The 144,179-nt window shown below is 44.8% G+C and overlaps 3 protein-coding genes, 4 long non-coding RNA genes and 1 other non-coding gene across 19 annotated transcripts; 6 read left to right on the plus strand and 2 right to left on the minus strand.

The window, feature by feature from the left end:
* Positions 1-2,937: 2,937 nt before the first annotated feature.
* Positions 2,938-6,732, plus strand: LOC127327530 (uncharacterized). 2 transcript variants are annotated; one of them, XR_007868596.1, is made up of 3 exons: positions 2,938-4,101; positions 4,218-6,264; positions 6,407-6,732. It is a non-coding gene; the product is annotated as an uncharacterized lncRNA (long non-coding RNA). The 2 variants fall into 2 exon arrangements; XR_007868595.1 differs by having other exon boundaries at positions 4,218-6,732.
* A 27,073-nt stretch (positions 6,733-33,805) lies between these two features.
* Positions 33,806-34,912, minus strand: LOC127327531 (chitinase 2). The gene has a single exon (XM_051354312.2). The coding sequence runs from the start codon at positions 34,849-34,851 to the stop codon at positions 34,006-34,008; it is 846 nt and encodes a 281-aa protein (XP_051210272.1). The 5' UTR covers positions 34,852-34,912; the 3' UTR covers positions 33,806-34,005.
* A 14,504-nt stretch (positions 34,913-49,416) lies between these two features.
* LOC127327532 (uncharacterized) lies at positions 49,417-59,104 on the plus strand. 8 transcript variants are annotated; one of them, XR_011750728.1, is made up of 8 exons: positions 49,417-49,755; positions 51,305-51,945; positions 52,032-52,130; positions 52,400-53,330; positions 54,598-54,689; positions 58,207-58,296; positions 58,620-58,703; positions 59,040-59,104. It is a non-coding gene; the product is annotated as an uncharacterized lncRNA (long non-coding RNA). The 8 variants fall into 8 exon arrangements; XR_011750729.1 differs by having other exon boundaries at positions 58,632-58,703; positions 59,040-59,054; XR_007868601.2 differs by lacking the exons at positions 58,207-58,296; positions 58,620-58,703; positions 59,040-59,104 and adding exons at positions 49,894-49,943; positions 55,936-56,239 and having other exon boundaries at positions 49,418-49,795.
* A 2,386-nt stretch (positions 59,105-61,490) lies between these two features.
* Positions 61,491-62,636, minus strand: LOC127327310 (uncharacterized). 4 transcript variants are annotated; one of them, XR_007868482.2, is made up of 3 exons: positions 62,327-62,636; positions 62,120-62,192; positions 61,491-61,826 (listed from the first exon to the last, which is right to left on the minus strand). It is a non-coding gene; the product is annotated as an uncharacterized lncRNA (long non-coding RNA). The 4 variants fall into 4 exon arrangements; XR_011751188.1 differs by having other exon boundaries at positions 61,939-62,192; XR_007868483.2 differs by having other exon boundaries at positions 62,319-62,636.
* A 3,959-nt stretch (positions 62,637-66,595) lies between these two features.
* Positions 66,596-68,066, plus strand: LOC127327534 (uncharacterized). Its single transcript, XR_007868605.1, has 2 exons — positions 66,596-67,513; positions 67,607-68,066. It is a non-coding gene; the product is annotated as an uncharacterized lncRNA (long non-coding RNA).
* Positions 68,067-73,288: 5,222 nt separating this feature from the next.
* LOC139834964 (uncharacterized) lies at positions 73,289-90,255 on the plus strand. The gene is made up of 6 exons (XM_071824899.1): positions 73,289-74,483; positions 74,622-74,737; positions 75,176-75,343; positions 75,733-76,092; positions 76,199-77,338; positions 90,097-90,255. Exons 1-6 carry the CDS (start codon positions 73,289-73,291, stop codon positions 90,253-90,255), a joined length of 3,138 nt encoding a protein of 1,045 aa, XP_071681000.1.
* A 20,665-nt stretch (positions 90,256-110,920) lies between these two features.
* LOC127327536 (probable beta-1,4-xylosyltransferase GT43E) lies at positions 110,921-114,925 on the plus strand. The gene is made up of 4 exons (XM_051354313.2): positions 110,921-111,217; positions 111,624-112,605; positions 113,666-113,915; positions 114,320-114,925. The coding sequence occupies exons 2-4, from the start codon at positions 111,713-111,715 to the stop codon at positions 114,488-114,490; spliced, it is 1,314 nt and encodes a 437-aa protein (XP_051210273.1). The 5' UTR covers positions 110,921-111,217; positions 111,624-111,712; the 3' UTR covers positions 114,491-114,925.
* Positions 114,926-115,454: 529 nt separating this feature from the next.
* On the plus strand, positions 115,455-115,536 carry TRNAS-CGA (transfer RNA serine (anticodon CGA)). The gene has a single exon. It is a non-coding gene; the product is annotated as a tRNA-Ser (tRNA).
* Positions 115,537-144,179: the final 28,643 nt, after the last annotated feature.

A 144,179-nucleotide genomic window follows, 5' to 3' on the forward strand; every position in this document is an offset into this window, starting at 1 on the left:
AGGCGTGGTGGCTATCGGTTGCCCGTTGTAGCTGGCGGTTGCTGGGCAGACTACGCCGTCGACGCATCTTGTTCGGCCGGCAGCTGCCTCCCCGAGCGTCGTCGTCTGCTCCCCATCCCAGCGCGTGTAGCCGGAGTTGTCAACGCATTGTACTCCACCCCACCGGACGGAGCAAAAAATCTTCAGCGGGCGCAGAGCTTGGCTGGCTCACTCGCCGGTGCGCCCGCAACCCACTTGTCCGGTCGCCACAACGAGTTCAAGGGACGAATCGCGTCCAAAGCTTCTTCTATTCATTTGCAACATCGTGGGGGCATAAACGTTGAAGTGATCAAATATCATTGTCTTGTATAGATTAATAGGAAGGCAATCGAATTTTTCTACAAGAATGTCACCGAATCATCGTCGGACAACGAGTCCAACGGTGAGACCGAGCTCTTGCTCGTCGCTGCAAGGCGCACGACCATTTTCTGTTGACGAAGCGCAGAGGTGGGTAGATGGTGAAGCGCAAGGCCAACAAGAATCCGGATCGAGTCGGTGGACACGCCGGACTTATGCGAAACTATTTCCAGGTTGAGTTGGGGAATTGTTCGGCACCCTGCCAGAATATGGAGCGTCGTCTAGTGGATGTGGGAGGTCATGACATCATGTGTCATCATGCACAATATGATCGTTGAGGATGAGCGGGATGATAACATCTATGACGGTGACTCGGAATTTCAGGGTGAGTTTGTTGAGCCACATGCAGGGACAGCTTCTTGGAAATACTTCTTACATATGCATAATTTATTCCGGGATCGAACCACACATGATCGTCTTTAAGCTGATTTGGTTGAGCACATGTGGACTCATGTGGAAAACCAACCCGAATAGTCTATTTCGATATTTAATATGGTTTGTATTATTTGTAAAACTATGTGGTGTGATTGGGAATTATTCTTATTTGAACAATATTTACTTTTCTATAATTTAAATTGCATGTTATTTGGAAGGCAATGGCCAAGTGGTCAGGCATGGGCAAATCCAGCGCGGACCGAATGGGACACGCCATTGCGCGCAGTCCGAGCCGACCAGGACCACGTGACGCATCCAGTCCGCAGGTCGACGCAAACGGATAGAAATGTACTTCTTCCATCTTGATCAATAACAATTGGGTCGCTCGGTGCGCCATATGCCACCACCACCATCTGTGGGCCACTCGACCTTATTTGGATCTAGGCACTGTCGATGATACACCCATGAAGTATACCCACAACAGTTGGGGACACCTCCTCATCCCAGTGCTCAACAGTGGCCGATCTTCCTTCCCTTTTAGCCCTGTGTTGGAGCCCTGCTCATGTACTTTCAATTGGGAACCAATCTGTAGAGAGCCTGCAAAGCTTAAAAAAATATGCATGGATAGCAATGCAAATATAGTCAAATACAACAGCAGAAACAATGCACCAAGCACAACAAACACGATAGAGATCATAATACCTCGTATAAGGTAAATAGACAACAGAACAATAGCAAGGCAGAGATGATATTGACCTCAGTCATGAAATGGTGACTGATAAACTAAAGATCAAGAGCCAAGTTAGAAGTTCTTATTGTTTTGGTGGTTGAGATATGGAATGGTTGTTCTCGTTTCTACTATCTCTCTATCGGCATTCGAAACCCTCGTCTGTTTGAGAACTTCCGATGGCTTGGCGCCACCGTTTGTAAAAAAAAAAACGTATGTGTGCTTCAGATATGTACTTGCTTGGATTTATGTGAGTAGCTCAGCTAGTACATTTGAGACGTTGATTTGGATAATTAAACTCTGCCGATTCTTTCTTGTTTGATAATATTCCACCAGTAGGCGCACTTGGCCGGGAACATGCACGACTTGCCGCAGAAGGTACTGCTCTGCTGCCTGCCTGCCGAGAGCTGGATGGAAATTGCGCGGCCTCGAGACCTTGACCGAAAAGAAGGGGCAGGGTTAATTTAGTGAGCATTGTAAAGCTGGTTTTCCTTTGAAGCGACACGATCTTGTGCCGGATTTTGCTTTCGGGGTTTTATAATCCAGGATTTCAGACAGCTGCACGTACGGCCGCGCCGCTCCTCCGGCGCACTCCAGTGCCGGCCGTGAGTGGGGCCATGTGCACGTAGTGACGAAAGCTTTTTACCCAGGGCCAGGGGAGTACTGGAGCAGGAGGAGTAATATATTTTTGTTGACCAGGTCTTTGCCATAATTATTCCCCTGCGCTGTGGTAGTAGTACGTACTGTACTCGATCGATCGCTGGTGGTGGCCGGGTCCGGTCCGGTCCGGTCCGGTTGGTGTGTACGCAGCAGTCTCGTGAGAAACGAAGCGGATAAAGTAATGGCGATGGCCCTGGGCGGGGGGCAGGGGCACGGCGAAGGACGGACGGACCGACAGCCGTGGCGCGAGTCCACCCGACAGCGCCGCGCACACGTCGATCTCCCAAGTCCCAACCCACCCGTGCCGTGCTCCGCGGTTCCACCACTTCTTCCACGCTCGCGGCGACGACTGATGCCGGTGCGGCGCGCGCGCCGAGTCGTCGCGGTCAGAGCCCATCACCGGCACGGGCACCCGCATCGCGCGCAATAGTGTGGGGGAAGGCTGCGCCCCGTGCGCCGGTCTCCGTCCGCTCACGCTCGAGCCGTGTGCTGTGGGCATGCCATGCCGGTCGCGCTCTCGCGCCATGCTGGCTACCATCGGTGCATCGCCATACCGCTCGATCCGGTCTTCATTTTACGCCCCCGCGCGGCACTATGCAGTTTTCTAGTATTTCTTCCGAATGTTGTGATGATGACGCACTTAATTGCTGCGGCCCCGTTGTGTCCGGTGCAGCAACGAAAACAAGGGCCAACGTACGTACATTGTCAAATCCGGCGTGCGACCCCGTTTTCGATCCACACGCATTCCCGCCTTCTCTGCACATCCCTAAAGAGCACTAAGCTCCCAGGGTTGAGCACGTCCCTGGGCGCTCTGCAAGTCCTTTTCGCGGGCCCCACCTCGTGTGACTGCGTGTCACTGTGTTTCAGCGTCGAGGGTCGCATGTACGTGACGTGTTAGCCGGGAGAAGGCTCGCGAGGTCGGTTTGAGATGCTTCGGTCTTCCTCTGCCTTCCCTGTCTTTTGTTGCAGCGGCAGGATTCAATGAGAGTTGCGGCGGTGCGTGCGGGTTTGGGTGGCGATGCGGTGGCCGCCCAACAGCAAAAAAGCTCCTCCCCTCCGGCCGGATCCGTTCTCCCCACCGAAACGCCGCCGCTTCCTTGGCCTGGCGCTGGTGCTGGAGGTTGGAGGAGACGGAGGCTAAGATGAAGGCGAGAGAGGCGGTGGCGGCGCATTGGAGAGGCAGGCAAAGATATTGTCGAGGTGGAGGCAGTGCACGAACTCCGAGTTGTTCTTGGGGGAGGGCTCGAGCTCCCAGGAACGCGGCGCATATCACATCTTTTAGCGGCGGCGTCGGCTTGGCCTGGGCCTGGTCAGGCTGGGCGAACTCCCGGGACCGCGCGGCGCGGAAGTCGACGACAAGCAGGGGCGCGTCGGCTCAGTCTTGGGGACGAGGAATGGGGGATCCATCACCCATGGCCGCACAATGCCATCAACAATCGGCGGCGGCGCTGGCTCTGCTCGTGGAGGAATAACGGGTAGAGTGTTTTGACAGGGATGGTGTTGGTCGACTGTCCTCCCACGTTCGCTGTAAGTGCCAGCCAAATAGATGGTGTTTTCCTTTCTCTGTTTCCTCTTGTGCCATTTGTGGGTTGGGATCATGTGATGGGTCACAAATTGATGCTACTTGTGATTCCTATGCGCCCCATTGATCGACTGATTGATTCATATGCTAAGTTCAATAAATGGAAATATGGAATAGTTGAGTTCAACGAAAATCAGCCATCAGATTTTAGAGTAGTGGATAAAAACGAAGTGAAACAGGAGCGGCAGCAAATAGCCAGGGCCATGCATGCTCAAATTTGAGATTTTCGTTTTCAATGTGAGGACTAGAGAAACATATGTTAACTGCTCTCAGGTACCGTCTCCGCCTCTCCGGTACCGTCGGCCGCGTATGAGATGGAAAACTCTGCTTCTGATTCCTGACCTCAAATCCATGTGACAAGGTCTCTGGCTGCCCCTCCCCCATGAGCTTGATACATTAATTGGCAATGAAAAAAAAAACTTTTACTAGGTATTGTTGTTTGTTTAGTAGACTGAATTTGTTGTCATTCCTGAACAGGTCAAACGAGAACATACTACTAAGCCTTTCAAGCGGTCACAGGAAAGAGTAAAAGGTATTGTATTGATATCCACTTAGACATTGTGTTAACTAATATTTCCTATCTTTTTGTGTTTTTTCTGCCACACATGCATAAGCATTCCTTACTTTCAGCTCTATATGAAAATCTTGAAGGGATAATTCATCCCAATCAACTGGATTAAATTGATCTACAGGAAATTCTAAGCTTTTTTCGTAAAGGGGAAAAACCCCAGCCCCTGCATCAAGAAACTCTTAAGGTGGCAACGGCTTTGATACTATTTATGTAAAACCTTTGAATTAAATATTCGACTGTACAAATTAATTCCTTACTCACGACAGCTAGGAGGTTACAGTTGAACAGAATAGGAATATCCTGACGGTTAAACTAGCATCTATGCCATCCTATGTTTTATGAGCATGTAATTATTTTATTTGAAAGTAATATTCAAACATCCTTCCATAGATTATGATGTCCATTGGGACGTGTGAATGCTCTCATCATAGGATAATGAACTAACTGTTATATTTTTGGCTTTCGATTTCAGAAATTTTGTTGGAATACATTTTGTTTGAAATCATGTGCTTGCTAAAGCAAACACAGGCATAATTGTCAAGAAATCAAGTATTCAGTATCCATACATTAAAAGGATGTACCTTATTATTTTTTTGCTAGAGTGGCTTACCTAATGGTTCCTGGGATATGAAGGATAGTAATAAGAACCTCAACTTTGTGTACACCCTTAGGACAATCAAGTATTTAGTATCCTGATCAATTTTACCACATTTTCCATGGCTTGCCTTCGTATCTCTTCTGACCTCAAGCTGGCGTCTTTCACCAGAGCATTGGAGGATCGTCCCGTCTGGTAAGAACTATAGCTTTCTCAAGTCAGAACAGGCCACCACTTTACAAAATGATGAGATCAGATGATCCACAAATTGGGATATGTAAAATCTACAAAATATTTATGCTGGTGGTATATAATTGTCGTGCATTTCAGCAAGCTAGCTATAAGAAAATGTCGTCTGAACTCATTAAATATTACAATTTTGCGTGCCCTGAAATACTTTTCTTAGCTATATTTGTTTCTTGCTCTCCATGTATAGTTATCGCCTGGCCTTTGGGCTTAGACAAATTTTAATTCAGCTGAAATTTCTGATCAATATCTGAAGTTAGATAAAACCCTCTGCATATACTATGTGCATCTGTAGCCACTGGCTTCAATGATGTATTTAAATTATTATGTTCATTTTAAAGTTTTAAACGCTAAAATTTTGTTGTGGTTAGCTTGTGTGATGTTTGTGTCTATAATGTCTCATTTTATTACAGCGATACTATCTGGTTTTGGAGCCCATGTTGTGTACATTTCCAGATGCAAGGTGAGGATTTTATTGGTTGAATATGTTTTGGTCCCCCACTCCGATATTTGGTTTGTTGATGAGTCATCCGAATACAGTGTTTACGTACTGTGGTTGACCTGAATATGTCGATTGAGCCCGCATGTCGTCTGTAGTTTTAGCTTTTGCTGGTTTCTTCCCTGTGCGTCATGGGTGTGGTAGGAGGAAGTATGTGTTTGTTGTGGAGGAAATGATGTGGTATACTTTGAGCATTATCTGTTGCTCTTGCAATCCTTTTATATGCAGAAAAATATACAATCCTTTTAAAATATTTTCAGAATAGAGCTCTTTGAGAAATCAGGCCTACTTTTGTCCTATTAATTTACTCTTATTCTATTGATGGTTTCTTCAAGAGTAGAGGGAAATGTGAAGTATCATGTATCCTTCGTTGTTTCAGAATAGCATGTGAACTGCTCTTAGCTGTTTCAGAATAGCATGTGAGGTAATTAAGTTATGAGATAATACCATTTTGAGCTCATGGTACACCCACATAGTACATGTCACAGAATCTCTTATGTGTTAGTTCTTTATACAATAACCTGTAATTTTGTTTCCTATTTTTTCTATAATTTGTTTCAGATACCTTGGAAATGTGGTTTGGAGCACATTACAGAGATCACTGCAAATCCATGTATAGCTGATACCTGTTTTTCTTGGCCAAATAAAATGAAATGAAAAAAATATTTTTTCCCGTATTGAGGTCATCTTAGAAGATGTTCCTCTATTCGCTCAACTAATGCAAGCCTTCTAAAGGTGTTTTCTTCTTGCCGCAGGTGAACAACAAGGTTGCGAGGTGCTGTGAGGTATGCCTGTGTAGACCTTATTAATTACATGCACCAGGCACAGAAGCCTCTTGCTGCTTATCAAATCATCGTTATCTGGTATATATGGAGGCCTTCCACCTATACATCAAACCTAATCAGGGGTCAAAATGACGTGTTTGCGGTCATCTGGTAGCAAATGGATAACAATTGTTTCCTCTGTTGTTTTAGCTAAAGGAAATGACCAACTGTGGTTTACTTTTGGTATATGGTTAATAACGATTGGTTTGGTAATACTGATGTACCCTTTGTAAATGCAAACATGCTTTTTTAGACCATCTTTTATGCCAGAACAAATACTTTTTTACTGCATTACTCTTAATGCTAATTAGAAAGGTTGCAACATGTTTTTATGCAACCTACTGAGCAATGAGTAATTCGTAAATTGGCTTGATTGGCCCTCTTTATCTTTTTATGTAATACTTGCAAGTTTCTCTGAACTTGATATGGTTTCTACAATCTTTCAAAAGGAAAAACACGACTGAAGAACTTGTATAATTGTATAACTATGTCCTTTTACCAGCCTATAAATAGAACATTCGTTTGTAAGCTCGTGAGCTCAAACTATGATTGTGTTTATGAGCTCATATACTCTGGTAGTGTTTTCACACCATAATTTTCTATTAAACGGATTTTATATTAACATTTGTTACCGCCCATTCCTGTTTTTAGATATCATATTGCAACCATTGATATATTTTGATACATGAAAGTAGTTTTGAGCCCTGCTTTTGGAGAGCCCGAACAGTACACACCGGAGTAAAATGGGATAACAGTTGTCCTGATCTCGTGATTAATGATCAGGATATTAGGGCATGTACGTCAACCCTCCGCTCTCTTCAAGTCATCATGTCCGCCTCCTAAATCTGATTCTGTACTTTGCGATGCAACTCCTGAGCTTGGCTAACCCTTCGACAACAAAATCCATGGAGCCGGACAATGGTCTAGACCCAGCTACAGTACGCGGCATTCCTGTTGAAGGGGAGAGCTCCAGTTCACATCAAAAAGTCAAAAAGTTCTTTGTAGCACCTCCTAACAAAAGATCGACGTAAATCCTAAACGTGAAAATAATATTTAAACGACAATAGCAATAAATGGCGCGGCAAGACGCGCTTGGTCCATCTAGTTGCATGTAAAAGCCATCTTTTACGCGTCACTGTTTTCCTACTAGGAGGTAACGAATGTACTTTTCGTGGGACTTGGCAGCCATGGAAAAGACACAAATCTATACGATGTCAACATGAAAAAAACAAGAATTCTTTTTAAAAATATATACATTATCCGAAATCTATTGTTCTTACTATGTGCAGTCTTTAGCTTGCAAGGTCGTAGTTCATTTTTTTAACATTTTACAGGTGGAAGAGTTGAAATATGGCATTATTTTCTTTACTCCTCTCACCCGACCGACGAAAGTTCTGTTGCTCCGACTCCTGAAGTAGATGGGCTCGTTCAATATTGCCTATACTATGTTGATTTTTTACTTCCTCATAACTAATTTAGTCAACATATATATCTTATAGTTTGTTTATACAAATTTTAAAATACTCTTTTAACACTATCATTTAGGAATTGCTAGCATAATTAACAATGTAATCGTGTAGTATATAGTAAATATGTTTTGTACACTACTAATGTCTTTTATTACAAAATACATTAGAATGTGGCTTTCCATGTTTACTTTATGTTACAACAGATTTCACACTATATCTATTCTAAAGTATCACATTATTACTCCAAAAATATGTCTATGGCCCTTCTTAAGTCCAAGTACCCTTAAATGTGTGCATGTTTAGTAGCGCATTTTAGAGTGTATAAACAAAGTAAATACATATATATATATACCTTAGAAATATTTATTGAGTTTGGAAGAGTATCAAGTTTAGGTGTTACTAAAGAGAGCATTCTAGGGTGTACGAGTCTTAACATTCGTTGAAATATATGTCTGCTCTTGCTCTTTGGTGCTGATAATTTCTTGATTAAGTTTACCCTTCTTGTTCTTTGGGAGGATAGTAACTAGCCATCATCACATGAATGCTCTATATCCGATCACATGTACTAGTATCAAGTATTCAACCTTTTATGTGTTGTAATTACATTATGTGATTGTTGCCTGCCAAAACTGCCACCGGCGGTCAGCGGCGAGTAACACGAAGAGCCGGGAGGCTCCTAGGACTACTAGCTGGGCCCTAGTCCCTCGGTCAACGGCCCGCAATTGCTTCTGGCACACGTCCGAGCGGATGCGCGGGCGTGCCACCTGATCTATACCTGATCAGGAAGGTGATGGACGTGCTTCAATAGATTTCCTGCATGGTAGACACGTAAACATTAAATACGATCCTCGATCGGCTCTTAGGTTATCCTGTGAATCGGCTCAAGGAGCCGACCCACCCATGTTACGTACAACCTAAGGTAACATGGGGATCCTGCTTTATCCAAATCAAGCTAAGTTAATCTACGACAGTCTAGGGTTTTCACCATATAATCGGAACATCCTACACGTAGTTGAGCCTGGCAAACATGGAAGATAACAGGAAAACCAACCCTCAAAAAGGCCTAAAAACCAACATAATGTTGACCCCCGGATCATCCCTTCTTGGACTAGCAAACCAAACCTAACATGTTGCTGGATCGTTCAACCCGTTTGTAAGGCCTAATCATACAGATATTAAACTAATCCTTGGCAGGCAAGGAACGACTATAACAGATTAAATCTACCTAACAAAGATTAAGCAAGGCGCTGCCCTTACACCCAAATAGGTGCAAGGGCAGCTAGATGTCGAGGAGCTATAAGCCAAGCAAGCATAATGTAAGAACACCAGAATTAGCTCCACGAACATCTAAGATAAAGGTATTGCTCGCCATCAAAAAGGCTTCAACACGAGCAATACAGGTAACGAATAAACGTATACTGCCTAGATCGCAAGATGCGATCTAGGCAGCATGATGCTTACCCGGAAGAAACCCTCGAAATAAGGGGGTAGCGATGCGCCTAGATTGGTTTGTTGCGAACTTGATCGTTGTTTATTTCAGAAACCCTAGATACATATTTATAGTCCGTAGACTGTCTAACGTGGGCATAAACCCAACCGTGTACGAGCTAGACTCTGTTTCTTAATCCTAACCGACACGTACACTACTATTATTTACAGATAAACGGGCACGCTGGCCCAAATTCTAGCCCCAAGGCCGATTCAGAAACTCCTCTTAGATGTAAATCTTCCAAGCCCATCTTCATCACGGCCCAACTCCAATGCGGTCAAATTCTGGCGATAACACATGCCCCCCTGGTTTTGGCAATAGTTATTCCAAAACCACTCTGTTTTTCCCTTTCTTCGTCGTGTCAAATCGGGGCAGAACAGAACCGCCACGGTATCCCTTCATCATGTTGCCTTGCCATCTCAACTCCTCCGCACGATTTGACGGTTTTGGCACCACATCCTCGGGAACCGCTGCAGCATTGAATCATCTCCACTATATCGCCTCTATTTTAACCGCATCCTGCAGTTCACTTCTTCATCCCCTTCGCATTAGCACTCCAAAAGCCCTCCTCTGCCACCATGTCTTCTTCCTCCTCTGCCTCGTCGGGTCTTTCCTTCCAGTCCTCCCCCTCCCGCGAGCCGACGCCGGAGTGGGACCCGAAGGAGGCCCACGAGGCCTACATTCGCCGCGCCATAGAAGACGGGGATGAGTCCAGCCACGACTTCTCCGTCTGGTCTGAGGACGACAAGTCCTCGACCGACGGGGAGAGTGACCTCCGCTTCCTTGCCGACGGGGAAACGGAGGAGGAGAGCGATGACGATCGCTTCTCCTGGGACGACTTCACCTCCTTCGAGGAGGAGGAGGAGGAGGACGACACCTCCTCCGATGAGCCGCCGGCCAAGCGCTTCTGCCCCTGGCCGGGGAACCTCAGCGACTTCGACAGCGACGACGACGCTGACGAGGAGGACGAGGACAACGAGGGCCCTGCCGGCGGCCGCAGCAGCAGCGACGACGAGCCAGCCGGGAGTAGCGGCGACGACGGCGATGACGAGGGCAGCGACGGCCCATAGATAGGATCCTTAGCATAGGATCAGTAGTAGTAGATGGGGCAATGTATCCCCTGGTACTTCCTTTTGAGAGCAATCAGCTCTTTATGTAAGAAATCCCGTTATCAATGAAGAATTTCCTTTAATTTGATTTTGCCGATTTCCTTTATGCTAATTTAGCCGATTTCCCCTGATACTGACTTTGCCGATTGTCAACTTGGTCAATGCTCAATGAGCCGATGGCAACGCATCGGTCCCTCACGATAAATTACGAGATAGGTCAATTTAGTCACCCCCTCAAACGGTAACCTGCAAACCTTGCTCAAATTCAGATCCCCAAATTTCCAATCGAACAGGTCCAGACCGCAGTCGCGCGAACCCTAGATCTTGGACACGCAAATCCAAACTCCGCAGAGAACCCAATGGCGGAATCATCCAGCGCCAACGCCACGGTCTCGGGCCTGAAGGTAATCCTTAACCGCCCCAAGTCACCTGAGCGTAATGTTAGATTTAACGGCAAAACTCCTGAATTAATGCCTGGTCTCATCATTAATTTTAGGTTTCAGACATTCTTCTGCCGCATCCTTCTCTTCCAAATTCCCTTTGCCTTGGTCCCCGTTCCACCGAAAATCCATCCAATTTGATTTCCTACGTGGCCAATAGGATTCCCTTCGTGAACCGAAACCTGGATCTAACCTCCTGGGCCGACTGCTTACGAGCCTGGCCTAACCCTCCTGAGGACTGGGTTTCTTGGTACAATAGAGTAGCTAAAACTCACCAAGCCAAATGGAAAACCACAGGAATAGCCGATGCTCTGTCTTTGTCATTGTCTTTCCTTGAGAAACATGAAAATCTCCTGAAAACCATCGGCTACTTTTGGTCTGACGCGCTAAACTGCTTCATGTTTGGCCATGGCCCCATGACGCCAACCTTGCTGGACGTGGCCATGATCACTGGCCTAGACATTTCATCCCCCAGCCCCTCTGCTTTCATGCTGCCAAAAGTGCCATTCAAACTCTCCTCTAAGGAAGAGTGCACTAACTGGGGTGCCTATCTTAGACGCCACATGAAAACCAAGGGCCCTGTAACCGAGAAAGAACACACGGCCTTCTTGAACTTCTGGTTGGAGCATTTCATATTCTGTGGTCCTTCCCTCGCTCCCACCAAGAACTATCTCTCTTTGGCCTATGAACTTGCCAAAGGCACCCAACTTGGCATTGGCAAGCTGTTTCTGGGAGAAGTCTATCGATACCTCCAACTGATGTCTGTCAAACTATTCTCCCAAAAGACAGTTAAAACGGGAGGCCCCTGGTGGTTTATTCAGTTATGGGCTCAACTGTACTTCCAGAACCACATCCCTAACTTTCCACCTTTGGCTACCTGTACCTTTCCAAACACCAACGGGAAGCCAATCCGCTGTACCAGCTACGGCCAAGCCTTGTACAGTCTTCCAGGCAGCAAACTGAACCCCAAGGAAGCATCGGGATGGTTCAGAACTTTTACCAGGGCCTGGATGACCCTCTCTTCTTTCCTTATCGAGTCCGAAAATTTTGAAAATCCGGTCTCCTTCGGGTTAGACAGCTTTGCCGATGACGACAAAGACTCGGCGGTTATATTCCATCATGATCCGTCCTCGCTTCCTCCCGGTTGGCATGAGCACCTCAAACGGGATCATAAAACCTGGTTATGAATCTTACCCGGCCCGGTCGTAGTAGGCCGGCAATTCGGTCTTGGGCAGGTGTCTCCTCACCTCTTTCTCCACCATCTAACCGAGAGCAGGGGCTGACTTGCACGATGTTATCACCAGTCAAAGATGTTACTCCTTTTTTGATGCTCTAGTCATCCCAATCCCTCACAATCTATCCTTCATCTCTTCGACTGATGACTTTGAGATCTGGTGGACAATGTGGAAGACCCATGTCTTCAGGAGAGCCCTAGGACCGTTCTTTGAAACAACTTGACGCTGAAGGCGATACTGCAGAACAGGTACCACTTGCTCACAAATTTCCTTGCGATAGTTTCCAGTGATGCTTTATAACCCTGCTCTGTTTCTTTGCAGCAACAAGATGGCCCAGAGCCTATCAATGATGATGGATCCCCCTTCAAATTCCTCCCACCAGCTCCAGTGGTCCTCTTCTGCAAGAACTCACCACCTTTTAAAAAGGTTGTGATGCAGAGCCAGCCGATTCCAATAAAATCGGCTCCCAAGAGTAAAGACTCTTCAGGGCCAGCTGCCCCGAGCCTCGATCGGGCGAGAACAGCAGTGAGAAAAGTAGCTGCCAGGAAAACTTTGAAGGGCAAAAACCCTGCGCCAGCTCCAGAAAGCTTATATGTAAGCTGTTCTATACCCCATCTTGTTCCATTCATCCTTCTAGGCTTTTATAGCATGTCAGTGTCCATTAATCCTGCTCTTGTAGACCTCTACTGAAGACAATACCAGCGAGGAGACGCAGTCCAGCCGACGAGGCTCAAGCTCGGGCATCTCTGAGGACACCACCACGCAAAAACAGCCAGATGTGCCACCATCGGCTTCCCGGAAAAGGTCAGCCCCTGAACCTGCTGCCCTTCAAGCTCCCATCAAAACAGGGCAAGGAAGCTTACGCACAAAGAGTCGATGCACCAAGAGGGCTCGGAAGGATCAGCAAACCCCTTCCTCGAACCAAGAAGCTTCAAATGTAACGGCTCTCCAACTCCTCCTAGCTTAGTTCTTGTGCTTTGCTGCCCAGATCGGCTCACCATCTTTTTTGCAGACTGATGAAACTTCCAGTGGGGATGTCGAGGAAGTTCTGATGCCCTCCACAACTCTGGAGGTAACAACCTCTAAAGGTGACATCGACCAAGTTGCCACCTTGGCCAAACCCCAGGCAGAGACGCCACAGCCGATTGCTTCGTCATCGACTGTTCCCATGGTTATAGGAGAGGTATGCTCCCTTTGTTGGGCTTGCCCTTACCCTGATCTGCAGACTTATGCTGCTTTTTGTTGTTTGTCAGGGTTGTGATCTCTCAGGCTTGCTGTCGTTCGACCCTGAATCTATCGAGCCGGCCCACTCCACAGCACGTGATGAACCGAGCCCCAGCGTCATCGCTGACCAACTCCAACGCCTCAAAGCTCTGCTTTCTTCACCCATTGAGACATTAGTCGAAAACTCTGAGGAGGTGAAGAACATTCTTGAAGAAATCTAGCCTCACGTCCCAGTGACGCTGCAGTTGAAGCTCTGGCCAGTCGTGACGTTGTCTGCCTTCAGGTCAAGGGTGCAGTTGGCTCGTCAGAGAATCGACTTACACCACGCCCAACTCCCGCTGAAAGCCGATATTGCAGACAAATGTCAATGGCGTAACGAGAAAAAGGTAGCTTTGGATGGCAAGACTGACACCTCTGTCAGCACTGCTGAGCTTGAGATCTTGCGAAAGGAGCTGAAGGATCTCTAAGAAAAGGTGCGGGTCACCAAAGAGCTCATCTGTGACAAGGAAGCTTCCATTGCTCGCTCCCAACGGGAAGCAGAAGGCCTCAAGGCTGAACTGAAAACTGACTTGGCAGAGATACGTGCCTTGAACAAGCAACTGGTGACAGGCAAGGATGATGACGACAAGGCCGAGATCGCAGAGGTGGATCACGTCCGTGCTGGTGCACTCCGCGCCTTAGAAACTTTCCTTCAGTAGGGCCTGCGCATGTGGCAGTTTGTGCTTGTAATTCTAGAGTCGATGGCTGTGCATCGGCTTTTGGTCTCGAGTCGATGCCTGTGCATCGGCTGTACTTTGTACTCATTCGCTTTGCATACATTTCCTCAAGTCGATGTCCACGCATCGGCTGTACCTTGTATGTTTTTTCCATATAAATTTTAATTTTTGTTTTGCATACATTTCCTCAAGTCGATGTCCACGCATCGGCTGTACCTTGTATGTTTTTCCATATAATTTTAATTTTTTTACTGGCCGATTTCGTGCATCGGCCAGCACATCTCACTGTCCATCTTCCCACATACTTGGGAAATATTTCTTGAGGTGTTGACCATTGACAGCTACTGGGAACTTTGCACCATCAAGCTGCTCGAGCATATATGCATTACCCTTCAGGACTTGATCAACTTTGTATGGCCCATGCCAATTTGGAGACCATTTACCGTACGCTGGATCCTTAGTCCCCAAAGGTAGCACAGCTTCCCATACTAGATCACCAACTTGGAACTCCTTTGGCTTCACCTTCTTGTTGTACGCGCGAGCTACCTTGGCTTTGTTCTCCTTGATCTTCTCCAGTGACCAAAGTCTGAGTTCTGTCACATCCTCTATGTTGTCGCTCATCAGGGCTGCATATTCCTCAGCTGTCAAGTCATTCTGAAACTGAATCCGTCTCGAGCCAGCCGTAATTTCCCACGGTAATACAGCTTCTTGTCCATAGACCAGCTGATATGGCGTGGTTTTTATTGCTCCATGACATGACATGCGATAAGCCCACAAAGCTTCTGACAGTACTTCATGCCAACGCCTAGGGTACTCGTCGATTTTCCTCTTGATCAGCTTGATGAGGCTCTGGTTGGATGCTTCAGCTTGCCCGTTTGCTTGAGCATAATACGGAGACGATCGGATCAACTTGATCCCCATGTCATCGCAGAACTTTTTCATCTCCTTCGAAACGAAGACCGAACCTCCATCGGTCGTAATAGTTTGGGGAATCCCGAACCTGTGAACGACATGTTCTTTCACAAACTCGATGACGTCCTCTGATTTTACTTTCTTCATATGGACGGCTTCCACCCATTTGGTGAAGTAGTCTGTGATGGCCAAGATCCACTCGTGGCCTTTGCTCGATGCAGGGTGGATTTTGCCGATCATATCCATGCACCATCCTCTAAATGGCCAAGGCTTGATGATGGGATTCATTGCTGATGCGGGTACCATCTGAATTTTCCCATACATCTGACACTCTTGGCACCCTTTATAATATCTGAAGCAATCTTCAAGCATAGTGGGCCAGTAAAACCCCGATCGCCTGATTAACCACTTCATCTTGTGAGCTGATTGGTGAGTTCCACAGGCGCCTTCATGCACCTCATGCAAGAGCCGATTCGCTTCGGCTGTTCCCAAACATTTTAGAAGTAACCCTTCCAAAGTTCTGTAGAACATGTCATATCCTATAAGGACATACTTCATGGCCTTGTACCTTATCCGTTTAGGTGCCCCCCGAGCCGGATCTTTCAAGTAATTGAAGATATCGGCTCTCCAGTCGTCTGGTTCTAGGAACTGTACCTGGACATCGGCTCCTTCTGCTACGTCCCTATAGCCTGATGCCATCTGGGCAAGGTTGTTTGCCTCTGTATTTTGTGATCTTGGGATCCAATGGAAATTTATATACCTAAATTGGGTCATCAACTCCCGGCATTCCATCCATAATGGGAAGAGCGACTCACTCTCGCATCTATAATCCTCCGTGAGTTGGGAAATCACCAACTTGGAATCCCCAAACAGTTCCACCGCTTCTGCTCCGGCTTCTAGCAGTAACTCCATTCCCTTGCGTATAGCTTCATACTCAGCAACATTATTGGTGCAAGGGGTAGATAGTCTGATGGAGAAAGAAAATGTTGCTCCTCGAGGCGACACGAGTAGAATCCCGATGCCACAACCATCGTCACAAGCCGATCCGTCGAAGAACATGGCCCATGCACGTACGGAAAGTACTGCAATATCCGTGTTGATTCGTTCCGCGATAAGATCGGCCAACGCTTGTCCCTTGACTGCCTTCGCAGGTTGGTACCGGAGATCATATTCCGACAATACAAACATCCATTTTCCCAGTCGGCCTTTCAAGATAGGAGCCGATAGCATGTGTTTGATAACATCTGACTTGCATATGACAATGATCTCCGCTGTCAACAGGATGTGATGTAGCTTGGTGCAGGTAAAAAACAGGCAGAGGCACAACTTCTCAATCTCAGGGTACCTCGTCTCTGCATCCAACATCCTCCTGCTGAGGTAGAAAGTAACTCTCTCCTGGCCATCATAAACTTGCACCACCACTGAAGCGATGGAAGTGCTAGCTACCGACAGATAAATATAGAATGGCTTGTCTTGCTGGGGCGGCATCAGCACAGGTGGCTTCGTCAGATACTCTTTGATCTCATCAAACACTTGCTGCTGCTCTGCCCCCCAATAAAATTCTTCATCGGACTTAATTTTCACCAAACCCATAAATGGTTCGATTCGCCCTGACAGGTTGGAGATAAATCTACGGATGAAGTTGATCTTGCCGATGAGACACTGGAGTTCTCTCTTCGTGGTGGGTGGCTTCATAGTGCGCACAGCATCCTGACTCTTCAGGCCGATCTCGATTCCACATTCGTGTACCAAGAACCCTAGGAATTGACCGGCCGTTACACCAAAAGCGCACTTCTTTGGATTCATTCTCAGTCCGAATTTTCTAGTTCGGTCTAGGACATGTCGCAAATCATCCAAGTGCCCTTCTACTGACACAGACTTGACCACCACGTCGTCGATGTAAATCTCCACTAATTTGCCGATTAAATCATGGAAGATATAATTCATGGCCCTCTGGTACGTTGCACCGGCGTTCTTCAGCCCAAACGTCATGACCACGTATTCAAACAAGCCCACTGAGCCTGGTACTCTGAATGCAGTCTTGTGTATATCTTCTGGAGCCATGAAGATCTGGTTGTAACCGGCATTGCCATCCATGAAGCTTAAGACCTTATGCCCTGCAGCTGCATTGATCAAGGTTTCTGCAACAGACAATGGATATTCGTCCTTTGGAGTGGCTCTGTTGAGATCTCGAAAGTCTATGGCCACACGCCATCGGCCGTCCTTCTTCTCTAAAGGCACGATACTGGAAATCCACTCAGCATACCTGCATGGCCTGATAAACCCAGCATCCAGCATTTTCTCGATCTCTTTCTTGACTTGTTCTAGAATTTCGGTCTTCATTTGTCTTGCTCGCTGCTGGAATGGCCGAAATCCTTTCTTGAGAGGGAGCCGGTGCTCGATGATGCTTCTGTCTAACCCAGGCATCTCTGTGTAATCCCATGCAAAACAATCTGGGTACTCTTTCAATAAAGCTATCATCCGGCTCCTCAACTGTGGATCTAACTTCTTGCTGATAAATTTTGGTCGTGGCTTATCCCCAGGACCAATGTCGATCTCTTCTAGCTCATCAGCTGACGTAAATCCATACCCTAATTTTCCATCGCCTGCGAGATCAATGTTAAACACAGGCAAATGGTATGTTAAGGATAAATTGGGCCGATTGCCGGAATCGGCCCCCATTTTCATTGCATAACTTGATAAAGTTTTACAACTTATATGCCCTAGGCTACGACTACGTGACATGCTTGGAGTAAGATCCTTGATTTCTATTTTTTGGGGCCGATCGCAGGGATCGGCCTTGTCACGTTCGTCGATGGACCTTGTTCTTGCTACTCTGTCAGGCCGATGGATAAGACCAGCCTCACCCCGTTTTTTGTCGCTTCAATGCGCTCACAGCCGTCTAGATGGACTCCCGAGATCGGCTGTTGGCCATCCGCGTCCCAAATGTTCATGCCAGCTAAAGATATTTCGATTGAATCATCTGCATGCACGACTTCCACTTCATCTCCATCCCACTGTATTAAGCACTGGTGCATTGTAGATGGGATGCAACAGTTGGCATGGATCCAATCCCTTCCTAACAGGACAACATAAGTGCTTTTGTTGTTGACGACGAAGAACGACGTAGGGATGGTTTTGCGGCCTATGGTTAGCTCCACGTTCAACACGCCTTGCGTCTCTGAGGCCTGGCCATTGAAGTCGCTCAATGTGACGTTGGTCTTGATCAGATCTGCATTGGAACGTCCCAAACGCCGTAGCATGGAGTACGACATTATATTGACTGCCGCTCCTGTGTCGACCAACATTTTGCCGACAGGCTGCCCATTGATGTAACCCTTCAAGTACAAGGCCTTCAGATGTCTATAGCTCTTCTCTCGCGGTTTCTCGAAGACAACTGGCCGTGGACCAAAGTCGAGCTGTGCTACCGGTGCTTCTTCAGTTGCTGGAGCGCAAAACTCTGACGGGAGTATAAACACCATATTGGTGCCAGCCGAAGTTTTTGAATCGGCTTTTGCTTGCTTAGGGCGCCACTCTTTTTTCTGTGGACGAGTTTCATCGTCCAGAGTCTGCTGAATCTTTACGGCCAGGTCGGGCCGCGCTTTCCTTAGCGTGCGCAGGTATTTTCCCTCGGCTTCCTCCAGGTTTCGTAGCCGCTGAACCCTACGCTTCTGGGAATGGCTGAGTCCATTAGGGCACCACCTTGGCCGGTGGTATCGATCTTCTCTTCCTCATCTTTAGAATCTTCGAAGTCTTCCGCCCTAGACGACTCAGTGCACCTGTTCTGAGATGGGAGAGGCCCTAGACGTTTGAACACTGACACGTCAGCTCTATCTTTCTTACGTTGTCTGCATTCTGGACAGTTATCGACTGTGGGCAATCGGCTCATGCCTGAATCCCAACAATGTTTGAAGAAAGGGCAGTCCCAGTGCCTATCCAAATCTTCCTGTTCTCTTGACTCCCTTCTAGCATAACGTCCATGCCTTTCCTCATCTCTGTCAAACCGACGGTACTTCCTGTTATCCACGTCAGACCAGCGATATTCTTCATCATCTGTGTCGTACTGCCGACGCTGATCGTACTGACGCTCATACTTGTTGAGAAGGTGCGTGGAGAGTGGTTTCTGATACCGCACGCTTCTTACCTGCTCCTCAGTGACGTACCGTTTATTGACATAACGTGGCCGGTCGCGTGGATCGGCCTCCTCCTTTTTCTTGCCGCGGGCGTGGTCGGCTTCTCCCTTATCCTTGCCACGGGCGTGGTCAGCTTCTTCCTTGTTCTTTCCACGGGCGTGGTCAGCTTCTTCCTTGTTCTTGCCACGGTGGTGCGCAGGACCTGCCATGTTAATTTCGAATGAAAAAATTGGCTGGTGCGTCGTGGGGTAGCTGCATTCCACCATGTTGGTAGGGAACGGCTGTGTGTCCACCTTCATGGCATACTAGCTAAAGATTAGACGGCCTTGCTCTATTGCTAGCTGGATCTGCCGACGTAGCTCTTTACAGTCGTTGGTGCCGTGGGTGAATGAGTGATGCCATTTGCAGTATGGCCTTCCACTCAGCTCTTGCACTGTAGGGAATTTGTGGTTTTCGGGCACCTTCAGCTGCTTCTCCTTGAGCAACAGATCGAATATTTGCTCAGCCTTGCTTACATCGAAGTCAAACCCTTTTGCAGGCCCTTGTGGCTTCACCCATTTGCATGACACGGGGTTTGCCCCCCGAGCCCATTCAGCCACGGCAACCTCCTGTTCTTCTTCAGAGTCTTCAGGCTCCTCTGTCTCCACCAAGCTTACGGGACGCTTGAACTTGTCATGGTACAACTCTGGGTGGCGCAGTTCATACAGTGTTAATTTCTGATCCAACTGCGCCAACGAAGTGTACTCCACTTGGAAGGTCAAGTCCTTGAGTGGTGCTGCGAGGCCCAGTACTACCAGCTCGACTGTTTCCTTCTCACTCAAGCGAGCCGAATAACATCGGTTCTTTACAGTTCTGAAGCGCTGAACGTACTCTACCACTGTTTCTCCACGCCTCTGCCGAACTTGTGCCAGATCGGCAATGCCAGCTTCAGTAGCCTCTGAGTGATATTGGATGTGGAATTGATCTTCTAGTTGCTTCCAAGTCCGTATTGAGTCTGGCGGCAACGAGGTGTACCATCCAAAGGCTGGTCCCGTGAGAGATTGCGCAAAGAATCTCACACGTAACTGATCCGACGCTGAAATCATGCCCAGCTGTGTCAAGTATCGGCTCACATGCTCTATGGAGCTAGCTCCCTCTGAACCGTTGAATTTTGAGAACTCAGGGAGCCGATACTTGGGTGGTAGTGGGATCAGATCATACTCATTAGGGTACGGCTTAGCATAGCAAACTGTCCTTCTCTTTGGGATAATGCCGAACTGATCTCTCAAGATGGTACTGATCTGATCCATGGTATGCGCTGTAGGAACTGAACTCTCATGAAGCGTTCCCGTAGCGTACTTGGCTAGCCAAGCTTGTTTCTCAGCTTCAGCTCTAGAGACTCCTCCTACTGCAAACTGGTTCATGGCCGGATGTGCTGCAAACTGAGTTGTGTTAGCATGGGTTGCCAACTGGTTCCTTCGTGCGAAATCGTTGCAGTCCGGCACGTACGTGCACACGTATCCATGGGGAATTTCCTTTGGTGGCTCGGATAGGAATTGGTAATCGCTAGGATCTCCCCCCACCTTGTAGACGACGTATGCTGGTGATCCTTGTGGCTCTGGAGCTGCGAATGCAAATGGCAGCGGTGCCTTGCTGTGGAGCGGTAGCTCCCCTTGGTGCGTGCCGAGAGTAGGTCCTGTCGGCGAGTACTGATGCTTCATGATCTCCTAGACCACGCGCACCGCAATGCGCTCTAGCGAATTCACCAAGCTCTCAGCGTGACGGTGTAGAGAATGAGATATCATATAATAAGCCTCCTGACGCAGAGCTCTGGTGCGCTCCTCTGAAGGAGTAGAGAGGTCCACTCCATCGAGGGCGCCTTCAGGTGAGAACCCCTTGAATCTGATGCCGTGCTTACGGGTCCTCTCAAAAGCGCCGATGAGGTCGGCCTCCAACACAGCCTTCAGTTCATCGTACTTCTTCTTGTGCTCTGCAGGGAGCTCTTCGTACTTGACTGGTTCAGCTTCTTCTGACACTGCGTTTGAGGATGATGGTGCCATTGTTGCAGTGTCCCACCGGGCGTGCCAGAATGTGTTGCCTGCCAAAACTGCCACCGGCGGTCAGCGGCGAGCAACACGAAGAGCCGGGAGGCTCCTAGGACTGCTGGCTGGGCCCTAGTCCCTCGGTCAACGGCCCGCAATTGCTTCTGGCACACGTCCGAGCGGATGCGCGGGCGTGCCACCTGATCTATACCTGATCAGGAAGGTGATGGACGTGCTTCAATAGATTTCCTGCATGGTAGACACGTAAACATTAAATACGAGCCTCGATCGGCTCTCAGGTTATCCTGTGAATCGGCTCAAGGAGCCGACCCACCCATGTTACGTACAACCTAAGGTAACATGGGGATCCTGCTTTATCCAAATCAAGCTAAGTTAATCTACGACAGTCTAGGGTTTTCACCATATAATCGGAACATCCTACACGTAGTTGAGCCTGACAAACATGGAAGATAACAGGAAAACCAACCCTCAAAAAGGCCTAAAAACCAACATAATGTTGACCCCCGGATCATCCCTTCTTGGACTAGCAAACCAAACCTAACATGTTGCTGGATCGTTCAACCCGTTTGTAAGGCCTAATCATACAGATATTAAACTAATCCTTGGCAGGCAAGGAACGACTATAACAGATTAAATCTACCTAACAAAGATTAAGCAAGGCGCTGCCCTTACACCCAAATAGGTGCAAGGGCAGCTAGATGTCGAGGAGCTATAAGCCAAGCAAGCATAATGTAAGAACACCAGAATTAGCTCCACGAACATCTAAGATAAAGGTATTGCTCGCCATCAAAAATGCTTCAGCACGAGCAATACAGGTAACGAATAAACGTATACTGCCTAGATCGCAAGATGCGATCTAGGCAGCATGATGCTTACCCGGAAGAAACCCTCGAAACAAGGGGGTGGCGATGCGCCTAGATTGGTTTGTTGCGAACTTGATCGTTGTTTATTTCAGAAACCCTAGATACATATTTATAGTCCGTAGACTGTCTAACGTGGGCATAAACCCAACCGTGTACGAGCTAGACTCTGTTTCTTAATCCTAACCGACACGTACACTACTATTATTTACAGATAAACGGGCACGCTGGCCCAAATTCTAGCCCCAAGGCCGATTCAGAAACTCCTCTTAGATGTAAATCTTCCAAGCCCATCTTCATCACGGCCCAACTCCAATGCGGTCAAATTCTGGCGATAACAGTGATCTTTATATTGATTCTTTCTGCAAACAAAAAAATAGTGCTGGCTATCAAAATTATGGACCCAACTCGAATACAACTAGGTTGGCTTTTCTTGGAGATGCTTGGAAACCAATGCATATAAGTTATATTGACGAATGATATGACTTTTACTCTTTGGTGGTGACAATTTCTTGATTAGGTTCACTCTTCTTGTTCTTTGGGAGGATAGTAATTAATCATCGCCACATGAGTGCTATGAATTTCATATTCAAAAGGGGAATCTAGCATGGGTTTGTGCATCAATCAATACACACAAACCCTTTACTGTACATGAGTGCTATGTATTTAATCGATATAAAAATCAGATCATTCATCACATGCACCAGTATCAAGTATTCAACCTTTATGTGATGTCATTACAATATCATGTATTAATGGTTCCTTTACCGACTCCGCCAATTTATAATATTGAAGTCATTTGTATCCGTGTCACATAGCTCTAATAAGAATCTAGACAACTCGATATTTGTTGCTTTACTTACTATGACTTGCAAATGCTCCTTAAAATTGGACGCCCACAACCTTCTAGGATCTTCAGTACACTCTTCAAGATCAACTACACAAGGGGTGCATGAGGAGGCTCGCAATTACTTGCATCTGAGTCCAATTCAACATGCCACTCAAATGGCTTAGTCAACCCATCTTCAACCTTTTTGTGAAACTTTTGGCCTTCTCTTTATCATAAATATTGGAAAAGCATAATTCCAAATATTTAATTTTGTACCGAGGATCAAGAGCAACAGACATAAATAGCAGCGGGCTTAACCCGTCATGATTATCCCAATACTTATCAAACTTCGGTTCATGTTTTTTGTCATTGCTCCTAGGCCGGTTTCTTCTTCTTTTCCACGAATCAACAAGGCTATTTTATTATGCATCAACATGAAAGTCATGAAAGAAGGTACTTGATGTGACATGGAGTTGTTCGGAGAATCTTACGGTCACATTATAGATAAGCTTGAACACTGAAATAGGCTTCTTGGCTTCCAACCAGTCTTCAGCAGTGGGAGGACCACCAACTTTTGAGACGATGATAGGTAGTACTTGGATTGCTCACATATTCGTTTGAAAGCTTTTTCAAAGGGCACTGTATCTAGAAGCATAAGGTAAGTTGAATTCCATCTGGTATCCACATCTAGCGAAAAGAGACCCCTCTATGTTATCTTCTCCCTTAACACTCATCTCTTAAATAGACCTAGCATTTCAGGAGATGATTTTGCAAATAGCACAACAATTCAGATTCTTGCAACCGATGCATTAATAGCTTCCCAACCCTTCTTCACAACTAAATTCACAATGTGAGCACAACACCTCACATGCAAGGACTCATTGTTGGATACCGTTGATTCTCATCTTTGGTAACATTTTTCAAATATTGAATTGCATCATTATTGGAGGTTGCATTATCAATAGTTAGGGATTTTTTCCAATTTCCCACTCAAGAAGGCATTCTTCTACCTTTCTACCAAGAGTATCACCTGTATGATCAGTTACGAAACAAAAGTTTATCACTTTCTTTTCTAGTTCCTAGTGATTATTGATCCAATGTGCGTCAAACTCATGTAATTCTGATTTTGAACTTATGTCCATGTATCAGTCATCAAACAAACTTGATGATGCCTCAAATCTTCCCTCAATTTTGTCTTTTCTTCTAAGTATGGACTCAAGCAATAATTGTGGCTACACTCCACGTTTGTCCGTATGATACTTCCAATAACAAATCTTCATAGACCCATCATTATTGCTCCTGAAATACAATATCTTTTTCACACTTTGTCATACGATTGTTGTTTTTTTTACTTCGTCATAACTATTTTTTCCCAGGCATATATGTTATGTTTTGTTTATGCATATTTAACATACTCTTTTAATAGTATCATTTATGAAATGCTGACATAATTAAAATGTAATCATGTGTATATACTAAAATATTTTTCGTACACTTCTACAATTTTTCCATAATAAAAAATGCGTTATAATCTTGTATGTCATGTTCATGTTATGTTACAACAGATTTCACCGAAAATCCAATCAAATGAAAAGCATAACATTATCCTAAAAAATAGTTCATGGCCCTTCTTTGTCCAAGTAACCTTAAATGTCTGCATGCTTAGTAAAGTATCTTAGAGCGAACAAAACCAATAAACATACTCCGCACCTTAAATATTTATTCAGTTTGGAATAGTAACAAGTCCAAGTGTTACTAAAGAGAACATTGTAGGCCCTTCTACTCCGCAGGAACTTTTATATTCTGGCCCAAAGGTTTTTTTTTTTATGTAGCTTGGAAGAAGCAATCAAGTGGATAACCATCTAAAGCAGGAGTTGGAATTTACATTACCTGGAAGAATGGGCAACACACGACAGATATGTTCATTTCAGCCAAGACATCTCCAGTTTCAACACCAATTTAGGCTGAAGCAGAAGAGCTGCTCATTGCAGCAAACATCACCTCTCCTCTCTTTTTGCAGGATCCTTTTTTTCTTCACAGATAACCTTGGTCTTGCAAAAGCAGTGCAAGCACAGGAAAAGCAACTGTCATGTGGGAGATAACAAGGCATGCAGTGCAATTTCAGGAAATAACGCGATCACTTCATCCTCGGATCACACACATAAGAAGATCTCTTAATGTTCTAGCCCGAAATTGTGCACATCAGGCAAAAACTCTGTCAAGAACTTTGCCTATTTGTTCATGCAGGAACTCTACTCATAGCGCATCAAACTGTCATGTATCAGTAGCGATCAACCGTCTGCTCCTACCAGGAACAATATTTGTATCTGTACAATGTCTATGAGTTAATGAAATTTTGGGTGCTCAGCACCCTACCCATGTTCAAAAAAAAAAGTCTTAACATAGTTTATCATTGAATTGCTTCTAATACTCTTGCTCTTTGGTGGTGATCATTTCTTGATTAAGTTCACCCATCTTGTTCTTTAGAAGGATATAGTAATATGCCATAGCACAAGTGCTCAATATTGGATCGATGTCGAGATCATATCATTCACTCACATGCACCTGTATCAAGTTTCCAACCTTTATGTGATTAATTTCATTCTATGATCTTTATATTGATTCTTTCTACAAACAAGCAATGCTGTAGACCCAACTCTAGTATATCATCCACCCGCAAAAAGAACTCTAGTATATCATGAACTTGGCTTTGCTCGGGCTTGCTCGCCTGATTCAAACTCAATCTCGCCCTCACAAACCAATCCAATCTCCGGAAAAACATATCACATTTTACAGTGAGACGGAGTCAGTTATTTTCAAAGAAGTTTATGTAGGAGTTGATCATGGGAGACGCTTCGCTCCTCTCCCCCCCCCCCCCCCCGCGTGGGCGAGGGGGAGCAAGCCTAATCGCTGCCACATGTCCATCCCTCTCCTCCTCCTCCTCCTCCTCCTCCTCCTCCTCCTCCTCCCTCCACCGCCGGTAGCGCGTGCCGCCCGGTGTTGCTCGTGCAGTGCTGGCGGCGGCGGTAGGTCATCCCCCGCGCGCGTGGTAAGTAGGCGCGACGCTTGGCGCCCCGCGGCGGTGCTCCTAGGCTCGACGACGGTCTGACGCGGTCGGTTGGCTCCCGTGGCGCCTTGGCGGCGGTGCGACGCGGTGTCCTAGCGGTGGGTGGTTGGTCGCTGACGCGCGGTTGGTTACGCTCTCCCAGTCCAGATCTAGGTCCTGTGGGTCCCATCTAGGTCAGGGTGGGCCACCTCAGGCTCAGGCATTGCTCCCTGGAGGTGGACGCGGGGCGTTGGCGGGGATTGGTGGTGGTGGCACTGTACGCCAACCAGCTGCAGCGTGACGACGGAAACTTTACAGGCCAGTTTGGGCTTGGGCGGGCTAGTAGGGGCTCATTGTGTTTCTAATGCCACACGTCTAGTCGGCAACCGCGAAAGCGGTGGAGTTTGTTCCCTCCTGTGCGGTTGCGGTACCGCTACTCCTGGCCCTATTGTCCCCTTCTTTCCCTCTAGGCCTCGTGACGGGTACCAAAGTGAGATGGTGAGGATGCCTTCAAGATCGTGGTGGCGTGTGTTGGTTGGTGGTAGTTGGTTGGAGCACTCCTGGTCGTCTGGGGTGGTGGTTTTGGGGTGGGGATAAGTCCATGTCGGCTTTTCGACGCTAACGCGGTGACCCCTACGGGCGCCATCTTTCCTTCTCGAAACGCGGCGGGGGTACCCCTACCCAATCCGCTCCGCGTACCGGGAGAAACCCTAGGACCAGTCTAGGCAGCAACGACGTCATTGCCGCTTCCTAGTTGAAGGTGTTTGTTTGGTATGCGGCGTCTCGGTGTGCTTGGAAGCGGTGGGACTTTTCTGGATGGTGCATCGACTATTGGCGGTCTTTGTTTTCGTCAATTTGTCGATGTCGGCATTAGTTTCTTTTGTATTTTCTCTCTTTTGTCTTTTGGACTTATTGTGGTGTTTGCCCTAGCCCCAGCAGTAATTCGGTTGGTTGATATACTAATACAGCGAGGTGAAAGCTTGTATCGAGGAGGAGGAATTGGTCATGGCTATCCATAAGGCAAAAGAAAGAATTGCGGAAATTTGAATCATGGATTGACTATTTTTCATAGCCTCCGTAAATATTAGTTAGCTTTGTAAATCTGTAAGTTCAAAATATTTCTTCTTTGTTGATTGGTACAGAAGAGACCATCCATCGCATCGCATGCCGGCTATCCGCGTATCGCGCTAGTTGATTGGTAGAGGTTAGTGGCAAGACGGCAGGCCCGTACATCTCCATGGGCGGTGTGCCCATGCCGATCGGAGCACCTCAATTCCGCTCCGGTGCTCGACGACGGCCCCGCGCGCGCGCACACATGCGGCTGGCAAAGGGAAGACGCGCACGGTGACACTGTACTGCGTGTAATCAGTTGGAGTGTGCCGAACTTCACTGTGCAGCCTAGAATTTCTTCGACGTACGTTGCCATCAACAGCTTACTACAGTACATTTTATTTGGGTGATCGATGAATCGAATTGAAATCAATCATCAGTGCCGCAGCCGCGCGCGTACTGGTGCTACCAAACTCGCGACAAATGGCATGAATCGTACGTTCTCACCGGAGTCCAGCACATGTACGCACAGGCGCACGGCGTTGTAGCATTTCATTCAGAGGAAGACGCGCGGGCGGCAACGCCTGCCCTGCTAGGCACGCAGGCGGCGGCAGCACCTGCCACTGTCAACGACGCCCACTTCAAGCGGCAAGCTAGAGCGTGTAATAGCAGGCTCTGCTCCCCTTCCACGCGCGCATCATCACCCACCACTCGCGCTGGGTCACTTCGCCGGCCATCATATTCATATTCATGCCGGCCGTGCCACACCTCACAGGCGCTCGAGCGCACCGCATCAACTCACTGCCGCGCCGGCGCCGCTGCCTCCCTCGTTCTCTCTAGCTACGTCCCAGTGCCAACCAAGGTTTAAAATAGCACGTTAAATGAGATAGCGGTAGCCTCTTTCAAACACTATGGACACTACTATATCATGCTAATAGCGTGGTATATATTTTAAATAATATTTTTAAAATAATACTAAATATAGCCTAAAATTAAATAATTTTACTAGAACAAATGAATATATAGTCCAATAGTGACTAAATCATACATATATAACCGCATATAAAAATAGATCTCAAGTATTTTAGAAGCCTAACATCAGCATTTCAGAAAGGAACAACATAGTATAAATTATTTATTAAAAATTATTAGCATTCCGCTAATGTGGGAATCAACAAACCCAGAGGGTATTCTCGAGCACTAGGTGTTCAACTAAAGTTTAGCACGGCTTGTCATTCGCAAGCGGACGGATAAACCGAGCGCTAAAGCATCCATGGATGAATGGTGAAAGCGCCCACCAACCTAGAAAGACAAAATGGATCACGAATCCGGAAAGCGATGTTGATCCCAGCTCGTGAGAAGGGTGGAGAGTAAAGAAAGAAGGTTATTTAGCCGGGAGTGGGATAAAGCAATCCTTCGCCCAGCGCTAATCATAACCAATCCAGAGAACCTTCGCGCGCCGATAAGCCAAAATGAGTCAAAACTTGTAAAACCACGATTTTGGTCTTATTTGAAAAAAAATACGAACCCTAAAGTAACCAGTCTGGATATTTTGCAAATAAGTTGGTGTTCAGTTCATTAGAGCAAGGAGATTATCTTCTGATTTAGAAGTGGAATCAACAGATTGCAGTTCATCACCACAAAAAAGTGGAAACAACTCAGGGACGGAGCCAGCTTCCCCTTAAATTGGTGTTGTAAAGTTGATGATGGGGGTAGAGTTACCTAAATAGGCAAGAAATTAGAGCTCTAGTGAGTGACGCTCTTCATAAAATCCAAACCATGGGGGTGGCTAAGCCCCCCTCGTTCCCCCTTCTCTGCGTCCCTGAAGCAACTTGCCTGAAAAAATATAGCGCTAGCGCTATGAAATTTTAGAGCGATATAACATCCTATTTCGCAAAGAACGCCACAACGAACAAAAATACTAAAATTTAGCGTGGATCATCTAGATATGCTATAGCGTTCTATTACCGAATAAATAGTGTGCTATTTTAAACCTTGCTGCCAACGCGTGCATGCTCTGGCTCGCTTCCATTCATTCACTTATCGCTGCCACCGCGACGCATAATCGTGCATCGGAACGGTAAAGAACACCCCAAAAATTGTACCGTACTCTCTACGCATAATCGTGCATCGGAACGGAGTACTTATCTTGTCTAGCGGATGAATTGTAGTACTTAATTTCTACGGGGCCGGCAACTGTTATCGCCAAATCACAGATTAGTCTCTCATCTCAGTCTTCAATCCTCTTTCCCAGCGCCATCAAGTCCCCTACCTCCGCGTCGCCGATCAACCCAAGCCAACGAGTGATGACAGCCACCTTCAAGCCGAGAGATCGTCGCCCCTAATATCTAAAAAAAAATAGCGATCTTTTAGCGCCAGGATTGAGATTGATCTATCCTGTTCCGATCCCGGTCCAAGCCATCGTCCAAGGTGGATGGCATCGATGACGAGTGACAAGAGAAGGAAGGTCGCAACGCCACCAATTGGTGACCGTCACTTTTTTTAATGTCTTATATTTTGGACCACAGGGAGTAGCTAAAAAGTCATTTGTACTTTTAGAAGGAGTGCCATGGCACGCATAGCACCCCCTATACACGCCGCCGCTGACTGCGATGGCCTGCTATTCACTCTTAACAACTTAGAAGACTTTGTTAGGTGACGCCTACCCCGTGCCGGGGATTCACTCTCTTACATGACCTAGTGGCGCCTGCCTATTACGTTTTCAACGTTAAGGCTATGGATGAAAACAAATTAAGGTCAAACGAACTCTATAGCATTAGAACAATTTGATGGAAAATAAACGAAGTTGTGTAGACACATTAATACTTTATGCGATCACTAGTGTACATACACATGCAATGCACGTTTTAGCATTAACACATTATAGAACGAAGGTGTATGGAAAATAAGTAATGCAGTGCAATGCTAAATGGTGGAGCCAAATAAACAGTGTTGATGCATGAAAGAAAAGGCAATCCTCCCGTCTATTAGTGATTTAAGGGAAAAGTGTAAAAAAAATCAATTGTTTTTAGTATTCCATGAAAAATAGCAAAAACATGTTTTCTTTTCTTCAAAGGAACTAGGATCTGCTAAGAGAAACAATAATTGGTGGCCCCTCCACTTGTGCAGGTTGCCAAGTTGGCTTTGCTTGCCTGCTAGTGCAAGGCACGGCTGTGACCTTGCTTATCCAAACAAATATCTCTTCTTGGCTTTCCCTATAAACTGAACTATTATATGGTTGCCTACTGAGACATGGCCGATTGAAATTGTAATGTGGCTTTAAGATAATTCATATAGGATCATATTGACTTCTCCATGTCATAATTGATTCAATAAAATAACTTTGTGAGCTTTGAGAGGATTCTACCTATATTAGGCAAATTTAAATGTTGCTTTGTAACCTCAAATATTGTTGCCTTGTGATACAGATCAACTACTATTGCCTCGAGTCCCTGGTTGCCTTCTTGATTAAGGCCTCATGATCCAAATGACCTATCTTTCCCTTAAATGATCCATTTGTTCCTGATATTGCCTAAGAAAGAATTCCCTAGAATAGTTCTTGATTCCCTTTAGCTAGTCTCCAATATAAAAAATGTCTCCAGAAAATATGGAGGCAAACATTTTTAACATAACTCCCCATTTCTTTGCCTTTGTTGTATCATTTTAAGGAAAGACAGATATTTGGAGACTAGGAAGATCAAGATTTTGTAGGGTTCGTAGCATAAAAACAAAATAATTCTACTGCGAGAACGAATAAAACCAAGATCCAATCTATGAAAAAGCCAAGATCTAATCTATGAGATAGGTGCAACGAGATAGATTAGAAACTAACCCTCGAAGATCCAAAACCTTAACGAGATCAGATCTCGTGGTTGATGAAGAGGTTCCTTCCGGTGTTGCGATCCGACAGCACTTCCGTACTCGGTCGCACTTACGGTGTCGATGATGACGCCCTCTCCCCGTTCCAGGGGGGCAGTAGATGTAGTAGATCCCCTTGAAATCCCAGCAGCACGACGGTGTGGTGGTGGTGGTGGCGGAGAATTCTTGTAGGGCTTCGCCAAGCCTGCGCATGATAGAGGGAGGAGGGAGAGAGGGAGTGGATTGGGTTCCAGGGGATGTTGTACTACGCCCCAACCCTCCCTCCCTCTTATATAGGCCTGGGGCCCTGCCTTGGCCCCTCCTCCCAGCCGTAGGGTCGGCCAAAAAAAAAAGGGGGACTTTCTCCCCAAGTTAAGTCCTTATTTTCAAGGGAATTGATCTTATCCACATGATCTAGCCGCATGGGCCTTGGGGGGGCTGGTGTGCCTGGCCCATGTGTACCTATGCAACCCCCTCTAGTCCATGTTGGTCGTCCGGGATAGGTAGGCCCCACTATGGTACCCTCCAGAACCTTCTAGAACCTCCGATACAATACCGAAAAGTCCTGAACTTTTCTGGTAACCCTGAAAATGACTTCCCATATATGTATCTTATTCTCCGGACTATTTCGGATCTCCTCGTGATTTCTTGGATCCCATCCGAGACTCCGAACAACATTCGGTCTCCATCTTATATTCCATATCTACTTAAACAACATCAAACCTTAAGTATGTCACCCAACGGTCCGCGAACTATGCAGACATGATCGAGACACCTCTCCGATCAATAACCAATAGCGGGAAATGGAGATCCATAATGGCTCCCACATATTCAACAATGACTTCGTGATCGAAAGAACCAATAACATATGATACAGATTCCCTTTGTCGCGTGATACTTAACTTTATCCGAGATTCGATCATCGGTATCTCCATACCTAGTTCAATCTCGTTACTGATAAGTACTCTTTACTCGTACCATGATATGATATCCCTTGTGACCAAGTCACATGCTTGCAAGCTAATTGAATGACATTCCACCGAGATTACCCAGAGTATATCTATTCGTCATCTAGATGGACAAATTCCAGTCTTGATCCATGCGCTTCAACTCATAATTTCAGAATACCCAATGCCACCTTTATAACCACCCAGTTATGAAGTGGCGTTTGATGTTATCAAAGCATTCCTCCGGTGTTGGTGATTAACAAGATCTCATGGTCGAAGGATTAGGTTACTATGTACTTGAGAGCTATAACAAAATAAACTTTAATGACTTAATCTTATTGCTATGCTTACTACGGGTATGTGTCCATCATATCATTCTCCTAATGACAATGTTCGTGATCAGGAAACATTGATAATCAATTAATCAACAAGATAGTTTAAACGAGAGGCTTACTAGGGACTCCGGTTTGTTTACAAAACACGCATGTATTAATGCTTCTAATTAATACAATTGTAGCATGGGATGTAAACATTATCATGAATACTAAGATATAATAATAACCACTTTATTATTTTATTTCGGGCATATCTCCAACATATTTAATTTAGGAATTATTTTTAATATTTTGTAATACAATTTCTTGTGACATTGTAATATCCTTTATTGCCTAATGAAGATTTGTACAATCTTCCTTGATTATTGTAATAATTATTTATCATTTAATTTCAAATTGTTCTCAACATGAAATATTATTAATTATTTACTTTTAGGATTCAAATTTCATTCAAATTATTATTTGAATATATTTTTTCATGTTTGAATTTGAATTCAAATTGTTTCCCTCAACACACCAGAATTCAAGAAAGGTCATGTCGAAATTTTTCGCACTCACGTCGATGAGCTGAATCAATTCCATTGACGTGAGAGAAACATCGATCTCTTTGTATTTTATATGAATGCGTGAAAATTCTCCGGATTTTCTATTCATGAATGCATTGCACACCTATGTGTTATCTCTACTTGTGGCCTCTAAACCTAGGATGTTACAATAACATTTCTCAGATGAGGTGTCTTTGCAGGAAGAAAACCCACTACTAGATAGTAAAATTCTGCCATTAGTCCCATTGTTATATGAGGAGAGTCTGGCGAGTTATCCCCTTGCGTCCATTGCACCAGGGTGCTACAACGATTAAGCCGATAAATTATCACTAGTTGAATAAGTAGAGCAGTTCGATAGCATTTGGCTATTGCCAAGTTAGGCGGTGCAAACTGCGGTGTACTCTTCTCTTAGTTTGTGCAATATCTAATGTTGGAACATGAGCCTTTTATCATTTTTTTGTTGTTTTTTTCCTATATTTATTTGAGTTAATTTTCTAGTGTTTCTGAAGTAAGATTTTACCTCTTCCACCCTTCTTCCTTGGTAATTTACATGGGTGCCAAAAGTGTTGTTTTTGCAATGATCTAGAAACAATACATCACTTATTCTTATCATGTCCTTTCGCTAAAATTGTTTGGCGTATGATCTATTTTACTTTTGATATACCTCCACCTATAAATATTACTAATATGTTTGATAATTAGCTTAACGGGGTAAACAAATTGGATAAGAATAGAATACGTATTGGCATATTTGCTATATGTTGATCTATTTAGATAAGTCGGAGTAACATACTAACTTTTTTGCAGGTTATACAGCAGGCGGTTACTCAGGAGTTCTTTTTCCAGGCTAATGGGTGACAGCACACTAGTAGGCTACAAAATAGATAGTTCTTTGTTTTTATTCATTTATCTATGGTTGATACTTGTCTCAACCCTCTCTGATCCTTGATGTAAACTTCTGGATATTTTGGACCTTTCAAATAAATAAAAAGTCATGTGCATCATATTGATGCAGAGGATGGGCAATTAATGCACCATTTTGGAAAAAAAAACTTCTTCCTTGTTGACTGCTGCCTAATATGCAAGATAAGTTTATTTGAGAAACGCCATGATTTATCATATTGAAATTTGTAAACAAGTTTGCATCTCTTGTAGGAAGCCATAGACGCGACGCGCGCAAATTAATACGTGTGCACAATCACAAGTGCACTTATTCTAAGGCTCTTGGCGAGCCCAACAACACCATGCTTATTTATTACACCGTCGTCGATCTGTTGGGAGAACTACTCTATCAATGGTTGGCGATGATCTCCTGCGCCATGGTCTCGTATTTAAACCCGTAGGGGCTGATCTTGGAGCTGTCGGCTGAGAAGATGAAGAGTCCCGGAAGCTTGTTCTGGCGCTGTAGCTCCTTGGCGGCGCTGATGCCTTGGTCGGGCGAGAGCAGGCCGGTGACGTCGCCGGTCTTGAAGCTGGCGAGGAGCTTGGAGCCGGGGTAGTTGGCCTGCTGGTCGTTGTAGAACTTGACGTAGTAGTCGACGTTGGTGTTGTCCCCGTAGCCGTAGAACTGGAAGTTGACGTAGTCGATGACGCGAGGGTACTTGCGCCAGAGCGCCTGGTAGTACTGCTGGACGTCGTCCCTCTCGAAGGGGGCGATGGAGGTGGTGATGTTGGGGAACTTTGCCTTGAGCTGGGTGAGCAGGCGGCCGATGCACTCGACGAAGGTGTCGGCGCCGACGGAGAAGTGCTCGTAGTCGACGTCGATGCCGTCGAGGCCGTACTGGGTGATGAGGGTGGAGAGGGAGGCGACGGCGTTGGCCACCCAGGAGTCGATGGATGTGGGCGTGAAGAAGGCCTTGACGATGTCCTGCACGCTGTCGCCACCGATGCCGAGCATGACGCTGACGTTGGGGTGCGCGGCCTTGATGGCGGCCACGTCGGTGCGGGAGAGGTTGGCCGTGTCCCAGAACGCGTTGAAGACGCCGTTGGTGGGCACGGGCCTGGCCCCCGTCGTGTAGTCGACGGCGAAGGCGAGGATGAAGTTGAAGCTGAGGTTGGGGTTGATGGGCACGTCGGAGAAGCGGACGTTCTTGAACTGCGCGCCGATGTACTCTCGGAACAGGTATCCGTTCGTCATGGCTGAATTGGAGGGACTGTCCGAATTGGAGATGTAGTGAGGATGAAGGACGCTGCGTTGCTGCCAGATATATAGTGGTTGCTTCTGCTGGTATAGTTAAGTTAGGCAGGCGATCGATGTGCTCCGTTCTAAATACGCTGTTGGTTGCGTCACTTCAGCACGCAGCTTTCGCCGATCATTACGTGTACCCTATCCAAGACTATAAGTTGACAGAATTTGTAACTAGTAATGCTACGTTGCAGCTAATTATCTCAACTTGGATAAGCGCGTTTTGAATAAAAGTCCTTACGGTGGCGTATAAGCAATATCTAGGTATGGAAAACATCTGCACATGAGCTGTGTCGCTTCTAGTGTGGATACATATTTTACTCCCGGATGATGCTTGTTTGCACGATACAACGCGATCGTGAAAATAAAAGTGTCAAACGTCTGCTCCATATCAAGCCGCGTCAATTCTAGATGCACATTATGGCACCGTCCTTCATCACGAGGAATATACCACAAGATATTTCGTTATGCTAGTTATTATACTGCCAACACGTAAGATGGTACTACAGTAGCTTGGAAGAGTCTAATGAGGGTTACGGAAGCCGTGGTGGGCCTGATACATGGACAGATCTACACGTCGACAAGAACCATGTGCTACTCATCACTACTCCCTCTGTTTATAATATTATAAAATGTAGTGAATTCATCTATTTTGATATGTATCTAGTTTATTTTTAGTCTGTAGATTTATTTACTATGATATGTATCTAGCTCACTTTAAAATATCTAAAATATCTTATATTTGCAAACAGATGGAGTACTACTCTACTTCCTAGTGCATTGGCCAAGTCTGTTATACACTTATGCTCGATTCTAATGTTCCGCAACTTCTCATCATTAGCAATGTTAAGCTTCTCTGCTTACGATGAAACTTGACACTTGAATTCCGACGCAGAGGAGCAAACGCTGTTGCAATATTTCGGGCGTGTTTGGTAGGCTGGTGTAATATCCCAGTATTTGGGGTTACAAAAATAGAGGAAAAAGATGTGTGCATTGCATTCATGCATAGAAAATCCGGGGAATTTTCGCGCTTTAAAGTAAAACAGTCACAGTAACTGAAGTTTCACTTGATCTTGGTGGAATTGAAGTAACTCATCAAGTCAAGCGTTATAAACCTCAATGTGACTTTGTTAAAACCTTGTTTTGGGTAGATATGATGTGATCTAAGGAGTTAGATCAAATGGAACTAAAACCAGAATCATAACACATTAATCAAGGATCAACTGTTTGATCTTATTAAAGATCACAACATGGTATTCCTTGCCATAACATATGAACATCCATCTAAATGGAAATCAAGTAACAATAAATGAAGAAACCATTCTTCACTTATCTTTTCCATGTCCTAAGATTAATCTATGATCCTACCATGAAACCTCATGGTATTCATTCCACTTCAACATTGGAATTATAACAAGAAGATCCACCCCTGGAATAGATATTCTTCTCCATTCCAAGTTATTACACATCAAACCTAGAGAGGTGAGAGTTCTATAATAATTATTAGAGAAGCAACAACAAACCTTAAGCTAAACCTTGGATATACATCCAAGCATTTAAATCATCATCTTTAAAGAAGAACCCCAGGATATTATTCAAGTCCATCCTAAATGAGAGAGACCATTTACTCTAAACCTAGCTTTACCTATTAGTGAACAAAGGACAACCTTTGAACTAAAGTATTTGGTTGTAAACCATTTCCCTTGGAGTGGTGTGATAACCTAATATCACATGGAATAATATCATATCCATGAATTGATAAAGTAAAGAGGAGATTAATTCAAGCAAGATAGTCAAGTGGAGTTCTAGACTTAATACCTATTGAGATATTGTGAGTACACCATAAACCCTAGAAGTACTATACCCTATCTGATCAAGACAATGCTTGATCATGGAAGTGAGAAACATATTTAATGAGAGGTATCTTAGGAAGCCAAACCTTGATCATTATAAATTGAGTGATGATCATAAACCCTAAGAACTTGAGGTGAAGATATTAAGAACAAGATGATCATGCTTAATCCATGATCATGCTCTTGAGGTATTGAGGATAAACCCTAAAAGGATAAGTAGATATCCTTCACCACCTGAAATCATAGGGAGGTAATTAATAAGCAACCCTAAGCTTATATCCCAACCTTAACTTGTGAATCACTTGGTGATCATAAGTAGAATCCTACCATATCTCCATTCCACTTATTCTTCACCTAAGAAGCATAAGAAAATCTTAGAGACAAACTATATACTTTATATGGTGAGAAACCATGCATCCATATGACCAAAGTTAACTATAAAAAGAACTATAACCAATATAGTTACTTTAATGATAAATTGAGGTTAATAATAGAAGTTATTTGGTAAAAGATAAAACCAATTCTCAAATCCTTAGTAACTAGAGGAGCACATAAGATATGAAACAAGTAACCATATTACCATGGTTAGGGGAGATTAAACCCTAGCCAATGCAATATGGTGTCATTTCATCTCTATAACCAGAATTGCATCCTCATTAATATCTTATGCTTCAATTCATGAACATATATAAGAAAATCGTGTGCTACATTTTATGATTAAAATCATATGTGTAGTGATCAACCATTTATCTTTGTAACCAAGATCAACTATAATGGAAATCATACCTACTTAGATACTTTCAAAGGTAATGATAATATTAACCTTAAAGGGGAGTTATGATGGAAATTATAAAAACCCTAATCCATTGGTGCTCACATAAAATCATATGTAATTGACCAACTTCTTAAATATAAAGTCAAGTCCTCATAATAACTTCTAAAACATTTGGACTAAGAATAATCAACTCTAATTATCCAACATGGTGCTATATTACAAATGAGAAAAGGAATTAAAAGGAATACCTAAATTCATGTCTAATTAAAAATTGCAACAAGGCTCACATATATTTAATGTTTAATCAAAAACAATGCAGTAATACAATGATCCTTGTATTAGACCTCATGAAAACCAAATTGTGAAACACCTGCAAAACAGACAAGAATTCAAATTTGAATTAAAACCAGAATTCAAAACAAGAAATAAAACAGAAAATAAATAAAAGAGATAAAGGAGAGGAGGCTTACCTGGACCTTACCAGCCGACACAGCCCAGCAGTAGCCCAGCAGTCGAGCCCAGCAACGCAGCCCAGCAGCAGCCTGGCCCAACCCACCATACCCCTTCGCCAAAATAACAGAGGGAGGAGTCATCCTCATCCTCTTCGTGCGCATGGAGGACAGCACGACGGTGTGCTCCTCTTCCCCTCTCGCTGGCGACCTCTCCTTGATCGACGGTGTGACGAAGCACGCATCCCTCACCGTATAAAAGCTCCCCGACGAACCCTACTCTCCGATTTCTTCCTCTTCTGCCCAAATTTCATCCCAGATGAAACCCTAGCGCGACCAGCTGCCGGCCATCGCCGTCGATGTAGACCTCCCCGACCACCGCCGTGACCACCATCGTCTCCGCCGTCCTCGACTTGTTCATGGTGCAAAAGGAATCGTGCCAGGGCGAGCTATAGCCTCGCCGTTGAGCTCGTCTCCTCCGTCACCGGCGACATGAAATCCGGCGATCCCGGCCACGGCAAGCCACGCCGTCAAGCCCTGCGTGCTCCTGGTGAGCCCCCGAATCTCGCAGCATGCATAGCTCGCTCGGTTACATTCCGTAGCATGCCTAGCACCGTAGACCCGTGAGCTCTGCCGCTCCGTCTCGCCGCCGGCCAAGCTCCGGCGACCATTTGGAGGCGGCGCCACCACTGCTAGGTTCGCCTCGTTGTCCTCGTTCCAACGCACCCACGCATGACCCCGCGGGAACTTTGTATCACCGGCGACCATCGCCACTATCCGCCGGCCACCGTGCCCGCTGCCACGCCATCAATTTTGACTTAGTCAAACACTCGTGGCAGCTGTCGTGGACGTAGCCCCACCAGTCAGTGACTATGTGGGTAAACTACCCGTGTAGCTTTAGTCATTTTCTGTTTTAAATTTCAAATTCATAATTGCTGCAACTTCAACTGAATTTAGAAAATTCAATTTAAGTCAAAAAAATATAAATGAGATATCAAAATTCTTAAAAAAAAAACTCTATCCAATAAAAATACAATATGAAATTTTTATGTTTAATAAAAATTCAATTATTTAATACTTATTAAATGAGCCTTCTCTTTAATTCCAAATTGAATTAAAATTCAATAAATTGGAAAACCTTCTAAAATAAATAAAAACCAGTAAGAAAAATAAAGAAAACATTAAAGTTATTTTTCTTTATTTGTTATTTTGTTAAATCTTTATTAGTGGAAATTTAAACCCTAATTAATAATTACCTTAATTATTAATTGTTTAAAAATAATAAAATGCCAAATTCAATATTATTTTTATCTCCAAATTACTAATAACTTCAACTTTAAAATGAAGTTATTAATCATAGAATTAAATGGTTATTAACAAACCCTAAATCCCACATGGAATGATTTTATAACCCTATCATTTCATGTGACTCCTAAAACCCTAAATTAATTAGGAACCCTAGTTCCATTAGTACATGTGAACCCTAAATTTGTCCTAAACCTAAAACCCTAGGTTAGAACATGTGATCATGGTTCCATCTTTCAAAGCATGGAACCATAGTAGCAACTAAATACTTGTCTTGGCCACATGAAATGTAGGAGACCTATCACTAATATATGGGTATTCCATATATTCATCTTCATCAGACCTAAATAATCAAGTAGGATCAACCAAGTGTAAACCTAGATCCAATTACCAAAGCCATCACACTTATTCATTCTTATTTAGCATCACACCAATATGAGGAACCTTAAGAGCAACCATGCCAAATCTTGAGCATTCCATAACCATATTCCACTAAACCCTATTAGTGTTGGATACTTATCCACCATTCTATTTAGGATTCAATTATTCCTTACTTAATGGATCTAATAGCAAAACCTAAACCACCTCAACCTTAATTGATATACTTCTTATTATTTAAGAAGTATGTTCTTCAAAAGTTATTCTTTTAAAGTAAATAAAGAATCATCATCAACCCTGCTTATAAGGACCTATAAACCCTAGCCAGCTATCACCAACAAGGTATACCACCTTGATAGCAAACATTGGTAATTAAGATGTTTAGGCTTAATTAAACAATACAAGCCTAATAGCTAATGAATCCAACTAGGTTGTGATCCATTTACCACTTACTCCAGAAAACAATTAGAACCATAGAAAACCATAGAACCCCCACAAATCTAATAATCATACTTGTTCTTTATTAAATAACATGTTCTTCAAAAGTTATTCTTTTAGAGAATATAACAAGTAATCATCAACCATGCCTTATAGGACTTAAAATTGACAACTGCTCTTTACTTATTATACAACTACTATTCCTGGGTGTGTATGATTGTTACTATTCAGTTTACCACCTGCTTATGATTCTAAAACAACACAAAACTGAATAAGAACCTCGTTGTGAATCACTCTAAAAGTGCAACACACCCTGAACTAATCATTACCACTTACTAATCCTAAATCGTCGGGGTTAGATCACGCTTAGAGCGATTGCATCTCATTCTTATGCATTATTGCATCCTTGCCAATCTTTTAAACATTGTCCTTACCGGACGATGATGCTATTTCAGAATTTGGAGTTATTGCGCATCGAAGACCTTGTCTGCATAATCTTGCAGTCAATAAAGGCAAGTTCATCACTTGCTCATGTCATTTGAGTATTTCTATCAAATTACTTGCAAAGTATTATGGTTATCACTATTGCATAAAAATCAAAACCACTACTTTCCTAACTATGAATATGACTATGTGGTGGGCAATGGAACCATGGATTGTGTTGATATGGTGGAGGTTCCATTGCACGGGCTTATATCCATCTAGGATTAAACAACAAATGTCGCCAGTGATTCTTGTGCCGTAATACCCGTGTTAACCATAAGATCCGGAGTGGGACGGAGTAGTCAAAAGTGTTTCCACCTCTCGTTCATCAACGGATGCGCTTACCGTAGACACTTGTATCTGTCAGGGCAAGCGGTTGGCTGGGGAAGCCTTAAGTCCCCACGGCATAGTCCGTAGACACTTGTCGCTCGAAGTGCAAGCGGTTGGCTGGGGAAGCCTTAAGTTCCCACGGTATTGTGGTCTATGATGGGTTGCAGCTACCGGCGAAGGAGTTTGGTTCGATCCCAAACTGTCATCGTGGTCGGGGTCCACCCGTGAGTGGGAATAATGGGACCGGCGAGGACCCAGGGTCGGGGCATGCAACAAAGGGTGGGTGTTCGAGGTAGCGGAGGAACATGATTGGCTAGACCTTATACCGGGTCTCACACCAAAGGAAGTGTGGACGAGAACTTAAGCTCGGTTGGCACCAAGGTTAAGATCTCTTATGGGTAAAGCAACACACCTCTGCAGAGTGTAAAGAACCGTGACCTGTCACTCCCTGTTCCGGGATATGGAACTGCGAACGCTGCCGGAAAGGAACTCCATGAAGTTCTAGTAAGCCGGTGAAGGCTGACGGACATAGCTCTTATGAATAAAAGCAACCTTTTGAAGAAATGGTTATGAAAACTTGCATTGGTATTAGACTTTTTGGTCTAATACTGTAGCTAGTGCATTAAACACCTCTTTCCTATAATGAACTTGTTGAGTACGCTCGTACTCATCCCACTCTTAAATCCCCTGCTTAGATATGGAGGCATCGAAGGAGGATCTACGTGCAACTCAAAGGCCGAGGAGTCAACAACTACTTCAAGAGACAGGACCATGTCAGAAGAGTCAGATACCACCTCTAACAAGGAGAAAACCTAGATTAGCAGTAGAAGGGGACTAGCTTCCTAAACCTAGCTCCTATTTAGCTAGAATCTTTTCATAGCCCCTATAGATAGTCATATACTCTACAAATAGAGTTCGTGATAGGATTAGATTACGAGTCGTTCTTCTGGAGTTTATTTGCAGTTTTACCTCATTGTAAAGTAGGAGGCTGTGATGATCTTTTGTAACAGAGTCAGTGTTGTTATTCTATAGACATGCCTTGGACCCGCATATGTTTCTGTTGTACCACTCTGAGTGATATAATGCTAGTGGAACGGTGTTTCATTGGTGTTATATCAGACTTGCATACTACACCATGCAGTGGTATGCCGGGTCACCATAGCTGGACACCCTTGGTTCGCATCGGTCCAGAAGAATTTGGCTCGTTTGATTGTCTGGAAGCCCTCCGTGTTGTGGCTCAACCGGTTCTCAAAGCATCCTCGGGACAGGTCCTGGAGAAACGCTTGAATCGGCAGTTTCTAGCGGGCATGTCCCGTTATCGTGCGATTTTGCATGCCCTCGTGCAACGGTTGCACGCATGAAGAAGCGAGGGAGACACCGCATTGTCTTGGCCCTCGCTCCCCACTTCCAGTCATCGGTTCGCTCTTTCTCTCTCTCCATTCAACTCTCTCACTGACACCAAGCGATGTCGCATCAACCGCTGCCCATGGCCTCCTCGCCTCCTCTGCCTCCTTCGCTCCAACGTCGATGGATCCAGCCGCCCGACCGACGGTGACGAGGTCCAACGAGATGCTCCTGCGCATCGTCCGCGAGTACGAGGCTGGCGGCCGCGATTCGGCGGCGCAAATCAATGACAGTCGCGTACCGGTGTTGAATCGGCCGTCGCTGGTCGCTACCAGGCCAGCTGGCATGGGAACTCGCTGCGCGGCCGTCGCCGCTCTTCGCGCCGTCGGGATTCCATCGATGGATCGCTCGACGGGGGTTTTTCACCCCTTCCCCTAGGGTTTCCGTCGGTGAGGGAGGCGGCAATGGCGGCAGGTGCACCGGGCTCCAGCGGGAGATGGAGCCCCCGCCGGGGTTCGCGTCGACTCCGATGCACGTGCTGATTCCATGGGGTCAGCCGCGTCCGGTTGTTCTGAATGGCGCGCCGCGCTTCGCGCCGCCGTTTGGCCGACCACATGCTCGCCGGCATCCGTCAGCTCCCTCCGCGCCCCACTTTCCGACCGCGGCTCTGGCGCCCTACCAGCCTACCGCTGCTCCGGCTTCGCCTCCACCTGGATTTGGAGTGCGACATCCTCGAGGACATGCCAGCGCTGGTGTGCGGCCTCCTCCTCCGTCGGGGCCGCTTTCACTCCACACCATCATAAGCACTCTCCTTCCCTTCCTCATCTGATAGATCCTAATGTAGATCGGTTCGATGACATTGTAGATCAGATTGGTGTCATGCTGCTCCGATTGATGTGAATGTACATAGGATTCATGTCAATGTGCACTGCATGTTAGTGTTAAATGCTGCATGATGGAGCTTGAGCTTGTAAAGGACATGACAATGTCAAGTCCATGATGGAGTTTGAGCTTCTCATAGCCATGAAAATGTCAAGTCCTTGATGGAGGTTGACATTGGCATGCTCCGTGATGGAGCTTGACATTGGCATGCTCCATGAGTGACTTGACAATGTCAAGTCCATGGCATGCTCCATGAGTGACTTGACAATGTCAAGTCCATGATGGATCTTGACATTGGCATGCTCCATCATGGACTTGATAATGTCAAGTCCATGACATTGCTTGATATTGCCATGATGATCTTGTGATTGGCATGGCCATCATGGACTTGATCTTGTCATTGCCATTGGAGCTCACAATGCAAGTATCGCTAACTCTTTGCATTCTCGTTGCATCTGCAGAACTGGGCATTCCTCGAAACCTTCCTGGACGGGCCCATACTGGACGCAATGGACATAGCCGTCCGGTTGCAGCTTTGTGACCCCAATGAAGGGTTCATGGAAGCCCATCGACAGATCACCGCACCAAGGGTTCACGTCGGCCGTCCTGCTGACCTGGGGCACGCTCTCAGGTAGAGGGTGCCGGTGTTCTTCGTGCAGCTGGAGAGCCCGGACCTCATTGACCTTGTCGTGCCGCCCTACATGGAGTAGCACGTGATCAGCAAGTACAAGCTGAAGTACAAGAAGAAGAACAATGGCCCTCGCTTGTACATGGGCGAGCGCTGCGAGTGGAAGGTGCAACTCCAGTGGAGGGCCGAGCGTGTCGGCTTCATCAAGTCATGGAGCGAGTTCGCCGCCAAGCTTGTCCTCCGCGTCGACGACACGATCGTCTTCACCCCTAAGGACGACGGCTTCAAGGTCGACGTCTTCAGGAAGGAGACTTCGCGCTCCAGCATCTTCAGCTACAGGAAGCATCGCGAGGGCTCTTATGCTGATCCTCGCCGTTAAGGTTATGTGCTTGATCCCTGTCTCTGGTGCTATCTGATCCTCGCTGTTAGTTGTTGTGCTGGACTCCAAGATGTTGTTAAACACTTGCTTTTGTGCATATGTGACTGTAATGTTGGCTTGTAGAGGCTGTTGAATATTGCTTTTGGACCTAGGTAGTCTGCCCCTAGGTTTAAGTACGTGTCTTACCACTCTAACGTTAGGATCAGGTACTAAGTACTCTGTTCGTTGTGTATAACTGTGTGTTGTGCTTATGCCTGTGTTTGAGCTCTTGTGTGATGGTAAGGTCACCATATTTGAATGTGGTGAGGAGAAGCACAACCGGGGTGCCCAAAATGGCAACCAAACACATGTGATGTGGCTGAACAGAGATGAAACACTTTATCCAGGCATCCAAACAACCTCACTTCTGTTCGGGCCGATTCAACACATGATACCAAACACTTGGCCAAATCTGGCCCGTTCGCGATGTGTAGGGGCTTCTGTCTCATTGCAACAGTGGTGCAGAAATTCGGCCCAGCCTACCAAATGCGGGGCCTTCGTATCAATGCAGATTGTTGGTACCATATGATCTGATTGAACAAGGAATTGTTACAACCCTCGCATATTCAAACGACTAGCCAAATGGTAAAGAAGGTCAAAAAGGCACTCGCAACTACACTTTCAGTCGATCGATCGTCCTGTCATTCCTAGTTAAGAGCAGGGGACCGACCCAAAGCTGCAATCCGTTGAGAACCAACTTGAGGTTGGGTGGTTAGGAGGGTGATTGTTCCCCCAGCCCACCAGAGTTCAAACCCCAGGTTTGACATCTGTGTGTCTCATAAAGGCGGAATATTCTTTCAGTGGGAGGCGACGTTCCCGTCGACAGCGAGACGCCTGTGGTGACTTCGTCAATTTCAAGATCCAATCCGCCGGCTCGGTCTTCCAGAGGTGCTCATAGGGGTAGGGTGTGCGTGTGTGCGTTCATAGGGGGTGAGTGTATGCGCGTGTATATGAGCGTCTGCGTTTGTACTGTGTTTCTCAAAAAAAAAAACTGCAATCCGTTTGATCCATTTTTAGTGCATTTGGGTCGCGCCTTGGATAGGATGTGGGTCGCGATCCGACCTGCCAGCATGTACTCACAGTGGCACGACTTATTCAGTCCATGTTGTCTAACTTGGCCCGTCGGTGCCAGCAAGGGCATGCAGTGCATGTTGCGCTCCCGTTGCTGGGGGAGGCTGCTGGAGCGACGACGCGGCTTGAGGCCCAATGAAATATGCCGCCTATGGAGGCAGCAACATATTCCGGCCGCGCAGGTGTACATCGAGACGATGACTCCTGGTGGCGGTAGGATGTTGATCCCACCTCGTGATCGTTGGCGGTCTTCGTGAGCCATTTGTGCATCTTCATCAGCGGCGAGAGTGGTGGTGCATGTTTGCAGGCGATGGCGATGATTGTGGAGACGGCAACCGCGCGTCTAGAAGTTTAAGAAGGATTGGCCATCAATGCTCATGCAGCGTCCCAGCGCCATCGGCATCAATGCCGGCATAGAAGTTGAGGTGGCGTGGGAGTGGTCAGCGACAGCTTTGATGGCCGCAGTTGCTACCGGTGATCAGCCTTCTACCGTCGATCGGTGCCATGCGGACCTGCGACATGCACGTTCGCATAGACACATCGACTCTCCAAATTTGGTGGACCGATTGATCACGCCCGCATAGACACATCGACTCTCCAAATTTGGTGGACCGATTGATCCCACCGGATGGATATATCTATTTGAATAGCGCCGCTGGAGCGTGCGTGACCACAGATAGGTTTAGACTTGACAGGACCACTTGGGTCGCGTGACATAGCCAGCTGCTAGGCTAGGTGGGCCTTGGCTCACTTTAGAATTTGCAAAAAGAAATTGAGGATCTGGTATTAATTTGCAGTCCTAAGGACTCAGCCAGATATAATACAGCATAGGGTTTGGGACTGCTCAACACCCAGTTGGGTGTGGGCCGGTTTATATTTATATGGTATAGTGATGTATATACACAGAGTTATACAGATACGAAGGCCTAGTATTATACAAGTCTAACACAGTAACACCCTTTCTCAATCTTAGTTGTCCCCTGAAGTGTTCAGGAGATTAAAATTGTGTAGACAACCTTCAAACAAAGGCAATGACACAGGCTTGGTGAAGATATCACTAAGTCGGTCTTTAGAAGAGACAAACTTGATCCGAAATAGCTTTTGTGCAACACTTTCTTTTTTGACAAATTGATAGTCAATTTCGATGTGTTTCATTTGGGCAAGGAATACCAAATTAGATGAAAGGTATGTAGTGCCGATGTTACCACACCAAAGTATAGGAGGGTGGTCCTAAGGGATCCAAAACTCTCCGAAGTAAAGAGTGCACCCATATGAGTTCAGTTGTAGCAATGGCAACAATATTGTATTCAGCTTCGGTACTACTGTGAGACACTGTAACTTGTTTGCAAGCACTCACGTGATCAAGTTGGGACCAAAGAACGCTGCTTATCCCATCATGGATCCCCGGTCATTAGGATTTCCATCCCATTATGCATCCGAGATAGCTAAAAGCATGGCAGAATGAGCGGAGTGAAGATGCAGACCATATGATGAAGTAAGGCGAACATAGAGTAGGATGCTTAACAACATACCAGTGAGTATCCTGAGGTGCATGAAGATAACGATAAACCTGATTAACTGCAAAGGAGATATCATACTGAGTGATAGTGAGGTATTGGAAACCATCAACAATGTTGCGGTACTCTGTAGCATCCTCAAAATATAGAAGAGCACCCTCAATAGCAGACATACATAAGTGTAGTGGATGTGTTTCCCTTCAACATACCAGCTCGCAGTAACAAGTCTAGAGAGTACTTCTCTTGCGTGAGAGTAAGACCACGAGCATCATGAGTAACCTCTAAAGCAAGAAAGTGAAGTTTACCCAGATCTTTGACCGCGAAGTCAGTACTCAAGGATGTAACCAGACGATCAGCGGCAGTGTCAGAGGAGCTCACCAAGATAATGTCATTAACATAAATCAAAAGGGTACATAGTGACCTCCGGACGCTGAAGTAGAAACAAATATGTGTCAGCTGCAGAAGGTACAAACCCATGTGCACGAAGATCGGAACCAAGTCGTGCATGACATGCTCGAGGAGCCTACTTAAGACCATATAGCGCCTTAACAAGGTGATGTCTACGTACGTTTCTATTCTTGAAGATAGTGTTGGGTCTCCAAGTGCAGAGGTTTGTAGAACAACATCAAGTTTCCCTTAAGTGGATCACCCAAGGTTTATCGAACTCAGGAAGGTAGAGGTCAAAGATATCCCTCTCAAAAGCAACCCTGCAATTACGATACAAGAAGTCTCTTGTGTCCCCAACACGCCAAATACACTTGTTAGGTGTATATGTGCACTAGTTCGGCGAAGAGATAGTGAAATACAAGTAATATGGATGATTATGAGTGGTAATTGCAATCTAAAATAAAAATAGCAGTATGCAAACATGTAGCAGAACTGGTTGTAAACGGTATTTCAATGCTTAGAAACAAGGCATAGGGATCATACTTTCACTAGTGGACACTCTCAACAATGATACCATAATTGAATACATAGATATTATCACTTCACTACGCTACTCTGAACCATTCTCCGGTTTGATAATAAACACAAATTCACTGCGTAGGGATGCATAAGCACTCATTAAAGTTCGCATTCTCAATATATGGATGCCCCGCGCTGTCACTTTGAGCATACAAAGATGGTACTAACTAGTTACCACAATTCATAAGTATTTATGTAAATTAAGCTTAAGAAACAAACACGGTGTGCACACTGTCACCTTCACACCGTTGGACAAGGTGTCCCCGAAGATCACATAATAAAACCACTTGAGTAGCACAATAGTTGAAGAATAACATCTACTTATTCAACTAGAATACAAAGCTCATGATCACATAAAGATCATACATGGAGAGATAGATAGACCACATAGCTACGGGTAAAACCCTCAACCTCGGGGGAGAACTACTCACTCCTCATCATGGGAGTCAGCAATGGCGATGAAGATGGCGGTGGAGTCGTTGGAGATGGCTCCGGGGGCAATTGCCCGTCCCGGCAGGGTGCCGGAAGAGAGACTTTTGTCCCCTGAATCTTGTTTGCGACGGCGGCGGAGCTACGGAACTTTTCGTGGGCAGAGGCTTATTGATTTAGTTTTTTTCTCGAGATCGTGAATAAATAGGCGGAAGGGCAAGGTCGCGGTGGAAGCTAGGGGGTCCCACACCAGCCCTAGGCGCGGGCCAGGGCTAGGCCGTGCCTAGGTGTGGTATGGGCGCCCTGCGCCACTTCTTCGACCCCCGCTGGACTCTGTTTTCGTTACGGAAAAATATTGACTTCGGCTTTTGTTTCGTCCAATTCCGAGAATATTTCCTGTACAACTTTTCTGAAATACAAAACAGCAGAAAACAGGAAACTAAAACTGTATCATTTTGTTAATAGGTTAGTGCCGAAAAATGTATAAAAGTGCAACGAAACATGAGCAAAACATATATAAATTGGTGTAAAACAAGCATGGAGCATCAAAAATTATAGGTACGTCATCACAAGGCGACACAATTGACGAGGGTGATCCGGATAAAAAAAACATGGAGGCTGACACACACACACACACACACACACACACACACACACACACACATATATATATATATATATATATATATATATATATATATATATATATATATATATATATATATATATATATGATAAATACTTCCTACTCCTGGCTGTAACTACACCCATCTCTCGTATACGATCATACAAAAGTATATATGATGCTTTATCAATTTGAGTATGTTCGTATATTGTATCTAAGATACTCCATACCAACTTTGGTGAAAAAAAATTAAATACACCCATAGTTTGCACTATATATACAAAATACATGCATATTTATACGTAAAGAAATAGTGTACGTAAAAAAGTGTACATACTACCTACAAAGTAGTATATATAGTACCAAAATATTCTTATATACTTCATACTACTTGTATATACTCTTCGGTATGATAGATACTACCTAGATTGTGTGAAACACACGTGGGAGTAACTACACCCGGGTGTAGTATGAATATGTGTGTGTTATATATATATATATATATATATATATATATATATTAGACCCCCTAGGTGCAGAATAAGTAATTCTGCCCCCGGGTCGGTCAGCCGAGTCGAACTGCCACTCGGTTTAGTCGACCTATTTATGTGGTTCGCAGCACCGTACTAGCTTATCCTAATTCTCTTCTATTTTTTACTTGGACGGTTTGGGAGCTAGCCCACTACGCAGCCGTACCTCAACTTTTTCCTCTAGCTTTCCAATCTAGAGCGGGCGGAGGAGCGGTTGGAGATTGGAACTGAGGTGCGGCGGCGGCGAGCGGGTTCGCGTCCGACGGACTCGGGAGCCAGGCGAGCAGCGGGTGGGTTCTGCGCTCTTGCTGGAGTCGCCGACGTCGTAGTCGGCCTGCCGATTCGCCGGGTCGTGGCGGCCGGCCTAATCGCGGGCGTCGTGGTCGGACGGCCAAATCGGCGGCGTGGCGAGCAAGTGGGTCGTAGCTGCGGGCGGTATGGGCACCACCTCCATCTTCTCCTTTCTCTACTGCAGGTGCTGCGCCGCCTTCCGCCGGCCGTTGTCTCGGAAACTCGTTCCGCATTCATTTAGCTGTCCAAAATTTTGGCAAACTCCATCCGCTGTGTGTGCAGACGAGTGACACGGGCACAATTACATCGATCTGCACTGAGGGCTTTGCATGGTATTTATACATGGATTAGTGCTTTTGATTTAGTCGTTGAATCAAATGTGGTGCAAGTTCTTGAACAAAGTTATCTGTATAATTAATTTGTCACTGCACATCCTTCTTTGAGAAATTAAATTGATGAAAAATTGCATGCTATTTTTTGAAGAAAGTAATCTGTACAATTACTTTGTCAGTGCTTGTAATGTATGGTGACTGCCTGTTCCTTTCTGCTAATTTTTATTCAGAATAAGCAAGGAGGCAAAACATGCTGCTGGTAATTGTTTCCTGTTCTTGAAGATGACATAGTAGTACAGACCTACCATTTGGTGTGCCTATGTTTTGCTTTGCTTTTGAAGGCATTACCCCCTTCCATAAGCTGTAGAGTGGGCCACTAAAAACTCTAATTGTCAACATAAGTAAAAGTAGCAAAGTGTCTTGCTTGTCTAATGAAAATAATATTAGTGGAAGACATCTATACATTGTTGCTATAAATTTACCTATGGAGTTCAGTTGGATCATTTTTCTTTATCTTACAGGGACATTAGCCAGTATTTAAATTAAGCAATCCAACATTTTTTCACTTGCATATAGACCGTTTAAGATCGTATGTATGTTCTCCTACCCGTTGGAAGCATCCGGTCGTATTAATTTTACATCTTCTCTGATTGTAGTTCATATACCTCTGAATCTCCATGCATCACTCAACTGTAATAATTTTTTAAGCATAGTTTAATTGGTGATTGTCAGTATCTAGTTTCAAGAGGTCACAGAAATACTACTTACATACATAAAACTGGTATATATACTGACAAGCACCAATGATGCCACTAATGTAGCTCGAGCTGTCGTGGTATTTAGAAATGGATATATGTGAAATAAAGAAGTATGTCTGTCAGTACATCCTTGTACTGTTGTCCTTTTTTTCCGCAAAAGAGTTATTATTCGTTTCAGAAATATATGCCCCACATCATGTTTTAGCAGTCAATGTAAATCTTGCCAGTAGCTAGTGGACTCTTGGTTAGATCATTTGGTCAACATAGCTGAAAGAAAGTTAAGTTAGGTTATTAATCAGGTTCTGATTTTTTTGTTGGTACTATGAAAAACAAGTTGCAACTTCATATTTCAAGTGGCAAAGGAGTACACAAAATATGGGGAGAGTACCTTAAGAATTTGTTTCTCGGTGAAAGTAATTCTTGGGATTCAAATCTCAGATCCTTAGAAATATCTAAGAATCACTAACAAAATCTATGTTAATAGGATTCTGGTATTCTTATGTTACATTTTTTATGGGAACATAAGACCATGTCAATATTTCTTACTTGACACAATTTTACAGTACATTAAACCAATGCATCCTTTTTTTTTCATGTCAACAGATATTCGCTTCCTCTTCCCAACAATTGGTCAAGATAACTGAAAGGAGTTTGGATATAACAACTGTTCATGTTGTAGCCTTGTGTATTTTGTGTGGCCTGAGCTCAAGCCTGAATCCAGCAAGCCTTTTTGAGCCAAGGTTATGTTATTGTTTTTCATTTGCTGATTTCTGTGAAGCCTCTCAAGATTATCAGCTCATTTATTAGGATAATAAGCTTATCATTAATTAACTGAATTCTGAAGCCAGATATATGTGTATTCACGTGCATCATAGTCCATACATTGTTTGGGTTATAAAGGACGAAATCATATGGCATTCTCTGTACATATTTTGTCGAGCCATTTATTCAGGATTGGTAGCTTAAATTCTGAGCTTTGAAGTTCAGGAATAGCTAGCTCCCATGTGTCGGTGTATTTAAATATTTTGGTAATACTAGCATATGGCATCCTAGGTGTCCCTGTTTAAATAATATCTAGGTGCAATCTCTCCATCTTGTAATTGTAATTATGTATTGTTTATTGTCTTGCTTTCTCAGGTGTTGAACGCGTTCAATGCTAGGAAACTTGATGAGCTGAATATATTAAGGTTATTACAGGGAACCACTTCTTCATATCTATTGTGGAGATAACAGTTGTACCCTAGGTAAATAAAAACACTATTATAATTTTTCTATTCCACAGCTGTAGAGGTTTTATGTTACTCTCGAAATCTTATTCCTCTGTATGCAGGCTCTAATGATGGAGTTCCTTGGCAAGTTCACTTCAGTAGTCACGCTAAGTTGGGAGTGGCAGTTGTGGTTGGTACCAATTGGTCTTGCTCTTTTCTAGGTAATATTCTCCTATGCTGATAAAAATATAACTACTCTGTGACTTTCTATAATGAAGAAGATAAACTTTGTCACAGCAATATTTTATAAATCTTCTACTTTTAAGATACATTAGGTACCTGATGTGTTATATATTTCCTGTCACTGTCTTCCCCTCCGCTGAACATCAAATGAAATGACAGAAAGTTGGCATTGATGACATTATGTTGTTTCTTTTGTGAGGCTTTATCATCCCTCATGCACGAGCTATAATTATCTGTGATTATACAGTGGTCGATACAGGGAGCTCCTCTCTCCACCGGCAGCTTCAGCCCTCCACTGCCAGAGGTCCCTATGCTCTTACGGCGACTACGACAGCAGCGCATTTGTACCGGCTATTAGCTCCTCGAACAGTCGACTCCAGTACTGCCATTTGTACCGGCTATTAGCTCCTCGAACAGTCGACTCCAGTACTGCTTCAGGGAGGACTAGCTGGATGCGACAAAGCGCCGGAGAAAATGTTAGTGATTGTGTTAGTCAAGTGTGTTCTTTGCCGGGGTAGATAAGTTAGGGGAGATGTTGGCAAGACTTTTTCGATGTAAAATGCAATTAGTGGCTCTAAAGGCCCTGTTTTGGAAGAGTAGCTACCCCACAGTCCGTAGCCATCCATTATGGTGCCTAGATTCGTGTTAGTTTTGCTGAACAGAACAAACTGTTCACCGTATCAGCGCCACTAATCCACATCCTGCATGCAATTCATGATGGTCTTGGAGGCTTTTGTTAGCTTTACTACACACAGTGGAGAACAAAAAAATAGCGAGGAATCTTTGCAATTGGATAGATAGGGGAGAGAGAACAATCTTGACAAAGCTGTGAAAAGATTAGGTGAGAGAGAAATAGCATGATATTTTTCTATCCTCCACCATTCTCTCTTATATTAGCCATCAATATAAACTTTGCCTTCGATAGGTGAAATGTTTGGACACTCTGAATGCAAAGTATGACTTTATGAACCTCTTAGCTTTTTGAACTCCATGCAAATTCTAATGATGCCCCGATAGATTGATTCTGATTATGCTAATTTTTCCCTTTTTAAAGGTAGGTGTTTGGTGCAAAGAAAAAAGATGAAAATGGTGCAGTCTTGCATCCGCACACCGCCTGCTATCATTGAGACTGAGCTAGCTAGCTCGATTGTTTTCTGGAAAAAAAAAAGAGCTAACTGGTGTGCTCCTAATCCTTTCTAAATGCTTTGTTTGTGTGTCGCAAGAGAAAGAAAAGGTGAAGAGAGCATGTACACAGTACCACTAGAATCTAGGTCTACCTTTATTTTCCTTTTACGAGAATCTGGAGCAACTTTTTCCATCGTGCCACCATCTGCCCCAGACTGTCTACAACCCCACTAGGAAATAAACAAGTGTGTTATGATAATAACATCATGGGCCATATCCTCTTAATCTAGTTTTGGTTTGACCAGCGGTATATATATATATATATATATAGAGAGAGAGAGAGAGAGAGAGAGAGAGAGAGAGAGAGAAAAGCTTTTCTATTTTGTGACTCCATGGTGGTTGCAATCATCACGGTTGATCCTGCTTTGAGATTCCCATTATGGGTTGGTCCAAACTTTCCCACTATACTTTTCTCTATTTAGTGGATGTGTTTGAGATTTCCTCTTTAGACCGAGTTGGGACCCGTTTGCTGCACCGGCCAGCGCTAGGCCTGCCCCCTTCCATAGCGCTCTGCCCAGTCTCATGAGAGCTTCGCTTGAGTGCCCAGTTAGCGAAAGGTTCGGCACCCATCTCTTCTCCCGTTTTAGACTGCTCAATTCCCATGGATCCCGTTTATCCCGTTTTATCTGTGATTGCGGCGAACCCCGATCGAGGCAAACCACCCCTCTCTCTCTTGGTTCATCCCAAATCGCTGCCATCGTCTCTCTCATTATGATGCTCACGATCCAGATCAACCCTCGACCTAACCTCTCATGCCTTCCTCTAACGCCGTCGACGGTCCTCCTTCCCCGTGCTTTCTTGTCCCGCGGGAGCTGCACAACGGAGCTATCTCCCCGGCCACCGTATGGCCTCCCGCCGCTGCACTGGGTGGAGAAGGAGGGGCTGAATCGCCAAGGAAGGTGACGGCACCGTTGCATCTGCAGCAAGCTGCGCCTCCTCTCACCTTCATCTCGCGATGCGGCCGGCCAGGGAGAGGGCTGCCATGGGCTATGGCGGGGGGTAGGAGGCCGTGAGGGGATGGAGCCTGGAGCTCGTCGCCCTAGGAAACGAGGCGATCCCGGGCCTCCACCGCCGCCCTAGGAGGCAGAGGTCTGAAGAAGATGGAAGAAGGGGAGTCCGCCACTCGTCTTCTCCCCTGAGCTGAGCTGAGTTCTTGCCGTGCCGGATTTGGTTCCCCTGCTTCTCTTTGCTCGGCAGGTAACCTGTACCCATCCTTTGCACCCATGATTTAAACGCTTTTCTCTTCTTCTGTCTTTTCAGGGTTAATTTCCCTTCTTTATAAGCAACTGCTGCAAATTGAAGTTTTCCGGCCATTGTGGAAATGCGGTCTTCCAATCGGTCTGGCAGTCGAGGTACGATCTGTTCTTGATATCTGTTTCAACATTCAACTCACCCTTGCAGGCTTGCAGGTTAATGTGTTGTTTAGGGTCAGTAGCACATGGGATATCAGTACCGTGTTGTTTAGAGTAAGAAGAGTATAATCAACACCCAGAAAATCAAAGTAACAATGGTCACTACTAGTACCGCTCTCTACGCATTGACACAAAAGTTTATCATACTCCTACAGTATAGAATCAGTCTAGGGGACACACAGTTTGTCAGGTCCTATCTCGCTAACTTTCTTTGCACTAACTTTGATAGAAGTGAAAACTGAAAACTAGTACTGGCAGTTATTGCCATTTTTGTTTACAATGTAGGAGTGTAGAGGGGATCGGTTTATTTCTAAGAAGAAGCGAGAATTTTTGCAATATAGATCTTTCTAATTTCACTCGAGCTTGCGTTATCTATGGCCTCAGCCTGACAGTGCTGGTCGGCAGCTGCTCTTGTATAAATTTTTTCTCGTATTTGGATTGACACCACGTATTCTGAACTAACACATACAATCCAAAGTTTGTATGCAAGGTAAACCACAATCCAACGTTTGTATACTGTTAAGCTCACATTTTACTAAGTGCCCTTTCAAGATTTATTTGTGTGTCCTTCTGTTGGCACTTATCATTTCTTTGGGTGTATGTTTTACGAATTCTTGGACACTTACCACATTCAAAGCACGATGTTGCATAGTTTGTTCTTCTCTTCTTCATTCGGAGCGTGATGTTGCAAATCTGAAGGTTTAACTGACAAAGAAAGACTGGAGTCTGATGCTGCATCGCGTGCCCCTAGTCACCATTTTTCTCATGCATCTAGATCCAGTGTAGGAGCTTAGGATTGATTGTGTGCTTATTCGGTTTCTTGTATTTGTAATGAACCGATCTGGCATTCAGAGAGCAAAATCCTACCACATGCATTTGATATCCAGTACAGGGTTTGGATAGAGCAAAAGGGGTGCGTCTGACCAATGTTCACTAACATAGCCCGTAGAGCCTTTGAGTGTCACAAGGTTTTTTGTGCATGTTGTAGTCTCTCCATACTAATTCTGGATGAACTTTGTACTGCAAATACTTGCGTTTATCCAATATTCCAAAATGGATTTAGTGCTTATGATGTGGGGAGATAATGTTCAAACTTGGTATTATGCGTCAACGTGTGTTGAGATCTTTTGTTCTTCTCTGCTATGTTGATGCTCCAGTCCCATTTTTGTATATCTGCTTATTTCAGATCCTCAAAAAGCCGGTGTGAGGTCCTAGCCCCCCACTATTAGCAACCTCCTCACCGACACGCCTCCCTCTTGTTGACAACCTCGGCTCGCCAGGAAATTTGACTACTGGGATGTACACTTTCAGTGACTAAAATATTCTACTTCTATGTGTTCTGTTTGAGAAACAATTTAGACATTTGCACTATATGTTGTATAGTATATCATGTGTGAAAAATAACGAAGAATTTTCTTACCCCTCCAGTAGCATTTTGAACTGTGTAATCCTTGTTTGCGTTGCAATATTCACATCTTGCAGTTTTGATATGTGTGGTTCGAACATTTTGGTACATACACATGCACCTGTGAGATTAGCGCAGCCTGTCCTTGATTTATTTTCTTGCCATTGTGTTGCCTTTTCCTTGGCACATTTGCTATTGGAATTCTGTCAGATTAGATGACTGGTTCTGAAGAAAGATTTAATGTCCATTTGTTTCCCAGATTTGTGAGTTGGATATCTTGTTCATTCAACTGTTCGTTAATGCGAAATCTAAGTTGCTGACATTTAAACATATCAACAGAATGGAAATTTTGTCTCGGTTTACTCTTCACTTTAAAGAGGGCACCCATTAGATTTGTGCCGAGCACCGTTCAAGCCAATGAACAGGCTCCTTTTGTTTTGGGTGGTTGGCTCTTTTATAAATTCTATACGAATACCTAAGTACTTTTGTTCCCGGATTTTAATTTGGAGAAGAAACAAAGTTGGTTATACAAGCACCGTTTATGCTATTGAACAAGCTCTTTTTGTCTGGGCGGTTGGCTCTTTTTATAAATTGTATGCAAATACGTAACTCCTTTTGTACCCAGATTTTTATTTGGAGAAAAATATAAAATTTGTTATACCGTTTATACCGTTTCTATTTGGAGCGCACTCTTGTTTGCCATGGTGCATATTGATTTTTATAATTTGTTCTGCTACCAAATTCAATGGGCCTTTTTTCCCTCTGTCAATATTGGGGCATAATGAACATGTTTAGTAACAATGAGGCCTCTAATCGACGCGAGATATGCACATATATACACTACTCTTGTGTACTACGCGCGTCAATTTATTCCAATCGGAGGGAGTACAAGGCACTGCTCCCGATTATTTGATTTGTTCTTTTCCAAATGTTGACTGCACTTCTCTGCAATGCCAAATAATATATTGGGCACCATTTGATTTAGAGTAGGCACCAAGTTAGAGTGTTGATTTTCTTATTTTTTTAAAGAGATACTGAAACATTGGGCACCCTTTTTGTTTTAAACATGGAGTATAGATGAACACCTAAGTCTGTTCTTGATTGATTTTCTTTTAAATATGTGGCACTTTTCTTACGCACGGGCAATTTGAAGGCTCCTCTGTGCATACTGTGAGGCCTTGTTGGACATACTGTCCAGGGCACAACTAAAATCTTCATAACTAATAGTGTGTTGTCAAGTACCGTTTACATACTTGCAATTGCCATGCGGGCAATTCTCAGACCCCATAGATGGTCGATCTTCCTGTCCAGAAAAGTTTGCACTTTGCCATGCACGCATGTGACCAAAAAAGTCTTTTTATGCAACCGGGTTTGATGGAAAAGGCTGATCAGTCAATGCAGAAAATGTCAGACTAGGTTTCCAGTTTAGGTCATGTGTAAGGGAAAGGTGAGGCTTGTGTTTGCCTATTTTGGTTTGCATCTAACCATTTAATAATTGATCAGTTTGACGTACAATTCTCACTGTTGTGTTTTTCCTTAAATATCTACTACAATTGAGGGTACATAAGTATGTGTGGCACTTTTAATAAATCATAACAAAGTAGCTACATTGATTTTTATTTGTAACAACAAACAAGATGGTTAAAAATATACAAAGCATTAAACAACTGTATGATTTTAGTCTGTGCATATACTCATAATGTTATTGTACAAGTTTATTTTTACAAGTCATACAAAGGTAACTAATTCGATAAAAGATTCTCACATACTTGTGATAGAAGGATATTATTTAGGGTTCAAGCACCCTCCTCACAAACAAAAACATACTGATGCTTAAGGAAATGAGAAAATTTTGCACCCCCAAAGAACCCTTTTGGTTGTTACCTAGCACCGTTTTCATTTTTCTCACGCACTGTTCCCTACCACGTGTGGCTCTTTTTATATATCATACCCCATTCTGATAGCATATGTTAGCATATTTATCTATGGTTTAACTACTATCTGTTGATCAATTAGGGTAAAACATTTACTTGTGTTATCATGCATCTGCAGGATTTCTTTGGTAGTAAAATAGATTAAAATTTGCTTTTGAGCTGTTGGGATAGAAGTGAGCTGAAGCAAGCTAAAAGGACATGTTCACAGGTAGATCTCCTTAAAATGATTGTACGCGCACCATTAGAATGTATGTATGGAACCATTTGCGGAACACACTATCTCCTCAATATGATTTCTTATGTGAAGTGGTGTTTGAAATATTCAATGGTCTCATCGTGGAGCAAATCGTGTAGTTGTTGAATTTCTTAGCAAACTTTACTTGATTGTTTGATCCAAAATAAATGGATGCAACTAGTCTATAAGGCATGGGTAGGAGAAAATTCTTCATTTTGAGCCATAGGAATCAAGCTTTATTTTGAAAATCCTTTATTATATAGTCTTTGGCCAGTCACCTTTTAACACTATGTCAGGCACCTCATCAGATTTTTCTAAGCAAGGATTTGGAGTTCTAACTTCGTTACTTCCTCATCTTATCCACACCAAACCAGACCATGGTATGAACATTGTTTCAATTTGTGCCTTTAGTTTATCTGTTGGGCCACATTCTATGTTTCTACCATGATGAAGTTTGGTATGGCTATCTCGTATGCACTTTTCCTTTGGGTGGTTCGAACCTTTCTCTACCTACACATGCACCTTTCATTTATACGTGTAGCTCTTTACGATTAATTGAATATCTAATTCGAGCTAAATCAATTTACTCTATTTTTTTCTTTTGGTAATGCATATAATTATATATTCTCTTTTGAGGCATTAATATATATTATTTTTGTTAGTTAAAGGCTACTCAAATCATGTTTGTACTTTATATGTATCTCTTTCCTGCTCAGGACCCCAATGGCAATGTAATACAGGCGTGCTGCCATCATTTATTCCAAGGGGCGCACAGTGATTCGTAGTCTCACGCCGACGAGCTGATGCATCCGGCATGTCGCCTATATCTACTTGATTATTTTTCTATTTGTGTTACAAACAATATGGTATTGTATTATGAACCATTAACATATACTTTGTTTTTCTTTTGTTTTGATTGGTTTTTATTTGTGCTAGGCCATCGTCATATATAGCCATCTGGTGCTGTGTGTGGCCCTGGCAGGTGTCCAAAGTCTATGTCACATGGTGGGCCTAGCCAGTACAACGTAGTAGTATTATATGATGCTCGTAGAGCTGTTGTTTTAAATGTTGATTCAGTTTGAATTTCCCGTTACGCCAAATAGAGACACGAAGAGAGCCATCCATCACTCACAGAGACACCAAGAGAGCCATCCATCACTTACGTGAGGGTTCACCAGATCGACATGGAGCTAAAAGACAACCACTGCGCCCCGGATTTCGTGGAAAGGCTGCACCGCATGCGCAGTGAAGGTCGAGTAGGTTGGCTAATTAGGTACCGTGTAAGAAGAAAGACAACATTGCATGCTTTGCCTTTTTAATACAGCGAACTGTAGAAACTAAAGAATCTAGCTCCTTTTCTAGCCAAAGGTACGGATCTCAATGCGAATGAGTGGTTCTGATTACACCCTCCACTACTTACAAACATAGCAAATCCACACTCTCTATATATATATACATATATATATATATATATATATATATATATATATATATATATATATATATATATATATATATATATATATATATATATATATATATATATATATATATATATATATATAGGTCTGCTATTCTCGAACCGGTTCGAGAAACCCTTTCTGAACTTCCCGCTTTTTTGCATGTGAACTTCTTGACGGAATACCAGAAATTCCATGTTTTGGCGGACAGTGTTTTGAGGCTGATTTTCAAACCGCTTATCGGATTGATGCGTATAATATACCGTTGGATTCGCACGGAAATTTCGCAACTTTTTCGTGTTCATTGTTTTCCCAAATTCTATATTGATTAAAACTAATTTGAAATATACAAAACAACGTTTTCGCGGATTTCTCTATTTTTGTACAGTTTTGGGGTTCCAGTTTTCAAACCGTTTATCGGAATGATGCGTATGATATGCCGTTGGAAAGGTGCTGACTAGGCGCACCTTTTTCATGAAGAACACTTTTTAAAATTCTTTATATTTTAAGAGCAGATTTTAAAATACGTGATTACGTTTTTCGAACTTCTCGGTTTTTCGAACTGTTTTTTGGGGCTTATTTCCGAACCACTTATCGTTATGTTCCAAATGATATTGCGTTGAAAAGATATTGATTAGGCGAATCTTTTTCATGTTGAATGTTTTTCCAAATTCTAAATGGTTTTAGTTTAATTTCAGAAATACATAAAAGTGAAGATAACACCGACACAAAGAACATTTCGAAATTGGCTCATCTAGATTGATTAGATGTGGCATTGCGATATGTTGGAGTATTAGTAGAGTTATATTAGTGCTAATTGTACGTTGAGTTGATCGATTTGCGCAATCGGTGGTCGTACGGACGATTTCTATGCATACGATTTCCGTCCAGAAAAACAAAGTGCATGAGGTGCTCGAATATAGAAGTGAACTTCCTTTATATCTGGTAGTGAACTTCCGATCGCGGTATAAAAGTTTCAGGCATGTAATAAAATTATACTTCATAGGAACGATGTCTGTCAGCATGTATAATTTCGACGTCCTATGCATGCGCTGCCTTCCAAATACACGCGAGCGAACTTTGCCTGGACCAAAAGTGAACTTCGTGACGACACTATTTTTCTCTGTTTTTTCAATTATAACGTGAACTTCCAAAAAAATCCGAAAATTATGAACTTCCTAGTACATATGAGTGAATTTCGTTACATTAGCAAGTGAACTTTCAATGGACAAGTAATGGACACAAGTTTCTCAAGTATTCCGGTCGTTGCATGGGTTCCGTCCAGGCTTGGCTCGGTGGGGGCACTTATTCCTGTCAGTTGCATTGAAGTATTGTAACCCACCTGTACCAAATTTAACCTGGCTCATACATTAACTTCTACTCGGTAAAACTAGAATCGTAGCTAGTACATGGCTTGGCAGTAGAGCGCCCCCAAGTGAAGAGATCATACGACTACCAAAGTGAAATTTTATACCGAAATAAATATACTAAACCCACGATGGACAAATAAAGTCAAACTTCACATTTTCATTTTCAAGTACATTTTTTATCTTCTAATTTAACTCAAACAGTATCATAAACATAGCGAACTGCTCCAAAATTAAAACTGAACTTTCTCTGTTTAAAAATTCAACATATAAATGAAGAATGAACTCCTGGGTTAGAAAAAATAAATTTCCATTTTTGTTGTCTATACAGAGCAAAAAAGGAAAATATAAATGAAAGGGAAAAAACTTGCCAAACAACCCACACCAGTTCTCCTGAACCGCAATTTCATGCCCCATGTCTGCTAGATACAATACTCATTCAATATCCACTTGCATATATGATCAAACAATGATGCATGTGCCTACGCCCTGCATATGCACATGATTTCTTGTCTTGTTGACCTGGACTGATCATGCCTCCCTCCCTGCATTGACCTGATCAACCGACCTCTGTCGACTCTACATTGTATCACTTGGGAATCAATCTGGCAATAGTAACATACATGCACCTGGTGGCCAAGTGAGTACACTCACGTATCCATCACAAAGTCTACACCTGCAAAAGAACAACACAACCAAGTTAAAACAGCCAAAGTTGGATTCTTGTTCATGCCAACATACATACTGTAGCTAGCTTAACTACATCTGGATCGAGTAGTGCTAAGCACCTTTTGACTTGCCAATTTGAAACCAGAAGCTAGATAGGTACTCCAACTACTAGTTTTCTTAAGAAAAAGGAAATACCCAGGGCAAGTCCAGCTAGTACTCCTAGTTAGAAGAATTGGACCAAGATAAAAAAAAGTTAGAAGTGGATCAAGATAACAGAAATGGTGGTGGGTTTCGCTTGACCTGGATCAGGTCGTGTCCCCGTCGAGTAACTTTTCGCCTTAGCTCTGCTTGACAAGAGACCCATGACGCTGGGCTAGAGCATGGTGATGCAGAGGCGCACATTAACCAAAGTTCAGAAATGCGATGAATCATAAAGACATTTGAAATTTTGAATCAATCAATTTGAGAGAGAGGGAGAGAGATTTAGCAAGGAACATACATTGTTACCTTATCAGTATCTCTCCTAGTTTTCCAGAAAATTGCCGATCGATGTACACCTCCATATTAGGAAGCTGCAAGTAGTAGTAAAGGTAGTGAGAAAATGAAATATGTAGACCCATCACAAGATAACAACTTCACTTATGCAGATTCATGTAGGAGTATAATGGGGCAGGAGCAAATCGTTTTGTATAAGATAACTTAAGCATGATGAATTGATACTTTTATCGACAAAAGTGAACCCCCTTTGCTGTACCAAATGAACTTATCAGAGCAATTACAGTGAACTCCAGATTTTTTTTTGAACTGTTCTTTTTACGGTGTGTTTTTAACTGAAACTATCAGACAAACTAAATGAACCCCTGAAAAATACAAAGTGAACCGCCCTTATGAATAATGTGAGCTTCTGTTGGTCACCTTACTTATATATACAGTGAATTTCCTATTTTCACCAATGTGCACTTCCAGACAAATACATCATATTAGTTTCTCTGCAAAATAGAATACAATTAACATCAGTGAGCAATCAACTAAGCATCACCAAGAAATTAGTACCATTACTTCAGAGATTAGCATGGTTAATAATAGCAGTAAGAAGCTACAGCATCTCCGCCACATGCACAGCAAGTATAGGAAAACTGAAAGAAGTTATTGGAGGCCGCTTACCAGATTGTACTCATGTCCTATCGGTCCTGTAGCATACTTCAAGATGATAAAAGCATACCACTCAAAATGAACTTCACTTATTTCTGTCAGAACTACAAAAAAGATGTGACTGAACTGCTATCGGGTGAACTTCCTGTTTTAAGCATGGTTCACACAAAATTGCAGTGAAGCAATTCTTATATTTCGAGATACTAAAGAAATTGACATGGCAGTGCGCGGATAGAAAAAAAAGTGATTTTAATCATGCTTATATGTGTATAGCTAACATACCACACATTTAAATTAACACACGGAAGTAGTCGTTTGTTTCCCCTGACAAACACATGTATAACCCACTAAATAAATATGTGTGCTTTTAACTGTAAATGTCACAGGCTATGCAAATTACCGAAATATGGACAGTGAACTACCCCTGCTAATAATGTTGAAACAATAGCGATACAATATGTTCACGAGTATTGAAGCGAACTTTAGTAGTGCAAAATTCTAAATACCTGTACTGTCAAACTAGAAAAGAAAACAATTTAAACTTCTGGGACTTTTAAAAGTGAACTTTGTGACAAGGAATAGTGAACTGCCACTGTACATACGGAAAAAATAAAATTCTTGCTATTTTTTGCCTATAAAGAAGTGAGTGTCTTCCTCAGATGATTCGAATATTCAGATCTTAAAAAGAAAAGTGAACCATTCTGGAAGAGTGAACTGCCTAAAATGAACAAGATGAACTTCGCGACAAAACAAGATGAAGTCCCTGAGTTGGACATGTGAACTTGCATTTTAAATAGAAGCAAACTTCCCGACAAAACAAAAATTTGTGACTAAAAGAAAAGGAGAATTCCTTAAGTTGGACAAGCGGACTTGCATTTTAAATAAAAGCGAACTTCACAGTCTTGTGTTTATGTGTTTTAACTGAAATCAATCTATGAAGTGATTTTTTCCAAAATAAAAATGAGTAAACTTCATATGTGAACTAGGTGAAATTGTTTTTTATGTGCTGCAATCGTCCAACATTTGCTCAAATACAAAGCTAGCAACAATCTTTATGAATAAAATCACAAAAGGCAGTAGTTAAGCTAGAAACAATCTTTATGAATAAAATCACAAAATGCGAACTTCTGTGCGAGGAAGATGTGAACTTGCGAACAAAATTGAAAAGACGAACTCCCCGATAAAAAGAGGCAAACTTCAGGTATATGAAGTGAACTCCTTGATTTAAAAATACTTCAGTTCACAAACTATGGTTAAAGTGAACTTATTGTAGTTCACTTATTGAACTTCTGTTTCCAACATTTTAAAAGTGAACTTCATGACAGAGAATAGTGAACTGCTAATTTAACTCTCAACAGAAAAAGGTTTAACTTCGCATGTTGCACACCACTAAACCACCCCTGCACAACAAGGAACTGCTGACCATGCGTGGCAGCGGAAGAACTTCTCAAACAGGAGGAAGTTAACTTCTACGATTAACACAGGATTTTTTTATTTTTTTATGTATTGTTATCATACCAGAGGCCTATTAAACTGGACACGATTTGTTTTCCAGTGGCATTTTCAGCAACTAGGTCGCCGTGCACCACTACAGGTTGCAGCTAACTAAAAATAAAATGCGAACAAGTTTTCAATATGCTTTGTACATCTTGCCGAGATACTGAACTTCTGGATGCATTCGAAGTTAATTTCCAAGCTAAGTGCACTTCCTGAAAACAAAAAACCGAACTTCCCAAATATTGTTTATAGATTGTTGACTACGTATAGAAAGTTGAATTCACAATAACACAAAGTATTCGCAGGTCCAAGCGAACCAAGCGAAGGTCACAGTATTCGCACACAGCAGGTGCATCCAGATCAAGGAAGATATACTCGATCAGATGGCCAAGGTCTGGGTTTGTATCTGTAACACAAATGAAAACCTTTTCTCGAATTTAAATGTGTTACTTCCTAAAAAATAAAGTGAACTCGCTTTTGGGCCTAATCGGCCTGCTACAAATAACCAAGAGAACCGCTGATGTTGCACTCAGGTATATGGGCAGGTCCATTTTACTAGACTTCCAACTAACCATTTTATGAGCAAACAGTGCACCATCTTTGGATTAAGAAAAAAAACCATTTTGCACAAAATATGAGTGTAAAGCAACAGCCTCTACACAGTTCGGTTAATTTTTCATAAACACAAGCCATGCTAGACTTTGATGCAACAAGATAACTATTGATTTAGCAAGAGGGCAGTTAGTTATTCACATCAGTACTCTCGTATATGTGCATCAAGAAGGTAATGCAGGGAGCTTCCTAGAGTAGTTTTGAATATGAAAAAACAACTAGGCTATTACTATGAAAAAATAACTAGGCTACTGGAGGAGCAGACCGACCTGGTACTCCCTAAACTCCGAAAAATATAAAAGTGAGCTTTTACAATAGACGAAATGAACTTCTATTGTTTTCTTATCAGCCACACATAAATAATAGCAGAACGCATAAAATGAACCACCCTAAAATAAAAGTTAAAAGCAATGAACTTTTCTGATACCGAAAAGTGAACTTCTGGAATTATTTTGTGTGACATAATTGTTCAAACTTAGCCTATATATATTTCAGACACACCTGCAGTAGTTCAGAAGCAATACAACCTCACGAACAATTTTAAAATCAACCAGCAGCAAATCAATCCAAAAATGAAGTGAAATTCTAGGCCAGAACCATTGTCCTGCCACCATGGACACAGATCAAGAGAGATGGAGACCGGACTAGCTTTTGTGGAGGCACTGTTTAAGAAGAAATAAAAGAGCAACAAGGGAAAGAGGAAGCGAACTTCCCCGTGATGCCCCTGTAGCCTCCTCGACGTCGCAGATGGTGGCGAGGATGTGTATCAGCTGCGGGTTGGGGTCGGCCTCCTGCCCGACGACCCGCGAGATCAGGGCTTACGGGCTAGCAGCGCGTCCTCATCGTTCCCCTCCTCCTCCGCCTTCTCTGACTCGGTAGCGGCGTTGGGAACTTACCAGCGAGGCGCCGCTGCACCGGACTCGCGTGGATGCAGGGGAAGAATGGAGTCCAAGGCGCCACCGGTGTTGAAGGAGGTGGTGGGGCGCCGCCGGAGAGGAGGTGGTGGGGCGCCAACAAGGAGGAGGTCTTGGGGCGTCGCCGAAGCGGGGAGGAGGTGGGGCGCCGCCGGAGGAGGTGTGGGCGCCGCCGGGAAGGTGGTGGGGCACCGCCGGGGAAGGTAGTGGGGCGCCGCCGGAGGGAGGTGGAGGGCCCCGCGGGAAGGTGGTGTGGCGCCGCCGGGGGAAGGTGGAGGGCCCCCGCCGGAGGAAGGTAGTGGGGCGCCGCCGGGGAGGAGGTGGTGTGGCGCCGCTGGGGCGGAGGGGTGGTGGGACGCCGCCGGGGAGGTAGGAGGTGGGGATTTTTGGGGTGAGTCGGTGCGGTTTTTTGGGGTGGGGATTTTTGGGGTGGGTCGATGGGACGACGGAGTTCACAAGCGTGCGGGACAGATGAGTTCACGGGCGGTTCGGTTCGGCACGTGGTTTCCTCGGTTGGTTTTTGGGGGTTCGAGAATAGTTATTCTAGAACCCCTCTTAAGGGGGGTTCAAGAATAGTTGGCATATATATATATCCCACATTTTCAACTCATCCCCACACCACACGCCGCCCACCCCAGATCCATCCATAGCATAGCCGCTCATCCCCGCGTCTCTCCTCCATGGCTCGGCGGCCCGACGGCCCTGCCCCGCTCCCTCCATGGCGCGGCGGCCCTGCTCAGCTCCCTTCATCTCACAGCGCGGGGGAAGTTCGGCAGATGCTAGGCGGCCGTACGCTCGTTCCGCAGGGGCGGTGGAGATTGAGGGGTGGTGTTGCGCGCACCGTGCAGAGGAAAGGGGCTGCCGGCCGGCCGATCGATTTGTTTAGATCTAATTTGCTTCACATCTTTTTTCTGGTGTGGATTTGCTCAAACCGTTTGCGGGAATCAGGTCCATGTTCTTTTTGTCAGTTTCAAAGTTATGCAGGGGCTGATGGTTTGTTAGTTTAAAAGCATGGATCAAAAAATGTTTTTGCTAGATTTTGACTGAACCGGCAGGGCACCTTTTTAGTTAAGACTCTGAATCTACCGTGTTTGCTGGGGCAAATGCTTGCTTTTTTCTGTGGGCTGCCGCGCGTCGTGGATTTTTTTTGGGAGCACGGTGCCGGAGAACGAACAAACGCCAGCTACGGCGCGCGTCGAGGACGGTGCCGGAGAAGGAACAACCGCCGGCGACCGCGCGCGTGGAGGACGGAGCAATGGGCAACGACGGGGAGGACGAACCGACGGGGGACTGTCCTCCTGGAGCGCAGTTCCACCGGCCGGAGCCATGGGCAACCTGTTGATCGTTTGGCTGTTTGCTTTTTTATTTTCGATCTGATCTGGTTCATATACTTTTATTTCCGGTCTCGATATGCTTCACAGCTTTGAGGGAATCAGGTCCATGCAGATTGTTTTGTACATGATGTGTACCCGATTCAGATCAAATTTGGTCTTACATTTTTATTTCCCATGCATTCAGAGTAAGATCCCGTCTCTCTCTTTCTCTCAATAAAATTAGTTTGCTGCAGATTTTTCTTGGTGACAGATATTTGATGCGGTAGGAGATTTTTCAGGTGCAGAGATGCGAGGGTGCGCATCCCCTGCGCGCCGCTCGCCGGGGGCCTCCTCCGCGGCCGCTCCGTGGACTTCCCCGCCGCATCACCCGAGCGCGTCCAGGACGGTGCCTGAGAAGGATGGACCGCTGGCGGCCGCACGCGTCGACGATGGTGTCGGAGAAGGAAGGACCGCCGGCGATCGTGCGCGTCAGGCTCCGGAGAAGGAAGGACCGCCGGCGACTGCGCACATCGAGGACGGGGAAGACGTCCACGACGAGGACAAGCCCCCATTCTTCCTTTTATTTCGTCGACCAAGAACGGCTCAATGATTTTTTTTCATGTGAACGAGCACTCTGCGGTGGTATACCGTGGGATTCCTCTTCTTTTTCCCTTTATTTGGAACTAGGACAATACCCGTGCGTTGCTACGGAAAAAACACGCATCACGTTTCTTACACAGTCATGCCGTGGTTCACACATTCAGTCAGCTCCACCAGTAGGCTTAAGTTTTCCAGATGAATATGGTAGGTTGCTAGCTTGATCAACTATTGAGAAGCACAATTCTCTCCGTGAAGAACACCTTGGAGCTACATTTTAAAGCTCAGGAACATAGTTGTCTGACTCAGGAGGCGACGACATAGACGAATACATGCAACTCGCATATGTTGTAGTTGTATCTGAACATAATTCAGCTTGAGTTGTTTTTGTTGAAGTCTCAAGTATAATCAGTTGAAGTTTGTGAGTATATTCGGTGGGACGTTGGGTGTCCCACCTTCTCCAAGCGAGATGTCACACAAAGACTGGTCGGACAAGACAATCTCCCACTTCTTGAAGGAGAAAAGGCAGGAGGCGAGTGGTGCGAATCTACTCCATGTGGGGTATTTGGAAGGAGAGGTAGAAGCGCGTGTTTCGGAACACTACCTTGCAGCCGTGGCGGCCCTCATAAAGGAGGACATCACCCAGAAGGCATACGGGCCCACCTAGGATCCCAGTGATGGGAATGCAGTCTAGCGATCCTTTTTTCCTGTTTCTTACCCTTCTTGCAGATGTTTTAGCTTTCTAAAATGGCATACATTGCGACGCAGAGGGAGTACTTTCATGTTTGTCTAGCCATTACTGAATTTGTATGCATCAAAGTTTAGATTTGTTCTTCAGCATGAAATTGAAGTACTCCCTCCGTTCGTAAAAGGATGTCTCAACTCTGTCTAAATTTACATGTATCTACATACTAAAATACGTCTAGATACTTGTATATTTTAACAAAGTTGAAACATCCTTTTGTAACGGAGGAGTAGTATTTAAGCTTGGATAGGTGCATTTTCTCGTTTACCGAATCCATGAAGGAAAGAATAATCTTGTTGGTGGCTATAAGAGACCTGCTTGGATGCAACGTCCAAACTATGGAATTGCTACTTTAGCTTCCATAGAAAAAAACTACCCCTCGCGTCGCTCCCCCAGGCGACGCCAGGGGCGAAAACCTAGCGCCGCCAAGCTCCTCCCTGCCTGGGCCTCCCCCGCCGCTGCCGTCGGCAGCCTCCTCCGCAGCGGTGGCGGCACCCCGCTGCCGAAGGTGGTCGGGGAGTTCTGGGCGCGAGGTGGAGGGCCGGCTCGTGGGGGCGGTGGCGGTCGCGACTTGCGGAGCCGAGCCGGCGGGCTCGGGCGGGGGCTGCGGTGGTGGTTGCTCGCCGGCGCTGCGGTGGTCGCGGGCGCTGCTACGGCGGCGGTCGCCCTCGGCGCGGGGCCTTGCGGGGCGGCCTGGCCGGCGTCCTCCCAAATCGAGATCCGCTCGATTTGGGGGCGTGCAGGTCGGCCTCGCTCAAGGAGGCCAGGGCGGCGGCCCTGGGACGCCTTGGTGGCGTTGGTGGTGTAGGGGTCGTGCCCCCGACAGCGGGCAGCCGGCAGGGGAGGCCGGTCTGCATCTCCGGCGCCGGCAGTTGGCCGGAGAAGAGGTTGCCGGGGCAGCGGCCCCGGAGACGCGGTGGCGACGGGGATGTGCCGGCCCAGCTTCTCCTTGGCGTGGCGGTCGCGTGAAGGTCGGAGTTCGGGGGGCTGCGGAGGGCCACCGCGTGTGGCAGGCTGGCTGGGGTGTGGCGGCCCTTGCTAGTTCTGCAGGCCTGTGGCGGAGGTGTGCCATAGTGCAAGGATGGCGGCGCGGCGGCGCGGCTCTTGGTGGGTGGGGAGCTGTTTCCAGCGTCTCGGGACGGTGACAGGTTGACGCAAGGGGGGTCGGCCTATTGCGCGTGGAAGCCGGAGCGGCGGCTCTGGGAGCGAGGTGGTGGTGTTGCTATGCCTCTGGCCGCGTGGGCGGCAGGGCATGCTTCCGTTGGCGTGGGCAACATCTCTTTGGCTAGTGGTCTGTGCTCGTCCGGCGTTTTTGGAGGCGGCGGTCATGGGTCTCCGAATGAAAATCTTTCCCGACTTGGTCGGTGCCGACAACGGCGTCGCCTTCGGGCGTCGCTTTCCTTCTTGAAGGCGTTGTTGTGGAGTCCCGACACCCATCTGCCCATCATTCCAGGGTGAATACCCAAATCCGGCTTGCCGGATTGGATGAAGGCTATGTCTTTGGATGTCGTGACCTCGTTGGAGGCGTCATATTTTGGAGTCTTGGAAGCCACTTGTTGTCGATGCCTGCACCACTGGTTTGGGTCGTGGTCTTCGGGTATCGTCGGTGTGCGAGTGCCGCTGGCTTGCTTCTTGCGGCTTGCCTCTCCCCGCGAAGCTTGAAAGGCCTAGCCGTCCCCTTCGGCTCTGACTTCCTTTCCAGGGACGTGGACCGGGCAGTCGTGGTGCTCGCCGTTGGCCGTCGTGCTGGTGTCATTCGACGGCGCTCCATACCTAGTTGAGCTAGGTCGTGTGGCCAAGTGTGGTTTTCGCCGGTTTTCCTTATAAACCGGACACGGGTGTCGAGTTTGTATCGGTTTTCGGTCGGTTTTCCTCATAAACCGGCTAAATTTCCCTCTTAATGAATAGGCAGAGCTCCTGCCGGTTGCTCCAAAAATAAGAGCAGTCCTTTTTTTATTGGGTTGTGATTACTTACCGCTCTATGCTGCAGGAGCAATCCAACTATGGTTCAACCGCTCTAATCTTCGACAAACTAAAAGAGAAGACTGTCGCATTGCCGCCCTCGGTTGCCTCAATCTTCGACGGCTCAACTTTGTTTCTCGGAGAGAAAAACCCCCAATTGCTCCCAGAGAAACTCCATCAATATCTCATGTTCACTGGATTCGGAGCCCTTGGCGGTTGGTGTGATTCGTTACCGCTGCTGGCCTGCTTTAGCTCCAAGTTAGCGCACCTCGTCTGGTGCACTGCAGCCCCTTGCACAGCCCTCCTAGGTGACCTCGTCCTCGTTGCGTTCCCAGCAGCGGATGAGTCTGCAGCTCAGGCCACTCGCACCTTCCCTGCCTAGACTGCATATATGGTAGATTGCCTATCTCTCTGGATTAATCGTGGGTGCTGCACTACTACTATCATCTCCGACATGCCCTTTGGGAAGACAAAGATGATTATATTTTTTCTCGTTGGTGTTTGCAAAATTTGGCCATGCATCTCATTGCTCTAGCATGAGATGGATTGAGGGGCCGGCGATGGACGGCAGCAATACGTCCTGTCCACCTCCTCGAGCACAAGGAGAACGCCTGCCCATACCAGCCACGCCGCGGCAAGATCTGAGCCATGAGACAATGTAGGTCGACCTCCTAAATATATTCGCCCGCCTAGGCTCAGGTGCTGGTCTTCGCCGTCGGCCAGCGTCAGAACGGCATATGTGTGCCGTCGTCTTGCCATCGAAAATAATCTGAATTTGAATATTCGATTGATGATTCGTGGGATCTAGACGGGACGGGTTATATCTAGGCACACCATGTGTCCAACGGCACCGTTCAGCACCGTATCTGGCGGCCGTCCGTGCATCCTTCTCCCTGCTCCATGTCTGGCCACTATCCCGCGTCCTGTTCTAGCACAGCTCGCCGGTGAACCTCTCGGCCCGACGAAAATCCTGGCCCGCGAGAAATCGATTGTAGCTCTCGGATTCCTCACCGACTCCTGGCCTGCGAGAACCTGCCCGTCGAGCTCCACGTGATACTCCCTTCCGACAGAGCACTCACCGGCTGTACCGCGTTGGCGGACGTAAACCCTAGAAGAGGCGCCCGTCGACGGGTCGTTTTATGGTCGTTTGGGGAGAGAGGTGTATGCTTTATAGGCACAGACGGGATGAGTTCATAACTTGTATACGATGGAGGGGCACAGCCGGAAAGAGTTCAGAATTTGTTCCCGTAACGATCGGTTCCCTTCCAAACTCGAAGAAGATGTTCTCGTACATGTTTTCCCAATCGGTTTCCTTGGGATGAGTTCATAACTTGTATACGATGGAGGGGCACAGCCGGAAAGAGTTCAGAATTTGCTCCCGTTACGATCGGTTCCCTTCCAAACTCGAAGAAGATGTTCTCGTACATGTTTTCCAATCGGTTTCCTTCACGAGCACGAACAGATCATGAGCGAACGTGAGCAGGAGAGACGGCGTACAAAGGCGCACTTTAGGTTGGACGAAAGCGCATTCAGACGGACCAAACCACGGAAACGTTAGCTCCTTTATTATTAGGTATAGATTGGCACGGTACGGTGGTCTGCTCGTTGGTTTCTTCTCTTTTTTGAATGAATGATCGTAATTCCTGATATATATTTTCTTCCATATTCTCACTCAAAATCTAGAATGGAACTTATTTGCTTTGAGTGTTATTTTGAGAAAAAAAAACTCAAATTTGATCTGGCTTCAAAAAAATTGGCCCAAATGTGCAGGATTCCATCTCACTGGAATTAATTTGCTTTATTTGGAGATAAAACTGTGCAAACTTGAAACTGAATGTGAAGTAAAATAACTCACTTTTGTATTAAATAAAAAGAGCAGCTCGGGACCTACGCGACGATGGATTTCTTGAGGCCAGCGCAGTGGTCTGCCACAGTTTCTCCTTCATTTTTTTCCATTTCAATTCGGAACGAGCGGTGCAGTGGCCTGCTGCGAAGGAGTCACCAAAGAACATTCTTTTTTAACAATTTGGGCACGGCACGGTTCTGATTTGAACGGCCAAATAAATTCTTTTTTGCAGTTTTTACACGGCACAGCCACTTCGATTTGACAGTTTCAGCATGGCATGGTTCAGCTTTTTGAGGTTTTGAACGGGCATGCGGCTACTTCTTTTCTGCAGTTTCTCTACGGCATGGCACGATTCTCCTTTTGTAGTTTTTGAACGGCCACGGTTTGCCCCAAACGGATACCACTAACGGAATTTAACGGCAGCACAAATCACAAGATCACATCCAACGATTCTAAGCCTATGCGTAGCTATCACCCTAGGTAGAAAATCCGCGTCGATATATATCCAAGACACCACAGAGAAATGAGTTTTGAACATCCAACTTACGAGAGACTATCCATGAGTAACAGCTGTTGAGATACATATCTTGTATACCGGATGTGTATCCTCTGTAGTTATTGTATAGCGATACATATCCTTGTATTTACTTTTGGGCCCGCCTCCTTCCTTGTATAGTCGAGAACGTGGCCTATATATGTACCGCCATATGCATCCGATCAATACATCGAGCATTGCATCTCCTTCTACATGGTATCAGACACCTCTTAGATCCTAAACCCTAGCCGCGCCGCCTCTCCTCTCCAGCCGCGCGCCGCCTCCTCTTCCCCACCATGTCCACCCCTAGCTCCAACCCCTTCGCCGACTCCTCCATCCCCGACCCCGGCCAACTCCGCGCCGTCGCCATCACCGATCATGTCCCCGTCAAGCTGTCCACCACCACCGCCAACTACCTCGCCTGGAAGACGTACTTCTACATCCTCTTCCGCGAGTACAACCTGCGTGATCACATCGACGGCACCGCCGACCTCCTCGCCTGCTACTCCGACTGGCTGGCCATCGACGCCACCATCATCCGCTGGCTCTTCCTCACCGTCTCGCCGGACATCTTCAAGACCGTCGTTCGGGAAGGCGATGATGCCCGCACGGTGTGGGGAAAGATCAACGGCCTCTTCACCAATAACAAGCTCCAACGTGTTGTCTTTTTGCAGCAGGAATTCTTCGGCACACCCCAGGGCGATCAAACCTTGGACGCCTACTGCCTGCGCCTCAAGGCCATCTCCGACGAGCTCCAGGACCTTGGGTTCCAGATTGGCGACGAGCTCCTCCTCTCCACCCTCACCGCCGGCCTCAACGAGGACCTCGGCAACGCCGCCTCCAACCTCACCCTCATGACCAACCCTACGTTCGAGCGGGCGGTCGACTACCTCCGGCTGGAGGAACGCCGGCTGAAGGGTGTGCGCACCCGGGCGGTTCACAACGCCCTATGGGCCAGCGGCAACAGCGTCCTTCCTCATGGCGGAGGAGCTCCACCGGCGCCCACCCCCGCCCCTCCACACCCTGCGCCTCAGCCGCAACAACACCAAGGAGGAGGGGGCGGTGGCCGTGGCCGTGGTGGTGGCCGCGGCGGTGGCAACAACGGTGGCCCCGACATCGTCGGTCCGCGCCCCGGGTACTCACACCCCACTCCGCCGTGGGCGGGCGGACACAACCCCTGGACGGGGGTCGTGCACGCCTACACCATGCCCGTTCCGCGCCCACCCGTCCCCGGCACCGTCGGCCCCTGTCCGCAGACGCACCAGGCCTTCATCGCCGCTCCACCGCAGGCTCCCGCCGGCCTGCCCTACGCTCCCGCCGGCCTGCCCTACGCTCCCGCCTACGGCGGCATGATGCCGCAGGCCCCGACGGCCCACTGGGACCCCGCGCTCTACACCGCCCTTCAGCACGCCCCCTCGCCGGGCGCTTACTCTGGCGGTGGCGATTGGTTCATGGACACCGGAGCCTCCGCACACATGGCTGCTCACCCGGGTAACCTTTCCACTTCATCTCCGACATCCACTTCCTCTCGCATCATCGTCGGTAACGGTGCTGGTCTTCCCATCTCTCATATTGGCTCCACTCCTTTCCCTTCTAATTCCACACCATTGTCTCTTAATAATGTCTTAGTTTCACCACATCTTGTTCAGAATTTAGTTTCCGTCAAAACTCTTTCTCGTGATAACTCTGTAACTGTGGAATTTGACGAGTTTGGTTTTTCTGTAAAGGACGCCCGTACCCGGATGGTTTTGCACCGCTGTGAGAGTCCCGGCGACCTATACCCCGTTCAGCCGTCTCCCTCCACTCACGCTGCACCTCGGGCGCTCTCTACCGGCGTCGACCTTTGGCACGCTCGTCTTGGCCATCCCAGCTCCACCTCGCTCCGCCAAATAATGAGAGGCTTTTCTTTTTCATGTAATAAACTGGCGGCTCACTCATGTGATGCCTGCCGACTAGGCAAACATGTTCGGCTTCCTTTTAGTACTTCATCCACAGTTGCATCTTTTCCTTTTCAATTACTTCATAGTGATGTATGGACGTCCCCTATACCGAGTCATTCTGGTTTTCTTTATTATCTAGTTATTCTCGATGATTTTTCTCACTTTGTCTGGACTTTTCCTCTTCGTAAGAAATCTGACGTCGCCTCAACACTCACCGCCTTTTATTCTTATGTGTCTACGCAGTTCGGTCGCCCCATCCTCGCCCTCCAAACTGACAACGGCAAGGAGTTCGACAACACCGCCATCCGCATCCTCCTCTCCACCCACGGCACCATATTCCGCCTAACTTGCCCATACACCTCCCAGCAGAACGGTCGCGCCGAGCGCGTCCTACGCACCCTTAATGACTGTGTCCGTACCCTCCTGTTCCACGCTCACATGCCCCCCCAGTTCTGGCCGGACGCCCTCTCCACCGCCACTCTCCTAGTCAACCTACGCCCGTGTCGCCCTCGCTGGAATTACACACCACATAACCTCCTGTTTGGCTCACCTCCCTCATACGACGGTCTCCGTATTTTCGGTTGTCGTTGTTTCCCTAGTACCGCTGCCATCACCCCTCATAAACTCGCACCTCGCTCCATTCCGTGTGTATTTCTCGGTTACCCGGCTAACACCAAAGGCTATCGTTGCTATGATCCGGTCTCTCACCGCGTCATCACGTCTCGGCACGTTTACTTTGACGAGCACTGTTTTCCCTTTGCACAGGAACAGGTGCGGACTTCTCTTCCCGCGACTGACAGTCCGCGGCGTCGCGGCCCTACCTTGGTGGAGGTCCCTGCGGTAGCGCCCCCGCGCGCTCCCTCTACTACAGCTGCGACGCCTCCCGTGACGCCCTCGAGCCCTGCCTCGGGCTCACACACGGCGCCCTCGAGCCCCGCCTCGGGCGCCACCGCCTCGCCCCAGACACCGCCCGCGTCGCCCTCGAGCACTGCCTCGGGCACCGCCGTGTCATCCTCGGGCACCGCTGCGTCCTCGACCGCGTCGCCCTCGAGCTCCAGCTCGGGCGATGCCTCGCCTCCAGCCCCACCTCCGCCTCCTCCAGCACCGGCGATGGGCCCCCTCACGCGCGCCCGCGCGGGGATTCGCGTCCCGAGTACGCGGTACCCCTCGGACGAGTACGTCTGCACCGCGTCGACTTCCGCGCCTTCCCCAGTCCTACCACCGCCCCTGCCCGCCTCTGCCCGGGCTGCTCTTCGCGACCCGCAGTGGTTTGCGGCCATGCATGATGAGTTCGACGCCCTGCAGCGGAACCAGACATGGACGCTTGTTCCCCGCCCCCCTCACGCCAACATCATCACCGGGAAGTGGGTCTTCAAGCACAAGTTCCATCCGGACGGTACCCTCGACCGCCACAAGGCGTGGTGGGTGGTTCGCGGCTTTCGCCAGCGCGCCGGCGTCGACTTCACCGACACCTTCGCCCTGGTCGTCAAGCCCGGGACGATCCGCACCATTCTTCAGCTCGCGGTCTCCCGCGCATGGCCCGTGCATCAGATGGACGTCTCCAACGCCTTTCTTCACGGCCATCTCGAGGAGCAGGTCTTCTGCCAGCAGCCCACTGGGTTCGTCGACAGCGCCCACCCCGACCACGTGTGCCTGCTCTCGCGCTCGTTATACGGGCTCAAGCAGGCCCCACGCGCCTGGTACCAGCGCATCGCAGCGTTTCTTCACCAACTCGGCTTCCGCTCCACCCGCTCCGATGCATCGCTGTTCGTGTACAACAATGGCGCCACCACCGCGTACCTGCTGCTCTACGTCGACGACATCATCTTAACGGCCAGCTCCACGGACCTACTACGCCAGCTCACCGACCGTCTTCGCGCTGAGTTCGCCCTCAAGGACTTGGGGCCTCTGCACTACTTCCTCGGCATCGAGGTCGTCCGTCGCACCGACGGATTCTTCCTTCATCAGCGCAAATACGCCCATGAGCTCCTGGACCGCGCCGGTATGCTTAATTGCAAACCCGCGGCCACGCCTGTCGACACGAAGTCCAAGCTCTCCGCCACAGACGGTTCCTTGGCCACGGACGCATCATCTTACCGCTCCATCGTCGGTGCCCTGCAGTACCTCACCTTGGCTCGCCCCGAGCTGCAGTATGCTGTTCAGCAGGTGTGCCTTCACATGCACGCTCCGCGGGATCCTCATTGGGCTGCGGTCAAGCGGATCCTCCGCTACATTCGTGGTACCATGGACTTCGGTCTTTCTCTCCACGCCTCCACCGCCACGGACATCGTCGCCTACTCGGACGCCGATTGGGCAGGCTGCCCCGACACGCGTCGCTCCACGTCTGGCTACTGCGTCTACTTCGGCCCCTCGCTCATCTCCTGGTCGTCTAAGCGACAGCCCACGGTATCTCGCTCCAGCGCCGAATGCGGTGACCCAGCGTACCACTGCATGGTGTAGTACACAAGTCGTTGACATAACACAAGTGAAACACCGTTCCACCCATATTACATCCCTCAGAGTGGTACAACAGAAACATATGCGAGTCCAAGGTATGTCTATAGAAGTACACACGAACTGTTTACATAAGATTAACACAACCTCCTACTTTACAGTGAGGTAAAACTTCAAATAAAGCTCCAGAAGAACGACTCGTAGTATATCTGATTGCTAACTCTAGCTTAAGAGCTACTTGGCTTGCTATAGAATTCTAGCTACTTAGGTGCTAGGATTAGGGAAATGTTCCCTTCTATTAATAGTCTAAGTTTCCACTCTAACTGATGCAGAAGTTGACTCCATTGACTTCGTTGATTGGCTTCTTCATCTTGTTGCAGTTAACTCCTTTGTCTTCGAGTTCCACGGTAGTTTCTCCTTCGGTGCATTGCTCTAAGAAGGGGGTTCAAACGAGATAGAATGAGTACGAGCGTACTCAGCAAGTTCATATTAGGAAATATGTGTATCATGCACTAGCTACAGCCATACACCAGAAAGTCATAGGCCAATGCAAGTTTTTGTAATCATTTCTTCAAAAGGTTTATTTTATTCTGAAAACTATGCCCGTCAGTCTTCACAGGTTGACTAGAACTTCGTGGAGTTCCTTTCCTGCCGCGTTCAGCGATTCCCTTCCCGAACAGGGAGTGACAAATACAATTCTTGATACCCTCTGCAGAGGTGCGTTACTTTACCCCACAAGAGATCTTAACCATGTTGCCGGCCGAGAGTATGTCCCCGTCCACACTTCCTTTGGTGTGAGGCCCAAAGATAAGATCCAAGCCAATCACCGCCTTCTCCGCGACCACCAAACCCACCCTTTGGTCCCACCGTACACCTCCAGGAGACTTCCCCCGATAATACGGCTTTACTCATGGTGTACTCCGGACAATCCCTCATAGATCGTTGAGCTTATCATCACTAATGGATGGGGATTTAAAAGGATTTCCCAACCTATTGCGGTAGTGCCTCCAGCACCCCACCAGCTCTCCGATCCGTTGGCGTGCAGAAGGGAAAAGATACAGCTGACTTCCCCAGAGCCATTATAGATCTTATGGATAACGCGATATGTACGGCGCTAGAATCACTGGACGGCATTGGTAATTAATCCTAGGGTGATATAACCCATTGCAATGGAACCTCCACCATATCAACACATACCATGGTTCCATTGCCCACCACATAGTCATATTCATAATTGTAAAATAATATTTGCTTTTCAATGCATGAGTGATAAGTATAGTACTTTGCATATAGTTTGATAAAAATAATCAAATGACATGAGCAAGCGATGAACTTGCCTTTCTTGACTGCAAGATTATGCAAGCAAAAGCTTCGGTACGTGATAACTCCAAATGCTGAAATACCATCATCGTCCGGTAAGGACAATGTTTAAAGAACTGGCAAAGATGCTATAATGCATAGTATGAGATGCAATCGTCCCGAGCGTAATCTAACCTCGATGATTTAGGATGGATGAGTTGTAAAGATTTCTTTAGGGTTGGTTGCACTTTTATAATTGTTCTCAAACAAGGTTCTTATTAGGGTTTGGTTATATTAGTATCATAATCAAGTGATATAAGACATCATAACAATTATACACATAAAGAATAGTGGTGAAATAATATATAAAGAACAGTTGTCAATTTTAAGTTCTACAGAACATGGTTGATGATTACTTATATTATACTTTAAAAGAATAACTTTTGAAGAACATGTTGTTTAAGAAATAATGAGTATTTCAAAGAAGGATTAAGCTTCTAAGGTTTGATTGACATTTGTACTTCAAAAGAATAACTTTTGAAGAACAGGTTAAATAAGAATATGAACTATTATATATAGGAGCTATGGCTTTCTAGGGTTTACTATTGAATTCATTTAGTTCACTAATAGGAACTAGTTGGGTTCTTTAAGTCGAATGGGTTTATATGTAGTAAGTATTGATAGGGTTATTACCATGGTTTCCCATATACATCATATTAAAGGATGGTTATTTAAGATGGTTCTATAAATTAGCTATTAGGGTTTACTATGGTTTTACAATGGCTTTACTAAATAGTCTCTGATGGTTTCTAAGCTAAGTGGCTTATTATTTCCTAAGTAGGGTTTAGTTGATTAGGAGCATGTAATGTAATTTGCTACACAATGTTGGTATTAGGGTTTATTATTATGGTGCTACTAAATTATGATGGTTGAGGTTGATCCTAATGGTATGGTATATCGGATTGATGATCAATGGTGCTAACAAGTGGTAACAGGTTAGGGTTTATATCTAGGTGATACTAGTGAATCATATAGGTTTTTAATTAAGAATAGGAACATGAAATGACAATCTCATGTGACTTGGTTTATGCTAATGGATCATGAGCATGCATTCAATTGTTGCTTATTAAGGTTCTATATGTAAAGTTGAAGTGGCTATGTTCACATGGGCTAAACCCCTAGGGTTTTAGGATTTCAACTATTTAGGATGAACACATAAAATAATGGGATCAATGTCTTACTCAAATTGAAACTAGGGTTTCTAAGTTATGGTACAACTCCTAAAATGATGATTGACAATATAGGGGTGGTAACTAATTACTTTGAATCAAAATTAGTAATGGTTTAACATTATATTAATTTTCCACAAGAATTAATAATTAGAGTAACTCCTATTTTAGTTTAATTAAGAATCAGGTTTAATAATTGTTATTAGGGTTTAAAATAATTAACTTGTTAACTAAAGATGTTTGAGTAAATAAGTTTTGATTTACCAAAATAATATTGGCTTATAATATTTTCTTGAGTTATTACTATTTAAATAAAATAGAAAATAGTAATTTGCAATTAGGGTTTATGAATTACCACTAATAATTAAGTTAATGCAAATATGGTAAATAAAATTAATCTTAACATTTTACTTGGTTACTGAATAATTAAAATTTAATTTTTATAACTTCACTAATTATTGAATTAAAATTGTATTTTAAATAATTGAAATGACATAATTTATAAGGTTAAAAATAAGTGAAATTTTATTTTGACACACATTTTTGTTTTATATTTTATTTGAGTAGAGTTTATTTTTATGAGTATTTTGATATATTATTTGCATTTTTCTGAGTTGAAATGAATTTTCTAGAATTTTGCAAAGTTTCAGTAATTTTCTGGAATTTGAAATAAAGTAAAAATACTAAACATACCGGTTCGTTTCTAGTCTGAGACACTGACTAGTGGGGTCAAGTTACACGTCGACTGCCACGTTGGCGTGGACCAGTCAAAATGGACTGAGGTCGTTGACCTCACCGACGTTTAAACGCCGGCGGCCAGAGCACGGTGGCGCCGCCGATTTAGGGTTCCCCGGGATGCGCGGCTAGGTGTTTCTGAACGAGCACAACTAGACGAATCGAATGGTGGTGATGGTTTAGCGAGGGGATCACCGGAGCTACGCCGGCGACCATGCCCTGCGGTGGTGCTCTCCGGCGAGAATCGAATCGGACGCTACAGATGATTCTAGGATGCGAGATCTAGCTCTACAGATGAGTATGCTCACCCTGAAGCTCAAGGTATGGACGGCTCCGGCGATGGTCGACGGAGACGACGGCGATTGGCGATTTCCCGGCGATGTGCCGCAGAAGGGAACGCCGAAATTGACCCGCTTCCTTGCTCCCCTGGATGCTGGGCTCCTCCCAGATGCTCCTTGAGTCCAGGCGCTCCTCCTGGACCACGCGCCGGAGGCTGGGGTGACCTCCTCCGTCGGCTTCGTCTTCGACTCCGGCGATAGAGAGTGGATGAGCGGGAGAGATAGGGAGCGTCTAAGTAGCAATGGAGTGGTGGAGGTGAACAAGAAGTGCACGGCGCTGCTCTCCACCTATTTATAGGCCAAGGGAAACCCTGTGGCCTCGACACGGCGACGGCCATGGTGGAGAGGTGGCGGTCTCTGGAAGCTTCTAGCTGGCAAGGATCTCCTCGTCCGCGGATAAGCTCGGACGCGAGAGATATTGGGCGCGGTTCTGAGAGGTCTGACGACGTCCGGGGTAAGCTTATCGACGACGAGATCGTGGCCTACTGGCTCCGCCGCGCTGTCGAGCTCGGAGACGACGACGGCGAAGTCATTTCTCCACGCACGATTTTTAAAGCAAGCGAAACGGTATTTGGACGTGGGCTGGACTGCTTCTGGGCTTCAACGTGGGCTGCTCTTTGGGTTGTAGAGGTGGTGCTGGTCTGGGCTCTTCTTGGGCTGCGCGGCCGTGTGAGCTTTCTCTCTTTTTCTCTCTTTTCTATTTTCTGTTTTTATTTTCTGTTTTGAATTTGTTAGTTGAATTCAAATTTGAATTCTGTTTTGTTTTTGCAAGTTCTAAAACATTTGAATTTCCATATCACTTGATAATAGTGGTTACTGCATGGTTTTATTTTAAAACAAATATTTAATCTTTTATTAGTTTTGTGTTTTAGTGAGGTGCATTTGAAAATAGATATGGCTTAAGGGTTTGTCTCAATTTATTTTTATTTAGAAACCAAACCTATTTTAATTGGTTTGAAATTTAGAACATGTGCATGGTGAACACAGTTTATTTTTCTAGTGCTTAACCATAGAGATCATTCACATATAATTTAATTATGGCTAGGGTTTAACAAATAGTAAAGGAAATGGAATTGGTTCATGATTTTATGTGATGGATAGTTCTTAAGTTTTAAGAAGATGATTTGGATATTGGTTTCACTTTACTCACCAAATGGCATTTAGTTCTAAAGTATGTATGGCTTGGCTTATACTTGTGATCTATGATACACAAGTTAGGAAACAATATTTTATGTAGATTGGTTCTATATGACAAGGTTTATGGTTTTGGGAATACTTCACTATTTGAAGTAGGAAATAGGCATGATGCATGGCAGGGTTCTACCTATAATCCAAAGTAATCCATGGGTTGGATTTCAGACTTGGTCTAGGGTTTTAGTAGTGATCACCAATGTGATACACCACTAGGTTTAGGATGTAAGCAATAGTTAGGTTATGTTTAATTGACTAGGATTACTCCTCTACACAAGGCATGAGGATTGGTTTGGGATTAACTACTAGTGATATACTTATTATTTTATGTGATAGATGAGATCTATTAATAACATGGGTTTAACTGATCATCTATATCTACAAGGTATAATCATGCATTAGACAATATCCACTTATTCCTCACTAATCACTCTTTATCATTCCTCTCATCTCACTCACTTAGATTCTTAGGGTTTCTAATTAATACCTAATTGTGATGATTATGGAATTGGTTTACTAAGGTCCTTCTCAAGAGATAATGATATGATCCTCTAAATATATGGTTTGCCTAGGGATCCTACCTTGCAATATTCTGTAGCTTGTTCTTCAGGAAATCTGATAAACCTTCTTCTTGTGGTATGCCTCCACCTCCTAGCTTCTTCATCTTGATCCTAGCTAATTCATATGGAGTGGCTCTATGTGTTTGTTCCCATGTATCATGGTACTTGATGAGCAAATGGATGAAGGGTGTGGCTCTATTTATAGGCTTGGGCAAGCTCTAGTATCATGACACATAGGTGGTGACTCTTGTGTTGGTTTGATGAGTAAGGTGCTTGGGTGTCATGCCCTCATCCATAGCAATCCTTTGAGCATGAGGTGACAAAGCTTGGAAAGCAAGTCATGTAGATATTTTCATCCCATGTGGCATGATCCTTATCCCCTCATATGATTTATTTTTGGATAGCCAAGTGGCATTTGCTACTAAGTATCTTGTGGATGGTTTTATTATTGTTGATGAGTCACTATATCATATTGGATTGGATTTATATTATAATATTGGTGAAAAGGTTAAAATTGAAGGTTATTCCTCAAATTTGGATAGTTGGTGTTTGATTTCACCAAGGCATGATCATATGAGTTCCAAAATGCTCATAGTTAGTTTGATTCAAATAGTTTGAACTATAAATCGTAATGTAAATGGATTTAGTTTTATGATATTCCATATACTTAATAAGTTATGATTTAAATAAGAATGTGTGGCTTTTATGCACTTTAGACCCTGTGATTTACCTTATTTATTAATAAGTTTAGAAGTGAATTAAATTACACACAAAAGTAGTTGCTAACTTTGAAGTGTTAATAAGTTAGTGTTTGATTCTTAAAGAATGTGTTATTGTAAGGAATGTCATGTTGATATCCTTTATAAGATCTTATAGTTGACCCTTACTTAAGGTGTTGTTTGTTGTAAAACTAATTCCATTTGATCTAATCCATAGATCAAATCATCTCTACCCAAAATAAGGTTTTAGCAAAGATCACAGTGAAGTTTATAGCGCTTGACTTGATGATCTACTTCAGTTCCAGCAAGTCAAGTGAAACTTGATTCTGTGGTAAGTTTTATTTGAAGCGAAAATTCCCCGGATTTTCTATGCATGAATGCAATGCACACTTTGGTGTTCTCTTATTTTATTGCCTCTAAACCTGGGATATTACAGCCTCTCCCCCTTAAATTGAACTTCGTCCCGAAGTTCGAACGCTCTCATGTTTCGGAAGGTTGAAATGTCTTGAACAGATCACCATCCTTCAACTCCATGGTGATCACACTAGATATAGTGGAATATATCCCTTGTCCAGATCCTTCCTGGAGTCTTCTGATGTCTGGCACTGTTACTGCCTTCTATTCTATGATTTCTTCCAACACTCTAAGCTTATCGGCTTACTTTCCAAAGATTCCTGGATTAGGACATCTTATGGTGTTAAGGGACTTTACTAATGGTTGTGGTGACATCTTCCTATTTGGGTACTCAAATCTTGGTTCTACCAGCTGTGGTAATCCAGCTGCGGTGTAATATGGCACTATGGTGTACCAGCTGCGATGTCCAAACCTTAATTCTAAAAGATCTATTTAAGGTAGGGTATTGTTTTCCCTTACTACCATAACGAAAGTAATGGTACTTAGTAAGGTATTTACAATAGGCATGTCCTGGTTGTTTAGTCCTACGAATGGATTAGACTCATTTAGTCCATCCAATCATGGCTTCTAGTTTATACTAGTTATCTTCCCTTTGGTTTCTTTAGGTTCCATGAAAGGAATCTTTCTAATAGGCTTATGTTTTGGTATGATTAATACCTTCAGTCTTTTGTTTTCTTAGGCTTTGATTGTCCTCCGATAACTTCTTCATCCATTTTCATTATCTTGGACTTACTTGAGTTCTCTTGGTTTCGAGTAATTACAATTACCAACTCAAGTTAAGGTCTAACCCTTACTTCCTCGAGATATGAACCTCGGCTTCTGGTCTGACATCCTCCTGAGAGTACTTTTATATGGGTACTTCCCAACAACCTTATAAAAATAAGATCGGACTTCCTCTCAGTTCAGACCTTTTTCTCCATCTATCACACTACCAATAATATCTTAATACTTCTCCTTCAGCTTTCCTCTCCCCCTTGGAGTTTACTAATGATCTTCAAACTCCTTTTCTTCTCATCATTAAACTCCAAGGTTAGGTAGTTGGTTTAAGTCTGGTTTATATTTTGTACCTTTCTAAAGTCTCACGAAGACTTCTTTGCGGTGTATCCACACAGTTGTGGATATCCGATGTGAATCCTCCGACTAAATATTTACCAACTACGAGATACCGGCTGTGAAATACTAGCTGCGGAATCCCCCTTTCTTTTAGGGTAAAGAAATGTTCAGGTTGTGGGCTATCTGGTACCAGCTGCAGACTATCTAGCACCAGGTGTTGCTTATTGGATACCAGTTGTGACTATGTTATGGTTTTAGGCAATATCTACCTACCAGCTGTGGCTACTTACATAGTTTTAGATAAGAAATACCTCACTTCACATTCTTTCTCTTCATGGTTATCCTATATCAGCTGCGGTCTTATTATACCAGCTACGACTTCACTTGTCTATCTTCCTTCTTCTAGGGTTTGTTTTGCAAGAAAACCACTTGTTGACACTATGAAAATAGTATTGTAATTGACTTCACTTGCATTCCCTTCTTCTTAGAATGAATACAGCTCTACTTCTACTGCTCCATATTCACTATTTTTCTCACTTTCATGGTACTTCCATGTTGAAATACTCCTCGATTAAGGATAGAAATGAGTTTTAATTGGTCCTTCCTTCAAATTGTTGTGGTTGCTTCCCACAATTTTTACTTCCTTCTTCAAGTGAACCTTCATTTTGTCTTCAAAAACTTCAGAATTCGTCACTTCCTCACACGAATACCTTTACCCTCTAGACCTATAACATCAAGTAAGAGCTTGATATTGCAACATGCATTTGCATATCAAATTCAAACTTCATGTATGGATCTAGTCAAACAATGAAAATCCAATAAAATCCAGTAAAATCCAGCTTTGTGCTTATAATACACATCATTATATGCCTGAATATAATAATTGGGTAAGACATCCCTAAACATCAGGATCAGATGTGTAGTATATAACACCACATAAGATAGGTTTAGGTTGTGATACTTAGCACAATACGTGAATTTCTACTAGTGGTCTCAACATTTATCTTAATTGCACATTTGCAATGAGACAAACTTGAAACAAAATGGCCTAGGATAGTTGGAATTAACCTAGTTTTCTTTGGAAGTACTAACAAAACAGTATACCAAATATATGTGCTATTGAGGACTACTTCCTATAATACAATTAGTTCTAACATGTCTACTCTAAACACATGATTGTTTAGAATATACCACCTATAACTCTAGGATTTCTCTATGTGATATGCTCTAAATAAGCCTTCTTCAAATTAAGGACTATGGATCTAACATTCTTGGTACAGTTATTAGGATTTTAAGGCCTAAGCTTTCGAACTATTCCCTAAATCCTACTCCTTATCATCCTTTTGTTATCGTACTTATGATGTTCTACTCCATCATACCATGATTCTCAAGTGAATCATATATGAGTACCTAGTTTATTATTGAAAGTAGACTCATGTAACTCCTATCACTCTTCCTTACCTCGTATGATTGACTCATCATAGACATATACTACCTTGTATAACTTATCTCCCTTACTTAACATCAGTCATTTGACATTTTTAATGACTCTTACTTAACTATAACTTGCATTGGTATACTTCTTCCAATAGGATATCTTCCTTATGGTTGTATCCTCTCTTTGGACTACCATGTATTGTATACCAACTGTGGTCTACTACCACCAATTATCTTAAGCTTCAATGGTGTTCTAATTATTTGGAATGAAGTCAGATAACTAACTAACTTTACTAAAGAAAGATAGATAAGAAAGATTGACTCAAGTGTGTCAGGATTATTCTCAAGTGAATACCCATCTCAAGTCAAAAGAATAGTTGGTTTGGCTAAGACAACTTCCTATAGACACTACCAAACCTATAGGTCTCCTTTAAAGGGTTTTAATCCTAGGGTCAAAGCATTTGCTCTGATACCAGCTGCGGTGACCCAGCGTACCACTGCATGGTGTAGTACACAAGTCGTTGACATAACACAAGTGAAACACCGTTCCACCCATATTACATCCCTCAGAGTGGTACAACAGAAACATATGCGAGTCCAAGGTATGTCTATAGAAGTACACACGAACTGTTTACATAAGATTAACACAACCTCCTACTTTACAGTGAGGTAAAACTTCAAATAAAGCTCCAGAAGAACGACTCGTAGTATATCTGATTGCTAACTCTAGCTTAAGAGCTACTTGGCTTGCTATAGAATTCTAGCTACTTAGGTGCTAGGATTAGGGAAATGTTCCCTTCTATTAATAGTCTAAGTTTCCACTCTAGCTGATGCGAAGTTGACTCCATTGACTTCGTTGATTGGCTTCTTCATCTTGTTGCGGTTAACTCCTTTGTCTTCGAGTTCCACGGTAGTTTCTCCTTCGGTGCATTGCTCTAAGAAGGGGTTCAAACGAGATAGAATGAGTACGAGCGTACTCAGCAAGTTCATATTAGGAAATATGTGTATCATGCACTAGCTACAGCCATAGACCAGAAAGTCATAGGCCAATGCAAGTTTTTGTAATCATTTCTTCAAAAGGTTTATTTTATTCTGAAAACTATGCCCGTCAGTCTTCACAGGTTGACTAGAACTTCGTGGAGTTCCTTTCTGCCCGCGTTCGCAGTTCCCTTCCTAACAGGAGTGACAGTCACAATTCTTGATACCCTCTGCAGAGGTGCGTTACTTTACCCCACAAGAGATCTTAACCATGTTGCCGGCCGAGAGTATGTCCCCGTCCACACTTCCTTTGGTGTGAGGCCCAGTATAAGATCCAAGCCAATCACTGCCTTCTCCGCGACCCTGCAAACCCACCCTTTTGTCCAACCGTACACCTCCAGTAGACTTCCCCCGATAATACGGCTTTACTCATGGTGTACTCCGGACAATCCCTCATAGATCGTTGAGCTTATCATCACTAATGGATGGGGATTTAAAAGGATTTCCCAACCTATTGCGGTAGTGCCTCCAGCACCCCACCAGCTCTCCGATCCGTTGGCGTGCAGAAGGGAAAAGATACAGCTGACTTCCCCAGAGCCATTATAGATCTTATGGATAACGCGATATGTACGGCGCTAGAATCACTGGACGGCATTGGTAATTAATCCTAGGGTGATATAACCCATTGCAATGGAACCTCCACTATATCAACACATACCATGGTTCCATTGCCCACCACATAGTCATATTCATAATTGTAAAATAATATTTGCTTTTCAATGCATGAGTGATAAGTATAGTACTTTGCATATAGTTTGATAAAAATAATCAAATGACATGAGCAAGCGATGAACTTGCCTTTCTTGACTGCAAGATTATGCAGGCAAAAGCTTCGGTACGTGATAACTCCAAATGCTGAAATACCATCATCGTCCGGTAAGGACAATGTTTAAAGAACTGGCAAAGATGCTATAATGCATAGTATGAGATGCAATCGTCCCGAGCGTAATCTAACCTCGATGATTTAGGATGGATGAGTTGTAAAGATTTCTTTAGGGTTGGTTGCACTTTTATAATTGTTCTCAAACAAGGTTCTTATTAGGGTTTGGTTATATTAGTATCATAATCAAGTGATATAAGACATCATAACAATTATACACATAAAGAATAGTGGTGAAATAATATATAAAGAACAGTTGTCAATTTTAAGTTCTACAGAACATGGTTGATGATTACTTATATTATACTTTAAAAGAATAACTTTTGAAGAACATGTTGTTTAAGAAATAATGAGTATTTCAAAGAAGGATTAAGCTTCTAAGGTTTGATTGACATTTGTACTTCAAAAGAATAACTTTTGAAGAACAGGTTAAATAAGAATATGAACTATTATATATAGGAGCTATGGCTTTCTAGGGTTTACTATTGAATTCATTTAGTTCACTAATAGGAACTAGTTGGGTTCTTTAAGTCGAATGGGTTTATATGTAGTAAGTATTGATAGGGTTATTACCATGGTTTCCCATATACATCATATTAAAGGATGGTTATTTAAGATGGTTCTATAAATTAGCTATTAGGGTTTACTATGGTTTTACAATGGCTTTACTAAATAGTCTCTGATGGTTTCTAAGCTAAGTGGCTTATTATTTCCTAAGTAGGGTTTAGTTGATTAGGAGCATGTAATGTAATTTGCTACACAATGTTGGTATTAGGGTTTATTATTATGGTGCTACTAAATTATGATGGTTGAGGTTGATCCTAATGGTATGGTATATCGGATTGATGATCAATGGTGCTAACAAGTGGTAACAGGTTAGGGTTTATATCTAGGTGATACTAGTGAATCATATAGGTTTTTAATTAAGAATAGGAACATGAAATGGCAATCTCATGTGACTTGGTTTATGCTAATGGATCATGAGCATGCATTCAATTGTTGCTTATTAAGGTTCTATATGTAAAGTTGAAGTGGCTATGTTCACATGGGCTAAACCCCTAGGGTTTTAGGATTTCAACTATTTAGGATGAACACATAAAATAATGGGATCAATGTCTTACTCAAATTGAAACTAGGGTTTCTAAGTTATGGTACAACTCCTAAAATGATGATTGACAATATAGGGGTGGTAACTAATTACTTTGAATCAAAATTAGTAATGGTTTAACATTATATTAATTTTCCACAAGAATTAATAATTAGAGTAACTCCTATTTTAGTTTAATTAAGAATCAGGGTTTAATAATTGTTATTAGGGTTTAAAATAATTAACTTGTTAACTAAAGATGTTTGAGTAAATAAGTTTTGATTTACCAAAATAATATTGGCTTATAATATTTTCTTGAGTTATTACTATTTAAATAAAATAGAAAATAGTAATTTGCAATTAGGGTTTATGAATTACCACTAATAATTAAGTTAATGCAAATATGGTAAATAAAATTAATCTTAACATTTTACTTGGTTACTGAATAATTAAAATTTAATTTTTATAACTTCACTAATTATTGAATTAAAATTGTATTTTAAATAATTGAAATGACATAATTTATAAGGTTAAAAATAAGTGAAATTTTATTTTGACACACATTTTTGTTTTATATTTTATTTGAGTAGAGTTTATTTTTATGAGTATTTTGATATATTATTTGCATTTTTCTGAGTTGAAATGAATTTTCTAGAATTTTGCAAAGTTTCAGTAATTTTCTGGAATTTGAAATAAAGTAAAAATACTAAACATACCGGTTCGTTTCTAGTCTGAGACACTGACTAGTGGGGTCAAGTTACACGTCGACTGCCACGTTGGCGTGGACCAGTCAAAATGGACTGAGGTCGTTGACCTCACCGACGTTAAACGCGCCGGCGGGGAGCACGGTGGCGCCGCCGATTTAGGGTTCCCCGGGATGCGCGGCTAGGTGTTTCTGAACGAGCACAACTAGACGAATCGAATGGTGGTGATGGTTTAGCGAGGGGATCACCGGAGCTACGCCGGCGACCATGCCCTGCGGTGGTGCTCTCCGGCGAGAATCGAATCGGACGCTACAGATGATTCTAGGATGCGAGATCTAGCTCTACAGATGAGTATGCTCACCCTGAAGCTCAAGGTATGGACGGCTCCGGCGATGGTCGACGGAGACGACGGCGATTGGCGATTTCCCGGCGATGTGCCGCAGAAGGGAACGCCGAAATTGACCCGCTTCCTTGCTCCCCTGGATGCTGGGCTCCTCCCAGATGCTCCTTGAGTCCAGGCGCTCCTCCTGGACCACGCGCCGGAGGCTGGGGTGACCTCCTCCGTCGGCTTCGTCTTCGACTCCGGCGACAGAGAGTGGATGAGCGGGAGAGATAGGGAGCGTCTAAGTAGCAATGGAGTGGTGGAGGTGAACAAGAAGTGCACGGCGCTGCTCTCCACCTATTTATAGGCCAAGGGAAACCCTGTGGCCTCGACACGGCGACGGCCATGGTGGAGAGGTGGCGGTCTCTGGAAGCTTCTAGCTGGCAAGGATCTCCTCGTCCGCGGATAAGCTCGGACGCGAGAGATATTGGGCGCGGTTCTGAGAGGTCTGACGACGTCCGGGGTAAGCTTATCGACGACGAGATCGTGGCCTACTGGCTCCGCCGCGCTGTCGAGCTCGGAGACGACGACGGCGAAGTCATTTCTCCACGCACGATTTTTAAAGCAAGCGAAACGGTATTTGGACGTGGGCTGGACTGCCACGGGCTTCAACGTGGCTGTCTTTGGGTTGTAGAGGTGGTGCTGGTCCTGGGCTGCTGCTGGGCTGCGCGGCCAGGTGAGCTTTCTCTCTTTTTCTCTCTTTTCTATTTTCTGTTTTTATTTTCTGTTTTGAATTTGTTAGTTGAATTCAAATTTGAATTCTGTTTTGTTTTTGCAAGTTCTAAAACATTTGAATTTCCATATCACTTGATAATAGTGGTTACTGCATGGTTTTATTTTAAAACAAATATTTAATCTTTTATTAGTTTTGTGTTTTAGTGAGGTGCATTTGAAAATAGATATGGCTTAAGGGTTTGTCTCAATTTATTTTTATTTAGAAACCAAACCTATTTTAATTGGTTTGAAATTTAGAACATGTGCATGGTGAACACAGTTTATTTTTCTAGTGCTTAACCATAGAGATCATTCACATATAATTTAATTATGGCTAGGGTTTAACAAATAGTAAAGGAAATGGAATTGGTTCATGATTTTATGTGATGGATAGTTCTTAAGTTTTAAGAAGATGATTTGGATATTGGTTTCACTTTACTCACCAAATGGCATTTAGTTCTAAAGTATGTATGGCTTGGCTTATACTTGTGATCTATGATACACAAGTTAGGAAACAATATTTTATGTAGATTGGTTCTATATGACAAGGTTTATGGTTTTGGGAATACTTCACTATTTGAAGTAGGAAATAGGCATGATGCATGGCAGGGTTCTACCTATAATCCAAAGTAATCCATGGGTTGGATTTCAGACTTGGTCTAGGGTTTTAGTAGTGATCACCAATGTGATACACCACTAGGTTTAGGATGTAAGCAATAGTTAGGTTATGTTTAATTGACTAGGATTACTCCTCTACACAAGGCATGAGGATTGGTTTGGGATTAACTACTAGTGATATACTTATTATTTTATGTGATAGATGAGATCTATTAATAACATGGGTTTAACTGATCATCTATATCTACAAGGTATAATCATGCATTAGACAATATCCACTTATTCCTCACTAATCACTCTTTATCATTCCTCTCATCTCACTCACTTAGATTCTTAGGGTTTCTAATTAATACCTAATTGTGATGATTATGGAATTGGTTTACTAAGGTCCTTCTCAAGAGATAGTGATATGATCCTCTAAATATATGGTTTGCCTAGGGATCCTACCTTGCAATATTCTGTAGCTTGTTCTTCAGGAAATCTGATAAACCTTCTTCTTGTGGTATGCCTCCACCTCCTAGCTTCTTCATCTTGATCCTAGCTAATTCATATGGAGTGGCTCTATGTGTTTGTTCCCATGTATCATGGTACTTGATGAGCAAATGGATGAAGGGTGTGGCTCTATTTATAGGCTTGGGCAAGCTCTAGTATCATGACACATAGGTGGTGACTCTTGTGTTGGTTTGATGAGTAAGGTGCTTGGGTGTCATGCCCTCATCCATAGCAATCCTTTGAGCATGAGGTGACAAAGCTTGGAAAGCAAGTCATGTAGATATTTTCATCCCATGTGGCATGATCCTTATCCCCTCATATGATTTATTTTTGGATAGCCAAGTGGCATTTGCTACTAAGTATCTTGTGGATGGTTTTATTATTGTTGATGAGTCACTATATCATATTGGATTGGATTTATATTATAATATTGGTGAAAAGGTTAAAATTGAAGGTTATTCCTCAAATTTGGATAGTTGGTGTTTGATTTCACCAAGGCATGATCATATGAGTTCCAAAATGCTCATAGTTAGTTTGATTCAAATAGTTTGAACTATAAATCGTAATGTAAATGGATTTAGTTTTATGATATTCCATATAATTAATAAGTTATGATTTAAATAAGAATGTGTGGCTTTTATGCACTTTAGACCCTGTGATTTACCTTATTTATTAATAAGTTTAGAAGTGAATTAAATTACACACAAAAGTAGTTGCTAACTTTGAAGTGTTAATAAGTTAGTGTTTGATTCTTAAAGAATGTGTTATTGTAAGGAATGTCATGTTGATATCCTTTATAAGATCTTATAGTTGACCCTTACTTAAGGTGTTGTTTGTTGTAAAACTAATTCCATTTGATCTAATCCATAGATCAAATCATCTCTACCCAAAATAAGGTTTTAGCAAAGATCACAGTGAAGTTTATAGCGCTTGACTTGATGATCTACTTCAGTTCCAGCAAGTCAAGTGAAACTTCAGTTACTGTGGTAAGTTTTATTTGAAGCGCGAAAATTCCCCGGATTTTCTATGCATGAATGCAATGCACACTTTGGTGTTCTCTTATTTTATTGCCTCTAAACCTGGGATATTACACCGAAGCAGAGTACCGGGCTGTTGCTAACGCGGTTGCTGAGGTCTCCTGGCTGCGACAACTCCTCGTTGAGCTCTCATGTTCCGTCGCCAAAGCCACCGTGGTCTACTGCGACAATGTCTCCGCCGTCTACCTCTCCGCCAACCCGGTTCACCATCGCCGCACCAAGCATATTGAGCTGGACATCCACTTTGTTCGGGAACAGGTGGCCCTTGGACACATTCGAGTACTTCATGTGCCCACCTCCCAACAATTTGCGGATATCATGACCAAGGGTCTCCCCACGGCATCTTTTGAGGAGTTCCGGTCCAGTCTATGCGTTCGACCAGGCGACGCTTCGACTGCGGGGGGTGTTGAGATACATATCTTGTATATCCGGATGTGTATCCTCTATAGTTATTGTATAGCGATACATATCCTTGTATTTACTTTTGGGTCCGCCTCCTTCCTTGTATAGTCGAGGACGTGGCCTATATATGTACCGCCATATGCATCCGATCAATACATCGAGCATTGCATCTCCTTCTACAACAGCCAAGAAAAGAAGTAGAGGAATAGTGTTACGCTTAACAACTGGGCTGAAGGTGTCCTTGTAATCAAGACCGTGCCATTCTTTGAAGCCTTTAGCAACCAAGTGCACCTCATAACTTTCAATAGAGTAATCAGCGTGCTTCTTGAATTTGAACAGCCACTTAGAGTCAGTGATGCTAACACCAGGTGGAGGAGATACCAATTTCCATGTGTCATTTTTAGGACCTGAAATTCCTGCCCATAGCATGACGCCAGTGCGGAATAGTCATAGTAGCTTAATAGTAACAGGTTCAACAATAGGATCAGACGCATCATGAGTCATACAGGCAACAAGCTATGCAACTATTCCATCTGCACTCACGTGTATATCAGTATATGAGGACGCAGTGCAGGAGCAAGTGGAGCAAGTACAGTTGACGCAATACTCGATGACATAATACACTGTATAAAAGCTAATAAGTTTAGCACTGCTAATAGCGATTTGGGCATTGTAGATTCTCTAATTTTCTCCAACGGTTCAGCGACGCGTGTAGTTCTTCGTGAAGGTCAGGCCGTATTTTCGTGAAGGTCCAGCCGTATTTTCCATTTCCGTTTTATTTTTTCATAGCATTTAATGTTTCGGTTACCGGTTTCCTAGCCCTATTCTGGCCGGTTACACATTAGGAACCGGCGACCACCTAACCCTCGTGCATGACTTTCTGGAAGAATCCCGCCGTCCTTTCTTAGTTTTCTACTCTCTCCAATTTAGTCCTCGATTATATCCATGTTGATTCAGTCGACCAAATTGTGTATGCAGTGAAGTTGCGAAAGTTTACTATATAAAAGCTAATCAGTTTAGCGCTGCTAATAGCGATTTGGGCACCGTAGATTCTCTAATAGGATGGATATATCTATTTGAACAGCGCCCTAGTTGGTGATAGTGTTGCTGGTAAAGGATGACATGTTTATCAATATCCGCAGGATGAATATCGCTATATCACTTCTCAATGGAAACATGTCGAAGCTCATGGGCTGAACTGTGGTGGAGAAGGAAGCTATCAGGTTAGTACAAGCTAGCGGATTTTGGCTATAGACAATGCAGAGGCTGGTACAAGGACGAACAAAAAGATATGCGTTAGTTTTGGCAACTTGGCGGCTAGTCAGTGGGTTGAGGTAAGGAGGGTTTAGTGAGTGGATCTCGTCAGTTAGGATTGGCAGCGACAATTAGAGAAGAGATCGAGCGGCGGCCTAGGTGGTGGGTTTAAGCAAGGTGCTATAAATTTGAGTTTTAGAGGAGGGGAAAGGAAATGGATATCGGTCGGTTTTCACCTTTTTTTCCTTCAAAAACAAATGTTCATTCAAAATTTACTTCAAAATTGTTTTTTTCTTTTCAAAATGGAGGTTCATTCCAAAATCAGATGAAGTGATTGTTCTCTTTTTAGCACCGCATTTGCAACACTCTCATGGCATGGTCTAAGCCAGCTGAAAGGCCGGGTGGGCCGTGGCCTATTCTAGAAATTTGAAAGAAAGAAAAAACCCAAAAGATTTACAAAAGAAGGATGATGTTATATAGCCCAATACGGCAATACAGCCCATGCTGGCGTGTGTTGGAATCATGTGCCTTCGCCTTCGCTGCTTGTGTGTGCTTCTTTAGCTGTGGGTCTGCTAGTTCTAGAAGCATCTTGTCCCATGGTTGATACATACATGCATGAATGAATGAATGAATGACCTCACCTGCCCATGGTTGGTGGCACACTATACTAATTTCATGGGTTGTTCGGACAGAACAACATTCTTGTCTCCTATGTGCGCTTGTGTGATTAGGAAAAAGTATGTTAATTGATCAGATGGTAGAGGCAGGTAGGGTTGATTCATCTTAATGCAGATGGAGCTATACTTCAGAGTAACTTGTGACCGACAAACTTAACGCACAGTGGTCTCTCTCCTACCTCGTCCTTAATTAGCATCTACCAGTTGAAAGTAGTATACGTTTTCTTCGTCTGTAACTAATATCAAAAGCAACTGGAACATAATCATCGTTTACCTGCAGAGGTACACGAGTACGGACGTTCTGACCGTAGACAGTCTTAATTTTCGATGAGAGGCAATTACGTGTCAAATTAAAGTTAAATTTTGCTAGGACCCATGTTTGAAACATGGCATAACTACACATCAGCACTGGGGCAGTCTCTTTTAGCACCGACGTCTCATCACTACAAAAGTGCTACTTTTCCACCCAAAGACCTAATCAATTGCGACTAATCGCATCCTCGAGGACGACGTGAAATGTTAAGAAACCGATTCGAATCAGCTGCGAACGAACACAACTCGATCGGTAGGGACAAGATGTCAAGATTAAAATTGGTTCTTTCCATAACGCAGTGGTTGAGAGTTGAGACCGTGTGTGTCACATCACCAAAGGCCGGGTCGGATTAGTTAGAGCAGTAGGCTTTCACTGGGTGTTGATTAAAGCCAACGACATTGTCTCTGCGGTGGACCTGTGGAGGACGACTGGTCGATCATGCATTAGATTGCACACCTCAGCTAACAATGGTCGCTCCAACTACTGAGATACTAGGCTGGGCATATGCATCGATCATTGGTTCAACATACAGATGTTATAGCATATACAGTGCACATGTACGACTAATTAGATTCTTCCTAAATCCTGATGCCAATATTTGGTGGAGTATATACTGCATCTTAATTACGGGCTATGTCTGAGTAGGGCACAGGTACGAACTAGATCCTCTAACTTACATAAGCAAAGTAAGAGAAGTTATAGTACCTAACTTTTCTTCTTTTCAAACTGTACGATTAAGGCCAAAGTGTCTTAAATTATTTTGCATAATACAAATTTATGTCATGCATTTAGGATAACACTCGCAAAGAAAGTTATGGTGTAATAAAATTTAGATTAATTTTTAATATCTACAATAATTACCTAAGTTAATTAACTATCGCACATAACATAGTACTTAAGCTACACTACCCTGACTTCCCTTCCTCGTGCACGCTAGAGGATCCGAGGATCCGATTCCGGGAGAGATGTATGGTTTTTTCTAAAATAGAGGATAATACCTCAGCCTCTGTATCGAAAACATGCATACCATCTTATTTATTAAATTATTCAACAAAAATAGCATATATTAAAAAATATAAAGCCACCATCTCCACACCTACAAGCCCTACAATTGGTGAAGATCATGTCAGCAGAGTATTATACGCTGAAAACTCGAAAATCCCTCATCAATTAGGAACCAAGGATATCGCATACCTCGAGTCACCCTCTAGGCGAAATGAGAGTGCTCATCTGGTCTAGTAGACTCTTAGCGAGCACCTCATGCACACGCTAAGAAAGCATTCACTGTCATCGAATCGCTGAGCAATCTTCATGGTAAATATCTGCATGACGCCAGGCCTCCCATTGACGCCTCCATTATGCCAAATAGCGCCCCCACCATGCGCTCGTCTATCAAGACATGTCAACCACCGATCCTCTGCGGCTCCATGCAGCCAAGACCCATCGCCATCGACGTGGTTGAATTCATGCCGCTCCACCTTGTGGAACGCCACCACCTATCACTGGTCCCACAAGTCAGGTCCAACTCGCACACATTGCACCCAAGGAGGAGAATGACGATATGCGCCGCCAACGTTCGAAACGGAAACCATGTCTATGGTTTCCCCTAGAGCGATTTATGCAGGAGCGTGACATCGCCGACACCTTCAATAAGGTTACAATGCCCATAGACGCCGCCATCGATGGCTCCAACCACCGTGGAGCCTGCTATTCACATGCAGTGCCCACCTTAATCCGGACCGGCTTACCAGCCTAGCACTCCACCCGCGAATTGTTCTGTCGCAGGTAAACAGTCACATGCCTCAAGAAGACCTAGAGCTAGGCCACTAGGACGCCCCGTCACCGCGGGGACCGCATCGCCGCAGGACTGCTGGAAAACTGGGAGGACACGGTTGAGGGGGAAACGTCGTTCTTGCCTAACGTCCATGACCCCCGTGAACAGAGATTGATGCAGCCCTAGGCCACCATCCTGCAGATCGAAGATGAGCCCACAATCCTCCTCCAATTGATGGGATCGCCATGGACAATGGGAAAGGAGGCGGCCCAAGGAGAATACCACACCCGCCATCAACGGGCCTGCCCAGGCTTTGCTGGAGGCGCCTCAGGCGGAGGCGGGACGGAGGAGGGGGGGGGGGGGGGGGGGGGGAGAGGAGAAGGAAAAGCGGTGGCGGTGTGGTGATAGAGTCGCCCCTTGTGTCGCGAGAGGAGGGCAACGCGGGGTTCAAAGGTTTTGTCCCTTTTTCTCCCCCACACATGATGCATGGTTGGTGTTAGCTACCCATATTTTTTTAACAACATCTACGTACCCAGTTTGTTGGTAACTTGATGAATATTCTGATATGTTTTTGTAGGTATTCTAATGGCCACTGTGGTTTGGAATTTGGATGCATTGGCGGCAACACACCACAGTCCACTACAGCAGAAAATGGTTAGCTTATACAGTACATCACAACGTGATTAGGTTGCTACATTCTCTAGCAGAACAAAGAAACCATTAGTTTTACTCGTTAGTCGCATGCAGAAGCATTAGGGCACGTTGGGTCACTGTTGCTTTCTTCCCTCCACCAGTCGCTCCACGTGGTCGCGAAAAGCTGGCAGTGCAGTACACATCGTTGCAGAATTGAATAGGCATGAACAGGGGCTCCACATGCTCAGGCAAGACGGCCGTGCACTAACGGACGTCAGCGATCCGCCGTCACCGGTGGCCGCCGCAACCACTTCAACGGCTCGCCGTCGTCGCCCACCAGGCCAATACGGCATGGACTGCCCTACCGACAGGCAACATTGTGCCATGCGGCAAACTCACAGGATGGTGGTGGTCATTTGCATGTAGCACCCGGTGTATAATCTTGTTTTGCATTTGAGCAAAGAGGGACTTTCCAGGCAAATTCTTGGAGGTAATATTTCTTAGGTTGTACTTAAAGGAACATCGGATTCCGGTCGGACAAGAGATTGGCTTCTGTACTAATGTGATAGCGTGCCAAATCGTCCACTGGATGATCAGTGATTAACTAGTGACCACCGTGTGGTTTTGGATCCAAGGCAAGTGATGCTGCGTTTTCACTAGTGCAGTAGTGCTATTACTTGTTTTCTCTAGATGAAAGTCTACCCGTTCTCTTGTTCTGAGTCGGTCGTTTGGGTCAACTGCAAATAGCGCGTCAAGGGTCAAGACCATGTCGTAAACAATCGTCACAATAGAAGTATTTTGATTTCTTAACATGTGGGTCTAAGAAATGTAAACTAATTCAAGTTCTAGCTGGACATGACATTTAGTCCACAAGTTTGACATGTTAGCCCATCTTTTAGGGCCAACTAACCTTGAAACGATAGCGCCACATGATTGAGACATTATGTAGAACTTCTTCTTTTCGAGATTACGGCAAAGACATTCCATATTTGTATAGAAGGCACCGTCTTTAAGTACAAAATACTATCACTCATTGCGAGCAACGGGCGTAGCAACAACTCCACATGGGTAGTTCGAAGGCAGTCACCACCGACACAACAAAAACACAACAAGAAAGAGCATATGATAAGCTAGATAGCAAAGTCACGTCTCGACCGACGCTAGACGCCTATCCATATTGAAGAACCATGGTTGACCACAAAAAAACACAACAACTTAGACATATTTTATTTGTGAATTTTTTGCATGACTAAAAACTACACAAAACGAGTCCAATTATCACTACAAAAACTCCTATGAATCAAACATACCATGGAGAATTTTAGTAATAATCGGTGAACACCCACACGACAACATAACATAGAGTATAGGGGTTACAACTGATAGGGTTTTGCATGATTTTTTTTTGGATGCTTTTAGAGAACACCTTGATGTTTTATATATTTTTGGGTCCATTATAGTTTACAATTTACAGCTTTAACTATATATAGAAAGAAAATCTAAAAAAAAGAATCAACCAATTTCGTGATCTGAGTATTTGTTTTATTGGCTTTATGGATAATCATGCCTAATGCCTCATTAAATTTCTTGCCATGCCTATTACGATTGTCTCTGTTCCCCTTGAAGATGTGATCTTTTCTTGTCGTTGGGATGGCCAACACAACAAGAATCATAACCTACATAAAGAAGTTTTGTTTGAAATTCTCCTTAACCAAGGTCAAGGTTTTCGAAACAAATAAATTTTGAAAAGCCAACAATGGGAGAAGTTCCTAGAAGATAGAAGAAAAAGGGCAGGAGTACAATTACCACACATGACATTATAATCTAGCAAGTGGGCATTCATTCTCCGTAGCACTACCCTTGTACTTAGAATGTTAGGATCTTACTAAAGGAATACCTTAAGTTTTGTCTCGTAAAAAAGTTCCAAAGCCAATTAAAGTAGTATGTAACGATAGTTTATCAAAAAAATAGTATGATAGCATGCATTAGAGATTGAGAAAGTACACCCAAGGATACGACCATGTATCACGAGCATCACTCATCTAAACCCTAGTAACAATCTACTGGAAAGATTAAATTCTTCAAAAGGTCTCTTCAAACATAGGCACATGATACAGAGTGTAGAAAGGATGATGATCCCGACAATCTCTAAAGGATACTATTTTTTCCACATCAAACAAAAAAACGATGTGTGGCCAGGTGACCTTAGCATTTGCAACATTCCAAGTATCATTCCAGAGAAGGATCGAGCCCCATTCCAATCTTGAAAAGTTGTCAAGTTTTGTTTAAGGGAAACAACTACATGCAATGTCTCCACCAGAAGAAGCAGTCATTATCTCTAGCAAGAGGAAGGACATGCTGATAATATGACCCTCAGATAACTTTTACCAAAGGAAGATGTTGATCTTAAAATTTGTGAATGTATTTCATTACAAGACATGTATTATGAATAGATAAATCAATAACTCCAAGACCTCCACATTTCTTTGGCTTACAAATCAGCTCCCAGGCAACCAAAGGTTTATCCTTTTTTGTTAGGTCACTTCCCCTAAAAAGCTAATGTCTCTATATTTATCCGCTTGATGAATAATATTTTATAGATCAACATAGAGCTCAAGTAGAAAAATGGAAATGCAGACAAGATATAATTCACCATTTGTAGTCTACCATGAGACGTTAGAATTGGGAGGCAGAAACCAATATCTTCCAAACTCCAGTAACTAGTTGCACGAGGTGCCCAACTCTTAGCTTTGATGTGCCGAAAGGGAGGTCAAGGTAAGTAAATGAAGAATCCCTATCTGAGAGTGTAGTCTACTAGAAATTTGGGCAAGGAGCTCATGAGAAACATTGTTAAGAATTAAGTTGAATTTAGTCCGTCTTTAAACCAAAGGAGTATGTGAATATGTCAAATAGATCCTTCATATGCAACAAGTGGGGAGCACATCTAGGCATGGTATCATCATCATGTTGCATAATGGGGAATTCAGAGCAAGTTGTCAAGGGCAAGGCCCATTAAAGAGAACCAAAGTTCATTTCAACATTGATGATTGATTAAAGGAAATTAGCAGCTACAAAAAAGAGTTGATACTTAATTTGGTCCTCAACTATTATATGCGGCCCTACATAGTGAAATTGACAAAAAATAGTCTCAAGGATATTGCCTTCTGCTTACATCCTTCATTTGTTTCTATATGGCAAGATACATGGCACGTTGAATTTGCTCGAGGGATCAACTTAGAACTACAAGGAATCTTGGTTGTGCTCGCTTGTCACATTTCCTATCCCCTCACAATGATCATCCCAACTTATTATGTATTGTTAGATCTAATCCGCTCCGAGTCATTCATCCTAAGGCCTCGCATATCGTGTCTTTCGACTAATAAAATATCAGGTGTGGCTAATTCTCAGTCTTGCAACTTAAAAATCTTAGTTGTAACTCGACTTGCAAATGGAAATTTGTCAATTGCAACCCGACTTGCAATTGAAAATTTTCACTTGCAACTCATTGGATGCACAAATCATGATGCACATCCGACGATTCTAGAGTTGAATGAGCTTTGATTTAACTCTTGGACAAGTGAGAACTAGCAAAACCGTAAAATCTATCTCCATCTCCTCATAGATCAAAGAAAACATGAATTTTGGTTCGGTTTGAGCTCGACAAGACAAGTTTGGAAACATTCAAACAATCATAAAAGTTCGAAAAATTGTATGGTACAAAACAACATAATGGCGAACATGAATTTGGTGCTCATGGGCACCAGTGCTCTCTCCACTTTCATTTTTTTGAAAATTTTAAAACCTCACAATTTTATGCTTTTAAAAATTATGCATTAAATATCTAGATAGATATGTTCATCAAAAGCGTATGCAAAAAAGTCACGGTAAAAAATACTTTAAATTTTGGGAAATACAAAAAGACAAATTTCTAACAAATGGATACACTATTGTAATACTATTTTACTACCATTTAAGGGCACAAATTTGTCTTTTTTTTTTATATTGTTCAAAATATAAAGTATTTTTAACGGGACTTTTTTGCATACATCCCACCAGTATATGTCTATCTATATATTTATTGTCGTAATTTTTAAAAACTTAGAAACATTAGATTTTAAAATTTCCAAAAATCTGAAATGGGAGGAGAGCACTGGTGCCCATGTGTCAAAGACACTTTCCGCATAATGGCATCATATAGTTTTCGTAGCAACACACGAACTTGTAGATAATAAATGTACCATGCCGTTTTTACGAGGTCACCGAGCTGGGGGCAGCGCCTTGGCCGCCGAACTGCCATCTTATGGGGTGATGCCTTGGCCGCTCAATCCATCTAGTCGCCTCCGCGAACGGCCGTCACATGGAAAAGCGTGCCACCGGTGTGCCGCTTGGAAGCCAGAGGGAGAAAGAAAACCCAAGACATTACGGGATCTTTTTTTCTATCGAGCGGAAAATCACGGGACTCTTATGTGCGAGAATTGGGTCTAGTAAATATTTTTTAGCTCGTCCGAGATTCCAGGAAAGCTGGGCCTAGATTTTTTTTGGTCCATTTGTGACACCATCCACCACCTATTTCAATTCAATAGTAAAGAAAGATAAATGTACCGTGTCGTTCTTTGATCGAATTATAGCTTGAAGAATAAACTAGTACAAATGCCCGTGCGTTGCCACGGGATGCAAATTTTATTTCTAATGGCACATATATAAGGGATACATATTTCCTTACAGAATACACATTTATTCTAGCAAAAAACTTCAATGGAATCAACTTTGTCCACATTATAGTTCAACTCTAATCACCGACTCATTGTAGGCACACATGTTCACAGAAGATGCAAGAAACTTGAAATCCAGCGATAAAGCGAAAATACTGTTATATTTTTCGACCAAGTAGTCACATAAAATCATTCCTTGCACAAATCTATCAATTAAAAATCAACACTAACAACATGACTTCTCTTACTTCTATCACTGCACGCGCCATGGAGGGCTCCGCTGCTGCTTCCAGAGTGGATGGTCGATCCCCTCGCCACTTTGCCTGCAGATGTAGGAGGCAATCTTCGGGCCATGGCCCGAGTGGGTGCCGTTCTGGCCCGGGAACTCCTGCTCTGTGCCTGAGCATCCTCGAGCTCGGCGCAGAGGGATTGGGGTGCTACCGTCATACGGGATTGTCGGCAACAAGGAGCGATGCCAGTCCGCCCACGCTCCTGCAATAAGGAGCGCCGCTGCGACCACCGATGGGTACCCCTGCTCGGCATACTTCATCGACGGTGAGGAATTCGAAATCCCCATTTGGATAGTTTCAGACATAAAATGTGTCCAAATATTGGGAAAATTGGGTCTATACCATTAAAAGATCTGCTCTTTTGGTGTATACCATCAAAAACTTCTTGTTTAGGTTTGTACCACCCGAAGATTGTAACGTTATTGGTTTCGGCCATTCCATCTGCTTCCATTAGGGCATCTCCAACGGGGCGACGCATATCAGACACCCAAAAGTGGTCGTGAGCGTCTGTTTGCGTCGTCCCGCGGACATATTTTTATCCGCGCGTCCGTTTGCGTCTTGGTGTGCTCCCAAAAGGGCGACCCATTTTTAGATTTGCAACATATTTAGAAAGCATAGAAAGTAGTACATTCAAACTATACAAAGTAGTTCTAGAAGCCTAGACTACTCGCTGCCTGACGGGCCGGCCCCGTCGTTGCGTCCCTTCCTCGTCTGCTTCTCCCCCGCCTCCCGTGCGGCCTCTAGGGCTCGGTGCGCCGCCGCGTCCTCTAGCAGGCACTGCCGCAGCCTCGCGTTGGCGGCGTCATCCTTGAGCGTCTCGAAGGACTCGACTAACGCCCTCTGCTCCACCACCTTCTCCTCCGGGGTAGGCACATCAGGGTCATCAGAAGACCATGAGATGTCGGAGTCGGAGTCCTCTGCGACTGTGATGGCCGCCACCCTGCGGCGTTCCATCTCGGCATCAAACGCCGCGTGGGCCGCCCGCTCTCTTTTGCTTCCTTCTTCGCTTCAGCCAGGGCCTTGGCGTCCCTGACCGGGTCGAGGAGGTCGTCGGTGCTGTCGTCGTCGAACTCCTCATCGGAGCTCGAGGCCGTGGGAGGTGGAGTGGGAGGTGGAGGTGGAGGCGCGGCAGCCTGGCTGCGGCCGACGCTGCTCATGGTGGCTCCGGTGGAGGCTGAGCGGCAGCAGCGGTACGGTGGAGGTTGTGCGGCCGCTAGGGTTTAGTGGAAAGGAGATGAGATGATCGCGCCCCTGTTTCTATAGGTCGGAGGCAGGGCGACGGGCGCGACACGCGTGGCATCGCCATTACTTCGTGCGCAGAGGTAGGCGACGGTCGCGCGCCACGCGAGGCATCACCATTTAAGCGGCCACAGACTGCCGAAGCGACGCCTCGGCGCCAGTACTTGCGCCGCTGAGAAGACGCATCGGCGCTGGGTCACTGCTAGGCGGGCCCAACGAAACGTCCGGCAGACGTGAGCGGACACTTTGCGCGTTCGCGCAACGTTCACCGCGACGCATCCGAGGCGCATATTTGGGTCAGGTTAGAGTCGCCGCGGACGGCTCGGTCACTTTGCGTCACCCCGCTGGAGGTGGTACCAGGCGCATTTTTCGGCCGACGGACCTCGGTGGAGATGCCCTTAGAAAGATCTTTATTTTGGCCGGTTAATTAATTTAACTACCCCTATTGCCAAAACCAATGAACTGAATGATTCCTTAGCTCTGTTCTTCACCGTGAACAGAACTCACGAGCAGAGTTCACAGGAGAAACCCCGGCCACCCCATAGCCTTCCCGACGGTGACTACCACATCCCCGGAGCCCGGCGGAGGATCTCCTCGGTGGCATGCCTCCATCCCTACCGAATCGCGGTCACGGAGGCATGGAACTAAGCGGCCTGTCCAGCCGCCCGAAACCCTAGCCGGAGCGGCCCGCGAGCTCGCCGACGCGGCCGGCCGCCGCCGCCGCACTTCGTTCGGCCGAGCGCTTTTTCCGTCTGCGGCACGACCCCGAAGCTCGTGACGCCCGGCCTCACCGTGCTCGTCCCCGACTACCCCCTGCCTATTCTTGCTGCTCGCTGTGATGGACCCTCGCTCAACCTGGGTAATGTTCTGTTACCTGTATAAATACTTGTGTTTGTGTATGAGCACAGGACCTACGATTTGCTGTGAGGAGTTCCTAATTTTTGTTCTTTGTTCCATGTGTTTCTAGGATTGAACCCAAAAAAAGCCGGTCGATTAGAGATTTTCATCACCTGTCCATTCTTCCATGCATTTTCAGCACAAACAAGCCGCATGATGATCGGCAACAGTTTAAACAAATATTGGTCTACATGCATGTGTAAGTATATGGAATTTTTGAATAGTACCAAAGGTAATACGCTTCTAACATACCCATCTGTATGTATTGGGTTCTCAATAGACTCCACCCATGGCCAGGTATTTACCTCCAGGTCTTGCCACTTATCACCTAGATTAAAATCACTCATCTGAGCAGCAAGTTCAAGATGATTCTGAAGACCTTGTAGCTGTTAAATAGAATAGCAAAAGATAGATGTTATTTCGCAAACGAGTAATGATGAATATGAGAGTATTAAGTGATTACGGTAAGTTGTAGGTCGGGGCGGTCTATGCCAGAACCAAATAAGTCAAGTATTTGTATACGACGGTTGGGACCATCGACGTTACATTACATAGAATCCAATGATTTTTATTTGCGTTAACTGGAATAAAGAGCTGACAACAACAAAAAAGTAAGTGGCAGACATAGTATTTATAATAAAAATTGAACTCACTAAGGCATTTTAAAGTTACCATGTCGATCATGTTTTAGGTATACAAGAACACGTTCTATAATAGTGTCCTGCTTATGAGAACTTATGAGAACTATGGCATCTCGCCACATTAACTGCGCGACATTTGTGTTTCAAGCCAAACTTGTCCACATGGCCTAGTAGCTAGATGTTCTTCAGCTCTTAAGCAGTAAATGTAAGTATTCATCACCTGTATTTGAAGGAAAAGTTGAGTTAAATAAAACATAGTTTTATTGCAGATAAATATGGACACGTTTATTATCAGCATCTAAGCATCCGTTGTGTTTAAACAAACACTCTAAATCTTTGCGCTCCAAGTTTGCGTCTAGTATGCGCACCAACTTGGTCTTTGGCGGGAAAGACATGATATAGTCTTTAATACGGGCAGAGCTCGAATAATTTTCGTGAATCGCTTCCATGGGCACATCAGTTGAGCTCATCTGTGTCAAGAGGTAAACAATAAAAAGATACTCAGCCCGACAATGTATTGCCTTATTTAACTGGTATGTACTGATGTGCATCAACATTACTATTGCTTTAAACAATGAATTTTCTATTCATTGCCTTTTGTGCGCATTGCCTTATTTCTGGTGAGGCATACACGAAGAAATTAAGTAGCATCATTTTTAAGTTCTCAGATCATAGCGACTGATGAGTACAAAAGCTTTTACTGCAAATAATAAACTCGACACCCAGATTAAACAGAGAGTACACAATTTTAAGCCATACTGGTTAAGCCCTAGTTAAGTTGTAGCAAACCAGATCAGTTTACCCTAATTAATCTGCATTACATAACATTCTAATAGATGTTTGCACAACAAGACTGCAAGGTACCCTGAGTTATAATCCTATGCAATATAATTGTCCATACAAAACCAGCAAGGCATGAATTGTAATTTAAGGATAGACATACAAATCGGTGATAAGACAATTGTCTTCAGCAGGTACTTGCTTGCAGTTCATGGCCTAGGAAATATTAACGACAATTGGTACTTCTTAACATAAATTATATACGAATATGTGATAGCTGCAGTTGTACATAGTTGATGTACTGATGTATTTACCATTGCAAAATCTTCGTATCTTTGCTAGTGCTCGTAATGATAAGGCAGTAAATATCTATTGTTTTCGTGGCTTACTTTACATTCTCTAATCCTTCAAAAGTATTTCCAGAAAAAACATGGCTGATTCGAGAGGGGAAGAGGGTGATGGTGCATCAGCTAGTGATTACATACCTGAACTATGTGTACCTGAATTTCGATGATGATCCTCCTTCGATGTCCCTTGCTAGTTTGTTTGAGGAGAATGAGCAGGTTGAAAAATGCTTGAGGTTATTTATATGAATGCTTTCTTCTCGCAATACTTTTCAGGTATTAGGGGCAATGTTCTAATTACCATTACCATAACGGGGTGCTTGGGGCGAAATTGGGAAATGTTTTAAATACCATAGCGTGATGGATGGGGAGTTAATTCCAGTCTGCCGAGATACTATTGAGATACTATTAAAGATTTTGGGCAATGTTTTAATTACTATAGCGTGATGGATGGGGAGTTAATTTGAGTATGCCGACATACTATTGAGAAACTATTAAAGATTTTGGGCAATGTTTTAATTCTATAGCGTGAAATGATTTAGTTACCATAGCTGGTGAGTTAATTTCAGCCGACCGAGATACTATTGGATTCACTGAATATTTGCATACTGAATTGATCCACGAAATTTAGGGGTATATTTAATGAGATGATTTTATGAACGAAATTTAGGGGATTATTAAATGAGATGCTTTATTTAAAATGCAAGTGTTGGGCTATAGTCATTTCAGGAATTTACAACAATTTCTTCTCACTTTAAAATGATTATGATCAAATGCTATAGTCATTGAAAATGATTACGATCAAATGCTAAAATTTTAATTGAACTTCATAATTTTTGTGGGAACATCCACTTTTTCTTTTGTCGATGCTAGAAGGATATTAATATTGTTTGAACAGTTCCAAGTTCCATGGTGTGTACTTGTGATTTATTTAGTGCACATCTAAACTACTAATTTTGTTGTGACAACTCCATGCAGTGGCACTGGAGGTTGATGACCACCAAGTGCGGTTGATTCGTGCTAGCAAACTTTTGGCATTCACATGTATGTTTATATTACCGAATACAGAGTATTTTATGTTACCGAATACAGAGTATTTTATGCCATCACCATTCTTTGTTTGCTACTTTCTGTATGCACCTTATGCATATCCCAAGTACTTTTCAAGTTGGAGTTTCTCAGAAACTGGTTAACCACAAACAATAGAATAGAAAACACTTGTATCGTAATAATTGAATGGCCATTACACCGAGAACAAGGTTTGTGACCAAGAATTACAGTGTATTCCGTTCTAATACTAATAATAATTCATGTGCATACATGAGTCTTTGCTGTTGAGGATAAAAGTTGCCCCCTGTTCATGGACTCACAGCCTTGTCGGACGTAGGTTTGTATAGAAACCCATCTTCAACCTGAGTCGAACAAACACTCTGATCCGTCTCCTTATGTATTTCAGATTTGGGGTAAGGGTTAGACGATATGACACCAGATCACCATCAATGCATGGCTTGAAGACAATATGTGACTCGTCTATTGATCTCAAAGCCCCTACAACATATATACATATATATAGTAAATAAATATTATAATACACATGTATGCTCAAGATTTAGTGAAGACAACTACACATAGCTTGTAATATACCTTGCGCCACGCTGCACCGAAGATTTGATGCAGCCAAGGTCCACATATGTTGTTCGGCAAGCCGCCACTGTGTCATGTGACGTGACACGTGCTTGCCCCATATGCGCAGAGCAAGGTATTGTCCCCTTGTAAAGTACCAGTCATTAGTAAACCCATAGTTAGAAGAATAATAAAACAACCGAAGACATTTTTTTTTAATCTTACTTGGTATTCATCAGGAAGACATCTCGGCAAGGGGTTCTAAGATTGTTTGAATTGTGAAACATGACAGGGCTGACATGTATGACAATACCCTGAACATCTACAAATGCATGATAGTAAGAAAAAAAATTATACCTACCTACGATCGATTTGTTTCTAATTCTCGTGGTCACTTCGAAATTGGCGAACCGTGTCGGAAGTTCAGGGATGCGAATGTTAGGTTGAGCAGGACAAATCTCTGTACGAGAGTCCATGTGAATGTAGTAATCTATTGGTGTGAACAATCCAAATGGTGGTGGAGCCTCAGAAATCTGGAACCCCACCCTTTTTAAATAATACACCTCAACGACATGAAGCTCAGTGTTGCAACGTTCTGCTAGATGCCGATACGCTATCGCCTCCATCTTGTCTCCCTGTCAAATTGCAAAAGATAGACACTTATGAAAATATAGCCATTTTGCAAAAGATACCAATCTACATGTTGACCTCTTTTTTAGTACACCAACATTTTACCAATAATTATGCATGCAATACCAGTAAGTACCACACATTCCTGTTAAAATGGCACCTTTGCACTACTGGGTATGAAAGAATAGATGCATTTCTGTTAAACTTGTATGGGAACCTGGACATTACATAATTATGGGAACCTGGACTAAAATCATTTTATTCTGAAGCTTGGGCGCTGCTATACTGCCTTACTCATGCTCCTTACATCCTGTGCAGGTAATGTATGCAGCAAGGAGCATTTACATCATTGCGAGAAGAAAGTTGTAGCTACTGGATACCAAGAATGCATTAGAGGACTCACATTTGTGTCAGCTAGGATGGCGTGGTAAATAATATCTCCCATCCGAGTCACTTTAATTCGCGCGGTCACAGTTTTCGCGATCGTCACCCAACCATGACCGTACGTGTGCATGTCTTCAACAAATCGGAAACTAACATGCCTGAAAAATGAGAAGAACACATGTATCAGTCAAACTAACAAATGAAATATTTGATGCAGTATTATAGTGTAGAAAGAAGAAGTTACAAGTGAGGATTCCAGGCGAAGCGAGAGTACGGCCTTGGGAGCATTATTCTCTTCGAGCAGGCGCGTCCAAGCTAAGTTGTACTGCCATGGTTAGTTTGTAAGGTTGAACATTGGCTGCATCATATTCTGCTAATTTCTAGACAGGGTCCTGCTTTTGTACATCAAGTATTCTGCCTGGGTGCAATTCACGTCATCATTAACCTTGATTCCATTTATCTTCATATTACCTTATGGGACGACCTTGATTATGGAATGATCTTGATTATGGGGCGAAATTGATTCTGGACGAGTTTGACTGGGGCGTGATTACATTCCTTTTGGGAATTATGGGACGATGTTGATTATGGGGCGAAATTGATTCTGGGCGAGTTTGACTGGGCGTGATTACATTCCTTCTTGGAATTATGGACGTGATTACATTCCTTTTGGGAATTCTAGGCGATTTCTGGTGGGAGTTTGATTCTAGGCGAAATTACATTCCTTCTGGGCGAGATTGATTCTGGGCGATTTCTGGTGCGGCCCATTCGGTGCGGCCTATTTGGGTGACGACCAAAACTGGTTGTAGTGAAAGGTTGGCAGAATAGGGAACATGTTCCTCCTTTTTAAGTAGTGTAGATTTGTACTGCCATGTAACTCACCATGTCATGTGTGCCGCTGCCAAAGGATGAGCCAAAGCAACAACTAAAAGTGACGATCTGGTAGTTGAAAAACGGAACCGTACATTTGGAACAGAAAACCGTGAGAAACGGGGGTGCTAACCGCGAAAGAAAATAGCTGGAGAGGAGAGAGACGACGGCGACGGCCGCCATTAGTTTAGGCTCCTACGCTTCCCCTTTCCTTTCCCTATCCTCCACCTCCAGCCACCACCGCACCGCACCAACTCCTCTCCCTCCTGCTCCTCTCTCGGAGAGCTAGCTACCCACCAAACTGACCACACCCGCCGAAGCCGAAGCCAACCGCAGCAGAGCAACTCTCCCGGGAGAGAGAGACCCAGAGGACCCTCGAGGCGGAGGAGCTCGCCCCGACAGCCGCGCGCCGCCGGCGGCCAGATCCCGCCCAGTTCGGAGGTACCCCACACGTCCAGTCCCCTTCCCCCTCCAGTTGCGTTGGAGATCGTTTGTGTCTGAATTTGGGGGGCGGTGCGTCGGTCGGTAGTGTTGCCTTTGCTCGGATCATGGGTCCAGTTCACCGTTCCGAGCTTCCCTCGTCCTCCAATTTCATTTTCCTTTGTGGTTGAATTCTCGCCGGCCTTTTCGATCAGAAAGTTGAATCTTGCTGCTGTTTGATTCACTCGATTGTTACGATCCTCTCCGTGGCCATTTTGGTGCCCTGGCAGATCTTGCTCGACTGAATTGCGGCGGTCGAAATGGTTATAGTTCTCGCATGTCGTGTAGGTGGATAAGGGGCCTAACCTAACGAGCCTTATTTGAGCTTGAGCTGATGCAGTTCTTGCAACTGGTTGTTGTTTTGCAGGTACTATTTTGAGCGAAAGTGACAGTAGAATCAGTGATCTCGGACTAGAACGCAGCACGGGCTTCTGAGCAATTCAGGGGGGGGCATACATGCATAATGATGTTGGAATGGTGTCCAGCAGAAGGAACTCCACAGGGGCGTTCCACCGCGACGGCCCGGCCAAGGACTGGACCCAGTTCGCCGACCCCTCGCCGTCTCCCAAGCTGCTATACTCGCAGTCCTACGTGGTGATGCGAGGCCTGCTGGCATCCATGGCCTCTCTCGACTTTGCCCTGTGGTCAAGCACGCTCAAATCGGCATGCCGGTCGAGCGAGAGGTCGAAATCAAAGGGGATGTGCTGCAAGAGGGTCGCCTTCCAGCTATTCGTGTTTTTCATGGTCGGCATCTTCATCGGGTTCACGCCCTTCTTCTCGGTCGACGTCTCTCAGAAGATTGTCTCGAGGCTTCCGTTCGACGAAGGGGTGGACGATAAGGTTAAGGAGCTGGATGCGATCGTGGTGCAGAAAGAGGTCGAGGTGATCGACGAGCCCGAGGCCGAGAGCCCTCCTGTTCCTGCAATGCTGGATGACGAGGTCGATTTTTTCGAAGCCTCGTCATCTGCGAAACCTGCTGTTAATGATCTGGTCATACCCGTGAGGAAGCTGCTGATAGTGGTGACGATTACTTCTGTTCGGCCGCAGCAGGCGTATTACTTGAATCGGCTAGCACATGTTTTGAAAGGGGTACCGCCTCCTCTTTTGTGGTTAGTGGTGGAATGGCCTGGTGCTACCGTTGAAACAGCGGATATCCTCAGGTCTTCTGGGGTCATGTACAGGCATATTATGTGCAGGAAGAATATTACCAATGCACGCAAGATTGCTGTCTGTCAAAGGAACAATGCAATCTATCATATTAAAAAGCATCACCTTGATGGCATAGTGCATTTTGCTGATGAAGGGCGGTCATACATGGGCGATGTATTTGAAGAAATGCGGAAAATCAGGTGAGAATTCTCAACCAAAACTTCATTTTATGTACCTGATATATTTGATGGATTATGAATGCATGCTGAATCCTCTTCATAGTCCAAATGTAACCTTCAAACCTTTTGCTGTATAAATAACTTGTGCTGGTGACAAGGTGTAGATACCTGTTCCTTTGCTCATGTCAATCTTACTATTCTATAGTGTATTGGTTGAATGAGCTGTTACATCTTCCTTTCTTATGGCACAAGTCAGTACTAGGTTGAGTGTTGCATGATCCTTGTGTGTGAAATTAGTTAGCACTGACCACTGAGTAACGCTTTCTTCCCAAGGAACCTATAACTATTTATATAGATATGTAATTACTTCAGTTGGATGCCACTTGAGTTTTGGTAACAGCCAACAAAACAAGTTTCATTATCTCATTTATATGGCTGGGGTTTCTGGAAATTAGTACAAACTTGCTTTGTAAACCATGGCTAAAACTGAAAGCTATACATTTGCTTTTGCTCCTAGAATTATGTAGCTTCTGCATTGTAACAGGAAGTTATCTCAACTAGAAACTTCACTTCTAAATTTTCCTTTTCCATTTGCAACGAATCAGTATAGTTTCTTACTTCTCAATTTTCGAACCTAGCTTATTCTGGTGAGTACAAGTGGCAAAAAAGTATTCCCTACCTATGGACTCTTGTTAGACATGATGTTGCAAACAGTATTGGTGATTCCAGATTCCAGTCAATACCCTGTTAATAATTTCAAATAGTTATGAATGTGATCTTCATTGACAAAAGGGTACTAAATAGCACTCTGATCGGTTGTTTTAATGTTATCTTATTGATGACTGATGCTAAAACTCGAGAATATACAAAACTGGGTACTAAAACTCGAGAAGTTATGCAGCATGACAGAAATTTTGTGAGAAAAAAGAACAACTGGTTAGGGTTAGTGCTTTTACATATTGTGAGTAGTCTTCGAATGATGAAAACTGTGAAATAGGAGTTTGCTTTAGAAGGTGAAGCAACATCACTGGCTGTAGTAATCTCTCTCTTAGTCTCTTATGAGCTTGTTTTGTTTATGCAGGCGCTTTGGCACATGGCCTGTAGCAAACCATGATGGAAGTAAGTACAGGGTGGTTTTAGAAGGTCCTACGTGTAAAGGTAATCGAATCACTGGATGGAACACAATTCAGAAGAAGGGTACACCTCGGCGATTCCCAATTGGTTTCTCTGGGTTCGCTTTCAACAGTACAATGCTCTGGGATCCTCAGAGGTGGAACCGCCCAGCTTTGGATTCTGTTATTGTCCACTCCGGTGGTAGAGGTGGTTTGCAGGTGAGTTTGTCCCTAAGCCAGCTTCATATAGTCAAGCATATTAGATAATTTAATGGAATTCCTTTTTTGCAAAATCCGACTTTAGTTTAGATGAATTTTCATTTGAGATCTTCATGCAGCAAGCTGAATTCTGTACCTATCTAAAATATTTCCGGCAATTCTCTAATGCAATAAGAATACCTGAAAAGATTCTGTAGAAAAATCAAAGATAATTGAAATTAAGGCCAAATCAGTAAGCGACTATGGCCACTAGTATATCTTGAAGTAAATGCTGCATCATGGCTGTTTTTGTGACTTGACGTGAAGCCATAACAACAAATGGGCCATACGAATTTACATAGGTAACAAACATTACATGCCATAATATCAAATTGATTTCCTGACCTGATTTTGTGCCATTTCAGGAGTCGCGGTTTATTGAGAAGCTTGTTAAACATGAGCGTCAAATAGAGGGCCTTCCAGACAATTGCAACCGAGTTATGGTCTGGAATTTCAATTTGGAACCTCCTCAGCTCAACTATCCCGCCGGGTGGTCATTGTGGAACAACCTTGAAGTCAACGTACCTGTAACATAAAGTCTCGCTGCGTTGCTGCACCATGTATTCTCGTACAGGTCATTGCTCTTGGCAAGCTAGAAGCAGTGATAAACCTTTGTACTGCACAGAGGTTCTGAATATCAACTTTGTGTTGTCCACAAGTGGCCGCGGCGCTGCTAACTGACACCCTCCTGAACAGCCTGCGCAACGGGATCCACAAAGTCGTAGTGCCCTGATCTGCCTCCAGCAATGTCAATCATATTAGCAGCAACGCCAAGCAAAACTGCCTGACCAAACTCTTGTTTTTGTGTACTCTCTATTCTTTGTGTGCTCTTGATTTCCCTGTAGATTTTTCGCGGCCTTTTCTTTGTTATTATTATTATATGTTTACAGATGTAAAAACCTGCAGCCGTTGTAACTGTTAACAGCCAAGGCAATACCACAGATTTGAATCAAAGCACTTAGGTTCTAAGATGTTTATGTTTCTTTTGGAGCCTTAAGTTTTCACCATGATGTGATGAAGCTGTACATGAAACATTGCACAAATTATTTCGATTGCTGGGTTAGTTTTTTCTAGATGTCTCAAACTCTTCCCATAAGAGAAGCCCTTAACTGATGGCACAAATTGTGAGCAGCATACCATGTAATTCGAACATTACTAGCCATGCACATTATATGTGACAGAACACACAAGTAGTTGGGCTTTTGTTGCAGAATTTGTGATCGAGTTGTTTGGTGTAAGGCGCAGGCGTTTTGTAACTTAGACGTGGTCCGCTGATCATTCTTGCGGCGGCTATTTTCTTTTACCGTGAGATTGTTCAGCAGTACCGGTACGGTGGTAGTGAGCAGCATACCATGTAATTCGAACATTACTAGCCATGCACATTATATGTGACACAACACAAGTATTTGGGTTTTTGTTGCAGAATTTGTGATCGAGTTGTTTGGTGTCTATCTGAACCGTTCTGTATAGATACCCTATTGAGTGTGAATGAGCATAACAGTCGATATGTCCGAGTGGTTAAGGAGACAGACTCGAAATCTGTTGGGCTTTGCCTGCGCAGGTTCGAATCCTGCTGTCGACGTTACAACCCCTTTTTTTGCTCTTCTTGCATGCAAATATTGTACAAAGCAAATCATGAACTGATTAATGGACTTTGGTGAAAACAAAATTGTTTCCATTATATATGTCTTCAGTGTTTTCATATTACACGAATATGCTTACACTGAAATTTAGATTTGCTTTCATCAAACGAAATTGCGATTCAATCTGCTGTAATGGTTACAATTATTTCACACGGTATGTCTAGAATTTCGCTTCCATCTAACCACAACAACACATGGTTCCGAGTTCCGACTTCCGAGGGTCAGGTTTGGGCCATCCACGGCGAGGACGGGGTGCTCAAATATGAGGCGGCACACGACGAAGATGACTAAAGAGAGAGCCACAAGCCATCTGCAATCTTGCAGATGCGGATGCGTATACAAGACTACATGTGAGGAGAATTGCGAAATGGTTCATCTTGACTTCATTCTATGGATTTGTAGGCTTGCCTGTACCCAACGTCAATCAGTTTCCTCGCACCACTATAAGCATACCATGCCAAACGTGCATAGAAGGAAAACCTCGCCCCACGATAGGAATAACCATCGCGGCCGAGCTCTGATCCTCGTCACAACCTTCTTCTTTGCCGGACGGTTCTCCTCTGCGTGCGTACGCCGCCTTTGCTTCCGATCGGGCTTCCCCTGCCAGCCCATGGCCACGCACGCGGCGACACCGCTGCAGCACCACCTAGACCTCCTCCTCGCCGCGCTCCTCTGCGGCGGCCTCCTGTCCGTGGCGCTGCTCGCAGCCGCCTCCCTCGCGCTGCTGCTCCTGCTCCCCGGAGCGATGCTCACGTTGCTTGCGCTCGCGGTCTCCGACGCGTCCAGGCTGATCGTGCCGCCCGCGGCGCGCGCCGTCGACGTGGCCGCGGCAGAGCTGAGGCTGGCGCGCGCGCTCGCCGCCTACGCCGTGCTCGGTGCCGCGGTGCGCGTGGGTGTGGCGCTCCGGCCGTGGACCGGCGCGCTCGCGTCGCGCGCGGGGTAAGTGAGGGATCTGACGGTGCGGAGAGTCGAGCGTTTCACCGTCCTAGTAGCATGACACGTAGCATAGCAACTGCTAGTATTTCCTTGTGTGTCTGTTTGTACGACAGGTAAATAGAGGAGATGAATAAATGAGAATTGGTTGTTTGACACTCAACGCACTTTAATGGTCGTTATTGGAGATATCATGTCCGTTCAATTCTTCAACAGTGGATCTTGTACGTACGTCTCAACTTAAAACAACTAACGGTGTAGTGCCACCGCAAACAGGCCTCTCCCCGAGAGCAGCGATTTTAAAGGAGCCGGTAGGTGTAGGTGTTACATCTACCATCCACTCTCTGCTTTGAGATTGGTGAGGCTTTTGACATTTGTCTAATATAAAACTAATAATTGAAACATAAGTGAAACTTTTATGAAACTAAAGTGATACATGAAAAATATTGTGAAACAGTCTGATAAAAAGTGAAACTGATGACATCATTGCTGACGTCACTACGGTTTGTTTCACAAAAATATTAGTGTTTCAGTTATGTTTCAATTATGTTTCAAATTTGTTTCACAATTTTGTGACAAAATTGGTCAACACATGGCTGACGTCATCGCTGACGTCACTGCTGTAGGTACCGTTGCGTGTAAAAAGAGGTTTTCGGCCTCTCCCCCCGCCCAGCGCCCTCTCCCGTCGCCCAACCTTTCATCCACCCCGTTTTCTTTCCTTTCTCCTCCGCAGGGTGAGGCGGCGCTAGGGTTGGGTCGACGCTCCCCACCTCGAGCTCCCACGCTGTCACGAGGAGAAAATATAGACATCGGATCAACTCAGACCTCTCGCGCGGCATCACGCCAATCCTTCCGGCGAGCTGCACCGCCCCTTCGTCGACCACCGCCAGGAGTTGAACGAATGTCTCATCAGGGGTCGCTCCTCCGTGATGCAAGATTCTCTATGGCATGTTCCTCCTCAACACGCAGGCGATCCGTCCTCCACCTGCTGGCATCATCCTCCGCGATGCAGGATTAGGCTCTCGCCCAATCGCCTGAGAACTGCAGGTGCTCACTGATGGGATCTTCCCTGTAGGCTCGCATGAATGCCGGCTATGAAATCATTGATCTCCACTTCTCCAGGCCACAACTGCACTTCCGGTCAGGCTATGTGTAATTGTCCGAATTCTTGGATCTCCATGCCGTTGCTGAATCCAGCTTTCTCGTCAGTACCGTTCTCCCCTTCAACATTGTCCTTGTTAACAACATATAGAGGTGCAAGGGGCTCAGTGGGTTGGACATGGCATTGTGGCTTTGTCTGGTCATGCACACCATTAACTTGGTGCGGGACATGATCCAATCAAACCAGATGCAGCAGCAGGAATAACACAGTGGATTTGGTCGGCCAGGATTTTCTTTGGAAATAACAAGTTTGATTCATCAGGATTCCTTTTAGCCTTCTGAACTTTTTTGTCAGGTTATCTTGGAGGGTGGCTTCTCCGGGTCCGGTCCCTGCCCCTTTCTGCGCGCTCACTACCAGACTGCTAACTTCCTATGCACAATTGTTTGCTCTTCACATCTTGGCAAATTATTTTCTGAAGGTTATGTGATTAGATTGTTGGATCTGCCACCATAGCATTACTACCATCGCCTACTGAAATGTCCTCAAGACACTCAACGTATACATGTCTGAATATATGCAGCGAGCAAGTATTCCACTCGTATGGCTATAGTGTGTTGCATCAATCACCATAATGGATTCTTAGTTTAGAGGAAGATTGCATAAAACTGACAGAAGTAAACAACAGAGGAACATTTTCCATTGGATTTGCTTTCTGCACATGCTCACTTTCCGATACATTTGTTTTTCATAGGTACACTAAAAGGTAGAGATTAATCCGCTGATTAGGTAGCAAGAGGACTGAAGATGTTGTGATCTTCTGGCATGGTGGTATATTTACTTCTATACTTAAGAAATATGCGTTGTTCACCCCATTTTGCATGGCACAGTCTATCCCATTTGCTTTGGTGTACAATTTATTTAGAGATGTAAGGAAATCACTCATTCACCAAGAAATCAGATCTATTTTATGCTATCAGGAGTAAGAACTTAACTATATCCTAAGTTCGGTAATATGCATATAATTGCTCTGTTAGTCACACACATATAAAATTATTGTTTGTGATTTTAGGTAAGAAATTGATGTCTGGTTATTGCGTGCATGTGTATACTGACTACACTTGCTGCCCACTGTGGATGAGCTTTGTCGTCCTGTGCATGGCAGGTTAGAGCTCCGTTGTGAATTATCCGCATGGAGAGGCCGGTGCATGTGTTGATGACCACAACCTTTGGAGGTGACGCGGGTGGTGGCCTCTGTGCTGGCAAGCTCCCGCAACGCTCTACAGAAGCCTTGATGTCGAGCTCCACGGGAAGATATCTTCCAGTGGTGTTTGTGATTGAGTTATTCCTCTATACTTGGTGCAAAGGAGAAGTGGTACCAGTCACCTAAGGTGAGCCAACTGACCTTGACCATTTTTAGTTTAGTTCTCAGTTATAGAGAAAAAGCTACCAACGGTGTGATGTTGTAAATAGTGTGTAGTTCAATTCTTACCCTTACTGTACTAATTTAGTCCATGTAATGTCTGATGAAGTCAGTCCTGTTCAGAGTGGATCGATGAATTGATTTAAGGGATCATTAACTGATGTTTTGTATTGATTTTTTCTTATGTTAACCCGACTCTGTGTTTGTGACAATGTAGCATGGCGATGGATGTGATAGCCTTGCACATGTCATTTGCTTGGACTTCCATGTTTATATTAAGTATTTTACTCACTAATCTACGAATGGTCAGTCACTTTTACTTTTCCACATATTTGATTGATGGAACGAGGGTTCAAAACATCCTTTCAACAGTTTCATAACTGCGGCACTAGAACTGAAATACAACCTACAGTAATATCATTTTAAAGTACTGACTGGTAGCACCACAAAGTATTCTTCCATGTACCATGTTAGTGTACCAAATTTGGTTACAGTATGGTCGCTTCTTGTGTTCTTGGCACTCTCCCTGGGAAATCTGATTGACTGATCTATGGATATACGTTCTCATTGATTTATCGTACTTCTGCCTGCAAGCCCTCAGCTGCTCCAATGACGCGGGTTTCTTGGACGTGGATCGGAAATTCTTCACAAAGATGTCCTCGAAACTTTCCCAGCTGTCGATAGACCCAGGAGACAGCTTCTTTATCCATGATCGTGCGGCACCACTTAGGTGTACCTGGATACTCTGCATGGCCGTTGCCCAAGTTCCACCCTGTTATCACCGGAATTTGACCAAGTCAGAGGTGGGCCGCGATCGAGGTGGGCTTGAAGAATATACATTGAAGAATATACGTGAATCGGCCTTGAATACGAATTTGGGCTTAAGGTGGCCCTTGTATCTGTAATATAGTAGGATACGTGTCGGTTAGTTAGAGTTGGGCCCGTGCCCAGTTGGGATTATTCCCACGTTAGAAAGTCCCCTGGACTATAAATATGTATCTAGGGTTTATGGAATAAACAACCAACGTTCAACCAACAAATCAATCTCGGCGCATCGCCAACTCCTTCGTCTCGAGGGTTTCTACCGGTAAGCATCATGCTGCCTAGATCGCATCTTGCGATCTAGGCAGCACAAGCTTATGCTCGTTGTTCATGCGTTGCTCGTACTGAAGCCTTTTTGATGGCGAGCAACGTAGTTATCATAGATATGATAGTGTTAGCATTGTTCTTCGTATCACATGCTATCGTAGTGCAACCCTTGCATGTCTAGCCGCCCTTACACCTATCCTAGGTGTAGGGGCGGCACCCCGCTTGATCATTATTTAGTAGATCCGATCCGTTACGGTTGCTCCTTGATTCTTCAAGGATTAGTTTAATATCTGCAATAGTTAGGCCTTACAAAGGGTTGGAGGATCCAGCGGCACGTAGGGAGTCGTTTGCTAGTCCTAGACAGGATGTTCCGGGGATCAACCTCGTGTTGGTTTTTAGGCCTTGTCTAGGATCGGCTTACGATCACCGTGCGTGGCCGCGAGGCCCAATCGTGAGTAGGATGATCCGATTATGCGGTGAAAACCCTAAATCGTCGTAGATTGCATTAGCTTTATCTTGATCAAGCAGGACCACCATATATTCGTGCACCTCGTACGAATCATGGGTGGATCGGCTCCTTGAGCCGATTCACAGGATAGCCTGAGAGCCGATCGAGGCTCGTATTTAATGTTTACGTGTATGCCATGCAGGAAACTAAGCGAGGCATCTCCATCACCTTCCTGACCAGGTATAGGTCAGGTGGCACGCCCTTGCATCAGCATCGGACGTGTGTACCAGAGGCTTTGCGGGCCGTCGCTCGGAGGGACCAGGGCCAGCCGCAGCCCTAAGTTGTTCCCGGCTCTACTGTGTTGCCCGTCGCTGCTCGCCGGTGGGTTTCGACCGCAACACGTTCTGGCACGCCCGGTGGGACAAGCTTCGTCATCAACCACATCGCCATCTACATCTGAGATGGCGGACGGCACCCCAGTCACGTACGAGGATCTGACCGACGAGCTCAAGAAGAAGTATGACGAGGTCAAAGCAATCCTCGAAGCCGACCTCATCGGCTCTTTTCACAGAACCCGTTCACATGGCATCAGGTGGAAGGGGTTCTCGCCTGATGGTGCACTCGATGGGATAGACCTATCCGCCCCATCGGAAGAACGCACCAGGTCCCTGCGGCAGGAGATCAACTACTTGGTGGCTCACTCGCTACACCGCCACTCCGAGAACCTGGTGAACACTTTGGAGCGTGTCGCTCTTCGGGTGATCCAGGAGATCATGAGGCACCAGTACTCGCCGTCAGGACCAGCTCTCGGGACGCATCAAGGAGAGTTGCCACTCCAGTCCCGTCCACCGTTGCCATTTGCGTTGGCAGCACCAGAAGTGCCGAACTCACCGGCATTCGTCGTCTACAAGATCGGTGGTGACCCTAGTGACTGCCAGTTCTTGCAGGAGGCGCCTAAGGAGATCCCTCACGGGTACATGTGCACATACGTGCCAGACTGCGGTAACTGGGCGCTCACAAACCAGGCCGCGACATCAGGGACTTCTGGGAAAACAGGAGGAACGTCAGCAACGGATTTTGAGAAGCAGACGTGGCTAACTAAATACGCCACCCCAACGAACCTCCAGAGCACAGCTCCTGCAGTTGGCTCAGAGCTAGAAAAGCAAGCATGGCTGGCTAAGTACGCCACCCCGGCGAATCTTCAGAGTTCGACTCCTACAGCCAGCACCGCGGATCAGATCAGCACGATCCTGAGGGACCAGTTCGGCATGGTGCCGAAAAAAAGGACAATCGGCTATTCCAAGCCGTACCCCGATGAATACGAATTGGTCCCACTACCACCCAAGTATCGGCTCCCTGATTTCTCCAAATTCAGTGGATCAGATGGCTCCAGCTCCATCGAACATGTGAGCCGATATTTGGCGCAGCTTGGAACGGCCTCAGTGTCGGATCCACTACGTGTGAGGTTCTTCTCACAGTCCCTCACGGGATCGGCTTTCGGGTGGTACACCTCGTTGCCACCAAACTCGATCCGGACTTGGAAGCAGTTGGAAGAACAGTTCCACATGCAGTATCACTCAGACGCTGCCGAGTCTGGCCTTGCCGATCTAGCACAAGTACGTCAGAAGCGTGGAGAAACCGTGGCAGAATACATCCAGCGCTTCAGAAATCTGAGGAACCGATGTTATTCGGTTCGTGTGACTGAAAAAGAGGCAGTCGAGTTGGCAGTGGTGGGCCTTGCCTCACAAATCAAGGACATGGCCTCCCAAGCGGACTATCCTTCGCTGGCGCACATGGTTCAGAAACTGTCAGCATATGAACAGCGCCACCCGGACTTGTACCAGGACAAATTCAAGCGTGCAGTAGTCCTGGTCGAAGCAGAGGAAGACGAAGTTTCTGCGGGAGATCAAGAGGTAGCAGTGGCTGAATGGACTCGGGAGGCAACCCCCGTGTCCTGCAAATGGGTAAAGCCACCAGGCCCGCCCAGGGGGTTTGATTTTGACGTGACCAAAACTGAGCAAATCTTCGACCTTTTACTCAAGGAGAAGCAGTTGAAGATACCTGAAGGTCTCAAATTCCACACGGTACAGGAGCTGAATGGAAAGCCATACTGCAAATGGCATAACTCGCTCTCCCATGCCACCAACGACTGCAGGGTGTGGCGTCAGCAGATCCAAATGGCGATAGAACAAGGACGTCTGATTTTCAACCAGTACGCCATGAAGGTCGACACTCACCCTTTCCCCGCCGTTAACATGGTGGAATGCACTTACCCTGAAGGTTGCCAGCCAGGATCCTCGTTCGGCATCAACATGGTAGGACCTGGGCACCACTCTGGCAAGGATGGAGACGAGGGCAGCTGCTCTCGTAGCAAGGACACAGAGGAGGCCGCTCCACGCGATCGGCTCCGTCATGATGGCAAGCGCTACGTCACAGAGGGAGAAGTGAAGAACATAAGATATCAGCGACCCCTCTCTGATCACCTCCTCAACAAGTATGTGAGTCAGTATGACCAACGCCGACGATCCAGCGATGAAGAGGAAAGAGATTGTCTGGCTAGAGAAGCCAGAAGACAGCGTCGGCATGATCGCGATGAGGAGAAGTACGAGCGCCGTGCCAAAGCAAAATCAAGGGAGCAAGACGACAACGATAGGCACTGGGACTGCCCCTTCTTCAGACACTGCTGGGATTCAGGAATGAGCCGATTACCCACAATCGGCAATTGCCCAGAATGCAACCAGAAGAAGAAGGAGGCAGCCAACGTGTCCGTGTTCCAGCGCTTAGGGTCTCTCCCGCCTCAAAGCAAACGCGCTGAGTCCCCTCGATTGGAAGATCTCAAGGATTCAGAAGACGAGGGAGAAGAAGAAGAAGACAGGTACCACCGTCCAAGGTGGTGCCCTGATGGACTCAGCCGTTCCCAGAAGCGCAGGGTTCAGCGATTGCGCGGCCTGGAGGAAGCCGAAAGGTTATACTTGCATACGCTAAGGAAGGCGCGACCTGATTTGGCTGCGAAAGTTCAGCGAACCCTAGATGAAGAGGGTCGACCACAGAGAATGGAGTGGCGCCCCAAGCAAAGGAAAGCCGATGATGATACATCGGCTGGCACAAACATGGTGTTCATCCTTCCTTCAGAGTTCAATGCTCCAGGATTAGATGAGGCACCTGTGGCACAACTGGACTGCGGCCCACGGCCGGTTATCTTCGAGAAGCCACGAGAAAGAAGCTACAGACATCTGAAGGCCCTGTACTTGCGAGGTTATATCGATGGGAGGCCTGTCAATAAGTTGCTGGTGGACACCGGAGCGGCAGTCAACATTATTCCGTACTCTATGCTACGTCGGTTGGGACGCTCTAGCTCGGATCTAATCAAGACCAACGTGACTTTGAGCGATTTCAACGGCCAAGCGTCTGACGCGCAAGGTGTTCTGAACGTGGATCTGACCGTAGGAAGGAAAACCATACCTACGACGTTCTTCATCGTCGATAGCAAGAGCACCTATGCTGTTCTGCTAGGGAGAGATTGGATCCACGCCAACTGTTGCATTCCCTCTACGATGCACCAATGCATAATAGAGTGGGATGGAGATGAGGTAGAGGTCGTCCAGGCCGACGATTCAGCCGAAATTTCAACGGCTGGCATGAATGCATGGGAAGCAGCAGGCCAAGAACCCCTCTCAGGTATCAATTTGGACGACTGCGAGCGCATCGACGTGACGAAAGGCAGGGTTAGGCTGGTATTATCCACTGGCCTGACCGAGTAGCAAGAACAAACCGATGAGAAACGTGGCGAGGCCGATCCTTTGGATCGGCCCCAAGGATCTAGGAAGGAACGCTACAGAGCCTTCATTGAACACTTCAATCAATATGGAGGCCGATTCCAGCAATCGGCCAAAATTATCCTCACCACATGTTCTGTTTGTGTTCGACATTGATCCTACCGGTGCCGACGTACAAATTACAGAGCCGATATCTGCCGTTCCTTGACAGATTCGGCTCGGGGGGCACCTAAACACGATGAACATGTGAACATGTGCAGGAGAACATGTGTGCAGTAAAATGTAAAATATTGGGGCCGATAGGAAAAAATCGGCCAGTAACAAAAAAATTTACATGACAGACAGCCGATGCAAGGGCATCGACTTTAGAATTGAGAAACGAAGCCGATGCGCAGCCATCGACTCTAGTACAGTTACACAAGACCAAGACCTACTGGCTATGTGCTCAAGGTTCACGTTTTCGCCAAGATGGTTTTCAGTTTGGTGTTTCATCTACAGCATCGGCGTTCAGTGGAAGAAAGCTGATCAAGGACCTGTGCATCCTCGCCGGTATTCTCGCCTTGATTAAGGCTCGGGGGGGCAGCTAACTTGGTAGATGCTCTGTTTTTGGAGCCGATTGGAGTTGCATCGGCTGACCCTGCGTCGTAATCTTCTCCGAAAGCGGTGAGGTGTTGCAGAAGAAGACTGCTAAAGCTACGGAGAGGAGCCGGGAAAGGAAGCTGTCGGCTTTTGCGGGGTTTGGACCGTCCTGTTGCTGCAAGAAAGGGAAGAGACTGGATTCTCAAAATAGCCGATGGATAGTCATCGGCTATAGGATTACGAAATATCACGATCAGGTATCGAATCATAGTCTGAATTTGAGAAGTGCTTGACGGACGGTCTGATCGATATCTGAGTCCGGCTTCATGGGCGACCTGGTCAGGATTGAAATTGGATTAATTGAAAGATGAATTAGAAGAACAATTTTCATTAATTCAAAGGAGCGGCTTTACAAGGAAGAGCCGATAGCTCTCAAAGGAGGGATCTGGTGCCTAGTGCACTGCTACTACTAGTCCTACTCTACTAGTTGTCGCTGTCCTCATCGTCGCCGTCGTCGAAGTCGTCGGCGCTGCTCCCTGGAAGGTCCTCGTCGCTGCTGCCCCAGCCCTTGGCCGGAGCTTCGTCTTCCTCGTCATCATCATCATCCTCGCTGTCCGCCCAAGAGCGGAAGCGCTTTGTCGGCGGGTACCCAATGGAGGGGGAGGATTCATCCTCCTCCTCTTCCTCCTCGTCATCATCATCGTCTTCGCTGTCCGCCCAAGCACGGAGTCGCTTTGCCGGCAGAAGCTTGGCAGGGGAGGAGGGGCCGCCCCCCTCTGTTTCTTCTTCTTCCTCTACTTCTTCCCCCTTCCCGTCGGGGGAGGTGGGTTTCACCCAGGGATGGAGGTCGTCTTCGCTTTCGCTTATCAGTTCCCCTTCGATGAGGAACTTGAGGTCGTCTTCCCCGTCGGTCAGAGGCAGGTCGCCCTCTGGCACGTGATCGGAGTTCCACTCCGGCTCGCTCGAGGAGAAGGATTGGAGGGAGAGGCCGGAGGAGACGGAGGAAGAGGAAGGCATTGCTATAGGAGGAGATGGTTCTTGGGTGCCGATAGCTAGGACAGAGGAAGAGGATGAAGTGGGTTAACCAGTCGGCACGGTTAAATAAAGGGGATATAGTGGAGATTCAATGCCACAGCAGTTTCCGAGGAAGTGGTGCCTAAAAAAAAAACTGCCAGGTCACGCGGAGAAGTTGAGAAGGCAAGGCATCATGATGAAGGATACTGCGACAGTTCTGCCACGACATGACCCAACGAAGGAAAAGCAGAGTGATTTTGGAATTATCAATTCCAAAACCAGGGGGGCATGTGTTATCACCGGAATTTGACCAAGTCAGAGGTGGGCCGCGATCGAGGTGGGCTTGAAGAATATACATTGAAGAATATACGTGAATCGGCCTTGAATACGAATTTGGGCTTAAGGTGGCCCTTGTATCTGTAATATAGTAGGATACGTGTCGGTTAGTTAGAGTTGGGCCCGTGCCCAGTTGGGATTATTCCCACGTTAGAAAGTCCCCTGGACTATAAATATGTATCTAGGGTTTATGGAATAAACAACCAACGTTCAACCAACAAATCAATCTCGGCGCATCGCCAACTCCTTCGTCTCGAGGGTTTCTACCGGTAAGCATCATGCTGCCTAGATCGCATCTTGCGATCTAGGCAGCACAAGCTTATGCTCGTTGTTCATGCGTTGCTCGTACTGAAGCCTTTTTTATGGCGAGCAACGTAGTTATCATAGATATGATAGGGTTAGCATTGTTCTTCGTATCACATGCTATCGTAGTGCAACCCTTGCATGTCTAGCCGCCCTTACACCTATCCTAGGTGTAGGGGCGGCACCCCGCTTGATCATTATTTAGTAGATCCGATCCGTTACGGTTGCTCCTTGATTCTTCAAGGATTAGTTTAATATCTGCAATAGTTAGGCCCTACAAAGGGTTGGAGGATCCAGCGGCACGTAGGGTGTCGTTTGCTAGTCCTAGACAGGATGTTCCGGGGATCAACCTCGTGTTGGTTTTTAGGCCTTGTCTAGGATCGGCTTACGATCACCGTGCGTGGCCGCGAGGCCCAATCGTGAGTAGGATGATCCGATTATGCGGTGAAAACCCTAAATCGTCGTAGATTGCATTAGCTTTATCTTGATCAAGCAGGACCACCATATATTCGTGCACCTCGTACGAATCATGGGTGGATCGGCTCCTTGAGCCGATTCACAGGATAGCCTGAGAGCCGATCGAGGCTCGTATTTAATGTTTACGTGTATGCCATGCAGGAAACTAAGCGAGGCATCTCCATCACCTTCCTGACCAGGTATAGGTCAGGTGGCACGCCCTTGCATCAGCATCGGACGTGTGTACCAGAGGCTTTGCGGGCCGTCGCTCGGAGGGACCAGGGCCAGCCGCAGCCCTAAGTTGTTCCCGGCTCTACTGTGTTGCCCGTCGCTGCTCGCCGGTGGGTTTCGACCGCAACACACCCATAAGCTTCACCGTCTCGAGATAATCATCTAGCCAATCCTCAGGATCTTGCAAGCCATCGAACTTTTTGTAATTGTCGGGTAGTTTAAATTCTGATGGAACTCGAGTTTTGCGGACTCGTCTCGTGAAGCACGGTAGTCCACACATATCTTCCTCATCTTCTGGTGAATGCCGATGTTCCCTTCTTTCCTGTCGCGCTCTATCCACCCTTGCTTGAGTTGTTGCATCTCTTGCCCCGCTCGATCTTGCGGGATCTTGCACCGCTGCAGTAGGTCGTGGACTATTTTTCCTTGCAGAACCTTCAGGAGGTGTGCTTGCGAACGTTGTTCCCATGGCTCCAACTCCTGCCATGGCCATGTTAAACAATGCTTCCCTTGGATCTCCGGGAGGTGGTCTGGACGCCAAGATGAAAGCTTGTGTTGCCATATACCCAGCCTCTGGTGTTTTGGGAATAATATTTCCCCTTGTATCTATCGACATAAAGGACATGTCGAGGTTTTGGACTAGGTTTTCCCTCTCAGCTTCAGGTATATTTTGTAGTCGAGATCTTGCCCTGTTGCGAGTTTCTCTATGACTGCTTCCCGAAGTACCTGATTGTCGGCTCAACTCTGCTCTTCGCCTGCTTGACGCAGAAGCCGCGACTTGTCTCCTATCCAGCTCGATTTTCTGTTTTTCGAGTTGCCGCCTCGCGCGGACGAGTCTATATTGATATGCTTGTAGCTCTTCAGCTGTCACGGTCACAGTCATTGGCTCTGTACCATCAATGGCTCTCGCAACTCTATCCCATACCGCCTGCGGAAATTGCACCATCTCCCGCGTTCCAGGCCCGACATACTTGGTTCCCAAACCTCGCGTAAGATCAGCGGGGTCAACGTATGGATTTCCCAATTCGTCGAAGTTCTCGGATGTCTCCTCCCGAGGTCGGCTTGCATCTCCGATTGCATAGATCTGATGATATTTTGAGTTTAGATTGGTGACACCGTCGTATAGATCGGTGAAGACCTCTCCAACAATAGTGGATCTATCGATGAAGCTGAAACTATCGACGCTGTCAGAGTCGCTGCTTATATTGGAGTACGCAGATGACTCGAAGGACATGTCGCTGAAAATCTTGGCGAGCTTTTCACTTGCCATAGTGTTGACGAAGCGTGGCGGTGAAATCTCCTCATCTCCTGTCTCGATCGATGACGATGAGGCCGAAAAATCGTAATCGATCGCCGACAATCCCGACGAAGCCGGAACCTCGAGACGATACGATCCTTCTTTCTCGACGCGGAAGTCGAACTTTCCGAACGTCATCTCCATGGGCTCCTCCAGATACGCATATGCATCCAAACGGGAGGGTGGGTGAGGAACAAAAGCAACTAGATCAGTTTCGATCCGTTTACCTCTGTCCATCGTGTTGCTAGCTGTCGAAGAAGTCGACGATCTTGAGCGTGCCATCGAGATCAGCTCCTTGTTGCCTCTAATCCCCACAGACGGCGCCAATTGACAAGGTATTAACTTATCAATGCCTATGATACGTCCAAAACGTATCTACTTTCCCGAACACTTTTGCTATTGTTTTGCCTCTAATTTGTGTATTTTGGATACAACTAACACGGACTAACGTTGTTTTCAGCAGAATTGCCCTGGTGTCTTGTTTTTGTGCAGAAATTCAACTTTCAGGAAAATCCCCGGAATTTATGTCGAAGGGCTTATTTTTCCCGAAGATTCACGGAGCCAGAAGGGCAGGCCTGGGGGAGGCCCAGGGGCCCACACACCAGGCCGGCGCGGCCTGAAGGGGGGGCGCGCGGCCCTAGTGTGTGGCCCCCTCGGCCAGCCTCTGATGCCCTCCTCTGGACTATTTAAGGGTTTCGATCTAAAAACGCGAGACGAGAAGTCGAAGTCGCTAGAAACCATCCAGAACGCCGCCACCATCGCGAAACTCCGTCTCGGGACCAGAAACTCCGTTCTGGCACTCCGCCGGGACGGGGAATTGGAGGAGATCATCGCCATCATCACCACCGACGCCTCTCCATCGACCAGCCATGTTTCCCCCATCCATGTGTGAGTAATTCCCCCGTTCTAGGCTGAAGGGGATGGTAGGGATTGGATGAGATTGGTCATGTAATAGGATAAGATTGTTAGGGCATAGTGCCTAGTGTCCGTAATTGGTACTTTGATGATATTGTTGCAACTTGTTATGCTTAATGCTTGTCACTAGGGCCCGAGTGCCATGATCTCAGATCTGAACATGTTATTGTTTCATGATGATATTCATTGTTTTATGATCTTACCTGCAAGTTGTATACACATGTCGCTGTCCGGAACCCGAGGCCCCAAAGTGACAGAAATTGGGACAACCGGAGGGGAAGGCGGTGATGTGAGGATCACATGTGTTCATGGAGTGTTAATGCTTTGCTCCGGTGCTCTATTAAAAGGAGTACCTTAATTTCCAGTAGATTCCCTAGAGGCCCGGCTGCCACCGGCTGGTAGGACAAAAGATGTTGTGCAAGTTTCTCATTGCGAGCACGTACGACTAAATATGAAACACATGCATATGGATTGCTTAGTACTTGGATACCGTTTTATTACTATCTGCAAATGCCCTGCTTTGATTGTTACATGAGTTTCTCTCATCCATGCAACGCCCGTTCATCCATCCCTGTGCCTACAGTATTTTAATCCTGTTGTTTACTATAATCACTACTGCTGTCTTTGTTACATTGCTGCTGATATTTCACTACTGCTACTGCTATAAAACGGTTACTACTGATAAACTCTTGCGAGCAAGTCTGTTTCCAGGTGCAGCTGAATTGAAAACTCCGCTGTTAAGGCTTTCAAGTATTCTTTGTCTCCCCTTGTGTCGAATCAATAAATTGGGTTTTACTTCCCTCGAAGACTGTTGCGATCCCCTATACTTGTGGGTCATCAAGACTATTTTCTGGCGCCGTTGCCGGGGAGCATAGCTTTATTTGGAAGTTCACTTGGATTGATATTGTTCGCTGCAAATTCTTCATCATGGGTAAATCTCGCGATCCTAAAGTCGCCATATTACCATCCACTACAAGAAAAGGTACAACTCTGAGTACCTCTGCTGCTCTTCATTCACCATCTGTGATAAGTCAACTTGTTTCACCACCACAAGCTGCACATGCTGGTACTTCTGTTGAATCTGAAAACTCTTATAATTTTGATGATGCTTCTGTTGTTCTTGATGATAGTGGTTCATTGGGATCTTTTCTAGATGCTACAATTGCTAGGTCTAGACAACTTGAAAATACTGAAACTCCTAATGAAAATGATGCTACACCTGTTAATTCACCTGAGTCTGTTGAATACTCTAGTGATGATCCCGATGAGGATTATGTGGAACTTGATGATGATTTTATTGATAAATGCAATGCTACTACTGATGCAAGAAAAATTAAAAAGTTGCTTGCACAACATATTGTTAGATATAAGCTATCTCCTGATCCTAAATTTGCCACATCTCCTATAAACATTAAGGATAGGGATTATGATTTTTCTCTTGATTTGTCTCATATAGCTATTGTTGAGAAAACACCCTTTTGTGGTACTGAAAAAGAAAGTGCTGTAGAACACATGATTGAGTTGTCTACTCTGAGTAGCTTGTTTTCTGATGATATCAAGATGCGTACTTATTTTGTTGCTAAAAAATTTCCTTTCTCATTAAAGGATGATGCTAAAACTTGGTATAATAATTTGCCTCCTAATTCTATTGAAAGTCCAACTTGTTTGCGTGATGTTTTCTTTCGAAAATACTTTCCTGCTAGTGCTCAACATATTGCTTTGCAGAGAATTTATAATTTTGACCAGGAAGATGGAGAGAAATTTCCTGAAGCTTGGGCAAGATTTTGCTCTCTTATCAGAGCTCAACCTGGACATGATCTGGAAAAGAATGATTTACTTGATATATTTTATAGTGGACTAACCATTGAATCTAGGGCATATTTGGATAGTTGTGCTGGTTGTGTTTTCAGGAAAAGAACTCCAGACGAAGCTGAAGAATTATTGGCTAAAATAGGCCGGAATCATGATGATTGGACTACACCTGAACCAGCCCCGACGCTGATATTGAAGAAGAGGGGTTTGATTAAACTAAATGATGAAGATATGAGGGAAGCCAAGAAATCTCTTAAGGAGAAAGGTATTAAATCTGAAGATGTGAAGAACTTGCCTCCCATAGAAGATTTATGTAAGATAACTCCCCCTTCATCCATGATTGAGGTAAATTCTCTTGAACGCTTTACTAGGGAAGATATTCCGTATTCAAAACCTCCTGCTCAATGCTTCGATGAGTTTGATAATTATATTGTTAAGCAAGAAAATTTTAATATGAGAGTAGAGAATCATTTAATGGAAAATTCTCAAGCTATTAGTGAATTGCATGGTATTATGGAGAGAACCTCCAATGATGTTAAGATGATTGTTAAACATTTTCATATGATTCAAACTCAAATTGATCAACTCACTAAAGTGCAAAATGACTTGTTAAAAAATAATTCTAAAGAAAAACATGCTTATGAAGTAACAACTAGAGGCGGTGTTTCTACTCAGGATCCTCTATATCCTGAGGGGCATCCCAAAAGAGTAGAACAAGATTCTCAACGAACTAAAGAAATTAGTGCACCTTCTAAGAAAAAGAAAAAGAAACATAAAAATGTTGTAGAATCCTCTGAGCCTGTTAATGATCCTAATAGTATTTCTATTTCGGATGCTGAAACTGAAAGCGGTAATGAACATGATAAAGATAATGATAATAATGATGCTTCTGATAAAGAAGAGGTTGAAGATGAACCTGAAAAGCATGCTAAAAATAAAAAGTATACTAGAGAAGATTTTATTGCTAAGAAACATAGTAATGAAAGAGAACCATGGGTTCAAAAGCAAGTGCCTTTTCCTGCTAAGAACTAAAATCAAAGGAAGAAGAACACTATAATAAATTTTGTGATTGGATGAAACCTTTATTCTTGCAAATCCCTTTGACTGATGCTATTAAATTGCCTCCTTATGCAAAGTATATGAAAGATATTGTCTCTAACAAAAGGAAAATTCCTAATGAGGAGATTTCCACTATGCTTGCTAATTACTCTTTCAATGGCAAAGTTCCAAAGAAGTTGGGCGACCTAGGTATACCTACTATTCCTTGTTCTATTAAGAATAATTATGTTAGAACTGCTCTATGTGATTTGGGAGCGGGTGTTAGTGTTATGCCTTTTTCTCTTTACAAGAGACTTTATTTAGATAAGTTGATACCGACTGATATATCTTTGCAAATGGCTGATAAATCTACTGCTATTCCTGTTGGTATATGTGAGGATGTTCCTGTTCAAGTGACTAATAACTGCTTGATATTAACTGATTTTGTTGTGTTGGAAATGCCTGAAGATGATAATATGTCTATTATTCTTGGGAGACCTTTTCTTAACACCGCAGGGGCTGTTATTGATTGCAATAAAGGAAAAGTTACTTTTAATGTCGATGACAAGGAGCATACCGTTTATTTCCCCAAGAGGATTGATAAAGTATGTGGAGTTAATACAATTTCTAATGTGAGAACTATCAAAGTGGGAGCTATTGATTGTCCTATATATGAGCCTAAAGAAGGATATCAAAATATTATGATCGTGTCCATATCAATACAATTCAAGGTAACATGATTGATTTGAGGTTTATTTCTTCTTATGCTATGTAAAATTTATTTGGTGGCAAGACTTGATCAACCTTGTCAACAAATTCATTTTATATGCATAGAGGAGCTAAACAACATTTCTTTCTTCCTCCACACTTGTTTACTTTCTCTAGCACTACTTGTTTTGCAAGATGCTTTAGTTTTCATGTGAGCATCATTAAAATCTTCTGCGCCTAGCTGAAAGGCGTTAAAAAAAACGCTTATGGGAGACAACCCATTATTTTATGTAGGGATTCGTTGCATAGAAAACAAAAATTTTCCTACCGCGAGAACGCAATCCAAGCCAAGATGCAATCTAGAAGACGGGAGCAACGAGGGGATGATCGAGACTCACCCTTGAAGATTTCCAAATCCTACAAGAGTAGGCTCTTGTTGCTGCGGTAGACGTTCACTTGCTGCTTGCAAAAGCGCGTAGAAGATCTTGATCACGGTGCCACGATCGGGCAGCACCTCCGTACTCGGTCACACGTTCGGTGTTGATGAAGACGACGTCCTTCTCCCCGTTCCAGTGGGCAGCGGAAGTAGTAGCTCCTCCTTGAATCCGGCAGCACGACGGCGTGGTGGCGGTGGCGATGGAGATCTCCGGCAGAGCTTCGCTAAGCGTATGCGGGAGAAGTGGAGGAGGTGGGGCGGCTAGGATTTGGGAGAGGGGGTGGTGGCCGGCCACTATGGGGGGTGCGGCCACAATGGCTTTGGTGTGTCCGGCCCCCTCCCCTTGGCCCTAATTATATAGGTGGAACACCCAAGAGTTGGTCTACAAGTCTTCGAATAAGACCCCAAACCAAAACCTTCCATATGGCATGAAACCTACCCAAGCTAGGACTCCCACTTGAGGTGGGATTCCCATTTTTCCTTGGGAGGGGGTGGCCGACCACCTTGGGGAGTCCACTTGGGACTCCTCTCCCTTTAGGGTTGGCCGGCCATGGGTGGTGGAGTCCCTTCGGGACTCCGTGATGAGGACATCCCTACTACACCACTACCTCCGTCATTGATAGATGAAGATGAACCTGCTGTGAAGCTCAAGTCCAATGAAGTTCGGATTGGACCAATTACAAGGGCTCGTGCGAAGCTACTTAAACAACAGGTGAACTTGTTTCTAAACGGTACTTTGATTGATGACAACTTTATACTGCCTAAGTCCTATTACTTATGTATCATCAGGTATCAAGAGGAGACGAGCATCGCACGAGGAGGAGAGGAACAGCTGGACATGAAGACGGACGTCAAGATGGACGTGAAGCTGGACATGGAGCTGGACATGAAGATATCTCATGGACGCGCGAGGGAGGAGCGGGAGGCATGTGCGAGAGGAGAAGAAGATGTCCAGGCCGGTCCAGCACCCGGTTAGACCGGCCGCCAGACCGGCCAGCCCGGTCCCTGGCCCGGTTGACCGGGCGCCAACCGGATGCGAAGCTCGTACCGGCTAAAAACCAGAAAACCTCGCAACTTCCCGGTTTCTGCCCGGTTGACTGGACGCCAGACCGGCCGATCCGGTTGGCGCCCGGCCGACCGGACCCCAGACCGGACAGCCCGGTTCCTAGCCCGGTCAACCGGGCGCCAACCGGACCAATCCGAGTCTGTCTCGACCAGATCTGTTCTGGGTCGGTTATTTTCGTACTTTTTCGACCTGAGGTCGTCCTGAACTCCTATATAAGTCACCAGGACGCCCCCCTAGCTGCTTTAGACCACGTTTAAGATAAACCCTAGTTCTTAGTTGTTTGCTTATGCAAAACTATTGAATCCCTACACCATATTGCTTGATATTGTGTAGATCCTGAAAAAGTCTTGTGTGATCTGCTGTTCCATTGGGAATTAGACGGTTGCAACTTACCGCTTCATGGTCGGCGGCTACGTGCGCAAGTGTGTGGAGTTGCGAATATCTTGCAGGGTTGAGAGCTGTTGCATTGGTGACAGGGACCAATCGAGAGATCTCGTTGCGTCATACAAGTTATCATCCACTACTTCGTCGTGTTTCTCCGCTGCCATCACCCAGTGATCATCATCACCACCGTTGCTTACTGAGAAGATCGGGCCACCCCATATCATCTTGGTATCAGATTTCCAGTTTTCCTAAGTAAGCCATCCACAATCCACCCCATAGTTGAGTTGTGAGTGTTTTCCTATCCAGAAAAAGCCAAAAATATTAGGGTTAGGGTTTGCCATAGCCTTAGATTGCACTAATTTCGAGTTTTAGTTGTTGTTCGTAGTTGTTTTTGCGTATCTTTTCTTTCCATCTAGTTTTAGGGTTTGATTTTACTCTATCATCTTGTGTTCACGTTATCAAGTTGTGTCAGTTTTTGTTACTCTGAGTCCACATAGCGTACAGTGTGCTTTTCCCAACCATAGCCACAGCCTATCGATATACGTTACTGGGAACTTCCCCAGAAGAGACTAGTTTTACCGCTCGTCAGGCTGCTCATTAGGGTTTGGTGCTTTGCATATTTTGTTGGCCGTGTTATCAAGGAGTTGAGTCAAAAAAATCAAAAAAAAAAGAAAATTGAAAAGAAGCAAAAAGAGCTACATAGCTGCGTGTGTTATACAAAAAGAAAAATCCAAAAAGAAGTGAAGTGCTAGTTGAATCAAGTGAAGGCCTAAGTTTACTTTACTGCACCCGTAGTTGAGCAATCTTGTGCCTGTCTCGTTGAGCCTTGCTAGCGTCTCTCTTGTGCATTGCAACCTTCCTACATATAGTTGCATTGCCCCATTATATCGCCTTGTGTGAGTATCATTGGTTGTCTACGGTCAGCGCTAGAGCTTGTTATTGGTGCAAATAGGTAGCCCACCTACAGCCCCACATATATCCTGCTTTGCCGTGTGATTTGTTCTTATACCCTTGATATTCGCTTCACTACATCCGTGCACTAGTTGTTACTACAAGTGGTAAGCGACACTAATTTACTTTGGAACGGTAAGATCTCCTTTTCTTATCAGTTGTTGAGTGAGTTGTGAGAGTACCACCATATTTTTTTGATTTAGTGCACTAATCTACTAACGATGTCTGCTAGTGATCATAAACTTGTTAACCAGGAAAACAAGAGTGCTGCAGATATCATCACATGGAGGGAGTATGAGGCTCTTCGTAACGAGATGCGACGTGAATTCCGCGCTCAGGATGAGGAGCTTAAGGGGACGGTCCAAGAGATCTCCCAGAAGTTGGATGCTACTCATGTGACCGTCACTACAATGCAAGATCAAATGACGGATGTACAACGCAGTCTTGCTGATTTGCGCCTAGCTGTTGAGAATTTGACCGCGCAACAACAACAAGACGATGATGATGATCCTGAGCTTCAAGATGACGCACACAATGCTCGTGGTGCGCCACGTGGTTATCGTCCTCGCGGTTGGGCTCCACTTGGCCGCAATGGTCGTGGACAAGATGAGGAAGATGGCTTGGGTAAGCCCAAGTTTTCTATACCCAAGTTTGAAGGAGGAGCTGATGTTGAAGAATACCTCACTTGGGAGCTCAAGATTGAGAAGTTTTGGAGCTTACATCCACATTATACTGAAGATCGGAAGATCAAGCTTGCTTCTTCCGAATTTGATGGCTATGCTTTGCGTTGGTGGGATGCTTTTGTTCGTAATCGTGAAGAGGATCGTGAACAACCTATACGCACATGGCATGCCATGAAGGAGGCGATGACTTCTCGCTTTGTGCCTACAAATTACTTACGGAATATATATGATAAGCTGACTCTATTGAGACAAGGTGTGAAGACTGTCGATGAATACTACATGGAGATGGAGATGCTAATGCAGCGTGGCCGTGTCCGTGAGTCTCTCAAGATGACAATGCAGCGTTTTCTCAACGGTTTGAAGTATGATATCAAAGGCATTGTTCGTCACTACAGCTACACCAATATGAATCAATTGTTACATCATGCAAGAGAAGCTGAATCACAATAGGCTGACGAAGCAAAGATCAAAGGACGAGCTACAGGAGCTGGGCGTTTCACACCCCGCGCGGCCCCATCTACGGCGCCGGCGCCTTCGACACGCTCCGCCCCTTACTCTACTCCGCCTAGTAAGCCGGTCTCCAATGTGTCTAACACAAAGAAGTCCGAATCTGCTGCAAGTATGAGTGGCTCTAATGTGTCTACTGCGCGTAACCGTGATATGGTTTGTCACACATGTGGTGGCAAAGGTCACTTCAAGAGAGATTTTCCTAACCGCAAAGTCATGATTATCAATGAGGACAATGAGTATGAGACTGGAGATGATGTTGATCCTAATGCTCCAGAAGATGATGACTATGACACTGATGGTGAAGATGCATACCCGTCGGATGCTCGTACCATTGTTGTGTCGCAGCGTGCTCTTAATGTGTTGCCTAGTGCATCTACTCAGCGCTGCAATTTGTTCCAAACAAAAGCTTTAGTTGGTCCTGACAAGGCTTGCAAGGTCATTATTGATGGCGGGAGTTGCCGCAATTTAGCAAGCAAGGAGTTGTGCACCAAGCTGAAGTTGAAGTATCTACCGCACCCGCATCCATACTATATTCAGTGGTTGAGCGACAATGGTGAGATGAAGGTAAACCACATGGTGCGTGTTGAATTTTCTATTGGACCGTATAAGTATTGCATTGATTTTGATGTCGTTCCTATGACGGTGTGTCACCTACTATTGGGTCGGCCTTGGCTCTATGACCGTTTTGTGCAACACAATGGCCGTGCCAATACATATCACTTGGAGTTCAAGGGCAAGAAAATTAACTTACAGCCTATGACACCACAGCAAATTGTCAATGAGTCTCGTCAAAAGATTGAAGTAAACTTGGAGGATGCATCTTTAGATAGGTGAGAGAATTGTAATGTTGAGAGTGATATAACGAAAAGTGAGAGAGTGAATTCCTTAGTCTCATTAGCCACCAAAGAAGACATGAGAGAATTTAGTGAGGATCCTACAGCCATGCCTCTTGTGCTCTTGTACAGGAGTACGGTTTTGGTTTCTAACGACATGACCCTTCTTCCTCTTGGTGTTTCTAATGTTTTGCAGGAATTTGGCGACGTGTTTCCGGATGAGGTACCCGCAGGACTTCCACCATTGCGAGGTATTGAGCATCAAATCGACTTGATTCCCGGATCTTCGCTACCCAATCGGGCACCATATAGAACAAACCCCGAAGAAACGAAGGAGATACAGAAGCAAGTACAAGCGCTACTCGACAAAGGTTATATCCGCATAAGCCTTAGTCCTTGTGTTGTTCCTGTTATTCTAGTTCCTAAGAAAGATGGTACATGGCGTATGTGCGTAGATTGTAGAGCTATAAACAATATCACTATTCGATATCGTCACCCTATTCCCCGTTTAGAGGATATGATAGATGAATTGAGTGGTGCTGCTGTGTTCTCTAAAATTGATTTGCGTAGTGGTTATCATCAAATTAGGATGAAAGAAGGGGATGAGTGGAAAACAGCCTTTAAAACAAAATTTGGTTTATATGAGTGGTTAGTAATGCCTTTTGGTTTGACTAATGCACCTAGCACTTTCATGAGACTGATGAACCATGTTTTGCGTGAATTTATTGGCAAATTTGTGGTTGTGTATTTTGATGACATATTAATCTACAGCCGCAATGAATCAGAACATACTATACATATTCGACATGTTTTGCAAGTGTTGCGTGATAATCAACTCTATGGTAATCTTGAGAAGTGCACATTTTGCAAAGATAAGGTCATATTTCTGGGTTATGTTGTCTCTAAGCATGGAGTAGAAGTAGATGTGTCGAAAATTGAAGCTATTCAAAATTGGCCTACTCCCATGAATGTGAGTCAAGTTAGAAGTTTTCATGGTCTTGCTGGGTTTTATAGAAGATTTGTGCCCAACTTTAGTACTATTGCTGCACCTTTGAATGACTTGACTAAAAAGGGTGTTGTTTTTGAGTGGGGCGCAGCCCAAGATCATGCTTTTGATGAACTTAAGAGATTGTTAACTTCTGCACCGTTGCTTGCACTTCCTGATTTCAATAAACAATTTGAGATTGAATGTGATGCTAGTGGTATTGGAATTGGTGGTGTTTTGATGCAAGAGGGTCGTCCAATTGCATATTTTTCTGAGAAACTTTCTGGTGCTAAGTTGAACTATCCTATATATGATAAAGAATTGTATGCTTTAATTAGAGTTCTTGAGGTTTGGCAACATTATTTGTGGCCAAAAGAATTTATCATACATTCTGATCATGAAGCTTTGAAATATCTGAAAGCCCAATCTACTTTGCATAAGCGTCTTGCTAAGTGGGTTGAGTTCATTGAGTCTTTTCCATACATTATCAAACATAAGAAGGGAAAAGATAATATTGTTGCTGATGCTCTATCTAGGAAGAATATGCTATTAACTCAACTTGATGTTAAAATTCCTGGATTAGAAGTACTATGTGATTTGTATGCTACTGATCATGATTTTGCTGAACCATATCACTTATGTGCTCTTGGTAAAGCATGGGAAAAATATCACATACATGATGGGTTCTTGTTTCGAGCTAACAAACTATGTGTTCCAGAATCGTCTGTGTGTTTGCTCTTATTGCAGGAATCACATGCTGGAGGTTTGATTGGTCACTTTGGGCGTGAGAAGACGCTACTCATGCTAGCTGACCACTTTTATTGGCCAAAGATGAGGCGGGACGTGGACAGGTATGTAAAGAGGTGCATTACTTGCAACAAGTCCAAGTCCAAGCTGAAGCCTCACGGTTTGTATACTCCTTTACCGGCACCTACTACACGATGGGAAGATATAAGTATGGATTTTGTGTTGGGTTTGCCGCGTACTAAGAGAGGCCATGATTCTATATTTGTGGTAGTGGACAGATTTTCTAAGATGTCACACTTTATTGCCTGCCACAAAAGCGACGATGTGTCGCATATTGCTAACCTGTTTTTCAGGGAGATTGTTCGACTACATGGAGTCCCGAAGACTATTGTTTCTGATCGTGACGTGAAGTTTATGAGCTACTTCTGGAAGACACTGTGGGGAAAGCTAGAGACAAAGCTGCTGTTCAGTACTACTTGTCATCCCCAAACTGATGGTCAAACTGAGGTGGTGAATAGAACATTGTCACAACTGTTGAGATCCATGATCAAGAAGAACTTGAAGGAGTGGGAAGAGTGTTTGCCGCATGTGGAGTTTGCTTACAACAGGGCGGTACATTCTACCACAGAGTTGTGTCCTTTTGAGGTGGTGTATGGTTTCAAACCCATTACTCCACTTGACTTGTTGCCTTTGCCCATACACGAGAGAGTTAATATGGAGGCATCCAAGAGGGCAGATTTTGTGCGTAAGATCCATGTGAAGACTAAAGAGTTGATAGAGAAGAAAGGCAAGAGCAATGCTGCAAGGATGACCAAGAATCGCAAAGAGATGTTGTTCAATCCTTGTGATATGGTCTGGGTACATTTTCGCAAGGATAGGTTCCCGAAGCTGCGGAAGTCTAAGTTGAAGCCTCGTGGTGCTGGTGACATGGGCATACCCTTCGGGTACCCATTATTACTATACCTGGTTCGGCTCGGCCCAATATGGAGACAACCCGAAGAAGTAGTCGACTAGGACTCTTGTAAAACCCTAGGCTGGTTGCATATATAAAGCCAGCCAGGACACCCGAAATAAAGGGGGGGAACAACATATAGACAGAATAGAGACAACATAGATCCGCCTATGGCGACACCCTGTAAACATATTGTGATCATATACTGGATTGCTAGCAGCACGTAGGGATCCTCCACCGAGGGGACCCGAAGCTGGGTACGTCGTGTGCCTAATCTCGTCCCCGGAATCTCCATCGTCGCTCTCCCGAAACCCTAGTCTACAATACGTAGGCATTGCCGAGGTATTCCCTCGTCAATTGGCGCCGTCTGTGGGAATCGCGACGACTGGATTTTGTTATCCGGGCGAGATCCTTCGAGTTCGTCATCAACAACTTTCAGTTCGTCATCAACTACTACATCTACCGGCCGGCCAGATTTTTTTTCTTCGCGTCATTAGCAAACATCAGATCCCATCTGGCCGGTTCGTCAATAAATTCGCGGCTGCGACCGATTGCCTTGAGGAGTACGTCGCGCGTGTGAACTGTGAAAAGAGAATCGCGTGCACACGATCGAAAGGAGACAAGCAGATTTCATCACGTGAAGGCTAAAGACCAAGAGCAAGGAGTTCAGATCGGTGGTTTCGAAGTTGCGCGAACTTACAGAAAGTTTGGTCTGCCAAGAAGAAGCAACGTCCACGTCCATCAAGCACAGGAAGCTGTCACGCGGTTTTGTCCTTCGGCACGTCCGGTCGTAGCGGCAAGATTGGGTCAGAGCAGAACACCGATCGTGAAGAAAAAAAAAAGGAGGCGATCTATTCCAACGAGGTTTAAGTCAGAAATCTCACGGTGAATTTCCAAGCAAGGAGAAGACAAAAAGAAACTTCGTGGACTCGTCCGAAATTCATCTTCGTGGATTTATTATCCGACATAAAGGCTTTCAGGGGCTATATTTCCAGTTAATTATTATTTACAAAAAATTATTTGGTCAAATATTTTTTGGCACTGTTATTTGCACGCAGATTTTTGCGCCGTAATATAACTACAGATCGGACCAAGCTTCAACTACTTCACCACGCACAGTCACCCGGGGGCTCGTTTGTTGCATCGCGGGCTCAACATATTCGGGAGCTCACCCGTCGCGGACCCATCACTTCATCGACTACTACTACATGGACCCGACCATCAAATACAAAAATATGAGATCACAATAAAATTTCGACCTCCGCTGCTGCGCCGACCCCGTTCGCCATGGCGCTCACTATGTTTCGGGGCTCATCCATCGAGGATCTGCTACATCTACCACGTCCACCGCTTCGACTGCGTTTGTCGGACGACCTACTTCCACGTTCACTCCGTCGCGCCTGATAAAAAAGCTAAGTGTTTCCTCTCCCGAGAATTAATAATTTACTTTCGCCATACCCGAATACTCGGGGGTTGCGTCATTACATTATTACAGAAAATTCACCCAAACACTGGGGCTGCGCCATTACTTCGTTATCATAAATATACTCGGTTACTTAGTGAATTTCTTTCTTCGGCTCTGGATATATCTTCTCCGGCTCAGTGAAATTATTTTCTTCGGCACAGTGGAATTACTTTCTTCGACTTAGTGGCTTTGTCTTCTTCGGCTCAATGGATTTATTTTTTCGGATTACTGGATTGGTTTTCTTCGGGTTATTATTGGTTCTCTTATACAAAACCCGATGCGTTTCCGGGTCAATGGATTCATCTTCTACGGTTATTATTGGATTTATTTTCTTTGGGTCAATGGATTCATCCTCTGTAATATCAACGGATTTACCTTCTATGGTTATTACTTGATTCTTTGGTTCAATGGATTCATCCTCTACGATATCGGCGGTTTCCTCTTCAATATATGCTCTATATTTAATGGCGTAATCTTCAATTTGGATTCATCTCAAATACTTCATCTTGGATTCATCTTCATGGGTTCATATTATATTATGGACAATGGCTTCATCATAAATGGTTTTACCTTATATAACGCCGCGACTCTATCAATTTCTTTCAACATCATGGCTAACACTCGGGGGCTCAACCATGACTTCGCCTCGGGTCGCAACTGCGACACAGCATCTAAGTAACAAATCATAACGTTACCCCAGCAGTGCTCGGGGGCTCGGCTATTTCTTCATTAACAATTTGGCGGCATTCATTATTTTCTATTTGGTGGTTTCTACTTTGGTTATACTTCTTATCTACACTCGAGGACTTCATCATGCATCGACTTCGTCGTGTCCAAAAAGCTAAGTGTTCTTTTATTTTGTACAAAGTTGATTATCATTTACTTTCGTCACACCCGACGCTCGGGGGCTGCGCGACATATATTCACTTTACATATCATCGAATCCGAGCATCTGACACCGCATGCGAAAAAGAGAGTCAAAGAAAAGATAGAAAAAGTTTGTTCATTTGTGCAGGAGAAAGCAAATTTCAAAGTATATAAAAGAGAACCCGACGAAATCTTCTTCAGGGAGGAACCCGACGAAATCAAAAAAAGCACACGAAAAATTGTCTTCAGGGAGGAACCCGACGAATTCAAAAGAGTACCCGACGAAATCTTGAGAGAACCCGACGAAATTATCTTCATGGAGGTCTCGACAAATTATCTTCATGGAGGTCTCGACAAATTATCTTCATGGAGGTCCCGAAAAATTATCTTCAAGGAGGTCCCGAAGAATTGTCCTCAAAGAGGTCCCGAAGAATTATCCTCAGGAAGAACCCGAAGAATTAGGGAGGACCCGGAAAAAATTTCTTGAAGGAGGAACTCGACGAAATTATCATCAAGGAGGAACCAAAAAAAAAAAAAAAAAAAAAAAAAAAAAAAAGGAGAAAAAGAGAGAAAAAAAGGACGGACAAATCTTCGGGTCTATTGACTCGTCATATTGTTCCGAGCAAGAGCATCGGTGATGTACCCGACAATATAGAAGAACCAATATATTCGGCTGTCTCATCAAGCCCGAGAGAAAAATAGAAGAACCCGCAAAAATGGGTCATTGCATCACCGAATAAGGCACTCGACAATATATTCTCAGAACGCCAAAGTTGCGATCAATTTCTGAATGCCGCAAATTTGCGAAGGTAAGACCCCAGATCCGTTCTGCTGGGCGTGGCATCGCCGAAGACTGCGCTCTGCTACTTTTATCCGTATCAACAGATACGAAGAAAAATCCTAACGGACGCGTTAGGTACCCGATAAACATGACTGGGACTCGACAGAATGGTAAGACCTTAAGCGGCACCTGTCGATGTTTACACCAAGATCCCGGATCATGTCCAGGGACGTGATCTTGAAGTAGGTTTTTGCGGATTGCCACTAGAGCAGTTAATCGGTACCTGATCCGTCGATGAACCAGCCCCAACTACCAATATCCCTGTACAATATAGATATGGATAACAAATAAAAATAGCAATGGCTTGGACCCGACAAATATGGCCTGCGCCAAGTTCTTTATCGAGTAGTACAACTTGAGCCTATGTCCAAGTGCAAGCACCTACCCATAGGCTCGGGGGCTACTCTT

The sequence above is a fragment of the Lolium perenne genome, chromosome 1 (assembly GCF_019359855.2).
Source record: "Lolium perenne isolate Kyuss_39 chromosome 1, Kyuss_2.0, whole genome shotgun sequence".
Taxonomy (NCBI): Eukaryota; Viridiplantae; Streptophyta; class Magnoliopsida; order Poales; family Poaceae; genus Lolium; species Lolium perenne.

Bases quoted from the DNA above. Each gene is read 5' to 3' on its own strand.
- LOC127327531 (XM_051354312.2), bottom strand. From the start codon at position 34,851: ATGACGAACGGATACCTGTTCCGAGAGTACATCGGCGCGCAGTTCAAG.
- LOC139834964 (XM_071824899.1), top strand. From the start codon at position 73,289: ATGTCCACCCCTAGCTCCAACCCCTTCGCCGACTCCTCCATCCCCGAC. The intron at 75,344-75,732 runs GTCCGTACCCTC...CGCGACTGACAG, and splicing joins TACGCACCCTTAATGACTGT to TCCGCGGCGTCGCGGCCCTA. The intron at 76,093-76,198 runs GTACCCCTCGGA...CGCGACCCGCAG, and splicing joins ATTCGCGTCCCGAGTACGCG to TGGTTTGCGGCCATGCATGA.
- LOC127327536 (XM_051354313.2), top strand. From the start codon at position 111,713: ATGCATAATGATGTTGGAATGGTGTCCAGCAGAAGGAACTCCACAGGG. The intron at 112,606-113,665 runs GTGAGAATTCTC...TTGTTTATGCAG, and splicing joins GAAGAAATGCGGAAAATCAG to GCGCTTTGGCACATGGCCTG. The intron at 113,916-114,319 runs GTGAGTTTGTCC...GTGCCATTTCAG, and splicing joins GTGGTAGAGGTGGTTTGCAG to GAGTCGCGGTTTATTGAGAA.